The sequence below is a fragment of the Labrus bergylta genome, chromosome 24 (genome assembly GCF_963930695.1).
Source record: "Labrus bergylta chromosome 24, fLabBer1.1, whole genome shotgun sequence".
NCBI classification, from domain to species: Eukaryota; Metazoa; Chordata; class Actinopteri; order Labriformes; family Labridae; genus Labrus; species Labrus bergylta.
In genome coordinates this window covers 4400565-4542790 of record NC_089218.1, presented here as the reverse complement: position 1 = coordinate 4542790, position 142226 = coordinate 4400565, and the positions used below count along the sequence as shown (strand labels likewise).

The window sequence follows — 142226 nt, the reverse complement described above, 5'->3', positions numbered from 1 at the left end:
TGCATGCTAGGCATTTCACTTGGCATACAAAGCTTGGACTGGAGCAGTACCTTACATATTGCTTTCATACTGGAGTAAGGCTACAATCGCCTAATGGTCCTTGTGTGCAACGTAGTTAGATTTGATGTACCTCTGAATATATAGTATGTTGGTCACAATGGATTGAACACTATCAATTGGTGCAAACTGGTGTAGGGATGTGGATATTCCAGGTGACTGTTTCAATACATTCTGGTTGGAAATCAACAGGGAGAAGGAAAAATAAAAACCCCAAAATTAGACATGAGCATAATCTTGGTTTTGTTTAGGTTATCTGAAAATTCCAGTAAAGCTTCTAAATTCTCTGAAAGTTGCACTTACACATCACTGGACAACCCACAGTGGTTAAAATACTCTTGAAGGAATTGCCCCTAAAACATTCCCATAAAATCTGCAGGACAGATTATCGGCACCAAAAATCTGTCTTCTCAAGGGCCTCAGGGGAGCCGTGTACAGTGTGGACTTAAGGCCAGAGGTTAATGTTTAAATTACTCCTCTTTTACAGGGCATACTTCACCCAGGTTAAAGAGGAAAGAGGTAAAGCCACAGGAATGTTTACCTATTTAGGACATGAGATGTCGAGTATCTGACAAGTAAAAAGAAGTCTGACCACATCTTTGACTACTCCTTCACGGGATTCAAAAAAATGCAGGAAGACCACTTTAGTTCAAACAGGGATTTTGACCTGAGGGTTGAGGCAGCAGATTAATGTGTTTTGTCTAACTGAGCAGAATAATCCTCAATATTTAATTATATTTCTGGTCTGATAGTAGGTAGACTCTAATTAAGAAGATTGGCTAGTGTTGTCAAACATTCAGGCTGTAAAGAGGCTTTTGATCAAGTCCTCTGCAAGGTAGTTTGACTGGTTCAAGACGTATGACCTCCTTCAAGCCTCCCTCGTGATTATTATATCACTTAATTTGAGTTATTTAATCCTTTTATTAAGCGTTGTTTGTTTCTGATTGGCTTTAGCTAGTTTGTTAATCTGAGATGCCAGGGATCAGCACTACTATGCACCCGCCTATACCTACGTGTTGGGCCAACGGGACAGAGGATCGATGTAGTTCTTTGCGACTGATCGGCCACCAAGCGCTTGCCGAATTCCCCTCCCAGGTTTTGCTCAAGGAGCTGGTATATTTTTTTCCTTTTTTTTTGGCAAGATGATGCAAGATTTTTTGTCGGATTCGTGTAGGTTTGCAAAGTGTTTTTGTCTGGTTGCACCTTTGGGATATATTGGCTTTTGGAGACCATACATGGGGAGTTGTCCTGATTAATGAAACTCCTGAGTTCCGGGGTTATGAATGTGCGTCCATCACGATAAGAGGGCGAATCTTTGGTGATGGTGCTTGGAGCAGCCGAAAAGAACCAGCTGAATAGGTTTGGTTATCATATCACGATGCCTCCTGGACAATGTTTTTAGAGGTTTTCTTGGGACCTCCAACTAGGAGAAGACCCAAAGGTAAACTCAGAACTAACTGTAGTGTTAGTATATCTCATCTGGCCTGGGAACGACTTGGTATCCCCAAGAAGGAGCTGGATAATGCTGAACAAAGCGAATGCCTGGAGCCCCTTGCCTAGCATGCTGCCAACGCAACCCATCCCCAGATAAGATGAAAGGAATGGATGGGTGGGTTTTTAGCTAGTAGCACCAAAAAAGCAGCAACGTTGATGTTTAGTTAAAGGAATTGTTCAACCTTTTACTAAAAACGCTATTCATTAATTTCAAAGAATACGATCAAAGGTTGAGATAATCTCACATTTCTGCCTTAAACACAAATTGGGTGCAAAGTTGTGGTAACATGAATACTGGAAGTAAAAGGAAAGGAGCTATACTTAAGCTAATTCCTACACCTTCATATCTTGATTGTTTGGCATGTACCTGAATCAAGATTTAAATCTTCTTGCCTGATGGAAAGTTCCAGGGATTCTTTACCTAGCAAGAACCAGATTCATTGACTATAAACAGGTTCCCAGAACCACAGGGACAAACTCTGGCTTATCTACACCAAAAACCCCATCTTGCAACCTGAGCTTGATAGGTTGGTAAACAGTCGTTGGTCAATAATAGATCAAGTGAAACTCCCCAGTCCTGTCTGTATAGGTCTCAACAGTTTAAAACAATACAACATGTTAATCGTTGGGCATCAGGTGTGTTTGTAGGCATTTTGAACCTTGGAGCGAGCCAAGCTATCGTTTACCACCTTGCTTCAGGGTGTTTCTACGACACTAAGCTAAGCACTTAGCACACCTAAATAGGTCTTTTGTTAAAACACAGACTTTGTATTGGTGTGGAACTGCCAATAAGCAGATTTCCATAAAGTTTTAGGTATTTCATTAACTTCTGGAAAACATTATGTGGAAGGATTCAGAGTGGGAGGCATATTAATTCTTACACTATCATTAAGTAGCTTATTGCAAATCTGTGCTGCTTTCATCCTTTGTGCAACACACAGTGATACCCTTATTGGGCTTAGGCATCCCATTCAATGAACATAATGGATTAAAGTAGCTCTTGTTTGTGTGTGTTTGCTACGTTCTTTTAAGTCTGTAGTGATCCTACTATGGAGTTGTGTTTGTCTAACCCTGTCACCTAAGACATATAGCTGGCACCAATGTTGGCTAGCAGTACATGTGCAGCGAGGTGCTGGGTATCTATTCTGCATCAAATGATAGCACTGTTGGCCACCATAGTAAACCTGACACCTTCTGCTTGTCGGATGTCGGATGATCTCCTTAACCAATCCTGAGACTTGCAGACATTGGTTCACACGCTGGCAAAAGGAGATCACTGTAAATTTGGGACTTCAATTTCCCCAGGTCCCCCCTATACATGAACCAAATGGACCGCACAAGGCCTTTCAATCCGCTTTAAGTTTTTCCTATCTAACTCCTGAACTCAATATGATGAGGGAAATTACAATTATGATATATGTTGTCATAGCAACTTTCATATCTAAACTTGAGATAGCATTTTCATATGGACTCATATTGTATTTTTGTGATTGTTGCCAATGCTGCATGTGCAGAAACTATTTTACTGAATGATGCAGGTAAGCTTGTGCTCATTTTGTGTTTTCAGGAGGGATTCTGTGCATGTGTCCTAATCAAACTTGAATTAACTTCCACCCCTCTTAACCTGCAGCATTGTTGCCACCTATTAAAAGTTTTGAAACCCTCTCAGTTATACAAGAGGATAGAGGCAGTCTGGGAGGATTTCACAATGCGTACCACTGTATATCAGTGACTCACTCCCTTTGTCCTGGCTGCCAGACACCAATAAAAGACGCGGAAAAGCATGCAGAAATTGTGTACGCCTGAGTTGCACACCGTGGCACCACATTTACTGGGCTGCAGGTTTGTCAGGACACAACAAAGAAGACTGTATTGAAGGACCCTTAACGCTGGGATTTTATTTGGCCCCTGGGAAGCTCAGCTGAGACTGCATTCGGTGAGAGGATATGCAGGCACATGTGTGGATGAGGAATTTGTGCATTGTATATGATTGCAAGACGTTTTACCACTTCCTGACTCTTGACCCTTGACTTCAAATTTTTGTAGGAAGGAATTTTGCCTCCTAATGAGGCAGACTAAGAAAATGTGACATTCATGTAGGCACCTTTATTGCAGCTGTACAACAAAAAAGTGTAATTTAAGAATCATTTCTCTAGTTTGATGAATGTCAGTACTGAACTAATCAGGTTGCAGGTTTTACAGTTTTTAATTGTAGACAACTTTCAAGATAGTATCTGTGGAAATGAAAAGATCCTGATGTGTTGTTTTTTTGCTCAAGTAAGCTAATTTCAAAGTGAAACTGGGTGTTGTTTGCAGCAGAAGTAGGGTTGTAGGTATAAGTGTTACATCAGGATGAAATATAGACCATGACAGTGCTATCTAGTCATAAAACTGTATCAACCAAACCATAAAAAAGTTGATTCAAAAACCATAAAAAAGCTGGAGTCAAGAGCAGTTCATTGAATGAACTTGAACTTGAATGAACTGAAAGAACAAAAACAATTAGAGGATATGCTTTCATGCGAGTCAGAATATTACATTAGATATGTTAATCTTTTTTTTCTCTGTTTGGTTTAACTGCCATGTTATGTATCGTCTCCTCTAGCAGATCAATGTTTGGCAGCAGTTGTTGTTGTAATTACCAAGGACCTGAACTGTAGAATAACCAGGAGACATAACATCAGGATGTACTGAACCTAGTGTATCAAACCGTCTCCAAGGACAGGCAACCTTTTCCAGTAAATCCATTCTGACCTCATAAAACCTGTCAGCAGATCATATCAGACCTGCCAAGAAAACAACAAAAGACTGAAGTCACTGAAGTGGTTTTTACAAATGATTACCCCAGGGTTCAATTAATCAGATGAAATAAGAGGTTTTCTATTTGTTTCTCCACCTAATTGCTCAATTAATCACAGAACAGAATGGTGAGCAAGTACAGACGCCTTTCTTACTTTACCTAAACGAAGTTAGATAAGAACAGGATTGGATATTGTTGCAATAGTTCTTTTAAAGGCTGAGTGACAGATTTTTTCCTGCATCCTTTCACAGCAGCTTCAGATGCTGCTGTATGCTGAATTGAAGTGTTCCAATGTTTGGTACAGAAACATGCATAGTACAATTTCTCTCAGTGCACCTTTCCTATAGAAGATGTTGTTTTGTATTGATCTACAGAACTTTTCAATTCTAGACCATTAAAATTACAAAGATGTATCATTTTTATTTTTTATTTAACTAGATTTATAACCCATTGCGATTAAGGGCGCACTCACACTAGGCAATCCGTTTGCTTCAACCCTAAAGTCCAGTTTGTTTGACTTGTGTGACTGCTCCAATCCGTGCTCAGACACTTCCTTGGCCCTGGCCAACTGGAAGAGTTTGTGCTTTGCCACGGTACAGTTCATGCACGAGCACAAACACGGGTACACAACGTGGACAGCCTTCATTATCAAGAAATCCTGGAGCAGTGTGAGTGGGGGGCGGGGGAAGGGCTCAGTCCAGACACGAGGAACAGACCGTTTAAAAACATCACAGGAACACAAAGGCATAGTGGCTTCTGCTTTTTTAAACACATGGTATCAAAAGGTAGCTACGTATTGAACGTTTTGACATCTTTGGGCTTCTTTGGGGCACTTGTCGGTAACACAGTGTGTCATCGGCATAGAGGCTAATCTTCAGTTTGGATTTACGCGGTTGTAGTTGCTGTCTCTGATTAATTGTTGCAGCAGGTTAGTCGTGAAAATGGAAAAACAGATGATTATTTGTTAGTGTAAAACATTTTGATTTAGTGGCATCAAAATGCAGGATTTTTTAAGACCACAAGAGGCGAGTCGGGACACGTTTGCATCCTGCAGCACACTTTGTCTTGTTCTGGTTGTACTGATGTGCCTTTAAACTCTCCGTGCTATAATCCTTTATAACTTCTAAAATCTAAAGCTACAGCCAGGACTGATTCAATCACTGGAAGCCTTTGCTATGTTGGACTGCAAGCTTGGTTCAGTTCTTGAAAGTCGAGGGATTTCAGAACACGAATGAGTACAAAAAAAAACAGGTATGCACGTGTATACCTATCCACAAGTTAGAGCACAATGAGCTCCACTTTTTGCACATGATTTATAAACCAACTAATACAACCTAATATGCCTAATGCAGTTTTCTGAATGAAGGCCAAGCTGCAGAGTGTCAGCTGGAGCCAGGACTTTTTTTACAGTGGCTATAAATGTTCAGCAGAATGACACAGTCCATTAAAATGTGCTGAGAGCTGCTTAAGGTTGCCTAAATGGTTAAGACGCCGAGTGCCTTTATGGGACAGAGTCCACGCTAGGTTTTAGAGGCCGGAGTTTATGTCAGTCTTTAGCAATACTGATGAAGGAAAAAAACAAACCTAAGTATTTGGTTGAACAATGCAGCCTTCCTGATGCAACACTTACAAAACCACTTAATTGTTTTATTCATAATTCAAAACAAAGCGCAGGGTTTCATATCCAAGGACTTTAGATTGCAAAGATTAAAAGATCAAATCATAATAATCCTGTGAACAACTTGTTCAACTTAGAAGTTGGCAGCAATTCAGTCTGATCTTCTGACATGTACAGCAAATCACTTAGACTTTGAATTGCATAGAAAACATACAGCGTGCTAAATTGCAACTTTATATGAAAATGGTCAGAAAGCCCTTACAAAGACGATACAAGTCCAGGGTAAAACCTGCAGGTACAGGGAAATGCTTTATTGATTAGATGTGTCCTTTAACCCACTTCATAATATAACATTGAGAAAATTAGACAAAAAGATGTGGAAAGGAAGCATTGAATGACAAGCACAACATTCGAAATGAATCCCTCTAATAATACTGAAGTTTAAAAGGTCATCGAGTAAAGTTTAAAATGCTGTGCCGTGACATGTTTCCAACTGAAACGAGATACAACCAATCACAAGGTAGAAGGTGGGACATATCGTTGAGACTAAGTTGATTGACTCGTTAGCTTTGAGGCTTTTCAATTGGTAAAAAATTAGCAAACACTGCTGAGTGCAGGACATTTGAGTCATTTTACAGGAAGAGAAAATACACTTATTGTGACGTAAAAACAGCTGATAAATTAACATGTAACTCATGACCGCTGGATTAAAACTTGGAAGAAAATATTTTTCCTTTCATTGGGACTTTTAAATATATTTTTTTAAACAAGATACAGTATTTTTGTTGTGATTATTGTGTGGTCAACTTTACATAAATGATTACAGGGAGGGGTTTTGGGAGGTGTGTCCTTAAGGTGATGATGTCACAACTGGAGGAGGGGCCGGTGTGGCAGCAGGATGCTCTTTTTTTAATAATAGAAGCACGTTGTTTTTGAGTGTTATGGCCGGTTTTTTGTCTTTTTTTTTTTTTTTTAAGGCAAGCGAAACAAACGTCGTGGGTAGGGTTATTTGTTGTTTCATTCCACCGTTCTTTCACTTACTTGAGGGTCGTTTTGTAACCTGTTAGGCTACAGGAAGTGTTTGGTAAAACTCCAGGCGAGGACCGAACATAGTGTGCTCCCCCTCCACAAATTTGGATCGCGGCGCTGCACCGGCCAGCAGCAGCAGCAGCAGCAGCAGCAGCTCCAACACAGAGCTTGCCCGGAACAAACCATTTCCTCACCCGCGGGGGGTGGGGGGGGTGGTCGCGGTGCAGAGACCCAACAGGAAACGCAGAGGTAGGAAGTGTAAATGTCAAGTTCTGTGCCATTGATCATACGACAAACCTGGCGAAGCTTTGTATTGAGGCACATTGTATTGACGTTTGGTTTTAATTAAAGAGCAATGCGAGACTTAACCCCCGCCTGTGCTGATGAGCTTCCTCCTGTTAGCTGAATGTTACCATGAAGGTGTTACATATGTATCCTTCATAGCAGACATAACGGAGCCCATGAGGTGCTACATTGTAATTCTCCTACTCATTTTACCATCATTTCATTGTCTTTAGGGGGTAAGGGAGAGGTAGGGGCTTTGTTGTGCTCGTTATAACGGCATATTGTGGACACATGGCACAGCAGGGGACAATGTGGAGGTAAAGGAATAGTTCATTCAGGTCGGGTCACGTGCTTGGCAACAAGGCAAACACGGTTCTTCAGAAATCAAGCTGCAAGGTTTTGTTTTTTTTTTGTTTTTTTCTATGCACCCTAAAGGTAATGCTGCTAAAACCTGCGTCTGGTATCCACTTACAAGGTAAAGAAACAAGAAGTAAACAAGCTGTCTAAACGTGTGTTGTTCTGAATACACCATAAACAATACCCCCGTGAAACCACATTAAATGACACCATTGTTGTTAAGTTCTCCATGTAGTATATTTAAAGTGTGTTGGACTTTATAAAGGTCATTTTTAGGACTTACACCCCAGGCGTCATTGTTTTCCTTTCTTCTCCATATTGTGGTTTCTGAATGAGTTTAACTTCCACTCCAAAAGTTATCAGCTGTCAGTTTTGCTTTTGGAAAATGGGGCCAATGAAGTATGTCCAATAAAAGTGCCTTTTATTTTGAAAGGGACAGACTCGGACCCTTTGCATCTCACAGGCAGCGTCACTGAGAAAGGATGAAAAATGTTTGTTTTTTTTCTTAAAGTGAGGTTGCTTTATTCATCCAGAAACAGACACGGGAGTTGCTGGTCTACTGTTTGATTTGTTGTTTCAAATGGTAAACGATCCAGGGTTGTGGCGGATCAACAACTCCTGTTTTCTGCAGTGACACGTGATGCTCTCACGTTGGGTAAACAGAGCATTAGTGTTGTCAGACAGTTTGAGGAACAATTTTGCCTGTGACAAAAAACGAGAAGCGGTTTCAGCGGCTGTGCGTTCACTGAACGCGTCTTTTCACCAAGAGTAGGTGGCAGGCAATTCGACAGCTGCGGCTCAAGCAATCTACTCAAAACTGTTTGGTACCGAGGAGTCGTGAAGAACCCTTCGTGGTAGAGTTGGTCTTCCCTCAACCAGAAGGTTCGATCCCCAGACACTTATCCTTAAATTGCTGTGTATGAGTGGGATTACATAAAACTGATGGACACTTGACATAGCAGCCTCTGCCTTCAGTGTGTGAATGTCCAGGTGTGACCTGCGCGATTCAAGCTCAAGTCCTTTTACTATTTGGAGGCTTTAGTCCTCCAGACAGGCGGCCTGGGTTTGAATCCCCACTCTCTCTCTCTCTCTCACCTGACTTCTGACTCTATCCAATGTCCTGTCATTCTAGTAAAGGCATGAAAAGAAAAATAAACACCAGAAGCATCAAATGTGGATATTTTTGCCATGTAAAATGAATCTGGTCATGATTATCTTCCTGAAATCAACTTAATTTGAGGTACTTGGAGTAAACACACATACATGCTATTTATAACTTTGTACTCCAGAGTTTGCATAATGGTCAACAGGGAAGTGTCTTTTCATGAATCAGTACTGTGAGAGAAATAGTCCACTGACGAATCCAACAGCCGAGTCCTTGAGCGTGCTGTGAGCACTGATAACGGACACACACCCTCGCACGTCCATCCTTGAGACACACACACACACACACACATCAGATAAGTGAGGTTACCAAACCAACCGTTAGAAAAGTCCACCCAAATTTTGTTTTTTGCTGCCGGCTGCAAGGATGTGAGTCAATCTGGCTTCCTTCACGTTTACCATTTGTCTGTATTTTCTGGAGCGCTTGTACATGTTTGTTTACGCTCTGTTGTTTGTTTGTTTTTTCCCTGTCCTTCTTTCTTCAGGGGTGTTTTTGTGTCTCTGCCAGATCCAGTCATGGCCGACAAAATACCGCCAGAGCAGGAAAACCCGCTGCTCCAACATAAGGGCCTACCCAATGGGAAAGAAGGCACCAAAGACGGGCTGCAGGCGAGGGGCGAGTGGGCCAGCAAGGCGGAGTTTCTCCTGGCCGTCGCGGGGCAGATCATCGGGTTGGGCAACGTCTGGAGGTTTCCTTACCTGTGCTACAAGAATGGAGGAGGTAAGGCATGAGGGATAGAGGAGGAGGAGGGGGGGGGGAGTTAGAGCTAAAAGGTTTTCTGATGGTTTTCCTCGACCTCCCGTCTTTATTTTCTATCTTCCATTTCTGTTTCCTTCCAAGAGCTAAAGATGACATTTTCAAGATGTTTGAGAGAGCTAAGAATGCATGCCTTTTTGTATTTTCACACCTCCTGACTGTGAAGACATGGATAAAAAAAAAAGCCTCAGAAATGTCCCCGTTATACAGATTTCTAAGGGTTAATATTCAGATAAGTTCATATGTCTAACTATTTAAGGGTTCATTTTTGGGTATTTCTTTGTTTAAGGGGTGAAAGTGTAATGTGCTTGTTGAAACCAGTGGTAACAGTATCCACCCCCCCCCCCCCCTTGTGTGTCCAGGTGTGTTCTTTGTACCCTACCTGTTGTTCCTGGTGTTGTGTGGCATCCCCCTCTTCCTCCTGGAGACCTCTCTGGGACAGTACACGAGCCTGGGAGGAGTCAGCGCCTGGAGGACTATCTGCCCGTTGTTTGGAGGTGCGCTTATCTAAACACATCACCAGTTTGCTATTGTAAGCTGCAGTGTGTACACTGTGTTGTAATGACTATTATGTCTTTTAGTTTGATTTACATTCAGACTTCTGTCTCACATAATCACTCAATTGTTTTCACACTTTTCCTACCTTGCTTGGTTTGTGTACTTTCTGTTATTTGCTGCACAAGCAGGTTTTTAATCAGCGTTAACCATGTGAAATGGCATTTATGCAATTTACACGCTCTCAGAGAGGATGCACCGCAAACTCCACAAGTCCTTGAATGCATCGACTGTGATCAGACGCCTCCGAGCGTTTTAACCCCCTGATGCAGGCATGGAGGGACATTCCTTCATCACATGGTGATACTATGTTATCTTCTGCAACAATAAGGCTTTGTAAACGGTTACATAGATTTTTGTGGATGCTGCAGGATAAACTACCACTACAATTTACATTAATGTTAAAGAATGTATTTGCTTCTATGTTAAGGTGAGGCTGTATGAATATTCACACATTATCTCAAGACAATCAAACACTCATTCCCCCTCCCACGTCTTGTTGCCATTAAATTCTTGACAAAAGCAGAAATGAATATATTTCTTAGGTCATTTTCGAAATCACTTCTATTGGGAAATAAAGAGGATATGCTGTTGACATACCAAAGAACTGCATCGTGATGTGATGACTGATGGGATGGAAAATTTGAGATTTTAGCCCAAATGAAGCCTCTTTTGTAAGCAAGATGTTAAAGGTCACACATCCTGCAAAATACTCTTACACCACTAGTTTGTGTCCCTATAGTCCATCTACAAATGAGAGAAGTCCTTCCTCCGTCTTTTCCCTGCTCCATTTTTCAGAAAACGTGTGCTCAAACTGAGAAGTTCCCTTTGTGACATCATTAAGGGCAGTAGGCCCTCCCCCAGGTGGGTGACACTCCCACAGCTAGGAATTAGTTCTGCCCTCTGAGTCCGCCTTCTCACCGTAAACAATTGGACATGGTGAGCTACATCCCCTTCCAGAGAGGGGGCGTGGTCAGACACAGCTCATTTGCATATTTAAAGCTACAGGCACAGAAACAGCCTGTTCTGAGCAAGGCTGAAATAGAGGGGTTTATCGGCATGATCAAATACAGGATCAGAGTGGATTTAGAACAAGACACTTCACAGACTTGCGACATTGGGAGCTCTGAGACTTATTTACACTTGTTGAAAAGGAGGAGAATATGTGACCTATAAAGAACGTGAAAAAATTAAGATGCAAGTAACATTATATATTTTGCAAAGCAAATGAATTAAGCTCTAACACACATCGACAGCTGCACAGTAATAATTGGCTCCAATGCTATGGTAGCACGACTTGATGCTCGCCAACATCTGTCAGTGTCTCTCACTTTATTGTTTCCCCCTCTGTCTCCACCATCTCTTTTCATTTTCACTGTCTCCTTTTCCTCGAATTTTCCCCCCTAATCTTTCGCCGCACTGGCGCTAATGTTCAAAGCATTCCTGCGTCCACATCAATACAAACCCTTATGAACAATCTGTCTGCGATTGGAAAAATTGGCATGCCGTGCCAGCCGCATGCGTGTGCAGATCATATTCAGTCTTAGCTTTCTGATGTATCAAAACAACTCGAAGGTGACATGCGAGCCAGTGAAACACCCAATTCAAGTTGTTAGACTTGGTTTCACGGTTGCCTGCAATCCAAACGCAGCGTCACAGAACATGCCGTGACCAGTTTGATGTCATTAAGAGACATAAAACACTGTGTAAAGATATTGAGGCTTAACACATGATACATCTGGAATTCTAAGGGAATCTGGCTTTCACGAGTAAACATTACAAGGTTGGAATGCATTAAAGTGTGAGGAAATGTTCACTGTCTTTAACAGCTACCACGTGTTCACAGTTTATTTTGGATATCAGCTGGACTGTTCGTATAGAAAGTCAACAAGAGGAAATGCTTATTGGTGGATAAATGATAAGAATGCATGAGCAGCAGTAAATGTCCATTCTGCTCTGACATGGACCAACATCCTGAGTATGATTCTTATTGGCTGACTGAGCTGTGATTGGTAAATGGAAAGTGCTGTGGCTCAGTGGAAGAGCCACCAATTGGAAGGTCGGCAGTTTGATCCCTGGCTGATGCAGTCAACATGTCGAAAGTGAACGTGGGCAACAACCCGAACCCCAAGACATTGGTCCATTAACCATTCGAAAAACTACGTTTTAACATGATATGGCAACACAAAACATCACATAAGCCAAACCATTCATTGTATTATATATTCCTTAATCACATCTTTGGTGCGAGACATCTTTGGTTACTTCCTTGAAACTCAACCTTACAGGGTTTTCCCCTCGTGGTCTATCTTGCAGACTTCAAAACAAAATCTGACCTCCAGGACATTTCAGTCTCTTGTTTTGGAGACTCTGATTGTATCACATGAGCTCCAACTTGTCAATAAACACTCGTCTTCTATTTGAAAAGTATGTGACAGTTTTCATGTCTACAGAACAGTGAGTGCAATTGTTTCAAGGAACAAAACGTTGACTTAACGGCCTCGTAAAAAAGAGCAGCACTGGAGCCGATTCAGTGTTTCCGGAATGATCCTTCGAGGGCTTTTTTTTTTTTTTTTTTGCCTTCATTGCACGTAACACAACTCGGTGTAACCTCGCAGCCATCTCCTCAAAGCGAATGTAACTCTGAGAAAAGTTCTCCAAGCAGATTCTAGTTTCTCTTCCTTGCAGTGCGGCTCGCAACGCTTAGTAACCATGGAGACGGAGAAGGCTTTGAAGAGTTCAGAATGTTCCTGTGAAACGAATTACTGTTCAATTCAGAGCTCTTAAAGCAGGCCTTGGCGTTCTTTTCTTTTTCTACCATCGAAATGACAAAAATGTAGAGGGTGCTTCAGTGCTGCTGGGTCCATATGGCCTGCAGATGCACACGCTCCAGTGTTATGTTGGCAGCTACTAATGTGACGGCCATGTGTTTGGAGCACGAGGACAACCTCTGCAGACACAGGCCCCGCTGCAAACATGCGTTTGTCCACAGACACAAACAAACCCGACGCTTCTGCAGGAATTCCTCGCTCGTCGGCACATTTCATTTACCGTCATTAGATGGAGGCCTGAATTTCATTAGAGGAGACCACAATCAGCGACTCTGTCTGCTTTCTGAACCCACTCAAGGCGTCATGAGAGTGTCATTCACTCTTAACGAAGACAAACAGGATGTGGGCTGCAAATCGAGGGCCTCAGTGAAAGCATTCTTTCATTTGAAACTGGAGTATAAAAGAATAACTGTGTGTGGAAGGCTTTGACGCTGAGCAGCTTTTGTAAGTCATCTCAACCTGTATCTTCTTCTACTCCCCCCCCCGCAGGTCTGGGCTACGCGAGCCAGGTGATGATCCTGCATGGCTGTGTGTACTACATCGTCATCCTGGCCTGGGCGCTCTTCTACCTGAGCTACAGCTTCCAGGCGGAGCTGCCGTGGTCGCACTGCAACAACACGTGGAACACGGGTCAGTACGGCCTCAGCTGTTAACTGAGAGAGCACAGATGATTCATCGTGGCTGAATCTTTTCTGTGAGGTTTCAAGCGAAATATAAAAATGTTTTTTGCCACTTCCTGTTCTGTTGGAGTCACATAAGATGATGAGAATTCTTTTACGACTCTCTGACATTTAAGACTGGAATCAGCTGATTCATCGAGAAGTACTCAACAGATAAAATGATGACCTCGTCTTTAAAAATGTAGAATCTGCACACGAGGGTCTGGATTTCCAGCTTGGGAAGAGTTCTGGTTTCTTTTTGTGGTGTATTTTGTAGTCTGAGCTGCATTGACCAATCAGCAGGCTTTGTTGTGTGCACCATCGAAAAGTCTGTATAGACAGCAGCAAACACAAGCCACTAGCCACAAACCGCCTTGACGCCGTTTCCTCATAGACCTTTTTAGAATCTGACTTTTTTGTTGCACTACCTGAAGACTTGACCCCTCCGTGTGTGTGTGTGTGTGTGTGTGTGTGTGTGTGTGTGTGTGTTTGTTTGTGTGTGTGTGTGTTCTCCTGCAGAGTCGTGTTTCCTCTTTGACCAACTCAACAAGACGACCAATGTGACCAGCCTGCCTGAGAACGCCACCTCGCCTGTCATGGAGTTCTGGGAGTGAGTGTCTCCTTAAAGGCTTCTCAGTCGTAGATTTGTGTGTCCCTGTCGTGCATTAACGTGTGTGTGTGTGTGTGTGTGTGTGTTCCAGGCGGGAGGTGCTCCGCCTCTCTGACAGTTTGGACGAGCTGGGTCCGATCAGCTGGAAGCTGGCTCTGTGTCTGGCGGTCGTCTGGCTCGTTTGTTACTTCTGCGTCTGGAAGGGAGTCAAGTCCACCGGAAAGGTGAGCAGAAAGCTCTGCAGCGTCATCGTCCCTGCAGGAGGTCGAGTGCGTTTACCTCCACGCCGGTGCTATTACAGCATCAGGGCCGTCTCGTGGTTTTGTTCTCTGAAACAGCAGCAGGGTCACAGGAGGCTGATTACATCATATCAGTGCAACAATGAGAAACATTTCATCACAGATGTATTCCTCTCAGCCTTCTTAGTTATCACGTTGCTCCAGATACAGTCACTTCTTACACATCTGCTGGAGTTACTTTAATCTGAACCGAGAGTGAGCAGCAGACGAGGGCAAGCGTGACTCGAGGGACAAAGGTCTGTACGTCACGACTTTCACCGTCGGCTGAGAGCTCAACAGACGGTACCAGAAGAGCTACACGGCTGCACAGAAACTGCAGAATTCACAATAAAAATCGTCATGCAGGAAGACAGTTTGAACCTTTTTTTTTCTCGCTGGGAGATCTCCAAAGTCACACCTTTTTTAGGAATAATGCAGAATTCAAAATGTGATTCCACATCAGTGACCCAGAGAGGAGGGAAATGAAGGACGCCGGTCGTCTTCTTTATTTGGTTTGAAAATGTCACTGCTTACATTTTCTCTTTCTTGTTTGCTTTGTCACTTCCACCATCCGTCAACAGCTCCAAAGAATTTTTTTTCCAGGGTTTCCCTCTTTTAGCATCTTCGCTCTGTCCGAGGACGTCACAGACTTTCTCTGTCCCTGTTTCCATCCTGACCACATCCCCCGCTTTCCTGTCGCTGTGTACATTCTAGGTGGTGTACCTGACAGCCACCTTCCCGTACGCCATGCTGTTTGTGCTGCTGGTGCGCGGTGCCACGCTGCCCGGAGCCATGCAGGGAATCATCTACTACCTCAAACCCAACCACACCCGTCTGGCAGACCCACAGGTAGAAACACACACACATACGCACAGGTTGGATGTATTTAAAAAGTGTCTGATGGAGTCTACAGAAGTTCTTCCAGTCTGAGGGTAAAGCAGCTCACACAGGTAGAGGGCTCAACCTGCCAGGTGAGGTTTGTTAATGTCATGTTTCTGCAGCTTTGTTCTCCAGTGAAGAGACACAAAGAGTCACAACACACTGAACAAATAACTACAGCAGTGGCGCACACAAAAAAAATCTTGGCTTTAGCTCATCTTTATCGGGAATAAACCACACCTGATGCTTTCTGAAAAGTCAAAATGACCCTAAAACCACATGTGACCCTCAATCTAAAGTAAAGTGCAATGCTTTTTTTTTTATGAAACAAGTGCTGTTTGTCTCGGGATGAATTTTTTTTGTGCAGGAAAATGAAAAAGTATTTAGAATTTCCCAAAACTGAATTAAGGTACGATACACTTCATTGTCCTTGTAGGAACATGTGTCTTCATCTCATTTAGCCGACTCGACAGTCGTGACAACAATAACAAGCCCCTGTTGTCTCGCCCTCCTCTCTGTCTCTCTCTCTCTCTCTCTCTCTCTTTTTGTTTTTCCCACAGGTATGGATGGATGCAGGTACCCAGATTTTTTTCTCGTACGGGATCTGTTTGGGAAGTCTCACAGTGCTGGGCAGTTACAACAAATACAACAATGACTGCTATAAGTGAGACACTTTTGCGATGCATGAAACACACAAACAGCTACTTTCACCCCTACTCACTGAAAGTTAGGATGTAGGCTCCCCTCTGGTCAGACTTCCACAAGGAATGGCTGGAATGGACAGAGAAAATACACTGATGCAGCCACACCTTTTAGAGAAAGCCCTCGCTGCCATGTTTCCCCACAGACACACACTGAAAGAGCCAGGCACTTAAACTCCAGACTGGTATTTACAGTTTCAGACCAGAGCTCTTCAAAACAAGGACAGAAACCTGGACTCTGTTGTGTGCCACTTTCACTAAACACTCTTTTTTTTTTTTTTTGTGTGACACTTCTCCTGCCAAGTGTTCCTTGATGTTTTTGTAGTGCTAAACTGTCTTTGCTCCTCCAGGGACTCTTTCCTCCTGTGCCTCCTGAACAGCGGCACCAGCTTCCTGGCAGGTTTTGCCATCTTCTCGGTGCTGGGCTTCATGGCTGAGGAGCAGGGCGTGGACATAGCCACCGTGGCCGAGTCAGGTGAGACAGGAAAAGAGGGGTGGAAGGAGTCATAATCCCAAGCAGGAGTGATGAGGTCTTGTTTCAGAGCGGGGTTGTTTCGTATCTGTGCAAGATAAGCGGAATCATTTTGCATGTATTCCTCTTGTTTACGTCATCCATTTTTGACTTCCTGTTTTGCATTTCCTCTCAGGTCCCGGCCTCGCCTTCATCGCCTACCCGAGAGCCGTCGCCATGATGCCTTTCCCTCAACTGTGGGCCGTGTGCTTCTTCCTCATGATCATCATGTTAGGGCTGGACACACAGGTTGAAAACACACACACACACACACACACAGTCTGACATTGAGTCTTCTTTTTGTGTGTTGTGGCGCAAAACTGAGCCCGCCCTCTTTTCACCGCCAACAGTTTGTGAGTCTGGAGGCCCTGATGACGTCAGTGGCGGACCTGTACCCTCACCTGATCCGACGAGGACACCGCCGGGAGCTGCTGCTGATGTTCGTCTGCATCGTCTGCTTCCTGGTCGGGCTGGTCATGGTCACGCCGGTACGTCGCATTCAGGGTCGCGTTTAGTGACGTTCACACGCTCGCTTTACGACGTGGTTAACGGGCTTTTCTTCTACTTGCAGGGAGGTCTGTATGTGTTCCAGATCTACGACCATTTCTCCTGCAGCGGAGCCAGCCTGCTGCTTCTCTCCATCTTTCAGTCCCTCGCCATCGGCTGGGTCTATGGTAAGAACCTCAGCTCACCTCCTCTCCTGTCCTCTTCTCCCCATTCCTCTTCTCCTCATTCCTCCTTTTCTTGCCGTATCTTCTTCCCCTATCTCCTTGTTTCCTTCTATCCTTCAAGTTTCTATCCTCTTCTCTTTCTTCTCTCGCCCTTTTTGATCATCTAACCTTTATCACTCTCCTCTCCTCTTATCTCCTCTCCTTTTTCTCTTCCTTTACTCTCTCCTCTATGTCATGTTTCTCTTTCCTCCTCATTTCTCTTTTCCAATTTTCCCATTTCTTTCATTTTCTTCTCCTCTCTTTTTCTTTCTTCTTCTCATCTCATTTTTTCCTCTTCCCTCTTCTCTCCTTCCTTCCTCACTTTTCCTTACCTCTCCTTCCCTCTCTTCTTATCTCCCTATGTCTCCTCTTTTCTACGCTCCGACCACTTTCATCATTAGCTTTCGTTCTTCTTTCTTTTTTTTTTTACCCTGAATCACATCGATCCTTTAATCTAGAACTCATTATAAAGAGTATGTTGAAAATATGCCGCCATTATTCCACGTCTGAATTTAATTAAAATCAGTCGGAGTTCAATAAGTCTCACAGCAGGAATCTGCAAAATCAGAAAATAAAACGTAGGAACACTGCCAATAGTTACCGCTCCGTTTTAACCCTCCACTAATGAAAGTAGTCCCCAGAATCTGATAAACACACACAGTCGCCGGTCCACTTCCTCCCCTCTTTCTGCATTCCAGCGCGAGGCAGTAGACAGTATATTAACGTGGCTGCAGCTACCCACTGTTGTAAGAAGACTGGCTCGTAGCCAGGCCCCTGTCCGTCTCCTCCGGGGGCCCTAAATCAGCCCCCGGGGCCCCGTCGCCTCTCAGTCTGGCGTCCCCAGGGAGCCCCTATCCCCGCCAGACCTGGGGCCTCATAGCATTAAGAAAAACATTGTTTGTTTAAGAGCGATATGGTACCTGCACCAGGTAGTAGGTGCTAGCTCGTTCAGCCAATTGACCGTAAACACAGGTTAGCTAACAGGACGCTTGTGAGTTTTCTTTTAGACAATCTATCAATCTGTGTTTCTATTTCTATCTAGGTCATGCAGAGTTGTCGTCATGATCCCTGGAAAGTTCGATTATGACAACAAATACTGCGGCGCAGTTACCACCAACTCTCTCAGCGGACAGTCATTTTTTCATGTTTGTAAATTAGACAATGAGCCTGATTTGCGTTGAAGGGGGACAGTTTTGCCTGGACTGCATGTTAGCTCATTTAATTATACTGAGTGTATAATTGTATCTGTTTTGATCCCAGGTTTTACAGTGTGTGCGTGTTCTGTTTCTCATAACCCCGTATTAGTGCAAAATTGCATCACTCTGCCTCTGTTGCACGCTCAACATTTACTCTAATTTTTGGGTGAATTCCGATCCGTGAAGTTCCAACTCCCCACCTCTGGACACTTGGTAGAGATGTAAGACCAAGATAATGTTTTGAAAAGTCAGTCTGAGCAGTAACAAAGAAGTGTGTGTGTGAATATGAATACCAACGAAGCCTGTTTTCTATGGCTCTCTCAGCAGTAGGTGAGCGGAGCAGCAGACTTGAGGAGAGGTTTTTTTGTTTTGTTTTGTTTTTCTTGAACTGGGTAACAGCGGTCAGGACTCCAGTCCACCTCTCCTGCCCCTTTTAATGACTGTGAAGTACTCCAGCATTCACTGCTGCTGCTGGTTTACGCCGCCCTGAAGGACTTTCTCCTCTGCTTAGACTCTGTTGCTTCAAAAAAAGAATACCTTCCTTTACTTGATGATTCATAAAAATGTGAAAACTTGTGCACTGTGTTGCTCTTATTTGAAATATAATAAGAGATTTGTATATGCATGGACTGTATTTCAAAATGCTCTAAACAACTACTGATAATAAACACACCTACAACTAGTGGCAAACAGTAGACAATACTCTGTTCAGTTAAATAATTGTTTTATCCAAAAGCCTTTTTCCACAGCCTTCCTCTGTGGCAAAAAAAAAAGAGAAAGAATTCAAACCAAAGTGGGCCAAGCCAGTCCTAAACCAAACCCTACACTTCAAACCAAACCTCAACCACCTTTTGCCAAACTTGTTCTTGTTTCGTCCCACAGGAGCCGAGCGCTTCAGTGACAACATCAGGGACATGACGGGCTACAACCCCCTGCCCGTCTTCAGAGTGTGCTGGAAATACTTGACCCCAGCTGTGTGCACTGTGAGTATCCCCTCCCCGTTGGCCTGCTTTCACACTGCTTTCACACTGCTGTTATGAAATAGTATACACATACACTCATGCCTGGGATGTCTTACAAATTCCTCAGTTTGCCTGTAAATAAGAAGTCTTGATCCCGGGACGTATAAGATGTCTGTCTGTGTCGAAATACTCCAAGAGGTTAGCAACACTAGATTTAAAGGGAAAGTTCTACATTTGCCAAGGGACGGCTGTGGCTCAGAGGTAGAGACAGTCCTGTAGGTCGGGGGTTCAATCCCCAGCTCCTGCAGCCACATGTCCAATGTGTCCTTGGGCAAGACACTGAACCCCAAGTGGCTCCTGCTGCTTCAGCGGTGGGGTATAAATGTGTGTGAATGGGATTAGTTACTTCTTACATATCAGCTTCTGTCATCAGTGTGTGAATGTGCTGGTGTGACCTGCAGTTAAAAGTTCTTTGACTCGTCAGAAGACTTGAAAAGCGCTCTACAAGCTCAAGTCCACCTTCCACAACAGCTAGCATGACGTGGCTATGTACTTGTTAGCCTCCCAGACAAAAACTTTTGCTAAGTTCTTTGTAAAAAAAAAAAAAAAAAACAATCTATTATCTGTAAACTAATGTAGGATCAGTTGGCGAGAGAAAAATGTCCTGGATTCAATTTGTTGGGTTACAGACCAAAAAAGGGCGGAACGCGTTGACCAATTGCAACCCAATGCACAGTCTGACGTTGTTGCATGTACAAAAAGCGGTCACTATTGGCATGGAGCATGTACATTGGCTACACCAAAGCTTGAAGTACCTGCCATCACCCCAAGAGGTGAAGTGGTCACCAGACAATTGCAGATGGGTACCTCGATTGAACAAGATGAAAGGTGGATTAAGCTCCTTGTGCTCAGCTCACTGACTGCCGGATTCACCTTTGCATTAACCATGACGGTATCCATCCTGACAACATTGAGCCCAACTGAATATGGTACCATTGCATCAGCCTGATCAACGTCCGTCCAAAGCCATCGTGTTGTGATTTCCTATTTGCAAAGTGACCCAGTCCTACCCCGTTCTGTCCCCTGGCAGGCCACCTTTATGTTTTCACTGGTGCATTGGTCTCCTTTAAAATTGGGGAAAGGTTTGGTCGCTCCGGCCTGGGCCAGCACGCTCGGCTGGATCCTCACACTTTCCTCCGTCTCCCTGCTTCCCATGTGGGCCATCTTCGCTCTTGCCACCACCCCGGGGACTCTGGCAGAGGTATTATTAAACTCGCTTTTTTTTTTAACCAATCAAATTGAATGTTTCAAATTCTGTTCGTTAAGATGTCATCTCACTGTGACTTGTTTGCTCCCCCCAGCGGTTCCAAATTCTGTGCAGCCCCGCCAAACAGTTACCACTGTCCCTCCGGCACTTCCCCTCCAACAACTCGTCGCTGCCCTACAGCTCTGCACTGCCGCTGACTGACAAGCCAAAGGAGCCGATCACAGACATCATCCAGGACCGCATGACCTGATGATGGTCGGTGACAATGAACCGTTGGTCAGCCAATCAGGTGTGGCCAAGGGGAGGGTCGAGGTTAGCCACTGGGTCGCGATTCAGCAGCTGGAACCTCGTCAAAGGGAGCGTCTTAACGGAAGTGAGAAGATCTTACGACTGCAGCGTTGTTTGCCTGAGGACATCTTTGCAGCCATCGGTATCCCACAATCCACTGCACAGTGATCCACTCTTAAATGAAACATTTGGCCGATTGCCGTCGACACACTAAGGTGATTTCTGGATGTTTTGTATGAAGATGTTGACCAATGAGAGAAACAGCAGGTTTCTTAACTGATCATTGAAGATGTTGCACACATCAACCAAAAACATGGCGACATTTCCTGCTGGCTTTCAAACTCAAATACCAAAATATGCATTAGCCTGTTGCTCAACTTTACAATCCTCACCTGAATGCACTCTGGTTTTGCTGCCTTTGGAGGTTAGACTGCATGATTCTGGGAGAAGCAATAAGTCCAGTTCAAACCTCCAGAGCTCAAAACAGGATCTTTTGTGAGGGTCCGGTCCTGAGTCGAGACACAGCTTGCTTTAAGACGTGCCCCCCCCCCCCCCCCCTGTTACTGGCTACCAGACTTTGTTCTTCTCCTCGATCTCAACCACCTCAACTGCTTATAATCTATTTTATTTACTAACTGAATCACTGTACATGTGGACCATTAAATCACTGCGCCTATAGCCATCCAGCATTACGAAGAAACCTTCCACTTTACTCTCTATGAGAGGTCACCGCTTGTGTTTGCACGCATTCTTAGCTCTGACTCTCCTGTGTCATCTGAAGTGGCTCTTGTGTTTTTTATACCGGGATCTGTCTGGTCTCATTCTGCCTTTTATTTGTTTCTTACCCCTCTCTGGTTTGAATGCTTCATAACATGCCTTACACCCAGACCAAGTGGTGCCCAAAAACAACCGTTTACAGCCAATATGAATGAAGCACTTCACTCGACGTCTTGGTCCAAACTGACAGAATCAGTGTCACATATCCATCCCTCCAAAAAAAATAGGCAGGAGAGATTTTTTTACTTCTGTTTTTAAAGTTATTTTATTTTTTGGTTTTAAGCTAAGGAAGGGGATGAGGGCCACATGGAAAGAGATCCTCCATTTGTATTTATTTTTAAATCAAACTTTACATTCTTACTGACTTCTGAGAATAAAGCTGGAGATCTACTGACTCTACCTTTAAAAACAAAGTACTCCGTTTTAAATCAGAATATTGAGTTCAGCCTTAAGATCCTGAGAATAAAGTTGGACATCAGAGATTTATGTGGATAATCTAACATTTAAATTGCAATTTTACTTTTAAGTTTGATATCAAAATTGGATTTTACATTCTGGGAGAACGTTGCAGCTCTGAGTTAAGACTTTTCAATCTGACGTCAGTGTTCAAAATCTGTGAATTTGGTCCCTGAAAAAAAGATTTCTTAGACCTACAAGTTTGATTTTGGGGTTTTAAGTCCAAATTCTGAGTTTACAGTTGAACATCAGAGAATAAAAAAACATATTTTTAATTAGATCAGAATTCAGAGGATAAACTAGGAATCTGAGCGACAGGTGGAGCTGGACACACCTCACCGACGACCTACGATCTCCTTGGTGTGTCGGTGCCTTTAAAGTTGGGGAGCTCAGATTAAAGATGGAATTATGACTCTTAATTTACAACCCAAATACCTTTCTCATGTGGCACTTGTCCTTTTTTTTTCTCCGTGAAAAACGCACAAAATTCCAGTGCAGTTTCTGCCAAACCAAAGGCAAAACTTGCACATCTATGCACTGTACCAAAAAAAAAAACAACGATCACTAATCTAGTTGGGAAATCATGCAATCGTCTAATCTGAACTGATTCAGATTAGAGGCTAATTCTGTGGGGTTAATTCAATATGAAAATGTTGCTGCTGCTGTGTTGATAATATCAACACAGCAAATCCTTTTTTTTATTCTATGCCCAAAATATTTAACTTACAATATTTAAATAGGTTTTTACGAGCTGCAAAGTAGCGCTGCCGCTCCTGGAGGTTACAGCGTGTTGAACTGTAACATGGCGGTAATATGCAGTGGGACTTTGGAGTGGCAAATACAGAAATCAGCTGTAAGTAGTGAGGGGATGTTAATATTCTTTAAAGCGAATGCAGTATGTAAATGTCAAGAATGATTACAGCTTTTGTAGAATTATGTCACGATTGTTCAGTTTTTTTTGCCTTCGTTAGCCTTCTGATGCAGAACGACATCAAGGGTTTTACAATGAACACATATGTTGAATGAAAATGACGTCTCTATACCATATACTACTTCAAAACCATTTGCCTTATCTTGGTAGGCAAAATCACTTCAAGTCAATATGCTGGTTTCCATGTATCATTCAGAGTAAAGATGTTTCAACACGGTGCAGTATTGGGGCCAAATCCGGGGGGAAAAAAATCGGGATATTTGAACGATAAGATCCTAAAGTTCTGAAAATAAAACCGTACGAGAAGAAAGTCATAATTTATGTGAATAAAATTCTAAGAGTCGACATATCATGAGAATAAAGTGGTAATTTAGTGAATAATGTTGTACAATGAATATAAGAAAGTCGTAATTTTTCCTGCAAAGTCATAAGAGAAAAGTCGTAATACAACGACAATTAAGTCCTATTTTACGTCAAACAGCAAAGTATAAAGTCCTTAAATAACGCAATAAACTTGTAAATTACATGCAAATAGTCGTAAGAGAATAAAGTTGTAATATGACAAAGTTCTACTTGAGAGTTAAGTTGTGAAAAATGGCTTTCTTAATTTACGTGAAAAAATTGCAAGTCCTAATGTAACAACGATAAAATTGTAATTTACGTGAAAATAAAAACATATATATTGTATAAAGAATAACATAATATAATGACAATAAAGTTGTATTTATGTGAACAAAGTCGTAAGAGAAATCGTGATTAGACAGTCGTAATTGACGTTAAAATAGTTGCAAGAGAACAAAGTCGTACTATGAGGACGATAAAGTCGTAAGTTACGTGAATAAAGTCACGAGAGAATGAGGTCATCACGAAAGTCGGAAATTCCGCGATTAAGTTGAAGGACAAAAAAGTCGTCAAAGCAAAAATACAGTTGTAATTTACGATAAATCTAATGACGATAAAGTAAAAATTTACGGGGACATAGTCGTAAGAGAATAAAGTCCTAATATAATGACAAAAAGTCGTTAATTTGAATAAAGTCGTTGGAGAAGTCATGACAACAAGACGTTTGTACTTCATGTTAAAATAGTTGCAAGAGGGAAAAAACGTACAATAATGACGATAAAGTTTTGAGAGAATTAGTTCATCATGAAAAGACAATAAAGTTGTTAATTATGTACATATAGTTGCAAGACAACAACGTTTTTTTTCTGTCATATGGCCCCAATAATTCATCGTCTTTAGAACGATTGATTCAGCCTTTTCTGCTGTCATCACCATGCCGTCTTTTCAGAGTCTCTTAACGGGTTTCTCCATTTATTTACTGTACTGAAAGTCAAGGACAGATTGTTCTCTTGCGAAAACTTGTTTAAAAATCTGAAAAAAAAAAAAAAAAGGAGGGGGCGATTACTTCTTGATTGAGTGATGTGTTACAGACGTTTAAAGATAAATTAGCTCCTCATGCAGACTTGAAACTGCTGTTTTAACTTTGCAGGTTTTTTGAGTGAAATTGTTTTTAAAGAATGCTCCAGAGATTCAATTAACGGGACGCAAAAACCCATCCGCTATATTTATACAAGTCTTTAATTTCCTTGACATTGATCTTAGTGTTATCATCTCTGTTTACAGGTGTATAGATGTGCCTCTTTATTCAAATACAGCCTTCTTTTGTATGTGTATTATTATTTTTAAATGAATATATGTATACCTTGTGGATAAGAGTTTGTGTTTATTTCTTGCAACAAAAGGGTGAGAAGCTTTGTGAGTGTATGTGTGTATCTGTGATCACCTGGGAGATGTTGCTCTCTCTTCCCTGGCGCCATGCCAACAGATGCTTTGACCACACCTGGTTTCTATGAAGAGAGAGAGAGAGAGAGGAAATGAAGGAAGGATGCACAAGCGCTCCCATCAGCCATTCAACCATCACAAAAACAAGCGCTAGTGATTGCCGTTTGAAGCGTTTTCATCCTGATGGGAATTACTGGTTTAACATCCATGAAGGGATAGAAGAGGAGGAGAGGATGGAGTGTGTGTGTGTGTGTGAAGAGGAGGAGAGTGAGTCGAGCGCCCGAGGGTGGGGGGGGGGGGAAATTGTGACACCACCACTTAGATAGAGCCTGGCGGTTATGTAAAAAGCTTTGCTTGTCAATTAACCGTATTGGATTCCCCCTCCCAGCCGTGGTAGGAAGTGGGCTGGCCCGGCGCACACACGTGGCTCGGCACGCGGGGTCCGACTTGTTTTGGTGACGCTCGATACTGTATGCAGCCTGCTTTTGCACGTGTGATCCGGGTTACTGTGTAAGTGTGTGTGTGTGTGTGTGTGTGGGTAATGGGGGCGGTTTGTGTCCATATGGTTGCTTTGGCACACATCTTGCTTTCAGATGACGGGGATTAAAAATGATCCAATGGCGCTACTCAGAGTGTGTGAGATGCAAAGAGGAGGGGGGGGGGGGGATGGACGGGGGACAGTGTGGGAGCCAAAGTGGGCTTGTGTGTGGGTCATTTCAGCATTCATAGAAGCTGCGGAAAGTAGTCTTTTTTTTTTTTTTTGCTCAGGCTCGGTGCCACAAGTTTGCAGCTGCAATACACGGCCCCACATGTATTCATAATCATTTTTGTGTACAGACAACCCAACATACTGCAGTCAAGACTTTTGTTTTGGGGGAGGGGGGGACTTCTGTCTGTTCCTGATTGAAGCACAGACAAACACAAGGAGACGAGGTCCGTCTTAACATCCCGCTGTGCTGATCAAACATCCTCTCCCACACACATCTCTGCTTCGCTGTCTTTATGGGGACGTCGAGTAATACACTTGACAGTTGGGTGTAAAGGAAGGAGCAGGCGGCAGCAGGGTGGGGGGGCGGCTGGAGACGAGACTCGAGGACAGAGAGAAAGAGAGTCGGCTGGTGGGGGTGGAAGGTTGGTTGCATAACAAGTTGGGTGATTTGGACGGGAGCTCGATACTGAATCTACTCTATCGGTCACTGTGTTGAAATATGGAAGACGTGGGACACTTTAATTTTCAGGTGCAGGACCGTAGGAGAGATTTTAGAAGTATTCAGGTGACCCCACCCCTTCAGAACATTTTGTACAGAAACACATTGCCAAATTGTTCCCTAAATGTTGAATCTGTGTTTAGTTATACTTTCTGTAAATGTGTTATTCCCACATTAGATTTCCGTTAGCTTGAAAATGGTCCAGTTGAAATGCTACGTTAGCTTTAGCTCCAGCTTCGTTTTTTTAAGATATTTTTTCTTTTTAGGCTTATTCAAATGCAGAGTGCATTACTCAAAGATCCTACACAATTTCTTCCCAAATTCTTGATTCATTTTGAAACGTAAAAACGTAAAAAAGTGATTTTTTTTTTTTTTTCTCCACCTTGGATGCATTTTCCGTTAGCTTAAAGCTAGTCATATTTAATATTCTACGTTAGCTGTACCTCTGTCATCATTCTCATTTGACGCGGCGTGTTTAACGCACAGTATTTTTGCAATCTTTTGATTCACTGCTCAGTTATTTCTAATGTTGATGTGATTTTCCTCCATTAAAAGCGTTTTTTTCGTTAGCTCAAAGCTAGTCCAAATTAAAAGCAGCATTTACTTTATCTCGGTCATCTTTCTCTTGAAGCTCATTGAAATGCAGTGTGCCGTTTTTATTCACTATCTGCTTGTACTTTTAAGTGATTTCCTACATTGGATTCATTGACGTTCGCTCAACGGGAGTCATATTTTCATGCTGCGTTAGCTTTAGCTCTCATAATTCTCAGGCTTTATTCAAATAGAGCACATCCTCAGTGTGTGTTTTTTTTTTTTCATGTGTGGATCGAACCACGCTGGGATTTGACAGGAAAAGAGGAGGGGGGGCGGCGGCGAGGCTTACTATGGCAGCACAGCGTGTTCCGTGTTTTGGCCGTGCTTCCGCCCACCGCCTGGCATCGTCGCACCACCCACGGTCATGTTGAAGGGGCTTTTGGATTAGCTCGCCGCTTAAGGAGCGTCGGCATGGCATCTCGCCGCTTGACGCAAGGAAGTTGAAATGTAATGACCTCAAATTAAAAAAAAATTAAAAATGACAGAGCCCCACCGCATGGCATGCAGACGGAAAACATCGAGCGGTATTTGCGCGGCTGTGTGTGCAAAGCTAATAGCTGTTAGGTGACTCAGCAAACGAGCAGTGATGGAATTTTTAAGAGTTTCAAGAAAAGCCACTCTGCCCATCGGAGTGTTTGCATGGCTAAATCCCTCTCAGCACACAAGTATGACATCCCATTGGCACCACCACACACGCCTCCCTTAAGGTACAATAAATATTCAAGACAGCTCCCATGGCAGGTCCAGGCCTTGTCACACACCTGCAGGCTCACACACACACACACACTTTGTTCTTTACCCGCTCAAGTGGTAGCAGCAGCATTACAGCTTCTGCTGTATGCATGCTCACAGATTTCCTCCATCTCCTCCGCCTGCTGCTGACACGCCATTAAATGTTTCACACGGGAACGCAGAGTTCCCACAACTCTTATTCGGCGGGGGGAAATGGTGGCCATAAATTATCTAGCTTGCTGAAAAACTCTCCAGTCAAATCCTGTCGGACCTTCAATTATTAAAAAGAGTCAAAGTGGTGAAAGTGTAAAAATAACTGGTCTTTAATGGAGATGTGTTCCAGTTAAGATTAATGGTGTTGGTCCTGGGAGCGACAGCGCAAGGCTGTTCAGGAAAAATTTCCGTCTGATGAAACATAAGGAGGGGTCACTAAAGAGGAAGATTGCATAAGCTGGATCCAGCATGGCAGGTTCAAAGTAAGAAGTCTGAGAGTGAATCAGGGACTCTATATACAGATGGTCAATGCCAAAATACCCCAGTGACGAGAGCTGACATATTACGCATTTTGAGTCAGAGCCTGTGCAGCAGGGATCAGCTGGTAGGGTCACGTTAGTCAACGTCCCGCCCCTTCTGCTCACCAAAATTAACATTCCACTTCCTGATACTGTCAAAGACCCCTCGGGTGGGTGCAGCCCACAGCAGAACAGATCGCTCTTGGTTATGGAAAGGTCAAATACTCTTGTTTTTAAGTTGTTTATGTTGCCTGCTAATCCGGAGCACACAGGAGCAGGAACCTCATTCGTCAAAGGAGCTGTCAATCATGACGTTACACCCCTTTCTCAGGAAGATGAACACCTTGGCATGATCAGCGAGATCAAGAACAGAAAACATGTTTGAGAAAAATGTTTTATTTGACGGGCTAGATGACCTATACTGCAGCCAGTCAGTAGGAGGAGCGGCAAATGTTTTTGGCTTCACTTTTAAGGAGCTGTCATGTCGTCCATCTTTCTATTTAGTCTACAAATTCAAGCTAAACATTTTTTTAAATACAAAGTTCTTGATTAAATTCTGAATTCTAGTTTGAGGAAAGAACTCGAGGTTTTCATCTTTTTGGTGTTTGTCCTGGAAGCAACGGTGCAGCTTTGAAGGATCTGATTGGCTAAAGTGAACATCAACGTCCTGCTTTTGAGGTACCACTGGTGAAGAAGATTCACCAGTGGTACCTCATAAACCATTGAAAACAATGGCAGGCTCTTCTTTCTTTTGCTGAGGCGAGAGGAAATACTCCAGTGACAGCATTGTTCAGGTTTCTCTCCTCTCCTCTCCTCTCCTCCAGCACTTGACTTGACTCTGATTTGAGGCAGAGAGAGAGAGAGACAGAGAGAGAGGAGGAGAGGGGGGTGGAGGAGTGGTGATTGAGCGCAAAGGGGGCAGGACTTTTTCTCTCCGGGTCCTATTAAGAGCAAACTTTGTGTTTTTGTTCTCCAAGTTCAGTTCAGTGCTCTCCACTCTGCACACAGTTCCTCTCTGCTGCTCTTTTTTCTTTTTCCATTTTTTCCCCCCCCTCAATGGTTTTGTTTGCTTGCCTGTTGGTTACTACTGTGTGTGTTTCCATGGGGGATTTGGACACCGGGAGGATGCGCTTTTTGGAGGCACAGTTGCTCAAAGTTGTCTCTTCGGACAGTCCGGGGTTCTTTTAGTGGACACATTGATGCTGTTCGTGTTGGAATGAACAATGGTGCGGCTGCTTGGTGCTCTGGCCGGAGGCATGCTCTGCTTTCGGCTACTGTTGCTGTGCGTCGTGGAGTTGGCGCTTGGAGCCGGGGTTTCTACTTTCCAGGGGTTTTATCTTCCACCTGCGAACGGGTCGCTGCTCACACCTGCCCGGCGGACGGACGGGGTCGTGCGGACCATTGACAGGATTTACCACGGGGGAGGGAAGGTGGGCTACCTGCTGTACCTGGATGGGAGCCGATTTCAGCTGGACATGGAGCGGGACGAGTCGGACTGCGTGTACCGCGGGACTGTGGACTCCAACCCGGAGTCACTGGCCGTGTTCAACCTCTGCGGGGGGGGTCTGGAGGGCTTCTTCGCCGTGAAGCACACGCGCTACTCCATCACGCCAATCATCAGAGCGAAGGGACACGAGCATGACGCGCGCGCGCTGCGAGACGAGGACACGGACAGCGCGCTCCACGTGTTCACGCGGGACAGTTTCAGCTTCGAGGCGCTGCGCGAGGGGCGCGAGAGCTGCGGGACGCGGGATGGTCGCAGGGGGCGCAGGGACGCGTTGGGGAGACGCCGGGGCAAGGGGCGGGGGGCGGACGAGCGCGGCGCACGCGGGGGGAGACGCCGGGGCCGGCTCGCGGAGCGCGGCGCGCGGCACAGGAGGTCGGTGTCCCGCGCCAGGCACGTGGAGCTGCTCCTGGTGGCGGACGACACCATGGCCAAGAAGTACGGGAAGGACTTGAACCACTACCTGCTCACGCTCGCCTCCATCGCCTCCAAGTTGTACGGCCACGCGAGCATCGAGAACCCCATCCGGCTGACGGTGGTGAGGGTTGCCACGGTAACCGAGAAGGAGAAGGGCCTGGAGGTGTCCAAGAACGCGGCGGCGACTCTGAAGAGTTTCTGCAAGTGGCAGAACCAGCAGAACCCGCTCGACGACGACCACCAGCACCACCACGACGCCGCCATCCTCTTCACCAGGCAGGTAAACAAAACGTGACGCAACGGGTTTGTTTTTATTTTGATAGTGCACGCGGTGGGCAGCGTGTTTGACTCACAGCCGCAAAACAGCAACCCGTCGCTTTTCTTTCACCTGTTATAGTGAATTGACGGATGTTTGTCCTTGTATACCAGGGAGGGGCCACTTTGGTCACAGCAAGGGGGCCACATTCATTTAATTCTCACCGCCAGAGGGGCCAAATTGTAGAATACAAAAAAACAACTACAGTCAATTATGTCGCAAATTTAACTCAACATACACGAGTGATGAAATATTATTATGGACATATTTCTGGTTGTTATGATTTCATGGCAGATTTTGTCACGTTTCCAATTAATTGATGTGTAAAAATTGACCTGAGGGCCACGTTGAGGGTTGATGGGGGGGCCGCCAGTTGCCCACCCCTGTATGCAAGCTACGTTTAAAGCTTTGAAACCATTTAGTCATTATGCACCATGATTGAAAACGCTCGTCAAATCTGTGTTTCCTCGCGCCTGGCAGTTTTTCTAAGCAGCCTCCTTCTGTCTTCAGCCTCCTCCAACCCCTCCTAGTCCCCTGACGGCCAAAAAAAACCTTGGAAGTCCTTGAGGTCTGACTCGCCCGCCCCCTTGCACGAAAACTTCATTCCCATGGCAGGAGGAGGTTTGAAATCACCAGCTGGGTTGCGCTGCAGAAATATGCCCCCCCCCAAAAAAAAAAAAAAAAACTCCCCTTGAAACTGCATCTAATTATGTAGTCCTCCTCAGCCTTTCTCTCTCTCTCTCTCTCTCTCTCTCATCACTCCAGTCTGCACTTTTTTCCCCCACTTTCCAGTGTCTGTCAGCTGGGGTTGGGAGCTGTCAGAAAAACAAACACATGCACCCTGCGAGAGGCCATGTGTTTACCGAGACCACACTCATTTACCCTTTCTCTCCCCCTTTTCTCCCTGCCTGTTTTTTTTATTTTTTTTTATTTAATTTTTGCAAAGCAGCAGATCTACTGCTTAGTTTCACCCCCCCCCTCCCCCCCTCCCCTCCGGGTGTGTCTTCACGGTAGTTAACATGTCAGATAGCTCGCCTTGCATTGCGGTGGCGTTTAAACTCATGCACGGTCTTGTCGTCTACCCCGCAAGCAGACAGGGGGGGATTTACCTGGGATCTCCTGGGGCATGCAGCGAGTTGGCAAAGCAAGCCGGGTGGTGCATACCTGAGGTCAACCCTGCTGGCCAAGAAAACCCGTGTAGCTCATTCCCTGCACCTGCAAACGCGGGCATGGGGGTTCCTACAAAGCCAACTATTGGAGCGGAAGTCGGAGCATCTCTGCCTCACCTGTCGCAGCACTTTGCATTATTCACCGACCTGTCTCCTGACCTTCATTCACACACGTCTAACCTTTTACTTTTTCCCGTGTGGAAGCCCGGCATGTAGATGTTACCTGTCAGCAGCAGAAGCAGGGAGAGTCTCTTGTTTGCGTCTCTGCAGAGCAAACGATCAGCTAATGCACGACTCTCTCCTAAAGGTTCTGACCTTACACAAGCCACAGAACGCAGCCAACGCCCATTCACTTTGAACACTCGGCTACTAAAAGGCCGTTTTCAGGATTAGGCCTTTTTTGGGGTGAGTGCTTAAACTGCCGTCACTCTCAGTCATTACAGCAGGACTCATATCTAACATATCCTTTAAGAGAGTCCTTCTCTTAAAGGATGTGTTACGGCCAGCTCGTGTAGGCCCTAACATTCAAAATGGAGATCCACACAGTCAACTTGCTTAGGTTTTAGTTTATTTCAGAACAACCAAAAAAATGCAAGAGCAGAGGGAAATAAGTCCAATCTGTCCCGAGGAACCCACAGAAAGCTCTGGCAGCCTGGCTTGTATTCCCTTCCACTCAGGTGAAGCCCATCTGCAATCAGCAGGTAGGCGGGCGAGTCTCCCAACGACCAGCAGGCATGCCACCGCCAACCACCAGATGACGCCAAACCCTGAAACACAAAACACAAGCAGCACCAGGCCAAACACCACGGCCAGGGCCGTCACAGATGTTTTGCGCTTAAAGGTACAAAAAGATTTTTTGGAGCCGATCCGGTTGATTGTGTCAGTCGGCGCCATGAAACGATCTGAAGTGGCTGCAGCGCAATCCCTTAGGGGCTTCTTTTTTTTGTTTTTTTGCGACTGACAGACTCGGACGATTATTCCAAGTGTGCATCATTATGTGAAGGCACCAGACGTCATTGGCAAAAGTACTCAGAACAATGGAGTTCCTGAATTACCGCCGCGTCAGTATGTTGTTTGTGGTTTGCAAGTGCGTGTATTGTGTTGGACCTGAAACAAGCACTATAATTAGACGCACCTTTTCATCGTGCACCCGTTGCCATTGACAATTGCATTGCAAAACACACTTTCCTTTTTCCCCCATTCATCATTTTCGCACGAGAGGCTGTCGAGACAAACACCAAAACAAAGTCTGGAGCTGCTATCTCGCGAACAGGATGCAGCCATTGCACCTCCACTCGCACGACGCAGGAAGCCGGCCCGAGAAAGCTGTCGTTTTTTTTTTTTTTTTTGGCTCAGGTGCCTCTTGCTGCGTTGAAACAGAAGAAATAGGAAGAAAAAAAAGAAGTGGGTTAGGTGTTAAGTAACCTGTCAGCACTTCATAACCCAGATGGAAAGTTAGCAGGGAACTAGAGCTGAAGACTTTGTGACCGTGAAGTCAGACCACTCCTTTGTTCCCTGATAGGAGGAGGAGGTGGTGAAGGGGTGAGGGGGGGGAGTCCTCATCTCTTTGTGGTCAGGTCCAATTACTCCAACGCCCCCCCTGCCCGCCCCCGTCCCCGCAGTGAGCTGACCCGTGTGGCGGCGGTGTCACCCTGTTCCACACATACCAGCAACCCGGAACACAACAACGGGCACATTGAGAGGGGACGCTGGACGCTCCTGAGTGTGGATCTGTGCATGTTCTGCATGGCTGTGTTGGCTTGTTGTGAAGCCGGGACAGCAGACAAAGACCTTCTGTAAGGTGGACAGAGACGTACATGGCTTGTTCTGATGCCGGCTTGCATTGTGTAACGTTTGCTTCTCGCTCAGATATTCCATCAGACGATGCTCGCTGGCGCCTGTGATGCCATCGAGGCGTGCCAAAAGCAGAACTTCACTTCCTTATTGTTTACATTTTTCGCCGCTTAACCTACTTACATGTCCAGACTGGATAAAAAAAAAAAATTGAACGTGGGAATGTGCACATGTAGAGTTCGGACTCCTCCCTTTTCCTATGCACTTGTCCTCCCTTCTCTCCTCCCTCCTCTCCTCTGTTTATGTGTCCGTATATTAGCGTGTACATTTCCCAGCCCTCGCCCCCGTCGCAGCTAGTCCCTCTATTTGTTTTTACTGTTCTTGATATTTCACATGTGCTGTACATCGGGGCTGGCGTATGTTGACGACCTGCAGACGAGTCATGGATCTAAAAACCCCTCGACCCGCAGCCCCCCCCCCCTTCCCAGTCTGTCAACATACCAAACTAGCCAGAGAGTTCAGACAACACCTGAGCCTCCCTCTCTTTGCACTGCGATGCATCAGTGAACTCCAAATGCACCAAAGTTTCCTTGAGGTCTGAACTTTGGATGCTTCTGGTTTCCTTGCGATTCTGTTTCTGTTGCTTTGGTAAACTGTCATCAATAGTGTTTGAGTTTCACTAGAAATGTATCAAAGCTACAAAATCTGGTGTCGTGACAACCCCGAGTGAACCGACATCCACGTGTGCAAACGCAGCGCAACGACCTGTTCCGGATCAAATGTTTCAGCTCGGTCGCCAAATCGGCGCTCAAGTCGATCAGAGTTCAGATTGCCCGACTTCCTAGAATGCATCAGAAGTAATCGATGCAGCCTCCATTCAACCAAAATGTTTCTCTCTCTCTCTCTCTCTCTCTCTCTCTCTCTCTCTCTCTCTCTCTCTCTCTCTCTCTCTCTCTCTCTCTCTCTGGATGTTTTTACTTCACAAACTTAAATACATTTGGTACATCCATGTGTTAACATATCAAAGTGTCTGACATTTGAGTTGTTAGAGCTCCGCAGCTTGCACCACTCCAATCCCAGTAAACCCATCCCCCCCCCCCCCCCCCCCATGAGACGTAACGGAGTCGTTTTTAAAGTAGCAGAACAATTAGAGTGTTTGACAAGCTGTCAGTCACTGGTGATCAGCTCGAGGTGACCGGTCTAGTCAGTGTTCCAGCTCTGGATTCTGTCGCCTCTGTTTTTATCCCACAGATTGAGCTAGACTCTGTTCTCCTCCTGCCAGTGGGATTTAAATGTGTGTGTGTGTGTGTGTCTGGCTGGCTGGCTGTTTGTTTAACACAAGCCTTGGCTTAGATTGTAAGTGATCCTGTAAAACACACTCACACACACACTCTCACACACTCACACAGCTCTGATCGTCTCCTGACCTCTGCCACCAGCTCCCCACCTGCTCTCCTGTTATTTCTACCAATATTTTCTGTAACTTCTAAAGCGGCCCTCCATCCTCTCCCTCCGGCGTCTGATTCCTCAACTTATTTCTCTTTCCCTCCTCCCCCTCCCTCTTTTTTTTTGAAGCTCGTGTGAGAGAATGAAAACAAAGATGCAGACGTGTTCTCTCTTGTATTGTTCTAATTTTTAAAAAGGAGATTTCTCTTGTTTCCTATTAAAAACAGCGCGAGTGGTGTGCACAAGATAGATGGGAACGAAAACAGCCCTCGGCTCCTGAGAGGGTGTGAGAGAATAAATAAATGGAGATGGAAGGAGGTGGGAAGAGCGTCGGGGGTGAAAGAGTGTGGGAAATCTGCAAAAGAGAAAACAGACAAACTTCTCCATACGTTCTCTTTGTCTGCTTGGAAATAAAACAAATGTTTTCAGGCTCGTCTGCACGGGGGAGAGTTCAGAGAAACTTCAGCACTTTTTTTTTTGCTTTTGCAGCCATGCATGCAGACGGTTTGACTTCAGTTTCACACTTAATTTGCAGAAGTTGAGACTCTCTCCCTACATGTGCATGCACTTTTAGGTCCATGTTGTAGTCTGTACGTTTGTTCCTATCCTTTCTACGTATGTATGTATGCATGTGTGTGTGTGTGTGTGTGTGTGTGTGTGTGTGTGTGTGTGTGTGTGTGTGTGAGTGAGAGAGCAGCAAACACAAGGCACTCTGTTCCAAACTTTTCGGGCAAACACCCTCTCCCCGGAGAGCTTCTCAAACACGACCCAGCAGGCCTGTCAGCACCACTTAACATGACGATTCATCCTCCCCATGGGACAGATTTCTGTGTGTGTGTGTTTTCCCTTTTAGCACGTGCATACAGCGCGAGTGTGTGCGTGCACTCTTAATGCGACAGCCAACGGACCGATTGATCCGTGCACTCAGCGGGGTCACCCAGAGCCCGCCCCCCCCCCCCTCCTCCGCCCCCCCCCCCCTCCTCCGCCCCCCCTGAGGCTCCTCTCTTCTGCATGGACATGTGTGGGAATCAAAACAAAGATCGATACTGTGCGCGCTGGCAGCGGGTGAAGCAGACAGACTGATGCCCTGTGACAACTTCCTGTCCTACTGGCTTTGAGGAGCTTCATGACAGTCTCTATAATCAGTTTATCAGATCTATATTGAGAGACCAGCCTTCCATCGCTGCTACACCTGTTGGTTTGACCTGATAACTGGTCTCATATCCGGCAAACCGCGGGGCGTCCAAAACGGCCGTGTGTGGGTCGCCTTAAAACCGCCTACCGTCTCTGTTCCAAACAACAAACTTGTCCAACAGAGCTTGTTTTCTTAATGTCTGATGATACTGTAAGGTCACTTTATCATTTCCTTCAGTCGATATCTCACATGCTGATTGAAAACTTCCTGTCCTTCTCCGTCTCCAGGACCTCTGTGGGCACCACTCCTGCGACACGCTGGGCATGGCCGACGTCGGCACCGTCTGCTCTCCGGAGAGAAGCTGCGCCGTCATCGAGGACGACGGCCTCCACGCTGCGTTCACCGTCGCGCACGAGATAGGTAGGCATGGAGACACAAAGAGAGACACGTCGGGGCGCGCTGCGTCTGTCAGCACATGTCCCCCTCGCTGATTAATATCACGGGAGCTGTGGGTGATGTCACTCACCTGACACCTGAGTGTTTTCTTTTCTCATTCCTGCTGCATGTGCAAACTCTGAACAAGTCCCATCGGCTCGCTCTTTTTCCATCATCTCACATTCTGAACACGGTGTCCTCTCTCTCTCTCTCTCTCTCTCTCTCTCTCTCTCTCTCTCCCTCAGGTCACCTCCTGGGTTTGTCCCACGACGACTCCAAGTTCTGCGAGGAGCGCTTCGGCGTCAACAGCGACAAGCGCCTCATGTCCTCCATCCTCACCTCCATCGACGCCTCCAAACCGTGGAGCCGCTGCACCTCGGCGACCATCACCGACTTCTTCGACGATGGGAACGGTGAGCGTGGGAGAGAATGTGCAAACTGTTAAAAAAAAACAAAAAAAATAACTGCAAACGTCTTAGCGAGCGCTTTTCCCAGCCTGTACAAGGTTTTATTTTCTCCACCTTACAATTTTACAGCCGTGTGAATCTACTCTGCTGGAGCTTTTCTCCCACAGTACCTAACACTCAGAGCTGTTTACCCACAAACACAGCTTTGATCCGCGTTAACAGAGAGTCATTTAGAATCCTATTAACTTCTTAAAGACTGCAGTCGCAGTGCAGCCAAAGACAGATCACTGGCAGGAAACCAAGATGAGTCATACTTTGCATTCCCGCCTCGTCAAATACTTTCATTCATGGCTGCCTCAAAGCATTGTGGGTTGATATTTGCTTGGCGCTGCATTGCTTTCTGCATGAATCATCTGTTTCAATCTTCACTTTCAGCACTTTTATTTTGTAAAGATAAGAAATAGATTTTCTCAAGGTTTTCTTCATCTCTCTCGTCTTTCCTTCCACAGCCGAGTGTCTCCTCGACTCCCCCCGGCAGCCCCTCCTGGTCCCCGAGGAGCTCCCCGGCCAGAGCTACGACGCCGTCCGCCAGTGCCGCCTCGCCTTCGGCCCCGAGTACACGGTCTGCCCCGGCATGGACGTCTGCTCCCGGCTGTGGTGCGCCGTCATCCGCCAGGGCCAGATGGTGTGTCTGACCAAGAAGCTGCCGGCGGTGGAAGGGACGCCCTGCGGGAAGGGACGCATCTGCCTGCAGGGGAAGTGTGTGGACAAGACCAGGAAGAGACATTACTCGGTAAGAACAAAAAAAGGGAATCAGAAATAGAATCCTTGAAGTTGAAAACCAAAAGAGGTTAAAATCATTTAAAGTGCAAAGGTTAGCAATTAAAGGAGACACCACATGGACTCTAAATCAGTGGTTCAAGCAGCAGGAGCAACTTGGGGTTAAGTGTCTTTCCCACATCGGACATGTACATGCAGGAGCTGGGGATCGAACCCCCGACCTTCCTGTCAGGAGACGACCGACTCTTCAAACTGAGTCACAGCCGTCCCACCAATCAAAGTAGAGAGAGACAGAAAGGGAGACACTGATTTCCTCGCCTTCTTTGAGCTGTTTTTCTCTCCTCGCCTTATTTCAACAGATCTAAATTGAATTTAACCACATTTTTGTTTGAAGCCCAGAATCCATTCCTTGGCATGCTTATTGACGCCGTGTGAGTGAAGACAGAGACAGAAGGAAAACTCCGAAAGAACGAGTGAATAATCTCCCTGTTTATTTGTCACCTGATACTCGACGAGTCCGACCCTGATCTTTTGGCAGACGTCTGTATGTGTGGACCTGGCCCAACTTCTGACTCGCTGCTGCTGCTGCTGCTGCTGCTGCTGCCTCGTGTGACGACAGGTTTACCGCTTTGAGCGTCATTGACCTCCTCCATTCGAGGGTCTTCTCTGACCTCTGAGCCTTCATGGACTCATGGGAAAGACGTTTCCTCGTCTCATAAATTCTCCTTACATTTTTTTACCACTGCTTGAAGCGCTGATCGTAAAAATTTAAAAAAATAAGTACAGTACCTTCATAATTCCATTCAGGCTGTGTCTCAGGGGGGAAGCATGTGAGCGGCTCAAACACAGAACCCAGTCATGCTGTCTTAATCAGCGGCTTCATCACATGAAAATTATCTTTATTTCTGAGGCTTCTGCTGTGACACGTGGCCAACATGTCTGATCAGAACTTAGAACTTGTCCTCTCTCATCTCTTTTTTTTTTCATCCCTCTCTGATCTTTCCTCTGCTGTCACCCCCCCCCTTCCCTCCTCAAACCTTTTATCTCCTCTTTAATCTCGCGTCTCTTTTATATCGTCTCCCAGGCGTCCAACCACGGCAGCTGGAGTTCCTGGGGTCCTTGGGGTGCCTGCTCCAGGACTTGCGGAGGCGGCGTGCAGTTTGCCCAACGCCTGTGCAACAACCCGCCGCCGCGGAACAACGGGCGCTACTGCACGGGGAAGAGAGCCATCTATCGGTCCTGCAACGTCACACCGTGTCCAGCATCGAGTGAGTGGGATCTAATTTGGGTTCTATGTATCGGGTGGTTCTACACGCCTAGTACAAACTGTTAACATTTGTGTGTTTTTTATTCTAAATATCTTTGAATTTAACTTTTCCTCAGATAAGAATTACCGGCAGGAGCAGTGTGAGGTGCGTAACGGCCCTCAGACGGATCCTAAAGGGGTGAAGACCTTCGTCGAGTGGGTGCCAAAGTATGCCGGAGTCCTCCCTAAAGACGTGTGCAAGCTGACCTGCAGAGCCAAAGGAACAGGGTACTATGTGGTGTTCTCTCAGAGGGTGAGTTAATTTTATTTATTTTTTTAAAGGTGCAGTATTTTTTTTAATGTAAACAACTTTGCAAGATGACGTGATTTGTGCGTGTTGTTCTGCAGGTGGTAGACGGGACGGAGTGTCGACCGTACAGCAGCTCAGTGTGTGTGAAAGGGAAATGTATAAGGACAGGATGTGACGGCATCATTGGCTCCAAGCTTCAGTTTGACAAGTGTGGAATATGTGGAGGTGACAGCACGGGGTGTATACGTGTTGTTGGCAACTTCACCAAGAAGAGGTAAGGAAGAAGGGAAAATGTGAACCATGCATTATGCAGCTTTAGGGCCTGTTAGAGGCTTTCAGAGCCCTTCTCACTGGCGCTTATTGTTGCTAGGTTACTAACGTTACTAACGTTAACCTCCACTTCCCTCTGCAGTGACCGTTAAGTGTGTTTTAGATAGCTCTGTATGTTTTTCTTCAAGCAAACATCACTAAGAAAGCGATTTAAAGGAAATGTTGTTGAAAAAGCTGACATCAGAAGTCCCGCCCCCTCTTGATTGTGATTGGTTAGTGAAGGATAAGTGACATTTGGGTACAAAAAAAAAAACTGCTGATGCCGAGGGCATTTTTGTACTCAGGACTCTGAGCGCTCAAAATGCTGAACTGAACTGGTTTGGACACAGCCAGCCAAACAAACGGCCTTAGTGGACACAGACCCTTGTAGAATGCAAATATTTAAGTTTGCACTAATACCGGACAGGAGCTCATCAGTTTTGGATATAAAGTCTGCACATGCTGCGTAGAAGAAGAAACAGTCAAACTAACCACTACTTTGAAAATTTACAAAATATTCAACAGCAACCCAAACAGCCTAATCCTAAACGTTGGACATATGTTCAGTGTTAAATTGTTTTGCCTCCGATTCCTAAATCGAGTAACAAACAGGCTAACAGGTTTGCCTTGTCCAACACTGCTAAATCTCAGACTATATCGACTGTAATGATGTCAGAATCAGTCCATCAGTGCTTTTTAAGAAGCAATTTTGTTGGGGGGGGGGGGGGGGGGGTATTATGGACCCAGCATGTGCTAGTTTTCAGGTGACTCTCCTCGAGGGCACGCACATGATTGTTTTTGTAATATCTTGGACAGACGTGGGTTTGTGTGTATATTTATGAGAGTATTAGATCATGTAAATTTTAATTCTATGTCATGAGTTGTTGGAAGCCAGTAAATCAAAGCCATGGCTGACAAAGAACCCATTGTGTTGCATACTGATCTGATCTTGCTCTTCTTTTCTCTCTTCCCAAACAGTAAGGGTTATACCGACGTGGTGAAAATCCCTGCAGGCTCCACCCATATTAAGGTTCGTCAGCACAAGGCCAAGGACCAAACCCGCTACACCGCCTACTTAGCACTCCGGCGGCCCAACAGCGATTACCTCCTAAATGGCAAGTTCATGATCTCCACCTCCGAGACGGTCATCCCAGTCAACGGTTCTGTGCTCAACTACAGCGGCTGGAGCCAAAAGGACGAGTGGCTTCACAGTATGGGTCCAGGAGCCATCCAAGAAGCATTGGTGGTCCAGATTCTAGCAACAGACGCTAAAAAGCCCCTGGATGTTGGTTATAGCTTCTACATGCCACGCCGGACAACCCCACAGCAGCCGTCAGCTCCATTAGTCCCCAACCCAAAGTCGATCCCTGTGCAGATTCCTACAACCGTCTCAACCACGACAAGAACCACGACCACCTCCAGTCGCACCACTACATCTTCCCCAGTTCCCCCTGTCCTTAATCCAGGGCCACCCACAGGTCCAGGTCCTTCCACCCCAACCCCAGGACCGCAATGGGTAACGGGTTCCTGGATGACTTGTTCCAGGACTTGTGACACTGGCTGGCAAAGTCGGACAGTTCAGTGCAAGGACCCGGATGGGAAACTGTCCAAGGGTTGCATGCTTGGTGCCCGGCCTTCTGCCTTTAAACACTGTCTGGTTAAGAAATGTTGAACTGACAGGAGGGAAGAAGTGACTATTAAGAAACAATTCGTGGGAAGAAGTTAATCTGTACCTCTGATAAAGGTCTCAAGTGCTGGATGTAGGACTATGGACCAATAAATGTAAGGCATCAAACCTTAAACAGGACCAGGAATGTTGGCTTAAAGCGCCTTGACCAGATACAAAGAGACCCAGAGACTGAGTGGCATGGTACCTGATTATATGCCAGACGAATGTCCGGGAATCATAAGAGCTATGCAAGTAGGACGGAGGACAGTTCCCGTATGACAGTGACAAGTCCAGCCCTGGCATAGCTAAGGACTTCATTGCATGTCACTTCTACATGGACAGTAACTGATTGTCTTTACTTCAGTCTCCAAGTCACGGAGGCTTAGTATGTGTTGCCCTGTAATGGCATGCGTGTTGTGTTTTTGTATGCTACTCCATGTCTTCTAATCACTGTGGGGATTCGGAAGCCGTACCCCTTTGTCTTTTGTCGTGAGTTTATCCAAGACAAGAGCCCCAATGATGGGAAGCACTCAATATTTACATTGTCGTAATTTCTGCCGGTATTGTAGCCCTGTTCCACCACTGTCATCCATTTCAGTCCATGGTCCACTATTACCATCTCCCAAAACTCTTGACATTTCTCTGACTGAGAGGCCTTTAAACTGATCCCATCCAATATCAATCTTCTAAGCAACTGTTCAGAATGAAACCATCAAAACAGGAAGGTCAGTTAATGCTTGAGACTTCACTCACAACTGATCTGTGTGTCCAGATATCCCCAATCTCCAATTTGAACTGGCCAGAGTATGTGGGCGAAGACACATCTGTAGAAATCCAATAGGAAATGCATTTCAATTCACCCCTATAAGTGACTTTTATTTTGCCGTTGAGACTTTCTGAAGCCAATCTTGATACAATCTGTACATGGCAAAATGGGGATTTGGGCTGGCAGTACAAGTACAGGTGTAAAGATTGCACAGGGCTTTTGTACCAACTTGAGTCGTCTCAGCAGCAGTGCTGTCAGTCGAGCTACCAATGGTAAAACGGATATTTGTACATGTAATATTCCTGAATTCAGAAGTTGTTTCTCGTCTTCCAGTGTCCAAGAAGATTTCATCCTTGTATTCTCTGCTTTGTGATTGTGACTGAAATGTCCAACTTTCAAGAGATTGAAATACTTATGGCAGTTCTGGATCAGGGCTATCCACGTGTTCTGACCACAGGCCCTCTTTGTCTTTCATTTGACTGATCGGCCCAGCTGAATACCAGAAAGCTTGTGTCTCAGGATCGGGTTCTTGAGAAATTTAGAAGAAAGGCAAACTGATAATCCCCTGTAAAGTGTGGGACAGCAGAATGGTGTTATTGGATTCGAAAGGGAATCTTCAAGGACAAAGTTAAATTGACAAAAGGGCAAAGTAACTATGACACTCCTTAACATTTATGGAGGTTAATTTTAACTCAAATGTTTGGGGAAATGCTTGATTTTATGTGCGTGAGTGTAATGTGTGTGTTTGTTTTTTGTGTGCATGCTTAGTGCTAGCACATCCATGTACCAGGCTTGTGTTTTTTAAAGCACATACAGTATGTACTGTGATCTTGATGCTTCCTCACTCTCAGTTCCATTTATATCAATCATTATGCTGGTGCTGGGAGGTTTACAGTCCTCACATTTTTCATGTTGCAGTAAATATCTTGTTTATCTGTTTCAGAAGCAATGCTAATATGACAATGTGTGCCCTGGATACTCGCAACGACAGCAAGAGAGACACTAATGCAGTTATTAATGTCCTTTTGCAATTCAACTCGTTCTCCTTTTTCTTTTTTTATTTCTCATTACACTTGACTTTTTTTAAATGATTGTTTAGCCTGTTTGCAAACCTGTTGCAACAATTCAGATTTTGCCACAGAAGAGATTCATCTAAAGGATCTGTTAACCCAAAATAGAGAAAGGTACCTATTGCCAGTTAAATTTTGAAATGCAGATAGTTTGATTGTTGATTTATCTGCCTACTGCCTCCCCAGTCGGTAAACAGAATTTAACTTGCCATTACAAACTTTTTACTTCAGAAACAATGCCTTGGTTACATCAGACAATCCTAGACCTCGACGTCTTGGTTCTAGAAAGCTTCTCAAATATTCATTCAAAGAATAGTTTGACAGTGAAATTAAATATACATGTTAAATTTCTTACCTGGGAATATGCAGAAAGATTCAATCCACACCACAGTCTTGCCATGAACAATAAAGTTGAGCCAGAAAAGCAGTATCTTAGCTTAGCATTAAGCCATGAGGTAATGGAAAACAGTTGCCTACCTCTGTCCAATAATTATAAATAAAACCATCAAGCCACTTTCAGCTTGGCAATTGCTACATTTTTTAATGATTGTTTAATCAATACAAGAACTTAACTGTTAAAACAACACTTTATCCCGATTTTTGTAATGCTAAGCTAACAGGCTACTAGCTATAATTGTGTATTGAATGGACACTTTCAAGTAGGGTATCATTTCTCTCGTCTAAATCTCAAAAACATGAATATTAATGTCAAAATATTCAATTAAGTAAGGAACAAAACAAAAGACAGGATTTAACCAAGTTTATATGAAGAAATTTGATTATTTGGTAATTTTTTTAATTAAGAATGTAAGATAAAGGTATTGTTCCTCAGACATTTGGTACATGTGCAGGAGAAAACAAAGCATGATACAAAAAAGTTTTCAGGTCAACAAACCACTTACAAAATGTTCTGTTTTCTTCACACCTTCAGAATTATTTACACAGTATAGACATTTTTTTGTACAAATTAGTAGGTCTTCCATATGTGTAATGTAATATTTACGATAATATACACACATCATTGAAACAATCCATCATTGGCGCAGTATTTGTAGATTTTGGAAACCTACACACACACATACTCGCAACCTACTCCGACTCTTCCGGTGGGGAAACCCGTCTCGCTGAATGACAGAAAAACACAGCACTGAACTTGTAATTTATTGTTTGTACAACTGGTATGTGTGAATAAAAGAAGCATTGAGATGAGTTTTATTTATTATAGTAATTTTGTATCAAATTACTATTTAACTTAGGAATATGACTGTGCAGATGCATTCCTCTGTAAGAATATAGTGTTTTTTTTCTAGTCATCCACATGAATATATGTACATAAAATCTATATATTTAAATATCTTGGTGTCTGTGTTGTTCGTTGTGTACTTGCATACATATTTCAGTTATCTTAACTAGTATTATAAACTTTATTTGCTTGTCATGAATAGGGCTATGACCGACGATGGGCTTATGCGGATATCGATATGTATATCAGCCGATATCTCTCTTAAATCTATCTTTGATCTGTAGATAGATTTTTCACATTATCGGAGATTAAAAGTGTCTTCCTTTTGCTAAAATGGGCTTTCATTGCTTAGAAAAGTCTTCTACAGGTTGCCCGGAGACCTACAGATTTTTTTAAAAGCTTCTAATTTACAGAGTCAAGTGACATTCTGTGTAATAATATATAATATATAACTAATCATTTGAATTCCTTTACATCTTTTTTCAGTCGTATATATTTAAAGTAAAAGTACTCATCATGCACACTGGCTCCTGAAACTGTTTTAATGGATGTTTTATCGCTGGTTTAAGATAAGAGCAGTATTTTAATATTGTATCTGGTAGAGATGTGTAAACCACCTCAAGCTAACAAAGGCACAATTAGCAAAACGGAATTAGAAGAAACATTGACACAGTTGCAATGGTGTTATATTTGAGCCGTTAAATTTCAATAACAGAATCAGCCCTTATAGTTGCACATTAAGTATACAGGTGTGGGAATGTGGAGCAGGGGATCATGGGAGAAATTCAAATCCCTTAGATGTTTTAGAACTCATATTCAGACTGGGTCAGAGCATTTCTTCTGACCTTTAATCTCAACCTGAAGCCTTTAGTTAAAAATGTATCTGTCATATGTTGTCCCTGCTGTTGGGTTACTAGTGTCTTTCAGTTTATAGATCCGTTTGTATTTTGTTTTACTTTGTTATCAACACAGGTTTACTTCCTGCTATCATGTGTTTTCCCCATCCAGTTTGATTGTATACCCCGCCCTGATTGGTCTCACCTTGGCCTTGTTTAGCCTCCTCTCTTCAGTCTGAACCTGTCTGTGTGTGTGTCTCACATTCACTGTTTTTCCTGCTGCTTCCTTTGTGTGAACAGACCTTCAAAGATATCAGGATTTCAAAAGAATTCTCGGACTACACCTTTGACAGTAGGTTATTTCTTGTGGCCTTACTTTTTGACCAGATCTCAGTCATTATAAGTCTGCATTTGGGTCCTCCCTCACTTTACCTGCATCAAAGTGTTGGCTATATAAACTTACAATCGCCTCATACATTCATTTTTATTTGGCTTAAACGATACTCCCTGTTTCTTTTCTCCTGGGTTAAAGTTGTTTTCACTCCTTAAATCACCTAGAAAATCTCAGATAACGTAAACTACTTATTGACATGATCCAGTCTTTTCTCATCTGCTATTGTCATGGATCATATGAGCATTTCTATGGAGGTTTTGTTGTTTGTTTGAACCCACGATCCCTCCCTAGAAATCTCCAAACGTCCCTAATCATTCATGTAGACGTAAAATAAGATATTTAAAGAGAATTGATCTTCCTCTTTCCCCTCATGGCTTTTCATTCTGACCTTCTGACCCAGGATCAGCCCTCTCATTAGTGAAGCATGTCTGCCTCCCTGAGGTCAATCATTCAAAGCCTGTGTTTTCACATGCAGCCAAATGTAATGCTAAGGCGCCACCTGTAGGCTAAAGAGGGTATTGCAACGTGCATTAATGGAAACTGTCTGGTAATTTTCCTCAACTCGTGCCTGCCGTCTTGTGGGAAATGGTCATATTACAACTTTGCACTTTTTCTGACGTGTTGCTCTTAAGGTGGAATTTCATCATTTCCCGTCAAGAATGAATCAGAAGAGTTTGTTTCAGTGAGAAAAAGTTGAACACTGAAGTGGAGATGATGCCCTTGGGTGAATTACAATCATTATTAACTCTTAAATGCTTTTATGTCATGACATCATTTTCAGATAGTTGGCGTTTTGCTGTAATGTCAGGCCTGTATAATCGATTAATCGTCCCACATACATAAAGATTATGTGAGTTAACTTTCTGCTGCTCAACACTGTGGTTAATAAGTGTTCCTTTTTTTTTGATTGAACTACTAGAACTGATTTGTGATCTGTCTTTGCCAGTGATTTCTCCAGCGTAAACTCTTCCTGTGTTGTAGAGAGAGAGAGGGTAGGGGGGACAGTCCGGGCGGGCGGGGGGAGCAGCCGGAGGACAGGGGCTCCCCTCGCCTTGAGTTTGCTCGCGCAGGCAGCCTGCTGGAGGAGCCGCTCCACCTTAAGACCTCAGCGGCCCCTCTCTGCTCCCTCTCCCCCGGGAGCGGAGCTGCGGAACCCGGCCACGGCGCACCACAGCCGGCTTGGCACGGGGGTGGTGGTGGTGGTGGGTGGGGTGGGGGGGGGAGAGGTGAGTACGGCTCCCGGAGCTTTGGCCAGGACGATCATGGTTACCATCCCCGACCTGCTGCCATCTCCCAGCTCCAGTTGCACTAACACTACAACACTGCTGCCCATAATGCACTGCTGCCTGTCATACTGATTCATGTTGGAATTCTCCTGAGATGTGACTTTAATACGCAGCAGAGAGGAAAAGTCAGAATGTAGAGCACTGAGACGTAGAGGTTTTTAGTTGTTATTGTGGCCACTTGAATCCTAAATGTTGACTCTTTTATGGTGAATATAAAGAATACATTTGAGTGAAATAACAGAACCTAAACATGTAGTGATGATACGTGTGGGTAATAAGTGTGTGTCTACATCTTGTGAGTCATAAACACAGTTTGAAGAAGAAAACACTCCTCTGCCCAAAGCTCCCTTCCCTCCACAATGATTGATTATTATGGCAACGCTCCAGGTTGCTGGTGCGTTTTCCTTGCGCACGGGATTTGGCCCCTCTCACATCAAAGGGCCCTCAGGAAAGGGGTGGTCCCGGGGCAGGGGGATATATAGGAGGGACCGGCTCAGTTCTGACTGCAAGGCAAGAGCAGAGAACAGACTAAACGGGCCAGCAGAGGGGAAAAATCTGCCCCCGAACTCAAAGAGAGAGAAACTGAGACATCTGCTGAGTTTTTGGAGAGAAAGAGACCTGTTGGAATTTACTGCAGAGTTCCAGCCTTTATTTTCATTTAAAGAAAGGACTTTTTTTTCTTTTACAAGTCAGTCTGCACATAACTTTAAACGAGTTTTGCACTGGATTTGATCCCTTTTTAAGATTTTTATGCTTGTGCGTAATTTTGGGAACAATTTTGTGGAATTTTAAAGACTTTGTGTTTCGTAGCTTTTAGTGGAAAACCTTTTAAAGGATTTATTTGCTTCCTGGTAGAGACTTTATTATCATTTTATTCCTCTAACTGTTGGATTGCAGTTAAATGATGTTGCTTTTACGCGTATCCATTGGTTTGATTGCCGCTCTGTGCGTCGGCGCGGCGCAAGGCGGCTGGCAGGAGAGCACCGTGGTGCCCATCAGACTCGACCCAACAACCCGATCGGAGAGCCCAACCGAACCGTGGCGGACTCTCTCCCCAGAAGAGAAGGAGAAGCAGGCGGAGATGAAGGAGTACCGATTGGACGTATTCGGCGAGGAGCTGGTGTTGCAGCTCGAGCCTGACCAGACCTTCTTGGCACCAGGGTTTGTCTTCAGTTTAGTGGGAAGCCCCGAGTCAGAACCCACGCAGATACCATCAAATAGTGGAGCCGAACCGGGTTGTTTCTTCTCCGGCACGGTGAACGGAGAGGAGCACTCCGCCGCTGCGCTCAACCTGTGCCACGGACTCAGGGGCGGATTCTACTTTCAGGGTGAAGAGTATTTTATTCAGCCCCAGAACTCGACTGACTTTCAGGGCTCTGAGGAGGATGTCCACATCATCCGCCGCAGAAGTCGTGCTGCTTTGGCTGAGGAGGGGAGCTCCAAGTGCGGGGTCAACGAGGACGAGGAGAGGGTGCCAAAGAATCTGGAGAAAGAAGCTTGGAAAGAAGCCGCAAACGAAGAGCAGACAGGTAAGGCCGCTAAAACGCTTTTTTACGCGCGTTTGCACATTTTGATAATGTGTGAATGATTCGAAATAAAAAAAGAAACCAGCAACATTTAAAAATTACAATCCTAGCTTAAAACCTCATTTGTTCAATAATGAGAGTGTGTATGATACATTCGAGTACTTAAACTAAAGAAGCATATCGGTTTTTTCAGCCAGTAGCTGCAGTTAATGTGCAGATAAACTGCTGTCAGTTGGAGTTGAAAATGTGCCAAGTTGCACAGCATGCGCAGTGGACTCGGCTCCCTTTTTGACAGCAAGAAGAGGAGGAGGAAACTTCTCCAAGGGGGAAAGAGGAGGAGGAGTGACGGAGGAAGGGGGGGGGGGGAGAGCAGCGGGGGAGCCCGGCTGTACTGAGACGTGTAAACTCGCCTCCTGGTACAACTCGCGCCGGCAGAAATCTTTCCCTCAGAACGGATTTTCTCCTCTCCTCTCCCCTTTCTTGCTCGCATAATTTTTCCACCAGAGAAGGTCACAGTAGGAATGTAGACCCCGAGGAGGAGGAGGAGCCGTCGGTGGTGTGACGCTGAGTCACAGTCAGGCTCCTCCAGGCACATCCGGGGCTCGATTTGGAGACTAAAATGCGAGCTATTGTATCTATGTAGAGCACAGGCAGAGTTTTCTAGATTGCATAAAGTTTAGGAATAAATCTGAAAATGTATAAAAGATGTCCCCAAAGTACAGTGCAGTAGAATCAGGACTGAAATCTGCAAAGCTTGAATGACCCTTGAACCCAGTTTGGTTTAACACCCCTGTCTCCTTTCTCACAGCTCACCACAGAAGCAGACGTTTTGTTTCCACCCCTCGCTACCTGGAGATCATGCTGGTGGCCGACCAGTCCATGGCTGAGTTCCACGGAGCGGGGCTCAAACCCTACCTGCTGACCATCATGGCAGTCGCCTCCCGCCTCTACCGCCACCCCAGCATCCACAACTCCATCAGCCTGGCGGTCGTGAAGCTGCTGGTGGTGTACGAAGAGGAACGAGGCCCTCAGGTGTCGTCCAACGCCGCCATGACTCTACGCAACTTCTGCCAGTGGCAGCGGCAGCACAACCCGGCCAGCGACCGCCACCCTGAGCATTACGACACCGCTGTGCTCTTCACCAGGACGGTACGTTACCAGAGGAGGAGAGAAACTTTGTTGAGACTGGAAACTGATCAGATAAAGAAAAAAGGGGTATTCAACATTATTTTGCTCCTTGTTTTTACATTCAGGACCTTTGTGGCGCCCACTCTTGTGACACTCTTGGCATGGCTGATGTTGGCACAGTATGCGACCCTGACAGAAGCTGCTCAATCATCGAGGATGATGGGCTTCAAGCAGCATTCACAGTCGCTCACGAACTGGGTAAGAATTAAAAATAAATCCTGTTCCTGTTGTAATGTTTCCAAGAAACCAAACGTGCTCAAAGAACTGTTTTAATTTCTGTCCTTCAGGCCACGTCTTCAACATGCCTCATGATGATGCCCAGCTGTGCTCCGGCGTCAATGGCGCCCATTGGGGCTCCCACATGATGGCATCCACCTTGTCAAACCTAGACCAGCAGCAGCCTTGGTCCCCGTGCTCCGCCCTTATGGTCACCACCTTCCTGGACAACGGCCACGGTCAGTGCCTTCTGGACAAACCCGTCAAACCTCAACAGCTCCCTCAGCCCCTGCCTGGTACGGTCTATGACGCTGACCATCAGTGTCGCCTAACCTTTGGGGAAGACTCCCAGCACTGCCCGGATTTGAGCACCACCTGTGCGGCTCTGTGGTGCACTGTGACAACATCCAATGGTTTGCTGGTGTGCCAGACCAAGAACTTCCCATGGGCTGATGGAACGTCATGTGGGCATGACAGCTTCTGCTTGGCTGGTCAGTGTCTTACAAAGAGCCAAGCCGCCAAACACCAGGTAGGCACCAAACCAATTCCAAATACTCCATAAAACCCCCATTAAGTCTAAAAGTTGTGTTCTTCCTGTTAGATGAATCAATGCTAACTTATGTCTTTGGTGCTTTCAGACTCCTGTCAATGGTGGCTGGGGCCTGTGGGGTCCTTGGGGCGACTGCTCTCGGACCTGCGGCGGAGGGGTCCAGTATTCCTTCCGTTCCTGCGACAACCCTTTGCCCAAGAATGGGGGCAAGTACTGCGAGGGCAAGAGGATCCAGTACCGCTCCTGTAACACAGAGGCCTGCCCTGACACCAATGGTACGAGATCTTTGAGTGACTAATCTGGGATAAAATTTGAGAAATGTTCTGATACTTTTCTTGAAAGTGTACAGAGGTTTGTTCTCAAGGTCTGCAGAGTGTGCTACCTTGAATGTCGCAGTCTTTGTTTTGATGTTTCTGGCATATCGGTGTGAAAGTTAGCACACAGGTCATGCTGAACGAGCCGTAAATCTGACCTCTCTCTCTCTTGCCTTTTTTTTTTTTTTCTCAGGCTTGTCATTCCGGGAGGAGCAATGCCTGGCCCACAACGATATGTCAGCCCAAGTGTCACTGGGTTCAGGCGAGGGTGTTGAGTGGGTGCCCAAGTATGCTGGAGTTTCACCCAAAGACCGCTGCAAGCTGGTGTGCCGGGCCAAGGGGACTGGATACTTCTTTGTCCTCAAATCCAAGGTGAGATTTTGTCCATGCTAGTTTTAGAACCGTGTTACAACATTTCCTGAGTCTTAGTTTATCTTAGAACAGGTCTGCTACTTGTGCAGACCTGCAAGTTGAAGGATTGGCTATTATAATTTCTCTCCGCCCTGAAGCTACCGTCTTGCTGAGGAAGAGACTTTTACTTTCCATCCTTTTGACTCTTATGTAACAGTCTTAAAAGACACAACTATAGTGATTCATTTGTGTTTCTTTGCTGCCCCAAGGTGGCTGACGGTACACCCTGCAGTCCGGACTCCACCTCAGTCTGCGTCCAAGGCCAGTGTGTGAAGGCTGGATGTGATCGCGTCATTGGATCCAACAGGCGCTTTGATAAGTGTGGCTTGTGTGGTGGAGACGGTTCTACGTGCAAGAAAGTTTCCGGCTCTCTGGAGCGGGCAAGGTAATTTGGTCATCACACAAACAAATTCCTACAACATGCAACGAGACATAAGCTGAATAGTTCATGTTTTTTTGACCATACCTGCTTCTTTTTCAGGCCTGGTTATCAGGACGTTGTAGTTATCCCTGCTGGCGCCACCCACGTAGATGTCAAGCAACGCGCTCCAGGCAACGGGCGCAACGATAACAGCTACTTGGCCGTGCGCCGCCAGGACGGAACCTACCTGTTAAATGGAGATTACAAGCTGATGACCATGGAGACTGACATTGCCTTGCAGGGATCACTGCTGCGATACAGTGGCTCCTCCGCCACCCTGGAGCGCCTGCGTAGCTTCGCCCCACTCCCCGAGCCCCTTACCATCCAGGTGCTGTCTGTGGGAGAAGCTCCAAGACCCAGAGTTAAGTACAGCTACTTTGCACCCAGACCCAAAAATGCTGCTTCAGGCTCGGGCAACAATAACGGAGGCCGCCGCCAGTCCATCAACGCCATCAGAGAGGTTGGAGCCGAGTGGACCCTAAGGGAGTGGGGTCCATGCTCGCAGACTTGCGGAGGCGGTATGCAGCAGAGAGAGGTGGTGTGTTTAGATCCCCTGGGCCGTCCGTCCAGAGATTGCCCAGAGGAGCTGCGCCCATTGGCGTCAAGATCCTGCGCCCCTCAGGCCTGTCCCTCCTGGCTTCTGGGAGAATGGTCGGCGTGCTCAAAGACCTGCGGGCGAGGCTTCCGCAAACGCCAACTGCGCTGCATCGGGCATGACGGGCGCACGCTAACCCACGACAGCTGTGACTCCAAAGACCGGCCACGGCCCCTGCTGGAACTGTGTAATCAGGGTGCCTGTTAAGGACCGTTTCCAAAAGCCAGATAAAAACTTTGATCTTCACTGCCTCCGTTTCCCGAAGAACAATCCCATGAGGCTGATGAATGTTTACATCCAGAACCAGCAAGCTGCAAGTTCTGACTGGTTCGATGGGTCCATAAAGACTGTTAATGCTCCTTTTTTACCTTAGACCTCCATCCATTTAGGCGGCAGAAACTGGTCCAACTGGCGCAAGCGGCAGAGACTGATTACAGCTTGCTGTCTGTCTTGCCTCAGTGCAGTAGCGGCACATTTGACCTCCCATCACCGGGAGCTAGAGAAAGCATGGACATTCCTGATTTTGAAGGAGCATGCTGCTTACTGTGCCAACGCTTGAGTGTGTGAGTTTGAGAGTATGTGAGATTTCTTTTTTTTTATATATATATACATATATAATGATGTTTGTCCAAGCTGGGCTGGACGGACATCCAGGGGTTTGGGTTGGGGAGGTTATAGCAGAGTTTATAAAGAAACAAATGAATGAGAAGAGCTCATATTCTACTTGCTCAGCCCATCAGGTATGGAATATACGATAGCAAATAGTCCTAGTGTTTATGCTCAAACTGCCAGTTTATTTATCACAGACCTGTAGCACTTCATCTTTGTTTTTGCCAGTGGCACATTTGAACACCCAGCTGTCTCTAAAAGCCTCAGTACACCGTACTTTGTCCTTTAGCCATATCTTGCCCTCAACTACACAGCCTTTAATGAGGGAACTCTTCACAGACCAAAGAGGTGTGTGTGTGTGTGTGTGTGTGTGTGTGTATGTGTATGTGTGTGTGTGTGTGGAGACCTAAAGAGGGACTTGTCTCCTGCTAATACTTCATAAGTAAGTCTCTCCTGCCTTCTGCGAAGGCATCTTTTGTTTTCTATCGTGTCTTTTCCTTTTGTACAGAATATCCAAACATTATTTATTTTTGTACAGCCTGTTAAATATAATCATGTGGCTTTCTTTTAAATATTATTTTTTATTTGTTATTGAGATCACAGAAGGGAGTAGAGTATATAGAGTATTTATACAGTGTTTTTTTATATATATATATATATATATATATATATATGGTCCTAGGTTCATGAATAAAGTATCACATTGACATGTGCAGCTTATGTCTCCAGAGTGATATGTCTGTTTGGCGTTGAAGGCGCACCACATACTCACCTTAAATATTCCTTTTAACTTCCAATCATACCCCAATAACAGTCCGTTTGTGAACATGTCCAAATCCCACTGTTTCGAATCTACATTCAAATGTAGGAGAAATATCCACACAAGGTTTGTCTTAAGGCCCTGACGCACCAAGGAGGCCGTCGGCCATCGGCCGTCGGCCATCGGCCGTCGGTCCTTGTTGGACCGTCAGTGAGCGGTCGTCGCCCTAGTTTTGGCGGTGTGACCGGCTCTGTCGTCACCTCTAAGTAAAGGTGTGCCTTTACCCGGGAAGACGGTTAATCTCACAATGCATCCCCAACCTAAACCCTACCCTTTAATTAAGCATCTAATCTTAAAATTAAATAAATAACCTTAACACACTGACCTTTGACGTCTATGTTGAGACCTGAATTGGTTGTGGAAAGTAGAAAAAAAGAGGTTGTAATTCACGTTTCGTCCACTAGATGGGAGTATTTCATCAAGCCAAAAAACATTTTCACAGCCTTCATTATGGCACGAAAAGTCCAGGAAGTGTGGCTTGGAGAAGGTGTTAAGTATGAAGACAAAGGTTAGTGTGGTGTAGACTACAACATTAGAAGGTAGTGTTGATGTCGAGTCTGTCAGAGGTGGCACCCAAGGGGCCATGAGGTGGGTTATGTAACTAATCAGTAGGGTATAGCATAGCGGGCCTAATTGGGATAATCCTTTCATTAGGGAACGAGTATCCTGTGTTTATTTCAGATAGTGCTTAGATATTTCAGCATCTAATGCCAAAGAAGGAACATCTCTGGATTAAAATCACATGGATGCATCTGTTATTTACTACAAATAAGAGCTAGACCCACACATGATAGTAGATTGTCACTTCTGGGCACTAATCAGAATCAAAGCTTTAGATAGATACTTTATTGATCCCGAGGGAAATTCAAAGCATCCAGTAGCAGGTTACAAAGACGTACATGACATGAAACATTTGTTAAAAATTAAACCACAAAGCTGACGCCCCCCCCCCCATACATATATATTAACCCAAAAAAAGATTTAAAGAATACCTCTAGATGAATCAAACTTAAACTGTGCAATTAAAAATAGACTTATACAAGAAATGTACATAACCTGTGCAGGGATAAAAATATGTGTAATTTAAATAAGAACCTATGAACAGTTGAGTAATTAGACCTGAATATAAAAAAGCAGTATAGTTTACCATCTGTCCTTCATAAACAGATAAAGCAGAAATCACTTTAATTTGGCTCTATACCAACAAATTGGATTGCATTCATGTCTGATTTTTCTTTTTTAGCTTTGCTGTAAATCGTCTGAGGTCAGGATTTTCCCCCTTCCCTCTCTGGGACCCCCAGGGTCACCCAAATGTGCACCCCTGCTATGTGTGGCGTTTCCTGTTTTGTTTTTTTGGCCCTGTGAGAAAAGATGAGCTCGGCTCCCCCGCTGCAGCACAAAGGAAATCATTATCCTGTAATTATGGGCTGCTTAAAGAACGGGATGGGCCAATCTCTGTGATCTGCATAACGTGTTACCAGAAGCTGTGGGCAGAAATCACTGCTGTAGGCGTTCTCTCTCTCTCTCTCTCTCTCTCTCTCTCTCTCTCTCTCTCTCTGATTCCCCGCTCGGCGAAAAAGAAAAACACACAACATGTCATCGTTAACACGGTCACTTTGACTTGTGCCTACTTTTTTCTTTTACCTGCTTATTTGTTCATGTCTCAGTCACATCATTACAGCTTCAAAGAAACATCTGGAAGGCTTTATGAATCATCGCTGCTCAATGTGGGTGGCATTTCTGAGAACTAAATTATCTTCCTCCTTTTGCCCACCCTTGGTTTCCCATAAAAAAAAAAAAAAGTTTGTTTAAATTCTGGATGATTAAATTCAGTCGTACAGCTTTAAAGAGGCAGCACTCAGGTAGACTTCACCTTTAAACGAAACCGCCAAACTTAAATGTGTAAAGAACTAGGTTTTATATTGTTTTCATGATGCCCTTTTTTAATGGTTTCTGATGTTCACAGCCTACGAGGAGCCTTTCCAGAACTATCATTAAGCGCTTTAATTACCACTTTTACGACTGTAGTTTAGTCCCTGCAGGTTAGAACAAGCATGAGAGGGAGGTAAGCGGGGGTTGGTGGTCTACCCCTTCTTCTTCTTCTGTCAACAAAGGTAATATTTAAGCTGTAAATCAAAGCTTTTTTCTCTACTTAATTTTTAACTTCATGATGCCCAAAGCAGAAGATGCAGAAAGACACATTTTGTGAAATGAACACAGGTGCTACTGTTGAGGGTTTGTCAATCAAACTAGTAGCACACCTGCATTTTGACTCAGCTTGGTTGGTAGTTTAATTACACTATATTTGCATTCTGGTTTAAGTAGTTGCATTACTTTATTGCCATCTTTTACACATTTGACTCGTGATTCCAGGTTTTCAATCAAAGACTGGTGGGCTATTTCTCCACGTCATTACTGCGATTAGAATGAAAACACCTCTTTCTAAAAGAGTAACTTCAGTTCATTTGTAGTGATGTTTATGGCCTTGGTCTTGTCTCTGTCTTGGTTGTGACTCGGTCCGGCCCTGCTCTTGGTCTTGTCTCGGTCTCAGAGCACTCTGGTCTCGGGTATGTCTTGGTCTCGGTTTCTGTGGTCTTGACTACAACACAACAAAGCACAAACTAATACCATATTTCTTGTAGTAAAGATCACCCTTTCTCTGCCTCTCTTTTCCTACTGCACCTCCTTTAGTACACTTTCTGGTTTCTCACTCTCCTCTCTTGATTGGTTGTTGTTTGCACTCTGTCACTAATTAATTAGATTGAATTCACCTGCCTACTCCTGATTTAAGACTGCACTCCCTGACACTCATGTTTTCATCCTCACATGGGGTGACAGTTCAGCAATGGTAAGGTGGCTTTTACTCCTGTTTTAGTTACTATCTAGTCTGTTTTAATTTGTCCTAAGCACTTTATTTCCTTTCAGAAAGTAGTTTGACTTATTTATTGTAGTAATATTATTTTATTTTGTTTTTCAGCATGGATGTTCAATCTCTTGTGTGTCTTATGTTACCCTTATGATTCACATAACTGTAAAATAGATAAATAAACCTATTACATAAACTCAAGTCTTGTTGGATTCCTGCATTCTGACCCGATGCCCCCCATGGTGACAGTGCCTTATATTTGAACCCTTAACATTTCTAGTATCTAAAATGAAAGTTTTAAAGGCCTGACCATTGTGGGAACACTACTGATACAGATATTGGGGATCAAACAAATTCCAATATCGATTTTTCTAACCAAACCAGAGTCTGCTGCAGCTCATCTACTTGCAAATATTTCAATTTAACTTCCAGGAACCCCCCCCCCCCCAACCCCCCTCACCCCCTCTCATCCCAGGTGTTTCTGTTTGTGTGTAATTAAAGTCAGCACTGTTTATTTGTTTGTGCGTGTCTGAAAACAACCGTGACTCTGTTCCCACACTCAGGTGTGAAGCAACACGTCGTACCTGCCCCGGCTCATCCGGGTCGTCACGGTTTTCATTCCTCTTTCGTCTCGTGCAGGTCGTGATGTCACCTGCTGGGAGGAAGGAGCATGCACACTACGGAACGATGATAGGACGTTCACCTTTACACGTCAAGTTTGTCCACATATCAAAATACTACGTCTTAAAAGGTTAAAGATTGACTTAAGTTTAAGTCCGGAAAAGAAGTCATTCTACTTTCAAAATACAGGTACAAGTTGACTTTATCAGATATATCTTAACTATTATTGATACTTCTTATCTAATTCGACTTGTACTCGGTGTTATTTATTATAAATAGCCTAGATTTTTTTTATATCAACTAGTTTCTTTCCTGATATGATCAGAGCATTTGTCAGACATGTAGAAAATAGCACGTTTGCAAGTCTAATAAGCTACACCCCTAACCCCCCACATTATTCAGCTTATTAAATAGGGACGGGGGGGAGATACTGATTAACTGTGTTTTCATTATGCCTACTATTGACATTTTAATAGGTGGAAATTGTGTGTTGTCACTTTAACCCCAAGAAATGAAATAAAAAAAGAACAGGATTTAGTCAATAAAACCGAATTAATTATATTCAAAAATTTAAGTATCATGAACAAAAAAAGGGTCAGACATTTTTGCTTTTTGATTATTGAAATGCCAAAAATTGAGAACCCAGATTATTGTATTAATTGTTACTGATGTCTGTTACTTTTTAATGCTTTGTTTATGCAATGTTCAGCACTTTGCATCAATCAATGTTGTGTTTAAAGTGCTATATAAATAAAGTTGATTTGATTATTATCGATGAGAAAATGTAAAAAAAAAAAAAAGTTTTGTGAAGAGAAAGCTAGAATTAAATGAATATGGTAGTTTTACTTTGAAAAACACACCGGAAGTCGTTGATTGACTGAGCCCACAGTCTATCTTTCTGTCTCCTCAGTGGGGTAATTTGAGTAAAGGGGGGGGGGGGACGCCGGGGGAGGGGTAGAAAACCCTCAGCAGTCAGCCGGAGGTGTGGAAACATTTGAGGAGGACAGAAGAGACGGTCACACGTGGAGGAACAAACGGAACTTCACTTTTCTTTTTTTTTTGTTTCCAACATTTTGGAGCTCTTGTTTTTGGGGTTTGTGCTGAAAATGCGACAAGACGAGCCGAATAGGTGACTGGGAAATAATCGACTTTTGCTCAGAAGAACAATAGGCTTTAAAAGCTGGGAAGTGAAGAGGAAGGAAGGGGGGGGGCAGCAGGGTCATGGAAACCCCCAGGAGGAGGAAGAGAAGGACGCAGGAGGTGAGATGGAAGTTACTGAGGAGCTCGCTGCTGCTTTGTTTATTCACAGGTGAGTCTCAAAAACTTCCTCAGACACCCACAGCTCCACATGTCGTGTATCCTCTCGACTCCCGTGAAGGTTTTTTAACTCTGGAAAAATGAGACACTGACGGGAAAGTGAAGTCACACATGGAGAAGTATTTGTAGAAACCATGACAACCGCTGCAGATAAGAGAAATGAGACGTGCTGATCATATAGGGAAATATCGCGAGATGTGAGATAAGTAAACAAAACTAATGAGATGTAACAGGGTTTTTGTTATCTGTTTTTCGTGATTTATTATATAAATGTCCCCAGTGGATCCAAAATAATTCAAATTAGGAGCTTTATTAAAAAAAAAAATCAAAATTAATCTGAGTTTCAACTTCATCTGACTTCATTTTAACTTCTTGTTATTTTTAATAATTATTATATTCCTGCTTCCTGTTTTCTAGAGCTGTTGGAACACAAACACCTCCCCCATGGAGGATCAATAAAGTTTATCTTTATCAAAATAGTGTGCCAGCATGCCTAATATACCCAGGTTGCCATTCAAAGGGTAAAATGTGAGCATGGAGTACAAAACCATTGCAAATATCTATTTTTTTGTATTTATAGATTTTGGATAAATGTGTGTTCGTATGGGATGAATTACACACAACCCAAATGGGAGCTTTGAATTCATGCAGTACAGTTCTTGGGAAAAGGGGGGGGGGGGCAGGGGAAACGAAAAACTACGTGTGTGTGAAAAGTTGGGTTGGGTGGTGGGGGAGTAAAAGGACATGGTGCCATTGTCTCCCAGCGTGTGGAGAGACAGGAGCCAGGACCTCTGAGGACCACCCAGACAGAGTCTGCTGCTGGGAGGCATTTACGTGGAAGTATTGCAGCTTTTATGCGGGGGGGGGGGTGTAGTGTAGTGTTTAATTAAAAAGGTGGCTTGACTTTGACCGCTATAATGAGATACACATCCATCAAAACTTAATTTGTCTGCAAAAAAAAAAAGGCTTGGTTGCTCTAGAATTAGATTTTAAAAGACATTTCTGCTGGGGGAAAAAAAAAGTGATGCACAGTTAGTGTGATCCACTTCAGAGCGTGTTGTGTGTTACCTCCTGCAGTAAATACAAGGCAACACTCTGATCTCTGTCTTTGATTTTTCTTTTTTTAATCCGGGTGAACCCACGCCGGGGGGGGGGGGGGGGGGGTGACGTGCACACATGCCTCCAGGCGCACATCATTTGAGAGTGAGTGATTGCTGAGAGAAAGCAGATCCGCACACATGCACAGAGCTTGTTTTCTTCTGCAGCGTCGCTCATTTGTGTTTCTCAAGACTCCCAAACCATCTAAGCGACGCTGAGAAACCCACAGCTTGGAGGGGGGGGGGGGGGGGGGGGGGGGGGTGAAGACTTTCGGATGAGAGAGTCTCGTCGTGTGTTGGCAGCAGGTTGAGACGAGCACACGGAGCAGAGCAGCTGTGTGTACACTCCTTTTGAATGTGGAGGCTTTTGGCTGAGTAACATTAATCATCAAACACACAAAGTCATCCTGCATGAACGAGCGTGTTGGATTGTTCAGTTATAATCGTGCCTGATCTTGGCGGTGTGTCAGATTGAGTTTGACCCCCACGCAGCCAGACGTCAGCCACGCTGTGTCACGTGGTTCAAAGTGTCTCCCACATCGTCATCGCTGCGTTTCATCCGTCAAACCGGATCGAGCAGCGTCAATTGACCGCACTCCTCGACACAGCCGGGACGTTTCAGGTGACGTCATCGTCGGGCCTCTCCTTTTTGCGGCCTCGCGGTGTTTTGCTTCAGGTGCTCGGCCACGCGGCTGATTCGCTCGCCAATCGGAAAACTAAATCAAGCACGTCCGCTCATTAACTCGGAGAACGGCTGTCACATGGCGACGTTTGATCAAACCACACTCACTCCTTCAAAGCGACCTGTTCCCGCTGTAGGTGGAGACTTACTCCAACCCCCTGGTGCTTCTATTTGGCTCCCAAACCCTAACAGAGATGAAAAATCTTGATAACAATAACACAAACCGGCAGGGGGAGGCTGGCTTTACGTGAACAGAACCCCACGATCCCCCCCAGAATCCCCCTGGACTGTCCACAGGTGTTGATTGTTTCTTTTTGAACACAGGTAAGTGTTTCTCTGGGCTTGTCTTGACACTTTTTAAAAAATGAGTCTTTGATGGTATAAATAGAGGCTTCTTCTGGGAGGCTTGTTCCCTTTGTGACCTGACCTCAGAGTTAAAGGTTTTTGTTTTTGTTTTCAGTGGACACTTAAAAACTTTCCGATAACTCTGATATGTTTGTGTGTTTCAGGAGGTACTGAAGCCCAGTGTGAAGGCTGCATAGAGTACTGCTGTGATGGATCGCCACCTTTCTGCTGCTCCTACTACGCCTACGTGGGCGACGTCCTCTCGTAAGTTTTTATTTATTTATTTATTTATTTTACACCTTTTATTGAGAGAGAGGACGGTGGATAGAGTGGGGAATGACGGTGGACAGCTTCCAGAATCATTTGCACGCACACAGGCAGACTCTGTGCGCTCACTGATTCATTGATTAAGAAGCTCTGACTCTTCAACAGCAGCTGTCTTTTTAACTCTTTTAACCCCTTCAGAGGATCTGATCTTTGACCTCGACCCTGCTTGGACTCAGCACAGCTGCTTTGACACTTTCACCTCCGCGCTGACTCCTGTTTCAATTCAAATTAAGCCGTGTGCAGGAATCTAATCGGCAACAACCTGTCGATTAATCCCATTGAGAATATTTAGAAATGAGCTGTGTAGTTGTTTAAAGCACGAGGTGGGGGGGGGGATCACGTTAATCCTCTGTCGTTTGTAACTTCTGGTGTTGTATAAAGTATGAAATAACTCTGGAACAGTCTGAATGTTCTCAATTCTGTCCCTCTGACGAATGCTGAAGACGTAACCAACCTGCTAATGAGTGTTTTTAACGTGCTAATTCACAGACTCCTCTGCAGTGAACACACACACACACACACACACACACACACACACACACACACTCTGTCACACAAACAGATCACACAGCTGATGCCGCGCTCCGTCTCCATGCCGGCAGCTACGTGTCTTGTTTTTTTTTGGAGACAGCTGCCTCCCCTCGCACTCGACTGGGTGGCTCACAGTTTGTGTGTGTGTGTGTGTGTGTGTGTTGCAGGGGCACTGCGATCTCCGGTATCGTGTTCGGCGTGGTGTTTCTGATGGGGGCGGTGGCGGCCTTGTTCCTGTGTGTGTGTATGTGCATGAAGAACGGGAGGGGAGCCAGAGTCGGCGTTTTCAGCACCTCCTACATCAACGCTGTGACCCAGGGATACCCAGGTGGGTCTACAGAGGACACACACACACACACACACACACACACACACACACACACACACACACACACACACACACACACACACACACACACACACACACACACACACACACACACACACACACACGGATTCTTTTTAAACCATCAAAACTTCACTGCCCCATTCATTCATTTTTATTGTGAAAATGTGTCATTAGGATTCAGCAGAAAGTATTTAGGAGTTATAAAGTGTAGGACGCTAATTTGTCCAGCAGGTGTCACCCTTGGGTTCAGGTCATGCGCCTCATAGGCCTGAACCTTCGGTGGGGTGTCAGGTGTTGCTGTCGACGAAGAGCACTCGGTCTGTCCCGCTGTCCAATCGTCAAGTGTGCGAGCACTTTAGGCACCCTGTCCATAAGCGGCCGTATCTGTGAGGGTATTACCCAGAATTCATAGCATTGTGGAAGCCTTTATTATAGAGATAGGACAGTGGATAGAGTTGGAAATGAGACAGCGGGAAATCCACAGGTTGGATTTTAAAGTGTTTTTTTAATGTTTTACTTGTCATTAAATAGTGCCAACATATTGAATCAGTTAAACAGTTGGTGTCTTCCTGCGGGGCTCGTGGCCTGCCGCACACTTGTTAGCTGCAGGTCGTGGTCGCCCCGTCTGAGCCGAGCTTGTGTCCGTGCGAGTTCGCAGCCTGACAGACGGCGCCTGAGGGAGTTGTCGGTGGCCCCACAGAGATCTCAGTCCTGAACTTGCTGCTGGAGATCGCGGGGGCTGGGCAGGGTGTCATATGTCGCCCTGATGAAAAAGCAGAGTCGAGCCCGTGGTACACACATTTAAAGAAACAGGTAGATTCAGGTCCATTTTCAACATCCAGACCCTGAAGTTGATGAACTTTTTTGATAAACTCTGACTGACCTGAGATGTCTGAACGCACGAGTTGTACCTTTTGTATCCTTATGCACTGTGCCCAGCTCCTTTATGAAGGCTTGTCTCACACTCTGCCACGCTGACACCTTATCTCCTGTCCTCTAGGCGGCCACATATGAAATGAAAAGAAAACATGAAAAGGTGTATTATGTTTCAGGATCCAGCTCGGCCGAGCGGCTTCTTTACAACAATCAACACTTAACCGTGAGCCTGAAAACTCACACAAACACGCCTCACCACCTCCTACATATTTCACCTCTGTTTCATCCTGTTCCTGATTCAAAGGAGGAGAACCTGTGACAGTGTTCCCACGTTGTACTCTCAGGCACATTGTCTTCACATCAGTCTGTTCTTTGCGACACTCTCCAGCCTTTTTTTTCAATTTTATTATTCTTCTGTCTGGGGCTCATCATTTATTTATCATCTTTCTTTCTCCTCTGCTCTGTCGCCGTCATGCCACACTGGACTGGCAGAGTTCTGTCTTGCCCTGCCGCTCTGATCGTGTTTCATAAACACAAAGACATGCAATGTGAATGCATGTGTATGTAGCTTCAGTGGCATGAATTATTTCCATCTTTTGACAGAGATTGTTTCGTACTCTGTGCTTTCACTCTCCTGCCACAAAAATCACATCAGTCACCAGTTTGACTTAAGCAGCGGTGCGTCGAGGTTTCATAACGGAGTGAAACACATGTTTATGAGACCGCTGACACTCGCTGTGACATCATCCGTTTGTCCTGAAAACCTGATGAATGCAAACAGATGCATGCAGTGCAAAGATAATCCACAAGGGGGCAAATATCCACCTTATGACCTTTTTTAACCGTGCACTTTAGTTGTTTTTTTTGGATCCGTATTGAGTACTTCAGTCTACCAAAAGGTCCTTACTGGATTTCAAAATAAAAGCAGGGTTACATTCAAACAGCAAGTAAAGGACTCGTTGTTAGGACAAATGGGATAAGATGCAGGAAGGATTTCTCCTCTGTGTTCCTCTCGTTCCTGTTGTCCACACTTCCTTTTCCTTTGTTTAATCAGAAGGTCTAAGGTAACCTCTCATTCAAAGGGTGAGACACCATGTGACTGTTTTATAGAATATCAGTGAAGTCGTTTCAGGAGGTGTTCTTGTTGATTGTCTTATCCGAGGTTTCTTTCCCACACTAAAACTCTTCCAGTCACACGGGAAGACCGGGATTTATTACAAAAAAAATGGTATCATAAACGAGTCCGGGCTTTTGCCGATGCAGGAGGAGGTCGAGTAACTCCACTCGTCGTCTCTTTTCATCCGTGCTGCTTTGATGTTTCAGTGAATAATGCAACTCTCTCCCCCCCCCCCCATTGTCGTCAACAAACGACTCTCTACTCCCATGTTCAGCTTCTTCTTCTGGGTTAGTTCAAAGCACTTACAGTGGAGGGTGCAGTTTACAAATTTGGCCACAAGATGGTGCAATTGTTGCATGGCAACAACAGGCCCCCTGTCTCACCCTAAACTTCAAAGTTTACAAGAAATTGTAATCAAATCCTCCTTTTTGTTTTCTTTCTGCTCCACAGGTCCTCCTCCTCCGTACCCCTACGACTACGAGATGTACCCGCCCTCTTTGCACCCGCCACCTTACACCCCGACTCAGCCCCCGCCGGCCAACTACTCCCCACCTCCTCCGTACCCTGGCTGCACCCGCAAGTGAATCCCAGGAGCCCAGATCATCTACCGGACCATCTAAAGGAAGCTCTGATGGCGTGGTTTTGATTGTCGCTAAATGGGTTAAAGACAGTTCAGAGGGTCCGTAACAAAAAAAGAAAAGGTGGGCCAGTGCAATATGTTTCAGCAGGCAAAGACTCCCAGCGTTTACAGGGTGTAAATGTCACTGTATTTTTTTCTGCATGGCAGTTAAGTCTAGACTGACTGGTGTGTGTGTGTGTGTGTGTGTGTGTGTGTGGGGGGGGGGAGCATAATCCCCACCATGGTGGTTAAGAGAGCACCCAAACATGTCCACATTCTGGAAGAAAGTTGTTAGCGGCCCCGCTAGCCTGCAGCTCGTACTTTCACTTGCTAATAACATCCCAATATCCTCGCCGTCCCCGCCTGTGCACATCAAAGGCACCACGCCGCTTTGATGGAGGTGAAGACCGTTTCTGTCAGCGTGGAGAGGAACCATACATCACTGGAGGAGAGGAGTCGTCCCAGGACACACCGTCCACTCTGCTTTGATTGGAAAGTTAAAAAAAAAAAAAAAAAAGTGGAGTTATGTGAGTGGCTCAGGGTGGAAGTGGATGACTAACGCTGTGTCGAAACACGTCGGGTCTGGACCTGTGGTGAGGAGGCACGGAGACTTGAATATAAATGAATCATGACACTGACTTTAAGGACGAGTAGATATGATGGTGTTTCTTTATTGAACTATTTTTTTTTTTACCTTACTTGAAACGATACATTGAGTGAGAATTAAACTAATTTTGCCTACAGCTGAACGAGAACGTTTGTTTTTCAACACAATGAAAGTGACGCATGTGTCAGATGAAATGCTATTTAAGGATTGATAAAACGTTGATTATAGAAAAGGGAATAAATACAAGTCGGATCAGAGCCACGTCTGAACATTCAAACAAGTTATGTTACTTTAAAAACACAACTTTGATTCATATCGCAGAGTTTACAGTATTTTTATTCGACTATAAAAATGGAAATCTGGAGTTTAATCCCAGAATACTGATTTTTTTGTAAGAATTATGACCTTGAATTTACAACTCTGATTTTAGTTACTGGAAAATTGATTTTTACATCACTGATTTTTAACTTGATTTGGATTATTTAGAATTTCAATTTAGAGCCCTGAAAGATGACTAATTATTTTCAAAATTATACAACATTGTTGGAACTATTTTACAGAACATTTTGCTGAAGAAATATTCCCATTTTCATGTCTCTATCTTTTTTTTTTTTTTTTTTTTATTCTTTTTTTTGGTATGGCCCTTGTTGATTTCCGTACTGGTTCAAAGATGAAAGTATGGAAGAGGATTAGGGCCAAACATCAGAAATAAATAATGATAGGAGGATTTTTTTTTTTCTTCCACATTAGGTACTTTGAGAAGAAATGTAGGAAAAGAAGTCGAAATTTGGGATCAAAGATGAAATGTTGGAGAATACATTTGAAATACAATTTTGTGAAATGTAGACTTAATTCTCTTGTTTTTGTGATCATTAATTAAATATTTTTCGCGAATAGAATTTTTTAATTTATTGAAAGGGTTTTATTTACTTGAGTGTGTGCGCATGCGTTGACTATAATTATTATTTTATTTTTTATTTTTAGTAAAACATGTGCAATAGGCTATTGTTGCGTGTAGGAGATACAAGTGTGTGGGTGCGTGCGTGCGTGTGCGTGTGTGTGTGTGTGTTAATCCCACTCAGCTGTGGTCAGGTGATCCGGCGCTGAGCAGCTGTGCAGCCTCGGTATCGCTTATAATCAGACAACCGGAGTCACCGGCGCCGAGCACACCGCACTCACTGCAGACTCTCAGTCGACGAAAAACGTGAAAGCGATCGGAGATACCTTCAGGAGCGTCGTGTCAGTGAAGACGACATGGGGGAACGAGTAGCTTTACTGCTGCTGGCTTTAGCGGCTTCATCTCTGGCTGCAGAGGTAAGAAAATCATTGTGTTTTTTTTTTTTTATTGTCCGGGAATGTGTAGTATTTTCCACCATATTGAAGCTGCTTCATAAAGCTAGCGTCAGTTAGCAACCGGAAGTTACACGGTTGCGACACAATATTCGGATTAAATTGATGTGGTGAGAAAAGGGAAGAAAAAGATACCAAATTGTGATTTATAACAGATTAAATGTCTTAAAATAAAGCGGCATTTACGTTCTGTTACATGCGTAACATTGCTTGAATTTTTTTCTGCCAATTTTTGTCCTCTATTTTATTTTGAAGGGGTCACCGGAAAAGTAGCGAGTAACTCCGGATGTATTGACGCTGCTTTTTAAAAAACCCTACGGATACGTTTTTATAACCAGATTCTTCCCACTGTTTGGTGATTTACGGAGACTATGAGACAACGGAGATGAATTTAAAACAACATATATTGAATGGTGCGCTCATAATGTGTCCATTTCAAGCTAAACAACTGGCCTCTCCCTGATTTAAAAGCCTTACAAAGCCCTTTTTTTTGCGTTGCTCAACAATTTATTTACCCTTTTTGTGCAGCTGAAATACCCGGATATTAACTGTCTAACACGTGTTTTTGCACGTAATTAATTAAGCAAAAGTAGTTACTGTGAATTAATGCAAAGTGTATTGTCTCCTTTTTCATATCCCGAGGGCTAAATATAAGGGAGTGGGTGTGTTTGGGGAGATTTAAATAAGTAAATAAGACGCTTTATAGCCTTACAATTAAGACTTTTAACATGTTTTTTTTCTCCCGGGAAGTAAATGAATTCGTGACGATGCCATAATCATTTAAAAACGACCATTGGTGACGTTTCCCCCCCCACATATTTCAGTCAGAAGGTAGAGTAGAGAGGAGAATAGAGAAGTAAGATGGCGGCGGTGCACTGCAGCATTTATGGAGAAGGGAAACTGGGAAGCCAAACAGGAGCTTTCACTGTCACTGTTGCGTTTTTTGAGCTCTTTTGTTTGTGCTTTCGTGACAGAAGTGTCATTTAAAGCCCGGGGTGTTCTTTAATCATGTATTCACAGCCATAACATCCATTTAAAGCACCTTTTTTGGGGAAAAAAATAACACTTTGTGAATATACACTGTAAAAAAAGATGCACATGTTGCGTTTAAGTGTCCATACAGTGTAGGAAATCCAGATTCTTCAACCCTGTTAGAGCACAGATTGTTTTCGTCATGTGTCATTATCAGTTGTGTAATTTCCTCTATTTCAGTTCCTCTTTTCAGTATCCTCCTTTGTCTATTAACGGCCAGTGTGTTGCATTTTCTGGGAAATTGTCTAATTGAAGAAATGGGAACATGGGTTGTTTGTTTTTTAACCGTTTAACTGTGTGGCTTTGTCGTGAGGTAGATTAACACATTGTTTTAAATGGGACCTGCAGTTGTGGTTCAATACTGTCTCCTGGATCTCTTGTTACAATCGCAGCTTGAATGCGTGATAAATACGTGAGTTGTCACAGGTCGATAGAGCCGAAGAATGGCCATTATACTGCGTTTAGTCGTCTTGTTCCTGCCGTGTCGGCCCTTTCTGCTCGGCTGTTGCTTCCTCTTTTCTTTTTCTTTTTTTCTTTTTTTGTCTCCATGTTGAATCAGGTGCATCGTAAGCAGCTGACCCTGGTTGTTTCTTGCGCACGTAGGCCACGATCAGCGTGCTTGAAAATGAATAGTTTGGGCCCCGCGGCGAGCAAAGCGTTGTCTTTGTTCATAATCCATTGCTTAAAATAATCTTTACCCTTGGAGTTGGGTGTTTACATTACGAGCTTCAAAGACGAGAGCGATAGGAAAAAGTTGTTTAAATTTCCAGGGATGAAACAAGCGAGATAAAAATCCTACGTTGGAAGTTTTTGACTTGGTCAGAGCTTATTTATAGCCTTTACACACACTTTAAACACACACACATCTAGGAAAGCTGCTTTTTGGGACTGGCCCACAGTGCGGAGCGTGGGAGTTGGATGCCAGCCTTTGTGTGTTTGTGAATCCTTGGGAAATGGCACTTGGATGGATGCAGGCGGTCTGTTTGTGTGCTTACTGCAGTCTTTGAGCTCGGGGCGGACCGGCCCTCTCCCCTTTTATTAGCGAGTTTAATGCCAGTACGCCTGTTGGCATTGCCAGTATTTCTCTCGGCCTCCTTCTCGGCTGCTCACGCTGCAGCTTCAAGTCTTTGAAATAGAAATCCACCCGGCACTTATTTGTCTCCACCTTCTTTCCGTTTTATAATTTGACTTTTTATTGTAGCCTGTAAACTTCCTTGCGTTTCTAATTCATGTTTTGCAGAATGCCTTTTGAAAACCACTGGAGAATAGAGAGGGTTTGAACTGTAACACTCACATCTGGGCGTCAACTTGTTGATAGATAAACAACAGGGTTGTCCGCATAAAAGAGCCCTTAGGGCGCACTCGCACTAAGCCATCCATACCATGCCTGAGCACCCTAAAGTCCAGATCGTTTGACTCGTGTGTAAAGTAGCTGTCATGTTCTCTGATGTGCGGTCGCCGACTTGACTTTATTATTTTTGGAGTCCGCCTGTCTTGTAAAGATAAGCACACTTCCTGATCATGTAAAGCCATGCATGTGTTGTATTACGACGTTCTGTACAAGAGGTAACGGTGCTCAGACCCGGTTAGTCCTGGAGCAGTGTGAGTGCAGGCCAGCGGGGGAATGTGTACCCTAACGGACGGGACAAATTTGCTTAGTGTGAATGCGCCCTGAATCATGATCCCAAAGGTCTCCACTTCAGTATTCAGGTCAGCAGAGAGGCTCATGTTGTGCAGTTCAGTCCTTAAACTGAGGACTTGATTCAACTAAAGCTCCTGTGAGGAACTTTTGGTTTGTGTTGATTTTGGCGCCTCCTGAGGACAAAGTGGGTAGTTCGTCTGTCTTTTTTTTGTTGTTGTACTGTATTCAGGAAAGTACAGTTTAACAAAATATAACACTGAGTCTCGAAATAGGAAAAGTACAGGGGCCCTCATACCAGTCCCTGCAGGAGAATGTGTTAGTTGTGCTCTTCCTCTTCCTGTCATTCCTCATCTCAGTAAACGAATCATACAACACAGGACTGGATGTCCTCTTCATAATGAGACATGAAAGGATTCTGTCCCTGCTTCTTCTTTTTCTTTTTTTTTGTCTCTCTCCGTCATTGTCCTGTAGTTGTAATCCTTCATTTCTATCCAGCGCATCAAAAAGTTTGCTGTTAATATTCCTCGTTTAAAACGGAGGACATTGTCCATCTTGGTTGTGTCAACAGCAGCAACAACAACGACCCAGCAACGCTCCCAATTAATGCCCCCCCCTTTCTGTTTGCCCCTCTGTCTGTCATGGAGAAAAGAATTCCTGACCTTTTGATACTGTTGTTTCTGTTGTCATGGTCCCTGGAAGGGAGGATGATGCTGATGTGTTTGCTGTCTGCTCCTCTTCAGTTTTTATAATGAAACTTCAGACACCCCCCCCCCCCCCCCTCCCCCCCTCTATCTCTTGGTAGTGGCGTGAATCAGCAGTCTGCAAACGGTGAAACTGCTTTTCACCTGTTATTCTCTGCTTCCTTTTTGGTTACTCTCACACCTGTGTCGTCTCGGTGCGTCTGAGACGAGTTTCTCCCCCCCCCCCCTCAAAGGCCTGCTTTGTGCACTGCAACCTGGCCTCTGAATGAGATTCTGTTGATGAATGTGACAATGTCTGATTAGATCCAACAAGCATCAGATAGCAGATAAAACCGGAGGGCTTCCTTTCTTGTTACCTGTAGAGAACATTCTGATTTACAGTGAGGGCTGTGTGGAGAGGTTTCTCACCTTTTTTCTTTTTTTTTTTTTTTTTTTTTTTAACTTCCTCGCAACACGATGTAATTAAAGTCTGAACTTCTGGACGCCGAGCAGGTCTTAAGGGCACTTTGGCCAATGTTTTCAGAATGTGTGGGGATGGGGGTCAAGAGCCCAATTCTGTGATTGTCTAGAAGAGTAAAGCAGAACTTTACAGCTGCAGTATTGTCTCGTTTCAGAGTTTGATTGAAGTTTAGGAGTTAACCACTCAAAGATTGGAAATGTGAAAAATCAAACTTTTGTCATCCGCCAGTCTTTGTCAAAATCTTTGATACTACACGTTTTAATAACGTACATTCTGCCTTATTTTAAAATGGAACAGCACTGAAACTTACACAAGGGATCTCCAGTCATATCATATAACCAATAGCTGCTGTGAGTGACACAGAGAGAGAGAGAGAGCACTATCAAAATTGCACAATTTATTTTTGGGGCAGATCCTGAAATGAATATTGGGGATGGATTTAAAAAATCAGATAGTGTTTTCAGGCCGAAATCTTTTTTTACAACAATGTTTGATCTGCAGAGATAGATGGGGCCGACTGATATATCCTCATAAAGACCTGACCAAGCTGCCATGTTGGGCGAGTTGAACTGGAGAATAGGACTGTGTTCGACATTATTGGAGCTAACTGATGTTGTAAGTCGGCCCTTTTAACAGCCTCCTCTTCTTTCTCTGTCTTGCCTCATAATCGGATCTAATGGTTCAAACGCTCTCACACCCCCACCTTCACTGCCGGTAATTCTTCAGGGAGCACGACATCCAACCCCACCCACCCCCTCTTCCCCACATCTCACATTCACTCCAAACAGCACCATTCATCACCACTGGGGCGTCATTTCCATCAGTAAATATCAGCAGTGCGCCATGAAGACACACTCCTCATTCCACTGCTGCTGAGTAAGCAGCTGCTGGTACCGAATCTGAATAATAAGGCGAGAAACACGGCGTACTGACCTGCACAATTACTCAGCAGCAGCAGCAGCAGCAGGGTCCTCCACCCAGCCTTTTTCTTCATCACACAGAGCCTCCATCTCCATGTCACGCTCAGGCGTCAAGGCTGCAGCGCTTTTATAGTCACATGTCCGTCATAAGTGCCAGTCAAGGCTGTGATGTGTGACCCTGCGCCTTTCCTGAAATGTGACCTCAGCCGATATAATCTAGATTTAATCATGGCTTTGGTCGCACAAACGCAACATGACGACCATGTGAAGGACAAGTCTGTATAGATTAAACGCCACCTGCTTGGCATTTGACGCCTTTAGCGTCCACGCTGCAATCTGCTCGCGGCTCATCGCGATCATTAACTGGGAGGCGTCTGCAAGCACCGCGTCGCATCAAAGCCGGGGTTGAATTCACTCCACAAAACTCAGTCGGCCTTGAGAGAACTCTGTGGAGAAACTGGAGTGGCTTTCAGCATATTTGGAACCTCTGTACTAAAAATACCGTGCAGCAAAGTAGGTTAGAAAGAAAAAACCCATTTTTGAAAAGGCTGACATTTGAGTCGCAGGCTGTAACGTTTCACTGAGACTGGGGACTGGGCCGGTATTTACAAGACTACAACTACATCCATTGTCTTATTTCCCATCATGCTACAGGTGGAAATGTACAAGACTATCCATCAATGCAGCAGAAACAGCGGCTTGCTACCAAAACTAGCCAATGTATTTTTGCACATTATACAAAGTTCACTTGTTGGATTAATTCTTCTTTTCTGCACACGTCTTATGAAATAGAGATGTAGTTTAAAAAGAGAAGCTTTGGCACACTTGGACGCTGTCGTTCATGAAATTAAAAGGCATCCATTAGACCCTATGTGCACTATTCAATCTCAGTTGTTTCATCTTTTGAAACCGACCAACCTTCAGTAGTTTTTCTTCATTAAGTGGATGCACATTAAAAAAAAAAACACTTTGCACTCATTTTTAATCCTATAGAGGTTGCTGACTCATTTTGAAGATGTTTAATCCTGTTGAGGAAGCTTCCTGTTGATGTCTTCTGTTTCATCGCCCATGCCAGCCCTTGTTTTCAAGGGTTATATATTCCCCCACTTACAGGAGTGATGTCATCGCCCTCGCCGCCCTGGTAGCGCTGCAGTCTTCCCCAGGTGCTTAGGGACTATAATTAGGCTGCTGTGTGTTACCTCTGTCGTTCTCTTCACCCACTCCTTCTTATCGTCCTCATTTTTCACCATTTTTCTTTCTGTCTGAAACGCTGTGTCATCCAGACGGCGTGTTGCTGATGCGCCAGGCGCCCTCGGATTGAGATTCACAGTTCAGAGAGTTTATAGTACCTCTTGGTTTCGGGCGACACACCATCAATTGCAGATGATGAGTCCTCTCGGAGTCCCAACTGTGAAATTGGAACACTTGTTTGAAATGCCAAGTGGAGAGCGAGTGTGTGTTTGTGGGTGTAAATGAGAGGGTAGTGCAACGGAGATTTGCGTCAGAAAGCAGACGGGTATTCTTGACCGGGCCCTGCTATTTCTGGATCTGTTTCCTGTTTGGTATCCATGAGAGAGGTGGACTTCCTGTGTTTGTACAATCAACAGCAGTAGGGACCTACTGATATGGGATTTTTGGGGCCGATATCAAACATTGAGTACATCTGGCCGATATCTTTCTTAGCTCTATGAAATCTGTAGAGATAGATGTACACATTTATTGCGTCGATCCCTCAGATGCAGTTATCAAACACAGCTTGGCGCTCTGCAGAGTGATAATGCTTGTTGTAAATCCATACAGTCTCTAGATATGCTAATATCGGCTGGACGATTTATCGGTTACTTTGTTTTTATTCTGTTAAACCAGTGTGGAGATGCAGTGAAATAAAGATCTAAGTTTGAATGCGAACTGGCAAAAGTTTCCAACAAAACTTCATTGAGTCATGAAGTTTCTGCTTAAGGGGAACCTTGTCCCTTGTTTATTTAAAAAAACCAGATGGCGCTTCTTTGGATCCAAATGTTTTAAGCTCATTGGCCAGATTGCTCTTGTGTTCCTTAACTTGAGTGAGGAAAGCTCAAGTTTTAGACTCTGGAATCTGAAGTGTGCTCTGGCCTCGCCTCATCTTCCACAGTTTGTCGTCTCTTGTCTGAATTAATCCAAGCGAATGCAGCATAATGATTCCAAGCATACACACCCATCAGCACCCCAGGGCCTGGATTTCACAGTGACTCACGCTGATCAACAGCAACCTCAAGTCACATTTAGTTGTGCAATAATTTCGACGTTGCAGTAAACATATTAAGTTGTCTTCTTAAAGTCATCTTTTTTTTTTGGATGAGGTTCTGCAGTGCTTTCTTCGTTGCCTCTAACTTGATGACACCTCTTCTTGAATCGATGCTTGTGAGTGTAGTAGTAGTAGAGAAAAAACGATTGTTTTTGTTTTTTTTCCCAGCGTGCCAGTCTGACGCAGATGGCTAATTACGAGGAAACATAATTACTCATTTCCTGTCATGGAAAGTCAACACTGCAATAATCAGTGAAGATGCTGCGGCTACAGATAATGAATCTCTACAACGAGAGCACAGTCGATGCGTTTGCATCCACCCAAAGGGACCCTGAGGCGGAGTATTGTGCGTTTAATGACGTGGTCTTTTTAAAAAAAAGATGATGTAATGCGATGCAAAACAGACGTACGGCAACACGGAGGCTTCAGTGGGGAAATATTTATCCCAATAGAGAAGTTCAGCAGTGTACAACCATAATGAATGGAAATGATTAAGTTACACATTTGTTTTCCAGTTCTGCTCCTCCACATACTTTCAGCTTAATTAAGATGCTTAAACCCTGGAAAGAAAGTCAACGTCTCGTAAATCCAAACGCAAACTATTTGAAACTCGACATCGAGGCATCTTCTTCTGGTTTTGCGCAACGTATTTCTGGGCAAACAGATTTGTGTCATTCCTCATCTGAGCAGCAGCCAAAGTTCAGAGCGTGATCACGTGGTGTGTGTGTTTTGTTTGAGGCTCACGTCTCCATCTGTGTGTGTTGGCGGCGCTCTGCGGGAGGCGTCCCAGCTGGACATCAGTGAGGTCAGAGCCGGTTTAGCCGCTGAATGAGTCAATCCACCGTTACTGTGTCTTATTGTTCATTTGAGGCGCACAGACACACTGGGTATGCAACTTCCACACACACACACACACACACACACTCCCTTGCAAAACCAACCTGGTGATGAAATTCTCGTCCCTGGCAGACTTGGATAATGGTCCTGCCTCAGGTTGCCACGGTGATGACAGAGGGAGGCTATAACAGGCTGTTCCCTCTGGGGTTGTGAGCAGACACTGTCTCCATCGTGATTATTACTAAGGGAACGAGAAGTCCTTCCATCACGTCGAGACAAATGAAGTAGCAGAAGTCAGAACTCTTTTTCTTTACACACTTCTAATCAGATTTGAGACAGATTTGTCTGAGATGCTAATTCCCGAGAAGCACCCCCCCCCCCCCCCCCACCCACTCACTCACTAGACAAAGCTTAATCGTGTTGAATATGAATGAAGATGGAACTTACATTTTCCTCACAGACTCCATGAAAACTTCTGAAGAGGAGACAGGGGGGGGGGGGGGAACGTGCATGCTTGTCTCAGACGGGCGTGTTTATATTAGACGTGAGGGAGTTCATCAGCATGAATGTGTGAGCGTTTGAAGTGACAGGTTGGAGGCATGCAGACTTGATGTTTAGAAGGACATGTACGAGACTTACTTGGAAGTTGCATGAACAAAAAGCCCAAGGACGTTAACTTAATGAAAGGATGTTACTATTTGAATACAAATGGTTAATGAGAACGTGTGTGACCCCTGTAAAGGTCAACTGAGTCACTGATTGTGGGGCCGATACCAATAAAGGTTTCCAATTGTGGAAATTTCCAGATTACGATATAGTTGAGTTTTTTTTAACTGGGACCAAAGTTTGACCTTCTGAACGTCTGTGTGCCGATGTGATGTCGTGCAAATATTCTCAGAAGGCCACTTTCATAAATACATATGTACAAAGAGAGAAAAGATAATTAAAATAATAGAATGGGGGGGGGGGGGTTGTTTCTTCACTACTCTCTTAATTTAATATACCTGTTATTATTCCACTTTATCTGTTTCCTTTATCCATTTATTCCAGTAACACATGAATTCATCTTCTCTGTTTCTTGGCCTATATGTAATTCTTTCCATTTCTTTAATATCTTCCATTGTTAACTTCCATGCATTACTAGACGGGGGTTTATCATCCAGCCAGCTTCGTGTAATTTGCTTTCTACCTTACTGGAGACATGCAAACTCTATACAGATAATTATCAAGTTTCAGAAAATAAACTACAACAAGACTTAAATTAGATGGAAAATGGTCCCAGAATCAATATTGAATAGAGTCGATATAGTGAAGATGATGATTCTACCACAATTTCTGTTCTTATTTCAGGCTTTACCAATTCCCATCCCGCTAAGCAGTTTTAAAAAATGGAACAGAATGCTCTCAAATTATATCTGGAAGTACAAAAGGAGAAGGGTGGACTTAGTTTTCCAGATCTAATGACCTACTTTCATGCTACTCAAGTAGGTATTGTAATGAAATGGATGAATGATGAAGTCGAAACTAATAGAAAAACAATCAATACTAAGGTTAAATGAAATGCAAAAATATAATAGTTGTGTGTAAAACACATTAATAAATTGGAGATATATTCGTAAAAAGTATTAATATGATAAAGACTGCATTTATTTGAGACAGATGGTGAATGATCCTGATTTTCTTCCAAATAAAATTGATAGTGCTGGAAGAATGGGCATGCAAGGGATTAAAAATCTACCAACAAATAATAGGATTGATACATTAGTAGCTAAATTTAAAATATCCCATAATCAGTTCTTCATGTATCTACCAGTTAGGAGTTGCCTCAAGAAACAGCAGAGACAAGAACAGAGCCAGATAATGTGTAGGTTAATAGAATTTATAAGCAAAAATAATCACGGAAATGGCAAAATCTCAAAACTGTATAAAATCTTACAAGAAACTAAGACAATACCAAAGACAGATGGGAAACAATAAATGTCAATAACAATTTGAGAAGAAGACTGGGAACAAGCATGTCAAGTAATCTTTAAGACAACACAACAAAAATCACATCAAAATACCATTTATCAGGAAGTACTGAATGCTGGAGGAAGTGTGGGGATCAGGAAGCCAATCATTTTCATATCTTTTATTCCTGTCCTGTGTTTGGGGAATTGTTCAGGAGAAAATTACAAATATTTTTAACTTAAAGAAACTACTTCACCCAGTTAATACTTGGTATTGTTCCACCAGGAATAGAAAAGGAAAGGGAGAAATATTTGTACACAATTATACGCATCACCACATTAGAGACCACTTTTTGAAGGTCTCGTCCCGAACTGGAGCGGACTCCACCACTCAAACACACTGATTTATCTGCAGTAGGGTGATATTGGTCGGATAATATCGGCCCACTGATATCAGTCGAGCTCTGCTTCAGACCTTTTTAGAAGAATTGTTTGTTTTGTCCAATAGGCCAGGAGGATTATAGATTTTTATTTGTAAGAAAAATGGATATAGCGTTTGATACGAAGGAGGTTGGAGCTCGTTTTGAGAGACTGACTTGAGTTTAAGGAGGGAGGAAACTTTTATTGGATTTTCTTGGACATTGAGGTCATCAGACATTTTTGAAATTCCTGTGTCGGTAAGGCTTTTGTTCCTTTTCCTTCAATATTTTGGAAACATACTGCTTTGCCTCGTGTGTTTGAAAATATATGCAAACATTCCATGAAAATCCAGTTTTGAGAGGCGTTTGACTTGGAGGAAACCTCTGATCTCATCAGTTTGACCATTTTTTTTTTAATTTTTTTTAATTTTATTTTTTTTAAGCCCATCAAGTCAAGAGATCAATATTCATCTCAGACTGCCTTCGATCTGTTGATACAAGAACCGCCTGAATGAGCATGATGGGGAACGGGATGCATGCTGCGTTTCTCAAGGTGCTCCAGTTTCATCAGACTTGTTCACCTCGCTTTGATTCAGCCTGAGACGTTGGCAGCTGTTGTTTGTCTGACGAACCCGAAAACCAATCCTTTGCCCATTTACAAAAAAATGTTTTTCTTTCACAGATTCAGGCCAGACTGAAGTTTTTCCTCTGTTTTTATTAGCTTTCTGGCTTTACATCCGGCCTGTAATTGAACCTTTGGCTGGCACAGAGTGTGAAGGGAAGTCTGCCCCTGTAATCAGTGAAACACTTCCCACAAGATCGTCTTCCCAAACATTAGAGCCGATAGCGTTACACACACGGCAGAGTGGGATAGCGTTGCAGGGCACCTGAAGTCCAGGATGTGAAGGTTTAAAGTAACAGCAGGGCCTTCTGCCAAGGTGATTGGTGTGTGTATTCCTGTCACCTCGCCAGCCTTATCTCCTCAGCCGTCACACATCCTCCCCAGCTCGGCAGACAGATTCCCACAGTGATGCATCTTGTAAACAACCCCCACAGACAACCGCAGCTTGTGCTCCAATTTGAACGCGACTGATTGATCACTCACTCAGAGGAAAGCAATGAAGGTTTATTGAATCCCATAATGTGTTATCCCAGTCACAAAATGTGTCGCTACCCCCGTAGGATGTCAAAAAGCTCAATACTTGAAACTTTTTGACCCCCTTGTGTTTTAAAAGATACAATCTCCATTAGTATACTTAAAGCATGTCCAAATTGCACAAAGATGTTGCCAATTTGTGCAATTTCTGTTAATAAAAAATAGGAAATTCCCCCAACACCTTCCTTAGACCTTTATTTATCTGATACTGGAGTCAGTAAAATCCCTCATTTCAAACTCTGCCTGACATGTTTCATTTCAGCTGCTGTCCCCTTCCTCCCCACCTTCCTCTGATTGGCCAGCTCTGCTCTCAGTTGCAGGGAAATTGGAGTGGGCGTGCCCTTGAAAGAGCTCCCGGGGGGGGGGGGGATTGGGCGTGTTCTACTTTGTCCACCAAAATCTTCATGGTGACGCCAAGTTCCCTCCCACCTGTGCCATATTTGTGCTCTTCTCTTCCGGTGTTGCGCGTGTTGGTATTGTTGCGTCTCTCCGTTCTATGCAGGAGATGCTTCTTTTTCTTCGTCTTGAATAAAGCAATTGTGTGTCCAAGACATTGCTACAGTTGACGCCGTCTCGGGTGTGGTACACCGCGTCCCTGGCCGGACAATAAGGTCTTGTCTCGCTAGCAAGTAGGCTGGACGTAGCCGACGATGTCAGTAATAGATGTGTTCCCGAGAGAGAGTGAGTGTGTCCTGCGACACGTCCTGCTCTCCAGGGAGTCTCCCCCCTGGGACGAGAGCTAATCTAAGACGCCCCTTCACCCCCGCCTCCTTTTCCTCCCCCACCTTCACCCGACTCCCCTCGGTGGGTCTGGACCACTCAGATAAGACGGTACAATTAATGGCACCGCGGGACCGGCGCCCACGGGGACACTTCAAAGATTCTGTGTGTTTTTCGAGCTCCCCTCTGTACTTATTTGTAAGCATGTGATGCAATCATTTTTCCTCTGACAGCCTTCCATTTACATTTAACGGCTAATAAACCTTTTCCTGCTTTTTGTCGGCGTTTTAGTGCTGCTGATCACATCTGCCAGCGCGCCAGACATCAGCGGGTGCGTTCGCGCATTTCGGTACAATTTATGCAAGTGTCTTCACACGATGACTGTGAGATGGGAATAGTTAGGCCATTTCAGTATAGGGGAAGAAGAGTGATTAGTCCCCACACACATGGGAGGGCTCTGCAGCTGCAAAGATGAATGACAATGAAGTTCTTCCCCTCATTTCTGAAGCACAGAAGACTGTGAAATAATTCTACAACATGGGTAACATATCTGGGAAACTCTGGAATTGATTTTACTAGGATCCGACCGGTACATGATTTTAGGGGCCGATACCGATATCTCTTAGATCCGATCCCTCAATGCAGATATCCAACACTTGTGCGTCAGAGCTTGACACTGTGTAGAGTGATGATGCTTTATGTAATCTGTATAACGCCCTCTGCTGGTGTAATACAATAAAACTCAAATGAAACTATTTGACTGGTGAATAAATCTAGTAATATTTGCAATTAAAATTAGCCGATACTGAGAGTCACTGCATAAGGTAATATCGGCTGATATTATCTGCTGGCTGATTTATGATTCTTGACTTTTCTGCTGGAGCAAAGAGATTGGATCTGAAAGTTTAAAAAAAAAAAGGCATTACAATGACTGGACTGGTCAGAACCTATGACAGTCAGACACACAATGGCGATGACGCAGTGATCGTGTGTCTTACGTTTGCCTGGATGCGATTTGGGTCGTCCACTCCAGCTGTGGAAATAGGTCACCTGCCTGAGATAGGGACTATGATTTTTTTTTTTTTTTTTTTTTTTTTTTGATTCTTTTTTTGAATCCAGGAGCAAACACACACACACTTCTTGGGGTAGCAAAACCACTCTAACAAATTGACATGACAAATAATCTGACTTTAATCGCGCCGTAACACAAACTTCTATATTGATTTAATACATTAGATTATTGTTTGTCTGTTGGTTTGTGTGCTTTCCTGTCTGTTTTCAGCCTCCCTCAGGGTAAAGCAAATTTCATTTCCTCCTTAAATGATTGCAGGGATGTCGAATGCTTCGTAAAGCAGCATCGCATGCCGGGCTTTAACATCTAGGACATGTACTGCATAACTAGGATGTGTGGTGGCTTAAAGGCGGACTGCAGTCGGTTTGAACATGTGTCCTAGTTTATCATGATTTACAATTACATTTGGATTTGCTGCCTCCACATCCAGCTGTTATGGCTGCAGCCTAATATTTCAGGGGAAAATGTGCTGAAGTGCAAAGTATGTCTCTTAAAATTGCTTTTTTATTTTTGCCTTTTACAGGCACGAGCGCCCTCTGCTGGTGGGGGAAAAAAACCTGCTAGTGTTAAACAATGAAACTCAACTGAAATGCTATTTGACTGCTGAATAAATCTAGTGGCATCGACGCATATCTACAATAAAATTAGCCATAACTGATGGCTCTTGATTCACTGATATCGGCCGATATTTTGGCTGCTCGATTATCGGTCAGACTCTGCAAACAGCGGTATCAGTATCCCAATGGATTTGACTGTTTTTGTCAATGGGGTTTGGTGACTTTGCAGAGAGAAATGTAAATGTCTATCTGAGTTGGGACCCTTTCCAAATTGTCGATAGTCAATCTGGGCCTGTCACCTTTTTTTTTTTTTAGATGTATTCTGGTCCCCGAGGATTACTTGGACTCCTAACAGAATGATCATGGCTGCTGGCTCAAACAATCTACTGTAGCCATTCCTAAATGGTTTAAACCTGTTACTTATGCATGAAAATAAGTGAAGATGAAAATACCCAAATTCCCCTTTAAATCTGCATCTTCTTCCATGAATGACTTGACTTTGGAAACAACTGTAAAAACAGTCACGATTTCTACCCCCCTATAAATCTCCTTACTGTGGAATTTGTTGCTTCCTCAGCTGCGACGTTCAGGTCTGTTGCTCTCATTTTTGTCCTAACTGTGGTGGTATTTCATCAGATAAGTGTGATTAATAAAAGCAGCCAGAAGCTGGAAGACATTCTTGATGGATCACTGCTTTAGTTGCATCACTTGTAAATTCTATTAAGGGGGGAGAATTAGCACGCCAAGCAGTATGCGAGCGGGGTTTCTGCTGACTTAAATTGAACTCTCATCTGGAGGTCGATCTCGTATAGCATCAGCCTTCCTTCCCTCTAGCTTGTTCCCTGATGGCTATCATGCCAGATTGAGACCATAGGAGGATATTTCTCCTGACCAGGCTGCTGTCTTAATCCTCAGTGCCCAGATTACTGCTCCCTCCCCTCCCTGCAGGAAGACCGGCTGGTGGACTGGCACAACCAGAGCTAAGATCGGATAAAGACGGAGAGGAAGCAAGGCAGGAAAGCATCTGCTACACTGCTCATTTTGTCCTACACTCGGCTGCTGACGTGTCTCAGCGTTGGCTAGCCTATAGCATGATGAGATGCAGGAAATAAGATCATGACCATAGTTTTTGTTTGGATCAATGATGATGGCGATTGCTTCTGTACACCGCACAGCTTTCATAGAACCGGTGCTTTAAGTGACGCCATTCTTTTTCTCTAAACCACCTCTCCCCGACACTTGACTTTCCCCATCTTCTCTGTGATTTCCTCCACCCTGCCTTTGCTCTGTCCCCAGCCCGCCATCCTCGCATCCTTTCTGTTTTACCGAGCGCTTGACCTTCTGCCCGAGCCCCCCAAAGGCTTATTGTCCAATTCATCTGTTCTCCAATCTCTTCCCCGTCTCTCGCCATTGTGCTTATTGTTCCTCCTCCTCACTTTCTCTTCCCCGCTCCTGCCTCCGCCATCATCCTGGGACTCTGATTTATAAGCTCGTAGCAAAGCCTTGGCCTGTCCCTTCCCCCTCCCCCCCCCTCCTCCTCCTCTTCCAGCAGAAGACGGAGTGGTAGAGAGATAGCAAAGGAGAGAGCGATGAATGAGGATATAATTTGCCAGCCAAAAGAAGATGACACACAGAATTTGAATGTCAGCGAGCAGTGGGCCCAGATTTGCCTACCTATGCCTGAAGCAGGGAGGAAGCTGGTTTAAGTCTTTTGATAAGGGACAGTGAGGGGCCAGCGGGTGGGCCGATAAGGTCAAAAAGGAAACGGGGCACCCAGAATGTCCGTTAATTAAAAGATAGCACATATGCAGACGACTTCTTATAGATTATTTGTAACTTTTTGCGCTCACATTGCCTTTGGTTTTACTTTTAACAAGCAGCAACGGGGTTTGTTTTTTTATATACGCTCGCAGGTGGCTTTGTGGGAATTGTGCGACGAACCCCGAAATAACCCTATGAGGGGCAGATGGTCCAGTGTCAAGACTGATGGCCACCAGTGTCATGTAGCCATGTGTTTGATCTCAGGAGGTCTTGAGGGGGGGGGGGGGGGGGGGGGGCGAGTGGCCACTTTGTGTGATTGTGTGGGGGAAATACTCATTCCTGTGCTGCTAGAGCTCCCCAGCTCGACATGTTGGACGTGAGGAGTGTGAAAGTGTAACCTGACCTGTGCTGTTTTTACACTCATTTGACTGCAGTAAGCAGAGCTTGTCGCCGCATTTCATTCATCCTCGGGGCTCAGCGGCTGCAAATTACAGTCAAATTGTTTTTTCGGCTCAGACTTCCTCCAGTTGGTATGCCGTTTCAGACGCGGCCATAGCGGATGGTTGGTGGGGGACAATGTAACATCAATCACAAATGTGAAACCTTTGCCCCCCCCCCCCCCCCTACAGGGTCCAATGGAAGGAGATAAATAACAACGATCTGACTTGTACATTATCAGTTTATAAGTCTGTAGATCATAAACTCATCTAAAACCAGATCCAGACTTTGTCCCTGAATCATGTTGTCTTTGTGCTCATAGTGTATGCATGTGTTATGAATATCAAAGAGACTCCTCCAGCGTGCAGGAAATGTGAACTGATAAATAGCCTGGTGGGAAAAACAAGCGGCATGCGTGTGTTTTTAAAGCCGTATTAAAAATCATTTCATTAAACGGAGACCAGAAGTGTTTAAAGTGGAAAAGCAATCACCTGAGCATTAAAAGACATCATACTGATAAGACTGCGTAAACAATGTGGGTTATAAACTGATAAGTCTTAATCGAGCAGGAGGGACTTTGACTCTGATTTCTGTTTAGAGAAGACAAACACGTCTAACATCACAGATAATACTTTCACGTCTGCCTTTTGTTGGTCATACAACACCAACTTGTCCAAACACGGGGTCACGGGCGACGGCGACGCTGAGCGACCTGGTGTGTCGGGACCTTTTAGGATACTCCACTTTGCCTTGTTTTTTGTTTTCTGTTGGTAATGAAAGCTCTCAAGTCAAAGTCTTTGTGTATTTTACTGCATACAGTGAAGAGTTCTTTTGCAAAAGTGCTAATCAGCTGCAGAAGTAACATCAGTCACAAGTGCATCAAAGATTCCCGGTTGCAGAGCATATTTATACATTCACAGGGTGGAGGTGTTTTGCATATACATGAGTAATACATCATCATGGTTTCAGCTTGCCTTCTGCTAGTTTGCATGGTGAGTTATCTATGCAAGCTTCTCTCTATAAGGTAGCTGGAACGGTGGAACACCAACAGAAACTCCTTTTTTGTCAGGAGGGCACTGATTTAGGGTCATGCTGTACCCAGATCCTGAGGAGAGTTCTTGTTGGAGATGCAGACCAAGGCCACACAGAGAAACACTTTCTAATTGCGGAATGACGCACAAACATCGAAATCTTTCAAGTTCAAATGAAGACGACAGACCAATAGGATTTTGCCACTACACCGCGTCCACAGTAGTTCACAATGCTTCCACGGCAATCGTTGAAAAAGTTCAGAAAACCCCATTAAGCCATCATCGCACAACCCTCACAGAACATAGAGGCTGCTCTCGAATAGAATCGGTAAAATAACAGCGCAGATGCTCCTGTTGGATTGCGTCCCGTTGTGCAGGTGTTGACGGCAGTACTTGCAGCTCATGTGTGCGTACCTGGCGAGCGCTTTGAGGAACCGAACGCTGCAGGAGGTTTCCTCTTCTGCCAAGTGTATCAGTGTGTGTAAACGGCAAAGCTGATCATGTTTATGTTCCCCCCCCCCCCCGATACATTCAAGAGATGCTAGATCGATTGTAAAAAATCAAACTGTCCAGCTTGACATTCGTCCAAGTTGATGCCCCCCCCCCCCCCCCCTCCCCTCCCCAGCAGCTCCTCTCACTGGAAGAGCTCTTCATGCCCCCCTGGCTGCTTGGAAAGAATCAAGTCTGCAGGAAAGAATCTGCTATCCATCTCACAAAACAACATTTGTTTGCCTGCCAGGGCCTTCAAACCATTAACAAGATTAGGTAGAACACAATGGCAACAGTCCCTCTTCTCCCCCTCCCCCTCCCCCCCCCCCCTCCCCTTATTCCCTCCCATTTTGTTCTAGCTCATTTGCCAGTACAATGCAGACATTCAGTGGTTTGTCTGCACCACCTCTCCTCCTGAGGGAGCTTCAGTACAAAACCTCCTTATGCATGCAGACACACACGGAGGGAGAGAGAGAGAGGCAACACACAGGAGCTTAAATGAACACAAAATTAAAAACATTCATGTTTGCTAACTCGCACACTCCCCCCTTGCCTCCAGCAGAGCTGCACGAACAGGGAGAAATGAATCAACACAGGGTTATATAAACACTGCACGGACACACAGATGTACACTTTCTCCATAGATGGTACTGCACAAGGTGGGCGGGCGAGTGAGTGTGTGTTGAACATTATAGACAACAGTGGGTGTGTGTTTGATTGCTGCAGGTCTGTTGTTTCAGGCAATTTACTCCTCTGAAGATATCGATTTTGTGTCCATCACGGCTTTTGCACTCGTTTTTTAATGTTCTATTTACAGAAACATTTGACACCTCCTGATATGAACAGACGCACTGAGCATGCTCTGAACTCCTCTGGTTAAGAGTCAGATTAGAGGCACACAAAAGAAACCAAAACAGCGTTTGCGGCACAAATGTGATGGGGGGGGGGGAAGCTCGAGGACAGAGGCCACTCCCAGCTACGATGCTGCTGATGCTCCCTCACTTTTTGTTTCTGATTCCAAAAAAAACAAGAAATCAGGACGTTGTGATTGAGCATCCATGTTTCAGCGTTTGATGCAGGAGTTTTATCGGGGATCATAACATCTGTTGAGTCACCTCTCTGTGATGAATTAAAATAAATCACTTTCTTCTACTTCCTCGTCTGATTCTGTGAAATGGGCCCGATCAGCTCTCGATAACATTTTCTCCACTGTTAATCAAAATTTCCAGAGGCTTCAATGAAACCGGGGCGAGGAAGAAGAATTCATTCCTACCCTACTTTTGCCAACACCTCATCTTTGGCTTTGCTCCTATTCTTCTCCTCCTCCTCTCCTCATCTCTCTCCAGCTCCTCTAATGTTAAAGCAGCTCAACCTCATCTTACTTTTCATCTCGCACGCTAATCTCCTCTCCTCTCCCCTCGCAGCACCCCCCCCCCCCCCCCCCCCCCCCCCCCCATCTATCTAAGTAATAAAATTTAATTGCATCCGTCTCGCATTTTTTTTCCAGCGCTAGGGCTCACAGAGTTTAACATAAGCGGTATATCTCATTAAATCTTGTCTCTCTCTGTGTCTGTCTGCCCCCCCCCCCCCCCCACCCCCACACCCTTAGGTGCCTACAGATGTTTCTATGGGTCTGTTGGCAATGCCCCAGGTGGCCATGTTCTGCGGTAAACTCAACATGCACATCAATGTGCAGAGCGGAAAGTGGGAGCCCGACCCCTGGGGCAACAAGAGCTGCATCAGCACCAAGAAGGGCATCCTGCAGTACTGCCAGAAGGTAATGTGTGTGTGTGTGTGTGTGTGTGTGAAGTCTAAGCCAACAAAATCCTCTGACTTAAACAACCACAGTTTACTCTCTGCTGAATCAATTAAGTCTGATACTGTGTTATGATGTTAAAACTGTAATGCTTATGGAGATCCACTTTGTTTGTATTGCAATAAATCCTGAAGCGCAGTGCGGCCCCCGACTTTCAAACAAGTTGGGCCGTTGTGTAGACCGTGAGGGTGGTGGGACCCGGGCACTGATCGGGTACAGTCTGCGGGGGGACGTAAACACAACCGTCCACAAATAAGGAAGCATCATATCCACCCATCACAAGGAGAGAGAGCGGGGGGGGGGGGGGTTTGAAGACAGACTACAGACTGAACCCGAAGTCCCTAAAGTGGCTTCTCCCACTATGTGACACCATGTGAGACGTGACCTTTTTTTAAAATCATGTCTTTGCTGTTGTAGTTAAAGTGGGAAACACAGACATACAGTGTCAGGTAAATGTTGCAAAATAATAACTCTGCTAGCAGGGGAGGTCGTTAAACAACAGCCATTTGTAATCAACATTTTCAGTACCTGCCAAGCCCCCCCCCCCCCCCCAAAAAATTTTTTTTTCCCATTTGGCCACATAAGCGATGATATATGGAATACTTAAATAGTAATTACCCACTGTTTGTTTTGTTGCGAGTGAGCAGTAAGCCCGGGTGATAAATCTTTACGGTTTGCGACATTCTCGCTGGAATTTTCTTGGGTTTGGGTAATTTACAGTTGAGCCATTAAGCCGACTCCAAACAGAGCAAATAATTATGACGGAGCAGGTAGCAAGGGAACTTTAGAAGAAGCAGTGTTTGGATCCATTTCTATCGAATTAACGCAACGTTTTGTTTTTTTTCTGGCGAGTGAGTCCAATATGTAGATGTAGAACAAAAAGTTGCCTGAATTTGAGTGAAATCTGCACCGAGCCCCGTCATGCTGAGGTGTTTGTTATCGCTGTTTGGAGAGCAATTAGGAGCACAGGAAAGTGAGTGGGTTAGTCTGCAACAGATTTGTTTTTGTTTCCCCCCCCAAAATCCCCAATTTGGCAGGATGACATGATGCCAACAAGCTGCTTAAGTCCATGTGACTTTACTTTTAAAAGCTCTGCATGGCTTATAATTAGGGAGTGTAAGCTAACCAGCCCAAATGCAGAACAACAGAGAGAAGCACTCTGTCCTATGGGCTGGGGTTGTTTTTCTTTTCACCTCCTTCAGTTCACTGCAGTCTCCTCCGAACATAAGAGAGCATTACTTTGGGGAATATTCCAGCAGTGCACTGTAGGCTATCGCTGCGTAAGTGCACTGTGCAAAGACAAGTTGTCTGATAAGAGGAGGTGATGCATAATGAGATTTCTCTGAAAAGCCTGCGAGACAGACCGAAAGGGAGATAAATTCATCTTCCCATTGTTGCAGACCGGACGATAACAAACAGCCCTTCTTAGGTTGCAGCTTTAAATATTACTGAACTCGAATATCAAAAAAGAAAAGCAGAGATATGGAAGAAACAACTTGGTAAGTCTGGCGCCGACAAGCAAAAACTGAGAAGGTTATTTGTCAGCGTGGAAAAGGCAGAGAGAACATGAGAGGAGGATGAAGACAACAACGTGGATTGAGAATGTTGTGCAGAGGCAGACGTCCTGCATGGCTGAGAGGAACATTGAGGTGAACACAGCAGAGTGCCAAAAAAACAAAAAGCAGGAACAGCATCAGGGAAGGCTGCAGACATGCAACCATCAAAATAGCCTGGGAAGAAATGAGACGCTTCTTAAAGTGACAGAGCAGAATATGGGAATTAAAAGCACCAATGAGGAGGTTTTTTTTAACTGCTTATGAAGCAGACTGGAATTAATACTGATGCCTCCATATCACCTACAAAAAAAAAGACAATCAGATAATTGGCAGCATACAAATATAAATTGATTGATAATGTAACTGTCTGATTCAGCCACATCATCCAAAAGACCCAAAAAGATTTTTTAGCAACAGGAAAGGCTTCAGTGGAGAGCAAATTTATAGTCAAAGAAACATAAGAAAAGGAGGCCAGGTCTCTCATTGACGTTACTGTGCAGGTGTTAGATAATGGTAACAACCCATGACATGGTAGGAATAAGAACTTTAAAGAAAGTCACCAGCTGTTCTAAATGTTTTTTTTAAAGAGGCGAGAAACGTCTGGCGGCGGTTTCTCAGGAGGCGAAGCAGGTCGTCCACTAATTAAAAGATCTGCAGTTTGTTCTCTGGCTCCTTAACTCCGCCTCTTCTTGTGTCCTTGGGAAAAACACTGAGCCCCAAATTGTTCCCACAGGCCGTGCCATCATTCGGCAAATGTGTATTTAAAAAAGAACCTGATAAGCCTCGGCTGTGAGTGTGGGAATGTGTACACGGCTTGTAGTTTAAAGCGCTCTGAGCTTCTATATAAGTGGAGTGTGTTTACAGTTTACCAAGATGCCAATTTATAATGCTCCGTGTGTGTGTAGGTGTACCCAGAGCTCCAGATCACCAACGTGGTGGAGGCCAACCAGCCAGTCAGCATCCAGAACTGGTACAAGAAGGGACGCAAGATGTGCCGCAACCACGTGCACATCGTGGTGCCCTACCGCTGCCTGGGTGAGTCTGAGAGGTCACAGTTCATGAAAAGGGATATCTGTGTCTGAACTACAACTCTGTAGACTGTTTCTACTTCAATGATGCCTTGACGCACCACAAGAAGATTGAACGGGCAGATTCTAGAAATGGTTTTTCGTAATAAAAGCATCAGCCGGTCTGCATTTCATCCTGGACGCTCGGAGACATCGGAGGTTGCTTCTTACATGTTTGTTTTCTTTGCTTCAGTGGGTGACTTTGTCAGCGACGCCCTGCTTGTTCCTGACAAGTGCAAGTTCCTGCACCAGGAGCGCATGGACCAGTGTGAGAGCCACCTGCACTGGCACACTGTCGCCAAGGAGGTATACACACACACACACACACACACACACACACACACACACACACACACACACACACACACACACACACACACACACACACACACACACACACGTGTAAAGGAGCGCTGATGTCTTAGCACCAGGGAGCGGCCTCTGATGTGTTCTCTCGTCTGTGTCTGTACAGTCCTGTGGGGACCGCACCATGAACCTCCACGACTACGGGATGCTGTTGCCGTGCGGCATCAACCGCTTCCGGGGAGTCGAGTTCGTCTGCTGTCCCGCGGAGGCCGAGCGTGACGCCGACAGCGGCGAGCTGGAAGCCGATGACTCCGACGTCTGGTGGGGCGGAGTGGAGACCGACTACTCTGAAAACGGGTACACACACTCAGACACACACACTCTCATCGCCTTGGAAGCAAACTGCAGCGTTATGATTTAAAATCTCGCTCCCTCCTTCCTTCCCGTTCCTCCTCCTCGTTTCCTGATCCCTCTTTCCTTCTCCTGATTTCTCTCCATATGTCCTTACCGTGTCCCTCTCTCCTCGTCTCACAGTACGCCGCCCGAGCCCGAGCCAGCAGAGCAGCAAGAGGAAACCAGGCCATCTGTGGTAGAGGAGGACAAACAGGAGGAGGAGGAGGAGGAGGAGGAGGAGGAGGCAGAGGCGGTGCCGGCCGAGGAGGAAGACGGCGACAACGACGACGACGAGGAAGAGGAGGAGGAGGAGGAGGACATGTTGGATAACGACCGCGATGGAGACGGCGAGCAGGACCAGGAGGTGGTGGGGGACGATTATGAGGACGTGGATGAGCCTGCAGATGACGACGCCGACGCCGACGAGTCCACGACCAACATCGCCATGACGACTACCACCACCACAACCACCACCGAGTCCGTGGAGGAGGTGGTCAGGGGTGAGTTGTTTGATCACCACAGTTTCCGAGGTCCCTCTAAACACCAAACAGCGCTCCTTTTTTTTTTTTTTTTTTTTTTTTTTTTTTTTCATGATTAATGTCGGAGAAGCGCGACAGAAACGCGCGTTTACTTCGCATCCTTCTGCTTTGCTAAACACAATCGGGCATCTCGTTCCTCACGCATTAATTTCCCGCTGTCATTTTTCTTATTGAGCTCATTTATCATCTCTGAGCTTTCATTAGCTGCGTTCCATTACGACCAGGATTGGTTGCTCCACATTCCTGTCTCCTTTGTAGTGTAAAATTGCTCTTAAAAAAAAAAAAAAAGACAAGATTCAAAGTTGTATTATTAATGCTTAAACTCTTCTTACACGTCCTTCCTGTGATAGAACAGCCATGAAGTAAAATGTAATATTTTTGAGGTGACTTCCTACACAAAAAGACGAGCTATTTATGCTTTGAGATTTATGACCTGTGTGTGTGTGTGTGTTCTCCAAGATGTGTGCTGGGCCAAAGCAGAGACTGGTCCATGCCGGGCCAGGCTGTCCCGCTGGTACTTTGACCACCAGGAGGGCCGCTGCGCTCAGTTTACCTACGGCGGCTGCGGGGGAAACAGGAATAACTTTGAGTCAGAGGAGTACTGCATGTCTGTGTGCGGCAGCGTCAGTAAGTCCGGTGCACAGCAGGCGACCGTCAGCTCACCGCCTCAGTTGCCAAACGCCGCCCCCCACTGGTTTTTCTCTAACCTGCCCTTTTACTCGGGACTCCTTAAAAACAAAACTTGTCATAAATGACTGGATGAGTATTTTTCTACGATTGGCACTGAGATTAAAACACGTTGTACAATCAGTAAAGTATACCAGTTTTGCCCCACGGCTGCAAGACAAGTTTTACTGGCTCAAAAATAACCTTCACAGTAAAAGATCAAGTTTTTTTGTTTTTTATTGAAACAAGAAAAAGCCATTATAACTGTGTCTCTTCAAAGCCGCCAGTCTCCATTCACAAAAAAGCACAAATCTACCTCCTGGAGCGCAGACGTTCCTATCTCACACATCACATCACTACAAATGTAACGGAGTAACACCTCAGCCAATCGCTGCTTTGCAAAATTCCAGTTTTTGTTAGAGGAATCTGGTTCAGGTTTAATAAACAAGCTGAGGTGTCAGTGGCCAGAATGACAACTTCCAGTGATCATCAGGACTCACATCCCCCCCCCTCCTTTTGTTGCATACACATAATGAAGTTCATCCAAGTGTCACTTTATTTTACCACAAACATAAGTTATTTTTTATTTAAGAAAAGACTGTTGGATGAAAGTAAGAGTAGAGATCTAAGAGATTTTTTCCACTCCCAAATATCGTATCAGGATCTGTCCTAAAAATGTCGTCTCAGTCAGGCCCTACTCTGTTCTTAGTTTAAATAACATGACATCAAGGCAAATGCTGTGTTTTGAAGGAGTCCCACTTGAACTGGCCGTGTGGTATTAACCGCTCCTCAAACCCTTCTCGTTTGGTGTGCCTCTCTCTCTCTTGGACGCCCCTCTCAGCTTCATTCCTGGCTAACCTTTACTTTCCCCCCTCGCCGTCTCTGTCTGTGTCTTATCTGTCTGACAAATACACATGTCTGCCCTCAACACAGACTCCACCTTTCCCCGTCAATCCCTCTTGGATTGTTAAATCTGTGCTCTCACCGATCCTTCTGCCTCACTTTGTCACTGGAATCTAGTTTTTCCTCTGGTGTTGGTGATGTTTGAGATTTATTGTGAGGACGCAAAAGCCGGAGAGCGATGTATGAAATGAATAAATTCGCAAAGAACAAAAAAATGACATGGTGTTAAAAAGAGTGGTTTTTAAAGGCCGGTGAGACTCGGTGCAAAACATCTCACTCTAACATGCTGCAAATTTGAACAATCCTCCCAGTATGGAGACGGTCATGGAACCAGAGCAGAGCCCTCAGGAAGATGAGGCACATGATCTGAGGCGAGGCAGAGATGAGAAGAATTGAGGACTTTACCCCATAGTGTACTCCAAAGTGAGATCCTGTTTAACTACATGGCTTTAGTGCATGCTGAGAGAAGAGACTCTGCGGTTCTGTTTCTATGAAAAGCTGAGTTTATATTCTAATTCACCAGTGACACAAAACAATCCACTCCCATAACAACTGTTGCGTACAGATGCTTCATTTTCATGCACAATTTGCTTCGGAGGCTGAATATCATTTCCCTTCAAGTTGCCATGGTTACACGGCTGTTGCCCTACGGGGGATGTACGCCAACAGCTGTAATTTGTGTTATTACAGCTGTTTCACAGGCGTCGTCTTCTGTTCGCCTTTTTAACGTGAGTGCAAGGCTGTGAAATCATCCAGGCAGGAAGTAGATCACGGTAATCCTCCCCTCGCCGCACATTATCCCTCTTGACGCGTCGCAGGCTGGCGCTCGCCATAACGGGGGGGGAAAAGCGTTCTGCTTAATTCATTTCTTCGAAATCGGATCAAATCACAGCACTGGACGTGGAAAATATGAAAGAGGGGGAACTCATCAGTTGATCATTACACACTCTCAGAGCTCACCTGGCTGCTGCGTCACGTTGTGATGATTGATTAGAAGTAGAAGTGGTGGAAACGAGGAGGAGAGCTCGATGATTTCCACGCCGCGTTATCATGTTGGGTCATTAAAATGTTCTAATAACGGGGGTGGGGGGGGGTGGGGACTCTAAAAAGAACGATTACTTTCTCACCGCTTTCCGTCGAGCTAGGCGCGATCGTTCATTCATGAAGATTGGATTTTTGCATATTTTCCAGGTGTGTGGGTGTGTTTGCAGGAGGGGGGGGGGGCGTGTGTGTGTGTGTGTGTGTGTGTGTGTGTGTTTGCAGATGAGGAGTGGAGGGAGGAGGTTTTAGCGTTCGGCTCTGATGCTGCTTTTCGGCGTTGTGTAAGGTTCAGTGACCTCGCTCGGTGAATGTTTGCGTCTCAGTCGTGATCCGCCCTGCAGCGAAAATGGAGTGGAGATATCTCCATCTCCCTATACTGTGATCTAAATTTATCCTGTCTGTGTGTGTGTTTGGGTGTGTGTGTGTGTGTGTGTTTTGGGATTGCACTTCTGCTCTGCTGAGCATTGTGGAGGTGAGAAGAGCTACAGTGTCATTTCTTTTTTTTTTTACCCTCCTACGCAAATACATAAACCCACACACTGACGATGCATTCACTAATTAAAGATCATTATCAGTGTAGAGTATTTATTCAAATTAGAAGCTCCCTTTTTTTTTTTTTTTTTTTTTTTTATAAAGTCCAAGTAGCTTTCTACAAATCCAGCTAAAGGAAGAATGTGCTACTTTTTGATCCAGTAGATACCTGCAACTCTGACGCCTCCACACCCCTCCAACCCCTCTCAGTTATTAATTAGAATGCACCATTAAGCTCAAATGGAGGACAAAATCACAATGACGTGTTGGACGGCTGATGTTAGCATGCTGTGGTTAGCTCGTAGCTTCATATTGAACATGACACAGAATGATCTTAAACAATACATCCAAATAATCAGAGTATGTTCTTCTTCTTTTTATAGTCGGTGACTAAAACAGCTTTATACAAAAGGCCGTTCCGTCAATGTTAACATGACGTAAACACGGCTGCTTTTCTTTAAAGGAGCAGTATGTAACCCAGACACCTAGTGGTTAAAATGGGTACTGCAGTCTGAATTCTAAACATTATAGAGAGCTGTCTCTCCTCGCCCCCTCCTCTCTAGAGTGGATGCTCACTCAGGTCACCATGTGGTGGACTCTGAAGCTTCAGTGTTTATCCAGCTCTGCATGGGTCTGTAAACCTTTCTGTGTTCTAACCTCTCTCCATTTTTCAAATAGCATCTCCAATATTGATCCTAGTTTGAGCACGTTTCTGCTCGTGGAGCTTATTAGAAACACGCAGAGGCTTTTTAGGTCGGGTACAATCACTTCTATCTGAACCACTTCTCTTCTTCCCGTTCATTCTCTGGTCCAAACAAAAACACCATACCACACAAGATTGCTCAATGACTGTTGCACTTTATACCTTTTTTTGAATGCGTGAGTTTCACTCTCTCCTTTTGTATAAATGTCCTAATTACTCCGGATTATACGCAGATTGCGTTTCCATTGGATTAACTAAAATGATCTTTAGCAGAACGGTTTGTTCACAGTGAAGCCTGTGGATTATTTAGAGTAATAAGAAAACAATGTGCGTTGAACTGAATTCAACTGAACCAGTTACAGAAATAGATGTTCCTATTGAATCTTTAAAAATGTTTGTTTTCACTGCAGTGAGCTCCACAATGTGTTTGTTGCACTCTCTCACACACTCACACACACACACACCACTCAGCCTTTGGAACTAAAAGCACATGTATCCACGTGTAAAGGTTTTTATTTGTGTGAACTGAGCCTTTAAATGTTTGTAACAGAACTCTTCTTGTCTCAGGTCAAAGTGGGGAAAAAAAAGAAAACACCTCGCTTGTTTTTGACTTCTGTGCAGTCATGCGCTGCCGTCAGACGTAACCAATTTCACATGACAAGCGACCTTCACGCCTGCGCACACACACAATCAGACTCCCACACACACACGCACAGACATCCACTTTTAATGGCACACTTGTGAAAGATAATCAACTTTCCGCTGATTAAATTCAACTGTCACGCTGTATGTGGTCCCATTCCATTTCTTTGTGCTAAGTTGGTGGATGAGTCTGTTCTTTTTGAGCCCACAGGATAAATTCCCGCGTCGGTGTTTCTCTCTGAATGAAGATGTTTAAATGGGCTGAGGGTCATCTGAGGCATTTTTTTTTTTTGTTGTTGTTTTTCTTGTAGAGGCTTCCAGCTACAGCTGCTCTCCTATTTTCCTTTCACTCTTAATGTCCCTCTAACCCTATTAACCCAGTCTGGACCCCGCTGTGTGTTCTTTGTCTGTGTGTGTGTGCTGATGAGGTGACGCAGCCAATCCCAAACACAGTGAGCAGTAAAGAAAAAAAAGACTCCTCACTAAAAGCATCTCTCTCTCTCTGCCATGTTTTCATGCAGTGCCCACAGCCACACCAAGCTCCCCTGACGCCGTGGACCACTACCTGGAGACGCCCGCTGACGAAAACGAACACGCCCACTTCCAGAAGGCGAAAGAGAGCCTGGAGGCAAAGCACCGCGAGAGGATGTCCCAGGTACCAGAAGGAGTGGAAATGACAATAAATGAGGATTTAACTGTTTGTTCTGAAGGAGGAATCTCTCTCGGTGACAGACATTATACTCTGATTTGTACGAGTTGTTCCACTTTAAAGCTTATCCTCATTTTTTTTAAACTTGCATACCTTAAACCTCTAAAAAAATGTTCACGTTCTGCTTATGTTTAAGTCATTAGTCAGGAAAAACATTTTAATAGACTGTGTGAGCGTGCATGGAGAGCAGAATGGAGGTTTGTTTTGGAGTTGGAGTGCGAGGACAAACGGAGGCAAAGAAAAGGTGTGTCAAGTAGAACGAATAGGTGTGGTTGTTAATCCCCCTTGGGGTGAGGCGGCGGAGCCAATTCCACTTTAATTGTGTACTTTAATCAAGCGGCTCGCTCGGCAGAAGACAGCCAGATGGTCCGCAGCGCAGTTTTCACAGTTTTCAAGGCTGCAGAGAAGAAGGCTAAAAAGAAAAACAACCTCATATCGCTTCTTTTTTCATCCCAAGACAGTTTCTAAAGCGCTTTGAATAGCTCTGTTGTGTTGCGTGGGTTGCTATAGGCGCAGCATCGTCTGATTGCACACAGCTGACTTCACCCTGACATAGAAGCGTCCGGTCATGTCTGAATTAAAGGATCCGCCCACTGAGTCAGAAGGAGAAAAAGGGAAGCGGCCGCTGGTTCTGGATTTTTATTTTTCCTGTCTCTCCCGTCACACACATATCATCATCGTGAATCTGACAGCATTATGCACGCAAACAGGAAGATCTGCAGTTTGCCCTCTGCAGCCACGATGCTGTCTTATCACAACCCCATGTAAACTGTCAGATTTCTTTCCTTCCATTTCGACAACCGCGAAAAGGATCACACCCGAGCCACACGGAGCAACGCGGCGTTTCCACTCAAGTGTAAAATCAACCTGCGATTGAACCTGTGGAAACGGGAACATGATTGACAGGTGTTATTAATGTTTTCCCTCCGTTCTCCTGTTCCCAGGTGATGAGGGAGTGGGAGGAGGCCGAGAGGGAAGCCAAGAATCTTCCACGCGCCGACAAGAAGGCTGTCATCCAGGTAACACGTCGTGCACACGCTGGAAATCGGTCCAGTGTGTTTCAGCGTCGTTGAAATTGATTTTGTGTGTGTGTGCACGCAGCGTTTCCAGGAGAAGGTGGAGGCGTTGGAGCAGGAGGCGGCCAGCGAGCGGCAGCAGCTGGTGGAGACGCACATGGCGCGGGTGGAGGCTCTGCTGAACGACCGCCGCCGCCTGGCTCTGGAGAGCTACCTGACCGCACTGCAGCAGAACCCACCCAAAGTACGTGACGGATCTGTTTCCTGGAGCACGATGCAGATGATTGACAGGGTTTAATTACGATCACTATCAGGGGCTCCTCCCCCCTGTGGTTTACCGTTCTCTTGTTGCATTTAAAGAGACACACACCAAAACGGAGCATTCTGAGAGAGCTGGTTTATACAGGGTCTCAAACCTCCTCTGGTGCTTGATTCATGTTATATTTTAACCACAGCACAGCACAGATGTTTCATTTAGACCACAGGGGGACTGTTTGAGAAGGGGGATAATATGTCCTCTTTAAGGTTGTGCAGATTTTATATAAGGCAAGTACAAATACTAATCATTATATAACCATATCTAGACATTCTTCATTCATTTGTTTTAGATGACTGTGCTCTGGCATTTCTTTCCAAATGTGATGGATTTGATTGATAACCTTTAAGCTCATGTTGCATAAATTCCAGGGCTATTAAGTGTCAGAAAATACTCAGAGCTTGTACCAAAATCTGCATGAGTGCACTCGTTCTCCTTCAGATTTTGTTATTTTTTTCTGTATAACTCTATTAAACAAAGGACGCCCTTTCATCAGGTAAATGCTGCGATTGCAATCTGGAAAATCTTTCCGCCTAAACTCCCTCAGCTGATTGGTGTTTGGGATTTAGATCGCCATCGTTGTTTCTTCTTCCAGAATCCAGGCTGCGTTTTTAAATGAATCCACGCTGTCCTCACTGGGCTCTGAACCATCTGTCTTCTTCTCTCTGTGCTCTGCAGCCTCGCCACGTCTTCAGCTTGCTGAAGAAGTACGTGCGTGCCGAGCAGAAGGACAGGCAGCACACCCTCAAGCACTTTGAGCACGTCCGCATGGTGGATCCGAAGAAGGCTGCGCAGATCAGACCTCAGGTAGAGACGCACGAGGCTCCTCCTGAAGCTCTTCTACTTTGAAATGAAGAGCCACTTTTATAACATTGTGCATGTGCATCTTTGTTTTGTGTTAAAGGTGCTGACCCACCTGCGTGTCATTGAGGAGCGTATGAACCAATCTCTGGGACTCCTCTACAAGGTGCCCGGTGTGGCCGACGATATCCAGGACCAAGTCGGTGAGTTGCAGACGGCAACATTTTAGAATAATTTTATAGACTATTATATAAAAAAATTTAAAAAAAAGATGGACAACATAACTCCTCCCCAAAAGTGAAGCCAAAAATATGGCGCTCCCCCTACTGACAGGCTGCAGTATTGCGCCGCCTTCTCCTTGTTAACAGATGTGACTTTTATCAAGCTATAATATCCAAATAATAAATGTCAAATTCATCATTTATCACCCGTTTTGGGAGATATTTTGTCTTCGGTTTAGAACGACAGGAAGAGGTGAGACACGTCGTCCATCTTTATATACGGACTTTAAATATATATACCTTGTCGTATAGCTTTACAGTTATAAGTCAGAGGCTTGAAAACAGAAAGGCACCGATAAAATAAGTGTTGTATTTTGAAGCTGAGAGCTGAAAATAAATATTTGTGGTTAGTGAAGTACACCTTGTGTTACATGGCCTTCCTGCTGACCCTAATACGAGAGATAAGAAAAGACAAACTGTCCGGATTGTGCAACATGTAACAAAAACATTGAATGCTCTGAATTCCAGCCTCCCTTTTTTTTTGTCATAGATTATAACATGTGACCTAATTCTTCTGTTCAGAGTCAAATGAAACTGTTTGCAGGAAGATAAATCCCCTCCTTCCCTCCCTCCCCGTGCTGCTCCTGTATTCACTTGGTTTCTGCGGACGGGGTGTTTTGGGTTTATTGGAGTTGCGTGCGTCACCCAGCCATCTGTGTGTCTCTGTCTCGGAGACTGTCACAGTCTGCGCTGACCGGCGAAACACTCAAGCGCAGGAACAGACATGCACAGAATAAAAAAAAAAAAAGCACAGTTCAGTTTACTGCAAGGTGTCAGGTCTGCGAAGAACCTGAGCTAAACACTCTTTTTCTTGGAAGCGATCTTCTTCCTCTGATAAAGAAGGTGGATATAAAGTCTGAGAAGTGAAGCCCATGCAGAAGTGTCTTACACCTGCTGTCTATGTGAGCGTTCCCGCCTTAGCAGGTTGCATACGTGTGGTTCAAAAGGAAGAATATTTGAGCCCTAACTCTCCATGTGCTAACAACTTCCTCTAATGTCTTGTCCAATATGGTAATTTCTTGCTCTAAAACACCAAGATGGCATCAGTGCCAAACTTGAGATTTAAAGACGTGTCAACGATTTATACAGTCTGTGGTTGGAATACAACATTTCATCATTCAGATGATGAAACCGTGAGAGAAGAAGCTCCGACGAGTTTAATTGACGGGAAACTTTCCTCTTTTTTTTTCACTTTTGTCGTCTCCTTCGTCCCTCCTCCCTCCTTCTTTCGTCTCCTCTCCTCGTCGGCGATGCAGAGCTCCTGCAGAGGGAGCAGGCGGAGATGGCCCAGCAGCTGGCCAACCTGCAGACGGACGTGAGGATGAGCTACGGGAACGACGCCCTGATGCCCGACCAGGAGCTGGGAGACGGCCAGACGGAGCTGCTGCCTCAGGAGGACGCACTGGGCTTCGGTGGAGTTGGGTTCATCCACCCCGAGAGCTTCAACCAGGCTAACACCGAGAACCAGGGTACTGTCTGAAGCACTTTAAAGTTCAACAATATAAAGCAATATTCAATCACATTGAACAAAGAGTTACATTTCTCTCTCTCTTTTTCTCTTCAGTGGAGCCAGTTGACTCTCGCCCCAACCTCGACAGAGGGATTCCCACAAGGCCAGGTAGGTGCTGTTTCTAAAAAGTCATTATGTATTCATAAAATCATCACTGGGTTGCACCAGTGAGTAAGTTAAAACGTAGCTGAGGTGTCACCAAAGGCAAAAGTATCAACTTAAATCTTAGACCCAGCACCTAGCAGGTGTAAAGTCCACATTCAAATGTGGTTGTCACGGTGATCGTTTGAAGGATGGGGGGTGTTAACTTGGAGGAAGGAGGAGGAGGAGAGGGGCTTTACCAGCTGTTGCGTCCATAACATATTCTGTGCGATAATCACTGGAGGTGTCTCCAAACAGCAGACATCTACTGGGTCAAAAAGTCGCACATTCTTCCTTTTAACTCAATTTGTTCATCGATCTTGTCAGATGACGGTCTGGCATCCAAACGCTGCACATCAGCATCTGTAAAAGTGAGACAGCATCTTCTTCTTTAGTCCACTCCTCCCTCTCTTTGGCTCCTGCCTCCTCAAACAGATATTACACAAAGTTCTGGTTTGTTCTCACAGGAGGACGATGTGCTCAGCTTAAGTAAGGCCGCCTCTTAAAATACATCACGACATTATTCTGAAGTAGCGACGAGCCGTACAATCAGGAGCAGTGTTTTTCCACTCCCTCCCCTCCTCTCAGTCCTTGTTTGCACACAACCAGCTCCACTTGACCTCTGCTGAGGTGCCAGCTGTGGATGTTAGGAGATGTGTGCAGCTGCAGCTCCTATATGTCCCTCTCGATGTATACGCTGCATTCTGCATGTGTGCTGTGTTCAGTCCACACTGCCGTTCAGCTGTCGGCCCTGCTTGAGCGAGCAAGTTTGATTTCAGCAAGTGTGTGTGTGTGTGCGAGACGAGAGAGAGAGAGAGAGCGTCTGAGTGTCACCATCTATAATAGATTTTACTTTGCCTCCCTCCCCCCCTTCTGTCAGTGACTGGAATGAAGATGGAAGCTATTCCTGAGCTGCGTATGGAGACGGAGGACAGACAGAGCACCGAGTATGAAGTTCACCATCAAAAACTGGTAAACAAACGCACCAACACACACACAGACACCAACACACACGCAGATGTGCAGGCTTGTTTGAAATCCCCCTGAATGACGCATCCATGTAGAGAAGTTTGAACGACAGAAGCTCACCTTCTCTGACACCCAACAAGTCGGGGGCCGTGTCTCCACTTTGCCCTCCCGGTAAACTCCCCAAGGTTGTCACCATGGAGACGAGTGTCCGTGGAGACGACTGCAATAATGCATGCGTCACGCGTCAGTCCGCTCTCTCTCTTTTAAAGTCGCTGATCGTCTGCTCAGGTTGCGTGTCGTCGTCTCCCTCTGCACATACACTCCTGGTCAGCCGCAGGTTTTTGCACTCGCCACCGTAAAACTGTTCAGCGTTCAGGGTTCAGGGTATTGTAATCCCAGCACAAAACCCCTCTCAATCCACCCTCAGTCAAATCCTAATCTGCGTACCTTATTCCTCTCACCTAACGCCTTTAAGCTCTTAATCCCTGCATTTTACTACATATCACATTTCTGGCGTTCACAATGAGCGGTTAGTGCATCCTCCTTAACTCGGCGCCTTAATTCGATATTGAGCGTAACCCCGTCGAGCGTTCTGCAGGATTAATCTGAAGGAGCCCTGATAAATGAAGTCCCCCCCCCCCCCCCCCCCATCCATCCATCCGTCCGCTCACACGTCAAGATGTGTTTTTGTTCACTTACGAGGTTGAATGCGTCTCAGCTGGTGTCATCAAAAGGTACAGACATCAGGAGTTGTTTTTTTCTGCCTTCACACGACGTCGTTTACTTTGTGTTTATTTTTGTTCCAAAGCTGCATAATCTGTGACAGAGAGGCCGAAGCCTTCATTTGTTGTTTGTTTCTATCTTTTTTTTTCCTTCTCTTTTTTTAATCATGTGTCTCAGTATCGTTGAGCTGAGTCACGCTGCATCCGTCTGCTTTTGATAAATCACACGACAGCCACAGGAAGAAAGTCTCCTCCAGGAAAACGTTCCTTCAGTCATTATCTGTGTGTGGTGTTTTTTTTTTTTTTTGTTTTTTTTTGCGAGCTGCATCTTTGCTGCCCGGCGGCTATTTTGAAGCTAAACTTGTCTTTCTGATGACGCTATTTTTAACACGACCAAAAAGAAGTAAATGTTAGGTAATGCTGTTACGCAACACACTTTGAAAAGTGAGCTTTAAAAACAAGAAGAATGCGAGGACAACATTCCTTTAAATACACAGGAAGCGTCGGGGAGTTTGAAAACAGACTAGGGACACGAGTGTTTGAATATGTGACCTTTTTTTAAAACAAGTGATATTAATGTTGCCGGAGTAAAAACAATTCTATTTGTAAGAAAATGTGCTTAAATTTTGTAAAATGCTGCCGTCATCGCTTTGAAAATGAGTTAAAATCTTAAGCGTCAAGTTGATAAAAAGAACATTTATAGGTCACTGTCAGATCTCAGTCTGTTTTCTAACATGTCTTACATTAATTAAAAGCTTCTGACTTTATTTTAAGGCAATAAAAATCCTTCAATAAGATCTTAATTGCAAATTCTAATATCTTGAAGACACTGAAGGACACAAACCAGTCACTTAAAAACCACCTTAGACAGAATTGTAGCATAGATTCCCCTTTATTGAAGATATTTTGACAAATAGGATGAGGTTTTTATATATTTTTGCAGTAGCAGCTCACTGGATTGAGAAAAAAAAAAAGTGATGGGATGAATGATTCTGAAGCACAGTCAGCTGTCACTCCTGCTGCGCTGAAAAACTAGAATTCCAGGCGTCAGTCAGCAGCGTCACAGCATCACAGCGCCGCGTCATCCGCTGCACAAACACAGAAGCAGAAACGCCGGAGAGTCTCGTAAACCTGACCTGCTGTCACGTCCCCGTCCTCCCCACTTCTTCCAGGTCTTCTTTGCAGAGGACGTGGGCTCCAACAAGGGCGCCATCATCGGGCTGATGGTCGGGGGCGTTGTCATAGCGACCGTGATCGTTATCACGCTGGTGATGCTGAGGAAGAAGCAGTACACCTCCATCCACCACGGAGTCATCGAGGTGAGAAACAGCTGACCTGTGTGTGTGTACAAGCTGTTCTATAAGGCAGTCCATCTGGTGTGTGTGTGTGTGTGTGTGTGTGTGTGTGTGTGTGTGGTGGGGGGGTGTTAATGCTGTTTGTGCACGTGTCAGTGCAAGCTGTTTCCCTGTACATCCTTTATGCATGTGTGTATGTTAATGTCACAGCCTTAATGTTGCTGAACACACAAAGTCTATCTGCATATTTATAAATGCATCTCCTGCTTTTCTCATCAGTGCATCATCTTGAAGCATATCCAATCTTTGATCAGCTGTTTAACCCCTTAAAGATTCTTTTAAAAGGAGACCCATTTATTTATTTTTCTGTAATAAACGGGAACATAAAGGTTTTTGTTGTTACATTACTTCTTGGAACAATCACAAAATCCCCTAAAGCATCAAGAACCTCTTAAAGGGACAGATCGCCTTTTCTGCGTGTCTCTCGACCCCGGAGCGTACGTCTTAACGCCCCTCCTCCCTTTCTGTCCTGCTCCCCTCCAGGTGGACGCCGCCGTCACCCCCGAGGAGCGCCACCTGTCCAAGATGCAGCAGAACGGCTATGAGAACCCCACCTACAAGTTCTTTGAGCAGATGCAGTAACTGAGGAGAATGTGTCTCTCTCACACACACACACACACACACACACACACATCTCACCCCTTCCTCCCCCCCCCCCCCCCCCCCTCTTCCTCCCTGACGATTCTCCAAAAATGCAGTGTGTTGTTGAAATAGTCGGTTACAGAGCGACTGTAGCGGAGGTTTTTTTTTTTTTTTTTTTCTTCCTTGCCTGGGCCGGTTTGCACCCAAGTTTGTTCGCTTGAATTGGAGCGAGACGCCTTTTCTAATTAAAGAACGCCGTCTTTAAATGAGTCGCTCCACCTGCGCCTGCTGGTGCAGAGAGAGAGAGAGAGAGAGAGGGGAAAAATAAAATAAAAAAACGCCCCGCCCAGTGCATCAAAACAAACCCACACTCCTCAGGAGGGGGGGGAAAGATCGGCTTCTCTCTCTCCACGCTGCTTCAGGGTCGGTATAGTCGGGTTTATGTGAGTTGGGGTGTGTAGGCAAATCTGACGTCTGATCAGCGGGATTTAAGGGAGGCTTAGCCGGGCTTTATTTCCAAAAAACAAATCATCTCACGTTGAATTTCTTTCCATCACGTTCTTTATAGTGAAAGAAAAGTGAGACAATTTGTATAAATGAAGTCCGGTATTTCCCCCACGATCTGCACCACTACTGCACTCCCATCGACAGTCTACACTGGAGTACATCAAGCCTCCTCCTCCCTCCTCCTCCTCCTTCCCTCTCTCCTTCCACCTTCTTTTCTTTACGACAGCTGGGCTGTGCTACGTCACACACGGCTCTTACAGATATCCAGAGATGATAAACCATGTTGATGACGACACTATGTATTCTGAATGAGCTGTTTTCTTTTTCTCGTTTTCTTTTTTTTCTCGCTTAAGTTTCCAAGTTTTGTTTTTCAAAAAAGAACGAAAACCAGGTTTAAAAAAAATCACAAAAAAACACAACAACTGATGTAAAGTCCTTTTTTTAAATTGTGTGTAATGTCAACTGAAGTAATGCCGAAGTCTTAGCTGTTCTTATGTAGTGCATGACAACAAAGACGAAAACAGGATTTGGAGAAAAAAAAGACAAAAAAAGATCTTCTCGCTGCTCTCTCTCTCTCTCTCTCTCTCTCTCTCTCTCTCTCTCTCTCTCTCTCTCTCTCTCTCTCTCTCTCTCTCTCTCTCTCTCTCTCTCTCTCTCTCTCTCTCTCTCTCTCTCTCTCTCTTTCTCTCCTCTCTCTCTCTCTCTCTCTCTCACGTTATAGATTGTCATTCTAGCAAGATTGTACATTTAGTATCTTCTCGTGACCACGTGAACTCAAACGATGATTGAAAAAATATATATGAATCTAGATGAACGGGCTCTGCTTTGATATGATGTAAAATACACATTTAAAAGAGATCTGTGATTTTGGATTTAAGTGTGTTCCATGTTTCTTTCCTCCTTAATTATTATTTTTTTTTTTTTTAAAGCTCTGTTTGTATGTTGTTCTCAATCACTGCCCCTCCACTCCTCCTCCTTATTTTATTTTCTGTTCGCTTCATGTGACCGTGTTCTTCAGAGAGGGCATGACGTGGGCGTGAAGGTTACACAAAGTGGGAAGAGAAACTGGAAAAAATAAGAGAGGGGAGGGGTTAGGATTATCTGTGTGTGTGTGTGTGCGTGTTTTGTCATTTTCAGTCTGGTGTTTCGTCCAGTTGTACGCCGAAATCGTCTTCTTTTTTTTTTTTTTTGTAATCACTTTGCTGTCTGCTGATAGACCTGAGGGGGGGGGAGAGGGGAGACGACGAGGAGGAGGAAGGTGGGCGAGATGGAGAGGAAATGACTTGCAGTTCCGGATGGATAGCCAGCCAGGCAGTCAGTCTGTGTGTATATATAATGGATTTCCACTCCCCTCCCTCCTTCCCCTCCGCCGCCTCTCCTTTCCCTCCAGGCATGCTCACCTCTCTGCCGTCGACGCACACACGACTCCTCGGAGGCAGAGCACCGTAGTCTGTATATAGACGATATGGAGTTTGGGCTGTGAAAGCTAACGGTAAACGACCTGCAGTGTGATTTGAAAGATATTTGCAGGAACAGCAGGTGAAATGTACATATGGAGGCTGCAGTGGGGTGGGTCCTTGGTTTTCAGAGGGTGCTCATTAGACGCCCAGCAGAGGGCAGTAGAGTAGAAGAGGAAGCAGGATTTTCTTTCTATCATATTTTTTTTTTTTCACGTGGATTATATATTGATTTTTTTGTTTTTGTTTTCCACTGTGTAATATTGTGCAGGCCATTTGCATTGACTGGGAAAACGCTTTCTACACTGTATTCCATAATAAAGTTTTGAATGTACATACAGATGCTGTTTGAGGTGCATTATTTTAGTTCATACATGCCATCTCCAAAAAAAACCTCCTCTGGTGCTTGATTCATGTTATATCTTGACCAAAGCACAGGGGATGTTTATAAAAGGTGGAAACAAACAGAAAACTGCTGGACTGGAGCCAACAGGAAGTGTAGGTAGTGCTTCCTGTGTGCACCCCAAGTACAGAGGCTACAGACGGCCTGCTTTCAAACCTGACCTGTGGCTCCTTTCCCCTGTGTAGTCCCACAATCTCTCTCTCCTTGATTTCTTACTCTAGAAAGGGTATCACTAAAAAAAAAAAAAGAAGGCAAAAGAAGATCCGCACACCAAGAATCTCCCGTTTGGAGGATTTAATAATAATTAAATATATTATAATTTAATAATTAACAATAATTCATTAAAATGGGAGCTTTCAGGTATGACAATATTTTTTGCTTGTATCTATTTGTGTTTCTTGGAACCTGCAACTACTGAGGGATGTGTGTGTATTTTTGGATTTTAATAAAGGTATAAAAAAAGCCCAAACAAACCTTAAAAAAATAAATAAAATTAAAATTAAAATAGTAGATTAATATCTGAAAGTGAATAAATGTTTTAGGTGGATAACATCCACACTGACACATTTTATTATTATTATTACCTGCACCTACTGAGTGATGTGTGTATTTTTGGATTTTAATAAAGGTATAAAAATGCCCAAACAAACCTTAAAAAATAAAAATAAAAACAAAAATAATAGATTAATATCTGAAAGTGGATAAAGTCCACACTGATACATTTTACTATTATTATTATTATAATACTATTTTACTAAATTAAATAAACTTGAATGTCTTTTTGAAAAATAAAGTCATGTAGTGCAGTCTAAGTGAATAAATAAACTATAAAAATAAGCTTACTACACTTAATTTTCTGGATTTATATTCATAATAATGACGTCACTTGACTGTTTTGTGAAGCGAGTTCAACAAATGGACACACAGCGCCATCTGCTGGATGAACACGGGTAGTAACTAAGCAACCGGACATGCGCAAAGGAGGCGCCCACCATGACTTCCGGTGAAGCCTCCTGAGGTCACAGCTAATACCCACAATCCACCGCGGTGCGCTCCACATTCTGTGATCCTGGTGTCAAACCCAAGGTGAGTGCTCTCACAAACTCTCCTTTCACGCGTCTCAAAAAGCTGCTTTACGTGATTATAAATGTTTACTGAAGTCTGTGGCGGCTGCTACGTCAGCGCAAAGGAAGAAAACATTGTTAGAAGAGGTTTATTTTAAAGATAGCTTAGCATGTTAGCAACGAGCAAAACGACACGGACTGCCTTTGAGTTCAGGTGAAGGTGAGCTCTGTTTGTCCGTGCAGGTAACATTTGGATGATTAATAATGAGTGCACGTTTTGTCCTGTTCATATCTAATGTCAGGATCATGCTGGTGAAAGTTATTTTATGAGTTTTTAATTGCAAAGCTTGTAACCAGTGCAGGCCTTAATCATGTTGGTGAAAACTGGCTTTTTATTTAACTTTATTTATTTATTTTAAATTAAAAAATACTTTTGAACACTTCTAAGTCTAATATTTCTGATAAATAAATATAAAATAAATAGAAGTAAGTAGTGTAAGAGAAGAAAGAGTGCAGGGAGCAGAAGTGGTGACAGGTGGGACGTTTTTAAATGTTTTAAAATACATGTGGAGAGAGAAGAGGAGTGTTTGTGAAACAATCTGCATTTAATAATATAGTGTGAACACAAAATATTCTTTTCTGATCAGAGCATGCACACATATCTATACAAAGAAGACTTCAACATGCACACATATCTATACAGAGAGGACTTCAACATGCACACATATCTATACAGAGAGGACTTCAACATGCACACATATCTATACAGAGAGGACTTCAACATGCACACATATCTATACAGAGAGGACTTCAACATGCACACATATCTATACAGAGAGGACTTCAACATGCACACACATCTATACAGAGAGGACTTCAACATGCACACATATCTATACAGAGAAGACTTCAACATGCACACACATCTATACAGAGAGGACTTCAACATGCACACACATCTATACAGAGAAGACTTCAACATGCACACACATCTATACAGAGAAGACTTCAACATGCACACACATCTATACAGAGAAGACTTCAACATGCACACATATCTATACAGAGAGGACTTCAACATGCACACATATCTATACAGAGAGGACTTCAACATGCACACATATCTATACAGAGAGGACTTCAACATGCACACATATCTATACAGAGAGGACTTCAACATGCACACACATCTATACAGAGAGGACTTCAACATGCACACATATCTATACAGAGAGGACTTCAACATGCACACACATCTATACAGAGAGGACTTCAACATGCACACATATCTATACAGAGAGGACTTCTAGCACAGTGGAAAATAAACATTTTAATGGACTAGGGTGAAAGCTAACTAAGTACATAAAGATGTCAGTAAATGTAAAAGTAGGTTTTGTGTCCCAAACAATTCAGCCTACTTCACAAAAGAAGAAGTGTATTTCTTGCACTGGTTATTTTCTTAAAAAGAATAATCTTTACCTAATGAATGTTCAGTGGAAATAACTGATGTTAACTTGAGCTAGGAAACACTGAGGTTACTATCATGAACTGTAACAAGGTGGCTTAAATACAACAGATAACTGATCCGTGCAGCACGTTACCTCTGCGTCTTCTTCATGTTTTCCTCCTGTCATCACGGTCATTTCTAAACGTGATATTAATCGGTACGGTCGGTGTCTCCTGCCCTCGTCCTCCACAACGATCCGCTGTGTTGTGATGCGCCGCGTCATGCAGGAGACAAGAAAATAGAGCCTTTTTAAATATGTGGTGGTTGTGTTTTCATGGCTTCTTTTGTATCATGACTAAATGATATTAGATAAATAATAGTTAGTGATATTTAAACGCATTTTTCCTTCCCTGCATGTCACCTTGTAGGAATGATCTATCAAGACTTAAATCATTAATTAATTTGATGCATATTGAGATCAGGATTTTACAACATCTGCATCCCATGCACTCTTAACACTGTGAAAAACTACCAGGAAATAAGTTTGGGGGTGGGCTCTTTGTAAACATCTGATTTAGTACTTAAAAAATGAAGTTATTTTTAGACAAAGCTATATTTCATTAGTTTGAAGTTTATTTCATGGTAAATATGTTGTTTGTGTCATGATGGGAGACTATCAGTGAGTGAGGCAGACTCACTCGCAGCATGTCGTCTTCATCCTCACGTTGTCTTCCTTCCTCCGACAGATGGCTCTTCATCGGTTATACCACTTGTCCTCCCTGCTGCGCTCTGCCGTGAGCCTGACGCTGCGCAGGAACATCGGCATCTCCGCTGTCCTCTTCAACAAGGGCAAGGATCTGGACCCCATCCAGAAGCTGTTCCTGGACAAGATCCGGGACTACAGCAACAAGAGCAAGTGAGTTGATAACGCGCAGCTCCCTCTCAGATACAACTTGCTGAATGTTTATTGTAATGGATGTATCAGCTAAGAGCTTGGCAGCTTAACTGAAGGCATGTTTTACCTGTGAGATTACACGTTTTCATTGTGGAGACTCTGCTTGTTGGTGAGCTGAGTCAGTCTCTCCATACACTGTAAGAAGTGAACTGTTAATCTGTGATTTTTCGTCACATGTGGGCTCTCTCACATTTTTCAATATCGTTTTAAATATCTGTTAACCTTGGGAATATTTTCAAAGCTTCTTTTTCTTCCCTTTCATGACGTTTCCTGTATGAACTTTTATTTGACTGGCGTCTTGTCTCCTGCAGGAGCTCTGGCGGCATCGTGGAAGCGGGCCCTGCTTACCAGAAGAACCTGTCTGAGGAGGTGGTCAAACTGCAGAGGCTGTACGGAGGAGGAGATATGACCAAGTTCCCCGAAATCAAATTCACAGGTGAGTTTGTTCTCTTTGTGCTGTCAGGGGTATATCATCTCCTCAGAAGTGTTTACATACCACGGCAACAAAAATAGAAGTCCCCATAGACAACATTAGGTCACTTTTTCAGATTTATTTATCTCCCATGCGCTGTAGTAGTGATGCACATTTAGTTTTCTGAACGCTTCCGTGCTCATCAATCATTGAAATAAAGGAGATGATGTTGGAAATCTTCTTCCCAATGAATTGATTTAGGGCATAAATCTTACATTGCTGCTCCCCCTTGGGCTCCCGTAGTTCCCATCCTCCCCTCTCGTTTACTGGCTGTAATATTTAGTTTACCGCAACACGCTGTGATCGTCGCCTTCGTCTCGCTTTAAGATTATTTTCTCATTCTGTTTTAAAATCACTTTTAAGTTTGTCTGCGTCACTGCTGGATGATGCTCAGACTGCCGTTTCAAGCCCCCTCTTCTGTGTATCGTGTTTGGAGGTAGTAACAGAGGCGTGATGGTATCAGAGGAGCCAGCAGGGGAGCGCTGTGTGTGTGCGGAGCTCCAGCTGAAAACCAAATGTGAATTTAGACACCAGTATTACACCCTCACAGGATCAATAGTAATTCTCTAAGACATGAAGAGGGCTGAGTTTTCTTACAGCACTTGATTCTCACATAATTCTTTTTCTCTCTCTGTTTTGTTTCAGAGCCCAAGTTTGAAGAAGGCTCCAAGTGAACGCTGTCCATGTTGTAAATCTCCTCCATGTCACCATCAATATGTTGTATTTAATAAAAGGAAAGTGGATTGAGCTGTGAGTCGTCAATTAAAAGTCCTTTCTGATGAAAAATGCAAGAGAATCATTGTTGTTATTTCACGAGAAGGTTCTTAAGAATAGATCTTTATTGGCATTGCTGTTTTGACTTGTGACCCCACATGAGTCTGGGGACCGCAGACATCCAAAACACAAACAGCTTATTCAATCAATCAATCATTATTTGTGTATTTAATTCAAAGTAAGTGTTACCTGGAGATGCTTTACAAAAGTAACACGCAGGAAGGATTTCTCCTTTTGTATTCCTCGCGATCCTGTCGTCCACACTTCCTTGTTGCTGAGGTGGAGGTCGGAGCAGGTCGTGCATGAATGAGGACGGCGGTGGTTGTTGGGGGGACGGCGAAATGATTATTTACAACAATCGTGTGAAATATAGTTCATGTGCTGTAAAAGATGTCACAAAGTGGAAATGGTCTGCCCGTAGTTTTGTTTCTGATTGGACTGAAGTCATGTCGGTACAATCATTTGACCTGTGTTCTGCTGTCTCAGGTGAACTATATTTCACAGCAGGTATAAAACAATTTGCAGCAAGTGAGACATTTTTACAGTTATTTTCATGTTTTTGTGTTTCATGAAATATTTGTGGATGTATTTTTGATGTGTACATTATTGGACTAACTCTGTTTTTTATATCAAACATAAAACAGAATGTGATCATCTAACTGACTAAATGATCATAGAGGGGGCGGGACATGGTTGATTGATGGACAGACAGTCACCATGGTTACTCACTCACTGAACGAGAGGAGAAAGAGCAGCTGACTGACATCACTTCAAGCATCATGCAGATAAATAAATGATTGTTGGTGTAACCTTAAAGTAGTTTGAAAGGAAAGCTCACTCTCCTCTCTTGATTGGTTGTTGTTTGCACTCTGTCACTAATTAATTAGATTGAATTCACCTGCCTACTCCTGATTTAAGACTGCACTCCCTTACACGCATGTTTTCATCCTCACATGGGGCAGCAGTTCAGCAATGGTAAGGTGGCTTTTACTCCTGTTTTAGTTAATATCCAGTCTGTTTTAATTTGTCATGAGCAATTTATTTATCTGTATTTCCTTTCAGAAAGTAATTTGATGTGCTTAATTTAGTCTCCTTAGTGACGTTACTGAGTGCTTACGGCTCATTAAAATCAGATATGTTGTTTGAGTTTAAAGTTCAGAGAAAGTTGTTGTTTGAACTCAAGATTCTGGAGTTTGTTTGTACAGGTGTGTGCAGGTAAAAGCATTGATTTTAAGCTTTACCACTAACCACCAGAGGGCGCCCTTTCTACATAAAGTGATGTATAAACGGTAAATGCTTTTATTTTCAACCTATAACTTTAATTACTGACAGTTAATTTTGTAAGTCGATCAAGTAATTGGAGATTTAAGATCATCATTGCTAAATTATTTGTATGAAAGATGCATTTTTACTTTAGACCTTTTCTGATTGGGTTTAATTTTACTTCTCAAATTTACGTTTTAATCAATTTAATTTTACCACAAACCTTTTTATTTAATTGAAATGATCAATTTGATAAGGATTCAAATATTTGATAAGTGTACATTTTACAGCTAGTTTAAATTAATGAGTTAAAATGAAACATTTACAATTTAAAAAGGTTGTTTTAAAATTCTTCTTCCTTGCCTTGATTTTATTAACTTTACTCTGCTCATAACTTTTCTTCACCTACATTATGTTCTCATTAACATTCAAAGATAATATTAAGTTAATTGATAATATCACAGATTGATTACAACTCTGAATATATAATACATGTATGTATAGAGCATTATCTTTCCCCCAAAGCTCCATGAGGTTAAAGGTAAACAAACGTGTAAAACTCACAAGATAAATCTGTTAAGCTGTTTAAGACCTTATACTTAATGTTTGTATATTATATTCTACATTTAAACTTTAAATTGAAGTTTGATTCATCCAAAAGCCTTAAAGTGAAGTTAAACACAGATAATTTACAGTGAATGATGAAACTCAGGTTTATTCTAATCATCATGATGTTGTATAATCACAAACATTTTCAGAGTTTTATTAACTTGATGAACTAAAATGTGTTTTTCCTCTGACATGAACTCCATCAACGTCTTCCAGGAGGATCCCCCGTCGGTGGCCGTCTTCCTGCTCAGGTTGGAGACAAAGGTTTGTTAATGTTGTTTTATTATGTTCCAGGTTTTAGGTCTTATAGATGTTTAGACTCAGTTATTTTAATCATTTGATTTCATTGCTTTTAATCAACTAAAACTATTTCTTTTATAATCTTTAGGTATCATTTGTCAACAGGTAAGTAATGGTTGATTGATGGACAGACAGTCACCTGCCTGCTACTCACTGAACGAGAGGAGAAAGAGCAGCTGACTGACATCACTTCAAGCATCATACAGATAAATAAATGTATGAAAAGAAATGATTGTTGGTGTAATGTGGTTTAGCTTAATAATGGGCATCATTTGTAACTGGTCTTAGTTTAAAAATCCTTAAATGAGTTTGAAAGGAAAGCTATGTGTAGTAAAGATCATTATTTGTTTACTTTCACTTCCTCTCTTTTCCTACTGGATCTCCTTTAGTACACTTCCTGGTTTCTCACTCTCCTCTCTTGATTGGTTGTTGTTTGCACTCTGTCACTAATTAATTAGATTGAATTCACCTGCCTACTCCTGATTTAAGACTGCACTCCCTGACACTCATGGTTTCATCCTCACATGGGGCGGCAGTTCAGTGATGGTAAGGTGGCTTTTTACTCCTGTTTTAGTTACTATCTAGTCTGTTTTAATTTGTCATAATAAATTTATTTATCTTTATTTCCTTTCAGAAAGTAATTTGACTTATTTATTGTAGTAATATTAGCATGGATGTTCAATCCCATGTGTCTTCTGTGAGGATTTACCTAACTTGAGAAGAAATAAACCTGTTGCATAAAATGAAGTCTTGTTGGGCTCCATCCTGACCCGTGCCCCCCCATGGTGATAGTACCTGAAATTTGAACCCTTAACAGTCAGTTTTGAGGTTGATCTGAGAAATTAACTCGGGATGCTGCGGCTTAAGTAAAAAAACACATAAAAGTTAAAACTGAAATGATGTGTCTAATTTAGTCTCCTTAGTGACATTACTTAGTGCTTACGGCTCAATAAAATTGGATATGTTGTTTTAGTTTAAAGTTCAGAGAAAGTTGTTGTTTGAACTTCTAATTCTGGATTTTCTTGTTTGTGCAGGTGAAATGCATTGATTTTAAACTTTACCACTAACCACCAGAGGGCGCCCTTTTTACATAAAGTGATAGATAAACGGTAAATTGATTTATTTTCAACCTACAACTTTACTGACAGTTAATTTTGTAAGTCATTAAAGTAATTGGATATTTAAGATCATCATTGCTAAATTATTTGTATGAAAGCTGCATTTTTACTTTAGACCTTTTCTGATTCGGTTTAATTTAACTTTTCAAACTCACAGTTTCATCAATTTAATTTTACCACAAACCTTTTTATTTAATTGAAATTATCAATTTGATAAGGATTCAAATATTTGATAAGTGTACATTTTACAGCTAGTTTAGATTAATGAGTTAAAATGAAACATTTACAATTTAAAAAGGTTGTTTTAAAATTCTTCTTCCTTGTCTTGATTTTATTAACTTTACTCTGCTCATAACTCTTCTTCACCTACATTATGTTCTCATTAACATTCAAAGATTATATAAAGTTCATTGATAATATCACAGGTCATTTACAAGTCTGAAAATAATATATATATATATATATATATATATATATATCTAGCATTTTCTTTTCCCCAGCAAAGCTAGATGAGGTTAAAGGTAGAGAAACTTGTAAGATAAATCTGTTGAGATGTTTAAGACCTTATTAATGTTTCTATATTATATTCTACATTTAAACTTTGAATTTAAGTTTGCTTCGGTCTCATCTAAAAGCCTTAAAGTGAAGTTAGACACAGATAATTTACAGTGAATGATGAAACCCAGGTTTATTCTAATCATGATGTTGTATAATCACAAACATTTTCAGAGTTTTATTAACTTCATGAACTAAAATTAGTTTTTCTTGTCCGACATGAACTCCATCAACGTCTTCCAGGAGGATCCCCCGTCGGTGGCCGTCTTCCTGCTCAGGTTGGAGACTCAAAGGTTTGTTAATGTTGTTTTATTATGTTCCAGGTTTTAGGTCTTATAGATGTTTAGACTCAGTTATTTTAATCATTTGACTTCATCCTTTTTAGTCAGCTAAAACTATTTTTTTTTTTTTTATAATCCTTAGGTATCGTTTGCCAACAGGTAAGCATTCAAATATTTCTAATCTAATGTTAGTTACAAAGTGTTATCAGTTTTTTGTATATTTTTAAGACCTGGAACATAATGAAACAACATTAATAAAGATTTGAGCTCCTACCCAATGGGGCTGGAGGATAGTGGGATGGAAGGAGACTGGATGGATGGATGGATGGATGTAACATGTACAAAAAACACAGAGGTTATGATGCGTGTTCAATGTGTTATTGTAATAAAACTACTGCTGTGTCCATTCTGCATCACAGTGACTTGTGTACCTGGGGAGGAGAGATATATTACATCTGTGATTAGGTTCAGCTTTGTGCTGTAGTGCTTTAGTCCTTAGTGTTGTGGGTTATAGTTCAGCTGTGTTTTCTTTAGTTGTAGTAGTTGGGGATTTGCACATGGCACTTTTATTGTGTTTTACATAAAGGACCATACAAAGCCAGGTGAGCACGGCACTACATATCCTGATCACACATGACAGGTAAAAATCGGCTATTAACCTGCACCAACTTGTCACTACAGTTTTGGAGTCCTCATGATTGGCATACAAGATGACTGACAGACTTTCTGACCCACACACTTAAATATAACAGATACCACCTTGTGGTGCTATTTGGTACTACTACTAATATATTGTGACTGTTCCATATTCCACCATGGTGAAAAGAAGGCTGCAGACAGCCGAAGAAGCAACCAACCTGCAATTTTACTGCTACACAGACTTAATGAAAAGTTAGGAGATACACTCAAGGGAAGAGATAATGTTCAGCATACAGATATACATATCACCAAACTGAAAAACAAAACCTACTATACAGTGTTACAGTAAAAGAATACTGTTGATCTATTTTCCTAGTTTTTCCTTGCTTTTCACATGTTCCTCAGAGAAACTGAAAGTAGAATTCTGCTGTGAATTGGACTATTTTTCTATAAAAGCAGGTAAGAATTGTAACATGTGGCAAAACCTGAACCACATAAGCCAGATAAATATCAGGAACAGTAGAGTAAACAAAACACATGAACAGAGGAATGCAGATTTTGACTTTTAACACTTCTGCTTGCTGTTTTTTTTTTTTTCATATTACAAACTGATTGCCTACTTCAAGTCTGGTAGTGTGGTAGGAGTTTGTCTGACGAGCCAGATGTGATTTAAAGTTTTACAGTCAGTGTCAGACGCAACTACAGTGTCATGGTTGTCAGAGTCAGGCACAGGGTCAGTGTCATGAAGCATGTCATGGTACATGTCTGCAGCAGTGACTTCAATCATTGTCCACGGTTCAGGGTCAAATCAGGGTCACGCTGCTCCTCAGTCACCAGAATGTTGCGCCTGTTGGAGGAAGAAGAGTCAAGTGTGGAGAGGTTTTCAGTTCACTACATGAAAGACACCAGCATGAGTACTAGTGTCCAGTTTAGACAGTGTGTAGTTTACTTCATCCAGCTTCTGACTAACACGTAGTGGGTCTCTGAACAGGGGTGCAAGTTTAGCTGTAAAGTTAGATTGTGTGTGAGGCCTGGGGTGGGATTTTACTCTAAAAAGGTCACCCACAGCAAAGCTAGCCTGATGACGTCATGGTATGTTTTTGTGTGTTATGACTGTGATCAAGAGCTGCTGTGGCATGGTCATGTGCTTCCTTCAGGGAGGCTCTGAGAGTCTCTGGGTAGAGGATGCTGGCTCATCCACACTGTCACAGGATGGTTGTGTTATGAGGTCGAGTGGTGTGTCCAGCTCTCGACCATACAGCATCATTGAAGGGCTGAGTCCAGTGCTGTCGTGGGGGGTGGGGGGGGGGGGGGGCTGTATGGAGTGCAAAGCAGATCTGGGGAAGAAACTTGTCCCATGATGTGTGCTTGTCACCAACATAAGCTCATATTGCAGTTTTTAGAGTTTGATTAACATGTTTTCTGGCATTTGTTTGAGGGTGGTGTGCTGTGGTGAGTCTGTGCATAGTCCCAAGGGTTGAAACAAGATGCTCAAACAACTTAGTCCCAAAAGGCGTACCTCTGTCAGACATAAGGTAAGTTGGGGCACCGTGCCTGGACAAACTTTGAGGCTGCTACTTGCGCTGTTGCTTCTCTGACTGCAGACACCTCAATCCATTTGGAAAAATAGTGAACAAAGACTAGCAAGTAGGCATTTCTGGATGCAGTGTGGGGCAAAGGTCCAACAAAATCAGCTCCTGTGTAGTCCCAGGGCTTCTGAGGCAAGATGGGAACCATGAGACCAGCCGGTTTTCTCTGAGACGGCTTGGTGAGCTGACACAGTGAACAGGAGGTGACATATCGATTCACATCTGCAGCCATTTTTGGCCAGAAAAATATGAAACACAGCCTTGCAAGAGTGTTTGAAACACCAAGATGACCAGCAGTGGGGTGGTCGTGGTAATAATTGAGCAAGGTAACGGTTTGATGTGGGGGCATAGAGTTTCAGGTCCTTTAATGGATGCAAACCACATTTTGATTTTGGGTATTTGTTGTACAGCAGGCCGTCATAAATGACATACTGATGAGGGACACTTTCATCTGTGTCCACATGACTGTGTTTTTGAAGATATTGGAGAAGCTGACCTGTTACTGTGTCATCCCGCTGTAGGTGCTTTACATGAGAATGATCTGACAGGAACAACACAGGTGGCAGGTTGTGAAGATACAGAATGCAAATGACAGCGTAGTGTGGTAGGATATCTGTGGGGGCATTGTCAGAATGGGGTAAGGGGTTGTGAGATAATGCATCTGGCACATTGTTTTGTGTACCAGGCTTGTTCATAATAGAGAAGTCAAAATGTTTAAGTCTTAAGAACCCCCGTGTGAGGTGGTCAGAGGGGTTAGGCTGGGACATTAACCACCGGAGGCTGCTGTGGTCTGTGAAGATAGTCATGTGGAGGCTTTCCTCATAAAGCCTGAAATGTTCAAGAGCCCAAATCACAGCTAAACACTTTTTCTATGGTGTAGAGAAGGGATTTTTAGCTTTCTGCAGGGAGGGTTACCTCACGACCTTCCTTGTGTTTCTGCATCAGGGCTTCATCCAGGCCAAGGTCGCAAGCATCAGCATGAATGACAAATGGAGAAGTGAAATCAATCTGTTACTGCTGATGTAAGAGATTGTTTCAGAATGTCTATGGATTCCTGACATTTGTTATTACAGTGACAGGTTGTGTGTTTCCTTGTCAGTGCATGAAGAGGCTCAGTATGGCGTGGATAATCCTGAACAAAACGATGAGAGTATTTCTTCAGTCTGAGGAATTGTGTGACTTGTTTCACAGTAGATGGATTCTCAAAGCACATTACTGTTTTGATGTTTTCCATATTGGGTTTTATGCCTGAGGGCGTGATGCGGTAGTGTAGGAAGGTCGGCTCACTCAGACAGAAGTGACATTTCTTTAGTTTCAGAGACAGACCAGCGGTTTTGAGCACTTCCTTGAGATCAGTGAGGTGCTGTTAGAAGGTGGGAGAAGCAATAACAATATCATCAAGATACACTGCACATGTTTTGTAGATGAGAGCAGCAAGTACACTGTTCATTAATCTTTGAAATGTGGCTGGTGTGTTGCAGAGATCAAAGGGGAGGACAGAAAAGTGAAAAAGGCCACAGTGTGATATGAAGGCTGTTCTTGCTGTGGATTGCTCTGCAACTGCCACCTGCCAATATGGACGAGCCAAATCCAGTGTTGTAATGAACTGCGCTCTTGCCAGAAAATCAAGCGACTTGTGAATACGAGGCAGGGGGTAAGAGTCTTTTTGTGTGACCTGATTCAAACATCTATAGTCCACACAGAATCTTGGGTTCTTGTCATGTATGTTAATGATCACAACTGGGGCAGCCCAGGGGCTGGTGGACGGCTCAATGATTCTGTCTTTCAACATCTGCTGTAACTGTTCTTATGAGTGTTTTCTTTGTAGGAGAGCTGTGGTAGGGAGGGAGGTTTATTGGGTTTTCCTGACCTGTATCAGTTGTGTGTTCAGTCAGGGAAGTGTGTCCAAGATTATCATCAAACATGTCATCAAACTGGGTAAGAAGACTGAACATGAGCTCTTTCTGTTGTTTTTCGAGGTTCGCCTTGTCTATTTTTGTCACCAGTGAAGAGTGTAGAGTGTCCAAGGTCATAATAATGTATTTTTCAATGAGTGGTTCAACTGTACAGTGAACAACCTAATCAAGAGGACAAGGAATTTCATACATAATGCAGTTGTGGAGGGGATGTGTATGGTAATTGAGGCTGTGATCATAAAATTCATTCCTAGAATGGAAGGGGTTGACAGGTCAGGGATTGTGACGAAACGCTGGTAGAAGTGTTTGTTCATGAAGTTGGTGGATAGTCAAGTGACATCATCAGGGGTGCAGGGAGTGTTGTGTGCAAGGCTTAGAGGTGGTGCGTTTTGGTTGGATAGGCATTATGCACTGTGATGAAGTGTGCTTGTACAGGTGAAAGGGTAGCTGCTGTGTTTAAGGTGGCCTTTACAGACAGAGACTTGAAGTTTATGTTTGTTCTCAGTGGTGTGTTTCAGGGAGATTGAGAATCAGTGTTCTCGACATGGCCTAGAACGTGTTGGTGTTGTGTGGGTGTGGTCAGTGGTTGAGGGTCAATTAGTGTCTGGAGGGAGGATTGTGTTGTTGAAATGTACTCCGTCCACTGAAGTTTCCCGGCTGTCTGGTCGGCAGTAGGCAGTCTGCTGACATGCCTACTGAATTGGGTGTTTGCTCACTTCTGTCTGGGGTCAGATTTATTAGGGGGAGTCGGGAATGACCTGAGATCTAGTGGGGGGTGCTGGCATATGTGATTCAGTGTTGTAGCTTGGGCAAATATGAGATGTAAAGCCAGGCTGAGAGCATTTGAAGCAGTTGGGCTTATTGGTCTGGTTTCTCTTGAACTGGGTAGAAGGAGGCTGGTTGCCTCTTTGTGCAAGGAATGCATGAACCTCATGAGCTTGGAGGAAGAAGTCGATTACTTAAGAGACAGGTATGCCATACAGTGCTTCTATATATTTTTGGAGAGAATGTTTGCATATCAGTTAAATGTGTTATTGTTCAGGGGGTCGGGTTTTCAATTTGTTAAACTCACTGAACATATGAGCAACAAATGTTGGAAGGGGCTCATGAATATGGTTGAGAATGCCTCTCAGGACATGTTTGTGGTTGTCAGATGGAAGAACAGTTCTGAAGAGCTGGCAGAATTGAGACCATGTGATGACGTATGAAGTGAGTGATTTGAAACATTTGCTGGGCTCTCTAGGAAGGAAATGTGGCAGTTTGTTTAACATTTGTACATGAGTCAGGTTCAATGAAGATCTGTAAGTGTTGACTTGATGTAAACAGTCTTCAGGGTGCACTTTATTATAACCAGGAAACACAGGGGGCTTTAGGTTAGCATGATGTAATGCAGCAGGAATGATCATGGATGTATTGTTGAGTTTGAGTGAATGTGTCTGAAGGGAAATGTCTTAATGAGCAGGTTGAGGTCCAGAATAGGATTTTGAATCCAGGAGTGTTGACTCTGGGATGGTGACAGCAGGCGTGTATGGGGTTGAGGTGGCTTTGGGTAGAGGGCTTGAGTATTAGGCTGCAGGAATATCATAGTCTTTCTTTCTAGACTGCTCCCAGTGTTTGAGAACATTGGGTTGTAAGTTTAAGGAGTCTTACAGACATTTCCTCAGTCTCTGAAGCTGTGTTTGTAGGTCCTCTATTTGTTCTTTCAGGCCATGTGTGATAAGGAAGAGTGTATCTTGAAAGAGAGTCAATGTGTATGTAAGAGTCATGGTCAGAATCTTCAGTTTGTATGTCTGGGTGGGAGGACATCATGCCTCAGTATTCAAATCAATATTACTGTTGAAAATGTGTTTTAAGAGCAGAAGTAAATTAATGTGTAATTGACTACCGTGGAAACATATGAGGTGTCACCAGTTACATTTAAACTGTATCTATAGTTTTGAAAATGCAGCAAAAGATAGGATAACCACCAAAAAATGTTAATAATGATGAAAGGTTGTTTTACTGTAAAGTTCAATATTCAGTGGTGACAATAAAGTAAGATTAATGTCATACTCATAAGTAAGTAAGAATAATGCTAGTTATAATATATAGATGTATAAAAAAACGTGAATTTTTCTGTTATACAGTCAGAGTCCTGTACTTACTCAGTATAGTAAATTCAGTGAATTCATGCAAGAGTGAAAAAGGTTGATATTCAGAAGCATAATGAAGGTTGGAGACATCCAAGATTACTTATGGAAAAGTTATGAGTGGCCTTTTTTTTGTTGAATATTCTTCATTCAAATGGTTATTGTATTCAATATTTTACATATTTATATTTACATATCTCAGTTGGTGAAAGATGTTAATAATTTGACAAGAATTATTTACAGTTCAGCAAACATATAAAAAAATAAATAAAACAGAAATAAAACTCATGGCAACATCTTTATCTGCACAAAGAGGAGAGTCTTGATAAGTAGAAGGAAAAAATTGCTTCTTCAAAGCAGGCATCAGATATATCTGTCCATACACACACACAAGCAATTCTTAACTTTTCACATACATGTCTATGAATATGTCTACTGACCAGTCCAAAATAAACCAAACGCAATATATATAATGTTTTCTTTTAAATAAATTGAGATTATGTAAAGTGGTGTACTCTATCGGTAAATTAAGGTAAGCAATGACAGGAGCCCATAGGAACACAAACAAATCCATTTTCAGATGGAGTTTTGCTGTTATTTTGTCCATCAAGTAAACCGTCTGTAGCCTTTCTCCCGGTGCGTTTTGGTTGGAAAGGCATTATGCACTGTGATGAAGTGTGCTTGCAGAGCTGAAAGAGTAGCTGCTGTGTTTAAGGTGGCCTCTACAGACACAGAATTGAAGATTATGTTTGTTCTCAGTGGTGTGTTTCAGGGAGATTGAGGATCAGTGTTCTCGATGTGGCCTAGACCGTGTTGGTGTTGTGTGGGTGTGGTCAGTGGTTGATGGTCAATTAGCGTCTGGAGGGAGGATTGTGTTGTTGAAATGTACTCTGTCCGCTGAAGTTTCCTGCCTGTCTGGTCGGCAGTAGGCAGTCTGCTGACAAGGCTCCTGAATTGGTCGTTTGCTGACTTCTGTCTGGGGTCAGATTTATTAGGGGGGTGGGCTTGGGACTGACCTGAGTTCTAGTGGGGGTTGCTGGCATATGTGATTCAGTGTTGCAGCTCGGGCAAGTATGAGACGTAAAGCTAGGCCGAGAGAATTGGAAGCAGTAGTGGTCATTGGTCTGGTTTCTCTTGAACTGGGTAGAAGGAGGCTGGTTGCCTCTTTGTGCAAGGAATGCATGAACCTCATGAGCTTGGAGCAATAAGTCGATTACTTAAGAGACAGGCATGCTATAGAGTGCTTCTATATATTTTTGGAGAGAATGTTTGCATATGAGTTAAATGTGTTATTGTTCAGGGGGTGGGCTTTTCAATTTGTTAAACTCACTGAACATATGAGCCACAAATGTTGGAAGGGGCTCATGAATATGGCTGAGAATGCCTCTCGGGACATGTTTGTGGTTGTCAGATGGCAGAATAACAGTTCTGAAGAGCTGGTAGAGTTAAGACCATGTGACGACGTATGAACTGAGTGACTTGAAACATTTGCTGGGCTCTCTAGGAAGGAAATGTGGCAGTTTGTTTAATATTTGTACATCAGTCAGGTTCAATGAAGATCTGTAAGTGTTGACTTGATGTAACCAGTGTTCAGGGTGCACTTTATTATAACCAGGAAACACAGGGGGCTGTAGGTTAGGATGATGCAATGCAGCAGGAATCATCATGGATGTATTGTTGAGTTTGAGTGATTGTGTCTGAAGGGAAATGTCTGAATGAGCAGCTTGAGGTCCAGAATAGGATTTTGAATCCAGGAGTGTTGGCTCTGGGATGGTAAGTGCAGGCGTGTATGGGATTGAGGTGGCTTTGGGTACAGGGCTTGAATATTAGGCTGCAGGAATATCATAGTATTTCTTTCTACATTGGTCATAGTGTTGGAGCACATTGAGTTGTAAGTTTAAGGAGTCTTGCAGACATTTCCTCAGTCTCTGAAGCTGTGTTTGTAGGTCCTCTATTTGTTCTTTCAGGCCATGTGTGATAAGGAAGAGTGTATCTTGCAAGAGAGTCAATGGCTATGTAAGAGTCATGGTCAGAATCTTGAGTTTGTATGTCTGGGTGGGAGGACATCATGCCTCAGTATTCAAATCAATATTACTGTTGAAAATGTGTTTTAAGAGCAGAAGTAAATTAATGTGTAATTGACTACCGTGGAAACATGAGGTGTCACCAATTACATTTAAACTGTATCTATAGTTTTGAAAATGCAGCAAAAGATAGGATAACCACCAACATTTTTTAATAATGATGAAAGGTTGTTTTACTGTAAAGTTCAATATTCAGTGGTGAAAATAAAGTAAGATTAATGTCATGCTCATAAGTCAGTGAGAATAATGATAGTTATAATATATAGATGTATAAAAAACATGATTTTTTCTGTTATACAGTCAGAGTTCTGTAGTTACTCAGTCCCGTAAATTCAGTCAATTCACGTAAGAGTGAAAAAGGTTCATATTCAGAGGCATAATGAAGTTTGGAGACATCCAATACAAGTTATGGAGAAGTTAAGGATGTTTTTTGTTGAAGATTCTTTATTGAAACGGTTATTGTATTCAATATTTTACATATTTATATTGACATATCTCAGTTGGTGAAAGATGGTAATAATTTGACAAGAATTATTTACAGTTCAGCAAACATATAAAAAAATAAATAACACACAAATAAAAGTCATGGCAACATCTTTATCTGCACAAAGAGGAGAGTCTTGATAAGTAGAAGGAAAAAATTGCTTCTTCAAAGCAGGCATCAGATATATGTGTCCATACACACACAAGCAATTGTTAACTTTTCACATACATGTCTATGAATATGTTTACTGACAAGTCCAAAATAAATCAAACCAAATATACATAGTGTTTGCTTTTAAATAAATTGAGATTATGTAAAGTGGTCTACTCTATCGGTAAATTAAGGTAAGCAATGACAGGAGGCCATAGGACCACAAACAAATCTATTTTGAGATGGAGTTTTGCTGTTATTTTCTCTCTGTTGGAGAAGGGTGGGAGGTCGAGGTCTAAGGCAGGATATGGTTATGATTTTCCTTGCCATGTGAAGAAGGATGTGTAGTAACTGGGTCCTTCCTTTATCCATTGCTCCCTGTGGTATTAAAGTATGATGAAATATGATGCTGTAAGCGGTAAATCTACTCCTAGGATGTTTTGTATTTCTGCTTGAATCGCTTCACAAAATGATTTCAGGTTGGGACAGTCTGAAAAGATGAGTATGCTCTCCCACGTGTTTACAGTTCCTGCAGCATAAATTTGTCTTCCTTCTGTTATATTTTGATATTATAAACGGTGTCTTGAAGTATCACATTCTTAATTTCCAACTGAATTGTTTCCAAGTTGGACTGTTAGTTATTTTATGACCCACTTCACACACATCCTCCCACTCTTCATGTTTAATGAGCAAATTCATGTCCAGGTGCCAGCTTTTTTTCATGTCAACAGAATTTCCTGAGCATTGTGCCTGTAAATGTTTGTACATATGTGAAACTATTTTATTAGTGTTCTTTTCTTCCATGTTCCTCATCAGGAAGTCCTGTATTGGTGTGGGCAGTTGTTTAAGGGAGCTCCATTATTTGTGTGACATTCAATAGTTCCTTAGTTGTAAATATCTATAAAACTCTTTGGGGGACCAACTAAATTTATCTTGTAATTGATTAAATGACTTTAGGGTTTGACCTTCAAATAAGTGGTTTATGATCACAAGGCCTTTTTGTGTCCAAGTGTTGAACCTTGTATGAAGTTTATTTGGGAAAAAAGTCTATGTTTTTAGTGATTTTGACTGGTCTAGATATTGTTAATGGCGCGCCTATCATTTTCCTAAATTGAAACCAGACCTTTTGAGTATAAATTCATCCATTCATTTTTTATCTTAAGTTTCTTAAATTTTATTTGTTTTGATAATGGTATTGTCTCAAGAGGTACCTGTTGACATGCATGTTTTTCTAGTTCAAGCCATTTTGTCTCCTCGTTTTGTATTATACATGTGACCATCACATGAAGTTGTGTCGCCCAGTAGTATAATTTGAAATTCCGTAAATTAAGACCTCATTGTTTTTTAGGGTAACGTAACAACTTCTGTTGAATCTTAGGTCTCTTCCTTTGCCAGATAAATGTAGAAATCATTTTATGTCATGTTTTAAAGGTAAAGCCTGAGATCCAAAGAGTGGAAGAGGTACAACAGTTGAGGAAGTACATTCATTCTGACTGTTTCAATTCTTCCAATAAGTGAGAGCGGGAGAATGTCTCACTTAGTCAAGTGTAATGTTATCTGAGGAATCAGTGTATTATAATTAGCTTTTAATAATTCTGAGGTATCTGGAGTAATCATTATGCCTAAGTATCTAAAGCTTTGTGCTGATCAGTTATTGTAAGTTTTTTGTCCAGTTGAGGAGACGACCTGCCAACAAGTATCATAGTTTCTGATTTAGTTTCATTAATTTTGTAACCGGATATTTCCCTGAATTCATGTAAGGTATCTAAAAGGTCTGGGATAGAGCACAGGGGGTTATCAATATATAGAATCACATCGAAAGCATACAGCAAAATTTTGTGTGTCCATGTGCCATCTGATATTGCTATTATTTTGGGGTTCTGCCTTATCATTTCAGCTAAAGGCTCTATAGTGATAGCCAATAAGAGAGGAGAAAGGGGACAGTGCTGTCTAGTTCTTCTCTTCAGATTAAAGCTCTGTGATGTATGTACATTCACTCTAAGTCTTGAAGTTGGCCCAGTATACAGCAGTCTGATTCAATTCATAAACTCTGTATGAAATCCCAATATTTTAAGTGTTTGTTACAGAAAAAGACAATCTACGTGATTGAATGGTTTCTGTGTGTCCAGGTTGAGAAGCATTGAAGTTCCAACAGAGTGTCTAGGTACAGAGATTATATTTAAGGTTCTCCTGTTGTTATTCAATCCATGTCGTCCAGGTATAAATCGTGTTTGATCAGCTTTTATAATTTTGTTAACGCGTCTTTGAATCCTTTTAGGCATTATTGTATTGAGGATTTTTACATCAGTTGACAGTACACTTATTGGCCTAAATGAGGCACATTTTGTTGGGTCTTTGTGTTCTTTGTAGATGACAGAAATTCTGTTTTTGGTGGATATTTCTCCTTAAGAGTGTAATAGAATACATTTTGTAGAAGGGGTGTGACTTCCTGTATAGAGTGTTTATAAAATTTCTCAGGGAATCTATGTGCCGTCGGCGATTTGCCATTTTTTAAATTTTTTATAATTTCTCCTATTTCTTCCTTTGTAATTGTGTTTCTCATTGTTTTTGATTCACTCTCTGACAATTTGGGCAGTTGGCTTTTATCTAAGAAAGTATTAATATTCCTGTCTTTATTATTTTCTTTACAGAATCATAAAGTGGCTTGTAAAAATCTGAAAAAGGTTCTGCCATATGTTTTGGGTGAGATGATGTTTGTTTTGAGGAAGGATTTACTATTTTTGAAAGTGTCTGGTTTGCCTGGGCCTTGTGTAAGTGAAATGCCAGAAGCCAGTGAAAATAAAGTAAGATTAATGTCATACTCATAAGTCAGTGAGAATAATGCTAGTTATAATATATAGATGTACAAAAAAACATGAATTTTTCTGTTATACACTCAGAGTCCTGTAGTTACTCAGTCAAGTAAATTGAGTGAATTCACGCAAGAGTGAAAAAGGTTCATATTCAGAGGCATAATGAAGCTTGGAGACATCCAATACCACTTATGGAGAAGTTATGAGTGGCCTTTTTTTTGTTGAATATTCTTTATTCAAACGGTTATTGTATTCAATATTTTACATCTTTATATTGACATATCTCAGTTGGTGAAACATGGTAATAATTTGACAAGAATTATTTTCAGTTCAGGAAACATATAATAAAAAATAAAAAATAAAACTCATGGCAACATCTTTATCTGCATAATGCCCGCTGTTCTCAATTTTCAGAAGTATGTTTGCTGAAAATCTCTGAAGAATAAGAACAAAACAGTGATGGAACCTTATTGAAACAAATAAAGAATAATGAAGTTGCAGTAGTCCAGTGGAATGGCCTCCAAAATAAAATGAAAAATAAAAGTTTTTCAAAACAGTTGTTAAAAAAGACGGTCTTAGAGGCTCTCCACCCTCAGTCTATACTGGGTAGAGAGCTGTGGCTCTGCAGGTGAAATGCAGAAAATGCAAGTGTGATGGTCCACCAGGTTGATCCGGGATTGAAGACATGTTGCTTTGATAGCAGAAGTCTGTCCAGAGTATGCAGAATTCATATTCATTGAAGTCTGTGCAGATGCTCCATCCTTACAATAAAGAAAATATTCACCCAGAACAGAAATATTATAGGCTTTACTAAACTAAGTCAGTTATGCATTTTTACTTTTCCTAAGCTAAGAAATGAAAGTTTCAATGTCATTGTTCAAAAGTGTCTATTGTTCACCCTTTAATGATATTTACTTACAGGTTCTTATGGATCTTTTTTGTCTTCATAGATGAAAGCTGTGACCTCTGTCATGGTCAGTGAGTGATTTGTTTTGTGCTTGTTGTGAGATGTTGATGTGTTTCCAGTGAGATGGGTCTACATAATATCTTGATGCTCCATTAATGCCTGAATTACAAGATATTTCAGTGTTGTCTGTGGGTCACGCAATGAGGGAAACACTGTTACATTAGTATGGAGAAAAAGTTTTAGTTGTGCCGGCTATGGAGATTGGGTTCTGATGTTTTTTTGTTTCAGCTTTTTGAATACGTGTGGGACTTTCTTTGTTTTCTTCTGGGATAGGTGGTTAGTATCAGTTAAAGAGACGACGTTGGGGATTTTGACATGGCAGTTTTATTATGTTTTAATAAAAGGATTATAGAAAGTCAGGTCAGCATGGCACTAGATGTGCTGATTACATATGACAGGTAAGAATAGGCTATTATCATGCATGAACTTGTAAGTAGCGTTTTGGAGAGTTGTGTCATGATCAACATACAAGATGACTGATATAGACTTTCTCATTCACACAGTTAAACATAACAGAGAGTTCAGTTTGTGGCACTATTTGGTACTACTACTAATATATTGTGAGTGTTAAAAGATATATAGAAAGTGAGAAAACCACAACAAGTAGAGATGTGATGAGGAGAAGAGATGATATGATGAGCCATATTTGTTTTTGTGTTCCTCAGTATTTTATATTACATGTTTTTGTTTATCACTGCAGTTGAAGATTATTAATATGTGACGCCCATTGCATTTAACATATTGAGCAGGTCTAGATGGTGATTTGTATGAGTGCAGGTTAAGTTATTTATTTGAAATGTGAATGTAGTGGTGATTTGTGGAGGAGTGGTGTTATATTTGAATGTGTGTCTCTGGTCTGTTGTTAAAATGTCAGGGGTAGAACATTGTGTATGCAGAGTGGTTATGTTGTCAGTGAGTGTTATTTTGGGGAGAAGTAGCAGGAAATGTATGTGTAAAGTTAATGGTTTGTTTACTGTTTTATAAAATGTAGGGAAAGTAGTTACAATAGGCATCATTTGTAAGTGGTTTTAGTTTAAAAATGGTTAAATTAGTTTGAAAGGTATTTGTAGTAAAGATCATTATTTGTTTAGTATTGTAGTTTAGTTGAATTGTTTATTTGAATGAGGGAAAGTGTACAAAAGAAACATTAGTGTTAGAAGAGAAGAGATGGTTTTTACCAGATTTAGTTAGCTAGATAATTTTGATGTGTTGTGTCTTTATTTCCTTTCATTTCTCCTCTTTTGGTGCTGCATCTTATTTAGTACACTTCCTGGTTTGTCCCTGTGTGATGTCTTGATTGGTTGTTGTTTGGAATTTGTCACTAATTAATTAGATTGAATTGATGTGGCTACTTATTATTTAAGAGTACAGTTTGTTACAGTCATGTTTTCATCCTGACATGGGGTAGGAGTTCAGTGATGGTAAGGTCAGTTTTATTCCTGTTTTAGTGAATATTTAGTCCATTTGAATTTGTGTTAAGCAAAGTTCAAAGTTTGTTAAAAGTGAAATTGTGCTGGTTGTAGTGTTTGTAGATGGAAAGCTGGGTTAAAGAAAGTGGCTTGTAAAAGAAAAGTTGTATTAGATTGAAGACATGGGGGGGAAACTATTAAATGTAAGTTTATTGAGTAAAATGTAAATTAGTCAATCATAGCTGCTGTGTTGATGTGTATTTGTAGGGTTTGTTGTTTTATGGATGTTATGATAAAAGGTCGAAGTTTTATGTGGTAAAAAAAATGTTGAATTGATAAGGTTATCATTAAATGATCAGAGGGAATAGTGGAGTATACATTTATAATGAATAGTAATGTGGTTTAGGCAACTATGTGGATATTGTAGTTTGATTGGAGAACATAATGCTTATGGCTCATTAGAATTGGATGTGTTGTTTTAGTGGAAATGTTGGATAAAGTTGTTGATTAGGTTTATTATATATTGTATTTTATCTTTAAATATTGAAACTTTGATTTGAAGTTTGCTTTATGTAAAATTGTTAAAGTGAAGTTAAAGACACATAAGTTACAGTGTATGATGAAAGAGGTTTATTAAATCATCATGATGTTGTTTAATCACAAATATTTAGAGTTTAATTAAGTTGATGAAGTAAAATGTGATTTTTATTTTTTTTCTGTGACATGAACTTTATCAACATTTTCCAGGAGGATCTGCTGTCGGTGGGTGTTTTCCTGGTCAGGTTGGAGAGTTAAAGGTTTCTTAATGTTGTTTTATTATGTTCCAGGTTTTAGGTGTTGTAGATGTTTAGACTCAGTTATTTGAATGAATTGAGTTCATCCTTTTTGATGAGCTGCTTTGAGGTTGTTTTGGAGTGGAGGAATATGAGGTGTTTAATGTTTTAATTTTTGTTTTTTATAATTGTTAGGTATCATTTATGAACAGTTTAGGATTGAAATATTTATTAGGTTATGTTAGCTACATAGTGTTATCAGTGTTTTGTATATTTATAAGATTTATACCTGGAACATAATGAAACAATATTAATAAAGATTTGAGCTGGTATCTAATGGGGCTGGAGGGGAGTGGATGGATGTAATGTAGAAAAAAAACATAGAGGTCACAATGTTTTTTCAATATTTTATTGTAATAAAAGTACTGATGTGTCTGTTACAGTGAAAGCTGTGTTACATTTGTGATCCGGTTCAGATTTCAGTGTCTGTTTTATTTCATTTGGAGTCTCTTTAGAGACTAAGATTAAATCTATTGTTATCAATTAAAGAGTTAATGTTTGATGTTTGTGTTAGCATGTACCATGAATAAATGTGTTTCTTTATAGATTGTTCTTGTTGACTTTTAATATTGTAATAAAAAGTTAAAGAATATAGTAATTAAAGTAAAGTCAATACAAAGATGAAATCATCAATAACATGTAGACAGCTGAATATAAAGTGACATGTGATAAAGAAGAAATATCTAAGGAATGAAAGATGTTAAACATGAGACACATTAAGAGTTGTGTTAGATCAGTTAGGGTGGTTAAAGAGAGTGTAAAAGAAAACTAAAGAAGACAGTCAGTGAAATGTGTAAAGTAAATCTATAAATAAAGAAAACCAGATGAAAGTTAAAAATAACAAACATTAAGAATGAGAAGACAAAAGTATGAGTGATGGAAAAATACACAGAAAACATACAACAGCAGCTAAGAAGTAAGTAAGAGAATAGGTTAAAGGTAAGTAGAAGAACAGGTAACAGGAATATGAAGGTAAATTATAATTTAGAGAAAATGATTTGATATTGCAGCACTGATTGTAGAGTTCAGACTGAGTGAGCAAATACCTGGAATATTAAACACAAGAAATGAAGATATGAGGTTTTAAAGTTGATGTGACGATGAAAGGTGGTGCATGCATTGAAAACAAGTTTAGATTATGATGAAAAAAGTTTTGATTTAGGAGCCTTTAAATGTGCATATAAGGGTCATTTACAATTGTAAAATACATGAAAAGTGAATGAGGGATTGTGTATGTGAGTGTTTTAAAATGTTTTCATTGAAAATAGTTATGTTTCTGAAAGAAAAGTGAAATAATATTGTTTGTACATTTAGTGATGTTTAAAGAATTGGTACCTGTAAAATAAAGGTACTGTTAAGTTTAATTTTTGAAGTTTGTAGCTACATAAGAGATGTTGACAAATTTTATTTCAAATCTAGAAATCAGAAATGTTTTCCAATAAAATGATTTTTGTGTTTTAAATCTGTATTCTGAGGTTCATACAGTCACAGGTCAGGTAAGGATTTATCAGTGAACATGTTTATCTGTGATGTGTGTTAGTTGTATGTATTTAGTGTGAACATAATTTTGTTTTATTAATAAAATGAAGGATATGAGTTTGTGTGAGTGAAAGTGTTAAAATAAAGTTGTTGCATAAAGTTGTATTACAATAGGGAAGAGAAATGTTGATATCTTGAAGGAAGTTAAGAGAAGTAGGTTTATGTTTTGGTTAGGGTTCAGTTGAAAGTGTTGAAAAAAATAAGAATTGAATTAGTTTGAATGTAGAGCTTTTAGTGAAAAACATGAGGTAAAGTTACATGAAATTACAACATTATCTATCAAAAAGTGAAGTTAATGTTTGTGGTGGTGGGTTGTTGTTGTTATTGTTGTTGTAAAGTGTTTGGAGATAAGTATTTTTGTGATCTGGAGGTAAGTGATTAAAAATTGATTGATTTGTGAAAGTGAATAAAGATGAAGTTTGTTGTCTTGTGACTTTTGGACAGTTATTTGTGGGTTTTGGAAAGTGAGAAAGTGTGTTTATTAAAAAATGTTAATGAAGTCTAATTTTGATGTAGTTGTTTATTGTCAAAAGTAGGTAAGTGCTGTTCTGTGTTTCAGGTGAGGACGTTAATGAGGAGGAGGTGTTGAAGTTTGAAGATCAGAAGAGCATGGAGGCTAATGACAACAGTCATATGATCTATAAGTTGCTGCTGGGTGGATGAGGAGGACATCAGCAATATGTATGAACAGCTGGATGTCAAGGTGAGAGTAAAGTGAAAGACAATACACCACATGTTTAAGATTCAAAGTAAATATCAATACTTTAATTTTGTGAATTGTTATGAGTACTTGATGTTCTTTTGTTGTAATTATTTAGAGGATGATGTGATGGAACAAGAAAGTGAAGGAGTAGATGAAGAAGAGGTTTGTATGTCAGCTTATGAAATAGTAAAGAAATGTGAAGTATTTTCATTTTGAAGATGGATTTCATGAGGATGATGAGGAGAGAGCAGATGATGGGTAGAGAAAATGATGACAATAGATGAGTAGTTTTTAGTGGGTGGTCGTCTGCTGGTGTGGGTGCTGTAGAGTCAGTAGAGAAAAAAGATGTTGGGGCTGAGAGGAATTGAGGTGTAGGTGGTGAGAGGGCTGAAAGAAAGTTGATTTAGTTGTATGGGAATTAAAAAGGGCGAAAGAGAAATGGAGAGTAATAGAAGGGTCTGTTACAATACAGAAATCAACTTTTTTTTGTTAAAGTTAGGGATATTTATTGTGTGGATGTAGTAAAATAATGTAATAATGAAAGGTACATACAGAAAATCCTGTTTTTTGATGTGTCTGCTTCACCTTGGTTTTGTTGCAGGGTTCATGTGAGGCTGTGAGCATCTTTGGCTGCTGTGAGAGCAGAGCTGGGTCAGATATGGTGTTTGTGGGTTTGGAGGTGATGGACATGGTGATGGTGGAGTATGTGATGTTAAAAAGGATGTTTGTGCATTAGAGTAGAAAGTGGTATGTGTTGAGTATTTGTGATAGTGAGTGTTCTGTGGTATTTGTGTGTCTGTGAGAATGATGTATGTTTGGGAGATTGTGCATGTATTGGGTTTTGTAGGTCTGTTTGTGTGTCATAGAGATGCGTTTTGATGGTAAGTTGATATATATTTATAGATTTAAGGTGAAAAAAGAAAGATATTTGAGGTGTGGTCTGAGTACAGCTGCATGTAGATGAGATGTAGTGTAGATGAAAGATGTATTAATATAGTAAATCACAATAATATTTATGAAAAGTTGAAGTGAATGTTTGTGGAGGTGGGTTGTTGTTTTTGTGAAGTGTGTGGAGATAAGTATTGTTGTGATTTGGAGCTCAGTGAGTAAAAATGGAAGTGGATAAGTGTGAAGTTTGTTGTGATTTGAGTTTGGGAAAGTTATTTGTGGTTTTTGGAAAGTGAGAAAGTATATTTATTAAAAAATGTTAATGAAGTAGAATTTTGATGTAGTTGTGTATTGTGAAAAGTAGGTTAGTTGTGTTTTGTGTTTTTGGAGAGCATGTTAGTGAGGAGGAGCAGCTGAAGTGTGAAGATGAGAAGAGTCAAATTATAAGGGTTGTATGATGTATAAAGTGTTGTTGGGTGGATGAGGAGGATATCCGGAAGTTGTAGACAGAGTTGGATGAGAAGGTTAGACTAATGTGAAAGTGAACAGAGAATTTGGTTTAAGATTTAAATTTCATAAAAATAGTTGAATTTTGTCAATTGTAATGAGTAATTGATGTGGTTTTGTTGTAATCCGTCACAGGATGATGAGATGAAAGTACAATGTGAGGTTGTTGAGAAAGTGAAGGAGCAGATGAAGAAGAGGTTTGTATGTTAGGCTATGTAATAGAAAATAAATATGAAGTATTTTAATTTGAAAGATGGTTTTGATAATGATGATGAGAATAGATGTGTAGTTTTTAGTGGGTGGTTGTCTGCTGGTCTGGGTAGTTTAGAGTAAGTGAAAACAATATTGAAAAAAGATGGTGGTGCTGAGAGGAAGAAGAGGTGTAGGTGGTGATAGGGGTTAAAGAAAGTTCATGTAGTTCTATGAGAATTAAGAAGGGAGAGAGTGAAGTGGAGAATAATATATTGGTGTGGTACAGTTCTGAAAGTAAGTTAGAGATATTTATTGTGTGGCTGTAGTAAAAGAATGTAATAATGAAAAGCTACATACAGGAAATGCTGTTTTTTTGTTTATTGTGTTTTGCACTTGTTTTGTTGAAGGGCTCATCTGAGGTTGTGAGGATCTTTGTTCAGCCTGAGAGGAGAGTTGGGTCCTACATGGTGTTTGTTGGGTGTCAGGTGATGGACATGGTGATGGTGTAGTATGTGATGTTTATGTGATGTTGAAAAGGATGTTTGTGCTGTAGAGTTCAAAGTGGTAGTTTGTTGTGAAGTGTGGTGAGTATTTGTGATATTTATTGTTGTGATATTTGTGTGTTTGTGAGAATGTTCTATGTTTTTTGTAGATTGTGTAGGTCTGACTTTCTGTTTGTGAGAGATGTGGTAGTTTGTTTCATATTTGTACATCAGTGAGGTTTAATGAAGATGTATAAGTGTTGGATTGATGTAAACAGTCTTCAGGGTGCCATTTATTATCATCAGGAAACCCAGGGGGTTGTAGGTTAGCATGATGTAATGCAGCAGGAATGATCATGGATGTGTTGTTGAGTTTGAGTGAATGTGTCTGTAGGGAAATGTCTTAATGAGTAGCTTGAGGTCCAGAATAGGATTTTGAATGAAGGAGTGTTGAGTCTGGGATGGTGACAGCCGGCGTGTATGGGGTTGAGGTGGCCTTGGGTAGAGGGTTTGAATATTAGGCTGCAGGAATATCATAGTGTTGGTTTTTAGATTGCTATCAGTGTTTGAGCATGTTGAGTTGTAAGTTTAAGGAGTATTGGAGGCATTTTCTGAGTGTCTGAAGTTGTGTTTGTAGGTCCTTTATTTGTTGTTTGAGGGCATGTGTTACAAGGAGGAGTGTATTTTGTAAGAGAGTCAATGTATATGTAAGAGTCATGGTCAGAATCTTCAGTTTGTATGTGTGGGTGGGAGGTGATGATGTGTCAGTATTTAAATCAATATTAGTGTTGATATTGTTTTGTAAGAGCAGAAGGAAATTGATGTGTTACTGAGTACAGTGTAACCATTTGAGGTGTTAGGAATTATAGTTAGACTGGATGTATAGTTTTGAAAATGTTGGAAAAGATAGAATAGCTGGTAAAAGTTTTAATAGTGATTAAAGGTTGTTTTAGTGTGAAGTTTAATATTTAGTGGTGAAAATATAGTAAGGTTATTGTCATAGTCATGAGTAAGTGAGAGGAATGGTGGGTATAACATATAGATGTTCAAAAAAACATGAATTTTTATGTTATAAAGTCAGAGTCCTGTAATTAGTTTAGTAAATTTGGTCAATTTATGCAAGAGTGATAAAGGTTGGTTTTAAGAGGCATAATGAAGGTTGGAGACATTGAAGATGATTTATGGAGAAGTTATGGATGGTGTTTTAATGTTGTGTGAATGTGGAGTTTGTCAAGGAGAGTTGTCCTATGTTTGGATGGTTTTATGGTGAAGTGAAAATGTACATGTGAAGGTGTAGGAATGTGGTGTGTGTTAAATATTCAAATGGTCATGGTCATGGTTAGTGTAGGTGCAGGAGAAGTTAGGTTGAAACATAGGATGGTAGATGTCTGGGAAAAACAGTCAAGAATATAGTCAGATTGAATTTGTAGGTGAAAAGTGTAGAGTGATGTGTGGTGTGGTTTGTAGTTTTGGTGAAGGTGTTGGGTTGTGATATAGAGAATGATGATTGGTTGTCAATTGTAATGCTGGTGGTACAGGAGTTGTAGGTAGTTGGCAATAAGTAGTGGGATAGGTGGTTAGCATGTTTTAAAGAGATGACCAAATTGGGGATTTCAATATGGTAGTTTTATTGTGTTTTACTCAAAGCATCATAGTTAGGTCAGCTTGGCAGTATATATGCTGATGAGAGATGACAGGTCAAAATTGTGTAGTATTGTGAATGAACTTGTCAGTAGAGTTTTGGAGAGTTGTGTCATGATTGATATAGAAGTTTAGTGATATAGATAGAGTTTGTTATGGAGACAGTTAAACATAACAGAGAAGTTTGTGTTGCTATTTGGTATTATTACTAATATATTGTGAGTGTTATGAGATATATAGGAATTGAGCAAACTAGATGAAGAAGAGACTAGATGAGAAGAAGAGATAAGATGATGAGGCGTATTTGTTTTTGTGTTGGTTAGTATTTTATATTACAGTTTTATTTCTATAGTTGAAGATTATTAATATGTGAGGCTCATTGCATTTAACATAGTGAGCAGGTGTAGATGGTGATTTGTATGAATGGAGGTAAAGTTATTTATATGAAATGTGCATGTGCTGGTGATTTGTGTTATGTTTGAGTGTGTGTGTTTTGTGCAGTTGTAAAATGTCAGGGGTAGAAAATTGTGTGTGCAGAGTGGTTATGTTGTCAGTGTGTGTTATTTTGGGCAGAAGTTGTGGGAAATGTATCTGTGTAAAGTTAATGGTTTGTTTATTGTTTTCTAAAATGTATGGAAACTAGTGAGAATAGGTATCATTTGTAAGTGGTGTTAGTTTAAAAATGGTTAAGTTAGTTTGAAAGGAAAGGTATGTGTAGTAAACATCTTTATTTATGGAGTGTTTTTGTTTGGTTAAAGTGTTTATTTGAATGAGGGAAAGTATAGAAAAAAACATTAGTGTCAGAAGAAAAGAGATGCTTTTTATCTGATTTAGTTAGCTAGTTAATTGTGTTTTGTTGTGTATTTTGTTTTGGTATTGTGGCTTATTTAGTACATTTATTGGTTTGACACTGTCTCCTGTGTGGATTGGTTGTTGTTTGCAGTCTGTGAGTAATTTATTAGATTGAATTGACATGGCTAGTAGTTATTTAATAGTGTTTTGTGTTACAGTCATGTTTTAATCATGAAATGGGGTGGTAGTTGAGCAATGGTAATGTGGGTTTTAGTTATGTTTTAGTTAATATTGAGTAGTTTTGAGTTTGTGGTAAGGAATATAATCAAGGTGAAAGTGAAATTCTGTTGGTTGTAGTGTTTATAAATGGAAAGTTGGGTTAAAGAAAGTTGTTTGTAAAAGAATAGTTGCAGACATGTGGGGGAGAGTTAAATGTAACTTCATTGATTAGGTAGGTTATGATAAAAAGTATAAGGTTTATGTGGTAAAAAAATATAAAATTTATAAGGTAGTCATTTCAGGATGAGAGGGAGTAGTGGAGTAGAAATTGATAATTTATAGTAATGTGGTTTAGTGAAGTATGTGGATGTTGTAGTTTCATTTGAGACATTTAGGTATATATGGTGTTGACTTTGAAAAGAAGTTTAGATTATGTTGAAAGAAGGTTTGATTTAGGCCAATTTAAATATGGATGTATGTGTCATTTGCAATTGTAAAATATAGGCAAAGTAAATTAGTGATTATTTAGTTGAGTGTTTGAAAGTTGATTAAATGTGAAATAATATTGTTGTTATATTTGGTGATGTGAAAAGAATGGTTACATGTAAAATAAAGATATTATTAAGTTGAATATTAGAAGTTTGTAGGAAGATTGGCAGCATGTAAAGTGTTTGTTAATTTGAGATAAGATATGTTTAGAGATGTTGTTTGAAGTGTAGTAATAAGATAGGTTTTGAAATAAAATAATATATAGTGTTTGAAATATGTGTTGTGAGGTTGATAAAGTGTTAGGTCAGGTAAGGATTTATGATTGAAGAGTTGTGTATGTCATGTGTGTTAGTTGCATGTATTTAATGTGAATATGATGTATTGATAAAGTGAAGAATGTGAGTTTGCGTGTGGAAGTGTTAATGTAAAGGTGTTGCATAAAGTTGTATTACAGTGGCGAAGAAAAACATTAAGTGAATGTTGAAGGAAGCTCATTGATTTTGGTTGTTGTTTTGTTTAGGGTTGTTTTAAAAGTGTTGAAAAGATAAATGAATTAGTTTCATTGTAGAGGTTTTAGTGAAAAATATGAGGTAAAGTTAAAGTAAATTAGAATAATATATATGAAGAAGTGAAGTTAATGTTTGTGGAGGTGTGTTGGTGTTATTGTAAAGTGTGTGGATGTAAGTTTAGTTATGATTTGGTGTTAAATGATTAAAAATGGGTTTATTTGTGAAAGTGAATAGATATGAAGTTTGTTGTCTTGTGACTTTTGGACAGTTATTTGTGGTTTTTGGAAAGTGAGAAAGTATGTTTAGTGAGAACGTTTAAAGAATTCTAGTTTTGATGAAGTTGTGTATTGTGGAAAGTTGTTGAGTGTTGTTGTCTGTTTCAGGAGAGGATGTTACTGAGGAGGAGTAGGTGAAGTTGAAAGATCAGAAGAGGATTGAGTGAAATGATAAAAGTTGTATGCTGCATAATGTGTTGTTGGTTTGATGAGTGGGAGATAAGTAACATGTAGAAATAGGTGGATGAGAAGGTGAGAATAAAGTGAAAGAGAAGAGAGAAGATTAGAAGGACAGTTTAAGACATGTGTAAATATTGAAAATGAATAGAAATAGTTGAATTTTGTGAATTGTTGTGATTAGTTGATGTGGTTTTGTTGTGATAATTTTGTGGATGTTGAGATGCAATTAGACAGTTACCTGGGTGAGAAGTTGAAGGAGTAGATGAAGGAGAGGTTTATTTGTGAGGGTATAAATTGGAAAAGAAATGTGAAGTATTTTGATTGTAAAGATGGATTTCATAAAGATGATGAGTAGAGATCAGATTATGAGAATGGATGTGGAGTTTTGTTTGGGTGGTTGTATGATGCTGTGAGTGGTGTGGAGTTAATGTAGATAATATAGAAAAAAAGATGTTTGTGGTAAGAGATGAAAGAGGTGTAGGTGGTAACAGGGGTTAGTTAAAGTTGTTTTAGTTTGGTGGGAATTAAAAAGGGTGAAAGAGAATTGGAGAATAATAGAAGAGTCTGTTATAATCCAGAAAGGAAGTTTTTTGAGGAAAAGAATGTTCTGGATATTTAATTTGTGGGTGTAGTAAAATAATGTAAGAAGTAGGTGTATATAGAAAATTGTGTTTGTGTGAGGTTGGGTTGTATGTGTTTTTGTTGAAGGGGTTATGTGAAAGGAGAGTTGGGTAAGAGATGGTCTTTGTTAGGTTGTATGTAAATTTGTTGTCATGTTAAAAATGATGTATGTGGGGTTGAGTTGAAAGAAATGTGGTGAGTATTTGTGATATTTAATGTATTGTGATATTTGTGAGTTTATGAGGATAATGTGTGTTGTTTGTATATTTAGTATGTTGTGGGTTTCTGTAGGTGTTTGTTTGTCAGGGAGATGTTTTGGTATGGTAAGTTTATCTCTAATTGTAGATTTAATGAGGAGAAATGAGATATTTGAAGTGTGGTGTGAGTGCAGGTCATTGTTGTTTAGATGTTTGAGTTTGAAGAGGGATTTTGAAATGTCAGGGTGATGGGTTTTAAAATAAAGAAATAGCAGAAAGTTGTATTACAGTTGGGAGAATAATGTTTTTGAAGTGTTGGAGGAAGGTCTGATGTTGGTTGTGGTTTTGGTCAGGATAATGGTAAGAGTGTTGAAAAAAATCAGAAGTGAATTTGTTTGAATGTAGAGGTTTTATTGGTAAACATGAGGTAGAGTTAAAGTAAGTTAGAAGAATAGTTATGAAAAAGTGAAGTTAATGTTTGTGAAGGTGGGTGGCTGTTATTGTAGAGTGTTTGGAGGTAAGTGAGTAAAAATGGATTGATTTGTGAAAGTGAATGATGAAGTTTGTTGTGGTGTGAGTTTGGGACAGTTATTTGTGGTTTTTGGAAAGTGAGAAAGTGTTTTTATAAAAAAGGTGTTAATGAAGTAGAATGTTGATATTGTTGTATATTTAGAAGAGTAGGTCAGTGGTGTTATGTGTTTTAGGGGAGGATGTTAGTGACGAGGAGGAGTTGAAGTTAGAAGATCAGAATAGGATTGTGTAAAATGATAAGAGTTGTATCATCCATAATGTGCTGGTGGTTGGGGAGGACATGATGAAGGTGTAGAAGTAGTTGGATGAGAAGGTGAGAATATGGTATAAGATTGAGCATAAATGTAAATAGTTGGATTTTGTTAATTTTGATGATTATTTGATGTTCTTTTTTTGTAATCCTTTACAGGCTGTTGTGATGAAAGAAGTAAGTGAGGTTGTTGTGAAAGTGTAGGAGTAGATGAAGCTTGAGTGTATGAAATGTAAAAGAAATATGGTAATGTGGGTTTTAGTCATGTTTTAGTTAATATTGAGTAGTTTTGAATTTGTGGTAAGGAATATAATGAAGGTGAAATTGTGCTGGTTGTAGTGTTTGTAAATGGAAAGTTGGGTTAAAGAAAGTGGTTTGTAAAACAATAGTTGCATTAGGTTGAAGAAATGGGGGGGACAGTTAAATGTAAGTTGATTCATTAGGTATGTTATGAGAAAAAGTATAAGGTTATCATTTAAGCATGAGAGGGAATAGTGGAGTAAAAATTGATAATTAATAGTAATGTGGTTTAGTGAAGTATGTGAATGTTGTAGTTTAATTAGACATATTTAGTTATATATTGTTTAGAGTTTATGAAGATGGGTTGTGTTGTTTTAGTTGTAGTTTTGGAGAAAGTTGTTGGTTAGGGTTTATATATATTATATTATATATTTGAACATTGAAAGTTTGAATTGAAGTTTTGTTCATGCAAAATTATTAAAGTGAATTTAAAGATAGAGAAGTTACAGTGAATGATGAAATGCAGGTTTTTTGTAATGAGCATGATGTTGTATAATGAGAAGTATTTAGAGTTTTATGAGGTTGAAGTAAAATTTGATTTTGTTGTGTGACATGAGTTTCATGAATGTGTTATAGGAGGATTTGTGGTTGGAGATTGAAAGCATTGTTAATGTTGTTTTATTATGTTTGATGTTTTAGGTGTTCAAGATATTTAGAATTAGTTATTTGGATGAATATGAGGTGTTTCATGTAAGGAAGATTGGTTTGAATTATTAGGTATTGTTTGTGAATAGCTTAGCATTGAAACATTGCTTAGGAAATGTTAGGTGTATAGTGTTATTAGTTTGTTGTATGTGTGTAAGGTTTATATGTGGAAAATTGTGAAAGAACATTAAGAAAGATTTTAGGTTTTTGTAATGTGGCTGGAGGGGGGTTGGATGGATGGGTGTATCTAATATCTACAAAGAAAATATGGAGGTGATGAAGTTTGTTGAATATCTTATTGTAATGAAAGTAATGCTGTGTAAATTGTGGATCATAGTGAAAGATGTGTTATATTTGTGATGAGGTTTAGGTTTGTTTTGTTTAATTTGGAGTGCATTTAGAGTGTTTGTCATTAAATCTTTTGATATGAATCAAAGTTTTAATGTGTAATGATTGTGTTGTTAGTATGTAAGTCTAATAAATGTTTGGTCATAGAGTTGATTTGTTTAGTTTTCATGTTATAAGAAAAAGTTTAAGAATATAGGAATGAAAGTAAAGTTATTTATAAGATGTAGATAGGTCAGTGTGAGGTTATATGTGAAATTGAAGAAAAATGTGAGGTATTGAAGATGGTAATGTTGAGGTAATACAAACATGCGAGACATTAAGAGTTGTGTTAAATCAGTTGAAGTGTGTAAAGAGAGTGTAAAAGAAAGGAGGTGCTGGAAGTTGTAAAGTAAATTTGTAAGTAAATAAAAATACAGGTGAAGGGTAAGAAGAATAAAGATTGAGAAGATAAAAGTATGAGTGATGGAAAAATATAGAGAAAATGTATAATAATAGGTAATAAGTAAGGAAGATAATGGGTAAATTATAATGTATAGAAAATGATTTGATATTTTAGGTGGAGGAGTCATGTTTGGGTTTAGAGTTTATAGAGTGAGAACATATAAGACAGGAAGAGATGAGGGTTTAAAGTTGATGTGAGGATGAAATATGGTGTTGACTTTGAAAAGAAGTTCTGATTATTATGAAAGAAGTTTTGATTTAGGAGAATTTAAATATGCATGTATGTGTCATTTATAATAGTAAAATACAGGCAAAGTAAATTAGTGATTATTTAGTTTAGTGTTTGAAAGTTGATCAAATCTGAAATAATATTGTTGGTATATTTAGTGATGTGAAAGGAATCGTTATATGTAAAATAAAGATCTTGTTAGGTTGAATGTTACAAGTTTGTAGGAAGATTGGAATTATGTGAAGTGTTTGTTAATTTGACATAAGATATGTTTAGAGATGTTGTTTGAAGTGTAGTAATAAGAAATGTTTTGATATAAAATAATATATAGTGTTTGCAATATGTGTTGTGAGGTTGATAAAGTGTTAGGTGAGGTCAGGATTGATTATTGAAGAGTTGTATATGTCATGTGTGTTAGTTGCATCTATTTAGTGTGAATATGATGTTGGTGTATCAATAAAATGAAGAATGTGAGTTTGTGAGTGGAAGTGTTTATATGAAGGTGTGTCATAAAGTTGTATTAGAGTAGTGAAGAAAAACATGAAGTCAATGTTGAAGGAAGGTCAGAGATTTTGGTTGTTGTTTTGGTCAGGATTGTTTTAAAATTGTTGAAAAGATAAATGAATTAGTTTCATTGTAGAGGTTTTAGTGAAAAATATGAGGTAGAGTTAAAGTAAATTAGAATAATATGTATGAAGAAGTGAAGTTAATGTTTGTGGAGGTGTGTTGGTGTTTTTGTAAAGTGTGTGGATGTCAGTTTTGTTATGATTTGGTGTTAAATGATTAAAAATGGGTTTATTTGTGAAAGTTAATAAACATGAAGTTTGTTGTAATGTGAGTTTGGGAGAGTTATTTGTGGTTTTTGGAAAGTGAGAAAGTGTATTTATTGAGAAAGTTTAAAGAATTATAGTTTTGATGTATTTGTGTCTTGTGAAAAGTAGTTGAGTGTTGTTATGTGTTTCAGGAGAGGATGTTACTGAGGAGGAGCAGCTGAAGTTGAAAGATTAGAAGAGGATTGAGTCAAATGACAAAAGTTTTATGTTGCATAATGTGTTGTTGGCTTGATGAGTGGGAGATCGGTAGTATGTAGAAATAGGTGGATGATAAGGTGAGAATAAAGTGAAAGAGAAGTTTAGGAGTACAGTGAAGACATGTTTAAATATTGAAGATGAATGGAAATAGTTGAATTTTGTGAATTGTTGTGATTAGTTGATGTGGTTTTGTTGTGATAATTTTGTGGATGTTGAGATGCAATTAGACAGTTACCTGGGTGAGAAGTTGAAGGAGTAGATGAAGGAGAGGTTTATTTGTGAGGGTATGAATTTGAAAAGAAATGTGAAGTATTTTGATTGTAAAGATGGATTTCAAGATGATGCGTAGAGATCAGATTATGAGAATAGATGTGGAGTTTTTTGTGGTTGGTTGTGTATTGCTGTGAGTGGTGTGGAGTCAATGTAAATAATGTAGAGTAAAAGATGTTTGTGGTTACAGATAAAAGAGGTGTAGGTGGTGATAGGGGTCAGATAAAGTTGATTTAGTTTGGTGGTAGTTGTGAAGGGTGAAAGAGAATTTGAGAGTAATAGAAGGGTTTGTTATAATTCAGATAGGAAGTTTTTTGAGTAAAAGAAAGTTGTAGATATTTGCTTTGTGGGTGTAGTAAAATAATGTAAGAGGTGTGTGTATATAGAAAATGGTGTTTGTGTGAGGTTGGTTTGTGTCTGTTTTTGTTTTAGAGGTCATGTGAGGGTGTGAGTATTTTTGTGATGGGTGTGTGCAAGCAGAGTTGGGTAAGAGATGGTGTTTGTTGGGTTGTATGTAAGTTATTTGTGAAGTTAACAGTGATGCATGTGGAGTGGAGTTGAAAGAAGTGTTGTGAGTATTTGTGATATTTAGTTGTATTATGCATAATGTGATGGTGGTTGAGGAGGATATGATGAAGGTGTAGAAGTAGTTGGAAGACAACAGAGAATATGGTTTAAGATTTAAGATAAATGTAAATAGTTGGATTTTGTGAATTGTTATAATTATTTGATGTTGTTTTCTTGTAATGATTTAGAGGACGATGTGTTGAGAGAAGTAAGTGAGGTTGTTGTGAAAGTGAAGGAGCA

General features: G+C 42.3%; 6 protein-coding genes and 2 long non-coding RNA genes across 10 annotated transcripts; 7 read left to right on the top strand and 1 right to left on the bottom strand.

Moving 5' to 3' along the window:
* Nucleotides 1–7301: 7301 nt before the first annotated feature.
* Nucleotides 7302–24881, top strand: LOC110000844 (sodium- and chloride-dependent GABA transporter 2). Of its 2 annotated transcripts, XM_065952277.1 has the most exons (15): nt 7321–7758; nt 9290–9525; nt 9924–10058; nt 13437–13577; nt 14126–14216; nt 14308–14440; nt 15209–15343; nt 15934–16037; nt 16425–16549; nt 16722–16834; nt 16936–17073; nt 17157–17259; nt 19374–19474; nt 20544–20714; nt 20815–24881. In XM_065952277.1, the coding sequence occupies exons 1-15, from the start codon at nt 7706–7708 to the stop codon at nt 20968–20970; spliced, it is 1935 nt and encodes a 644-aa protein (XP_065808349.1). In that variant the 5' UTR covers nt 7321–7705; the 3' UTR covers nt 20971–24881. The 2 variants fall into 2 exon arrangements, with proteins under 2 accessions (XP_065808350.1, XP_065808349.1); XM_065952278.1 differs by lacking the exons at nt 19374–19474; nt 20544–20714; nt 20815–24881 and adding an exon at nt 18338–19353 and having other exon boundaries at nt 7302–7758.
* Nucleotides 24882–28967: 4086 nt separating this feature from the next.
* Nucleotides 28968–44130, top strand: LOC136176953 (A disintegrin and metalloproteinase with thrombospondin motifs 5). The gene is made up of 8 exons (XM_020656207.3): nt 28968–30204; nt 36072–36204; nt 36465–36632; nt 37136–37419; nt 38491–38674; nt 38790–38965; nt 39061–39236; nt 40250–44130. The coding sequence occupies exons 1-8, from the start codon at nt 29227–29229 to the stop codon at nt 40941–40943; spliced, it is 2793 nt and encodes a 930-aa protein (XP_020511863.2). The 5' UTR covers nt 28968–29226; the 3' UTR covers nt 40944–44130.
* Nucleotides 44131–47032: 2902 nt separating this feature from the next.
* Nucleotides 47033–53080, top strand: adamts1 (ADAM metallopeptidase with thrombospondin type 1 motif, 1). Its single transcript, XM_020656203.3, has 8 exons — nt 47033–48064; nt 48870–49210; nt 49315–49447; nt 49537–49994; nt 50104–50290; nt 50523–50701; nt 50950–51125; nt 51222–53080. Exons 1-8 carry the CDS (start codon nt 47437–47439, stop codon nt 51961–51963), a joined length of 2844 nt encoding a protein of 947 aa, XP_020511859.1. The 5' UTR covers nt 47033–47436; the 3' UTR covers nt 51964–53080.
* A 4569-nt stretch (nt 53081–57649) lies between these two features.
* cyyr1 (cysteine/tyrosine-rich 1) lies at nt 57650–64681 on the top strand. Its single transcript, XM_020656210.3, has 4 exons — nt 57650–57981; nt 60278–60377; nt 61139–61299; nt 63764–64681. Exons 1-4 carry the CDS (start codon nt 57894–57896, stop codon nt 63895–63897), a joined length of 483 nt encoding a protein of 160 aa, XP_020511866.1. The 5' UTR covers nt 57650–57893; the 3' UTR covers nt 63898–64681.
* Nucleotides 64682–65654: 973 nt separating this feature from the next.
* On the top strand, nt 65655–104226 carry LOC110000848 (amyloid-beta A4 protein-like). Of its 2 annotated transcripts, XM_020656211.3 has the most exons (17): nt 65655–65853; nt 84967–85134; nt 87635–87764; nt 87990–88102; nt 88269–88459; nt 88637–88995; nt 89494–89661; nt 94042–94175; nt 95174–95248; nt 95331–95489; nt 96240–96368; nt 96466–96565; nt 97900–98112; nt 98208–98261; nt 99175–99266; nt 101158–101304; nt 101824–104226. In XM_020656211.3, exons 1-17 carry the CDS (start codon nt 65794–65796, stop codon nt 101920–101922), a joined length of 2391 nt encoding a protein of 796 aa, XP_020511867.2. In that variant the 5' UTR covers nt 65655–65793; the 3' UTR covers nt 101923–104226. The 2 variants fall into 2 exon arrangements, with proteins under 2 accessions (XP_020511867.2, XP_065807749.1); XM_065951677.1 differs by lacking the exon at nt 89494–89661 and having other exon boundaries at nt 65657–65853.
* Nucleotides 104227–105245: 1019 nt separating this feature from the next.
* On the top strand, nt 105246–109014 carry atp5pf (ATP synthase peripheral stalk subunit F6). The gene is made up of 4 exons (XM_020656209.3): nt 105246–105375; nt 107547–107716; nt 108067–108191; nt 108873–109014. Exons 2-4 carry the CDS (start codon nt 107547–107549, stop codon nt 108899–108901), a joined length of 324 nt encoding a protein of 107 aa, XP_020511865.1. The 5' UTR covers nt 105246–105375; the 3' UTR covers nt 108902–109014.
* On the bottom strand, nt 105938–107638 carry LOC136178168 (uncharacterized). The gene is made up of 2 exons (XR_010665556.1): nt 107499–107638; nt 105938–107059 (listed from the first exon to the last, which is right to left on the bottom strand). It is a non-coding gene; the product is annotated as an uncharacterized lncRNA (long non-coding RNA).
* A 16827-nt stretch (nt 109015–125841) lies between the features above and the next one.
* LOC136178169 (uncharacterized) lies at nt 125842–128685 on the top strand. Its single transcript, XR_010665557.1, has 2 exons — nt 125842–125909; nt 128055–128685. It is a non-coding gene; the product is annotated as an uncharacterized lncRNA (long non-coding RNA).
* Nucleotides 128686–142226: the final 13541 nt, after the last annotated feature.

Excerpts from the sequence above, each read along its gene's own strand:
- LOC110000844 (XM_065952277.1), top strand. The coding sequence starts at position 7,706 with ATGCACCCTAAAGGTAATGCTGCTAAAACCTGCGTCTGGTATCCACTT. Across the intron at positions 16,550-16,721 it reads AGCCACCGTGGCCGAGTCAG|GTCCCGGCCTCGCCTTCATC; the intron begins GTGAGACAGGAA and ends ATTTCCTCTCAG. Across the intron at positions 16,835-16,935 it reads TGTTAGGGCTGGACACACAG|TTTGTGAGTCTGGAGGCCCT; the intron begins GTTGAAAACACA and ends CACCGCCAACAG.
- LOC136176953 (XM_020656207.3), top strand. The coding sequence starts at position 29,227 with ATGGTGCGGCTGCTTGGTGCTCTGGCCGGAGGCATGCTCTGCTTTCGG. Across the intron at positions 36,633-37,135 it reads CTTCTTCGACGATGGGAACG|CCGAGTGTCTCCTCGACTCC; the intron begins GTGAGCGTGGGA and ends TTCCTTCCACAG. Across the intron at positions 38,675-38,789 it reads CACACCGTGTCCAGCATCGA|ATAAGAATTACCGGCAGGAG; the intron begins GTGAGTGGGATC and ends ACTTTTCCTCAG.
- adamts1 (XM_020656203.3), top strand. The coding sequence starts at position 47,437 with ATGATGTTGCTTTTACGCGTATCCATTGGTTTGATTGCCGCTCTGTGC. Across the intron at positions 48,065-48,869 it reads CGCAAACGAAGAGCAGACAG|CTCACCACAGAAGCAGACGT; the intron begins GTAAGGCCGCTA and ends CCTTTCTCACAG. Across the intron at positions 49,211-49,314 it reads CTGTGCTCTTCACCAGGACG|GACCTTTGTGGCGCCCACTC; the intron begins GTACGTTACCAG and ends TTTTACATTCAG.
- cyyr1 (XM_020656210.3), top strand. The coding sequence starts at position 57,894 with ATGGAAACCCCCAGGAGGAGGAAGAGAAGGACGCAGGAGGTGAGATGG. Across the intron at positions 57,982-60,277 it reads GCTGCTTTGTTTATTCACAG|GAGGTACTGAAGCCCAGTGT; the intron begins GTGAGTCTCAAA and ends TGTGTGTTTCAG. Across the intron at positions 61,300-63,763 it reads TGTGACCCAGGGATACCCAG|GTCCTCCTCCTCCGTACCCC; the intron begins GTGGGTCTACAG and ends TCTGCTCCACAG.
- LOC110000848 (XM_020656211.3), top strand. The coding sequence starts at position 65,794 with ATGGGGGAACGAGTAGCTTTACTGCTGCTGGCTTTAGCGGCTTCATCT. Across the intron at positions 88,996-89,493 it reads CGTGGAGGAGGTGGTCAGGG|ATGTGTGCTGGGCCAAAGCA; the intron begins GTGAGTTGTTTG and ends GTGTTCTCCAAG. Across the intron at positions 94,176-95,173 it reads ACCGCGAGAGGATGTCCCAG|GTGATGAGGGAGTGGGAGGA; the intron begins GTACCAGAAGGA and ends TCCTGTTCCCAG.
- atp5pf (XM_020656209.3), top strand. The coding sequence starts at position 107,547 with ATGGCTCTTCATCGGTTATACCACTTGTCCTCCCTGCTGCGCTCTGCC. Across the intron at positions 107,717-108,066 it reads GACTACAGCAACAAGAGCAA|GAGCTCTGGCGGCATCGTGG; the intron begins GTGAGTTGATAA and ends TGTCTCCTGCAG. Across the intron at positions 108,192-108,872 it reads CCCCGAAATCAAATTCACAG|AGCCCAAGTTTGAAGAAGGC; the intron begins GTGAGTTTGTTC and ends GTTTTGTTTCAG.